We start from the raw sequence: 144,179 nt of genomic DNA, 5'->3' as shown, positions 1-144,179 counted from the left end.
TGATAACAAACACAGACAAACACACGACAGAAGCAGAAGAATAAGGAGAAGAAGAAGAAGCAAAAAACAGTCCAATATTGTTAATAAACATAGATAAAAAATTCCTTGACAGAAAATTGGGAAACTTAATTCCGCAGCATATTAAGAGGTTCATTCATCATGACTAAATGAAACTTATCCCTAGAATGAAGGATTGTTGAACATGCAAAAATCAACAAATGTCATACACATTAACAGAATGATGAATGAAGACCACACAAACATCTCAGCAGATGCAGATAGAGCACTTGACACAATTGAACAACGGTTTATGAATAAAAAAGAAAAGTCTCTCAACAAAATAGAAATAGAAGGAAATCACCTTAAAATAAGAAAGAACAGGCTGAGTGTGGTGGCTCACACCTGTAATCCCAGACCTTTAGGAGGCCTAGGCGAGTGGATCACCTCAGTTCAGGAGTTCAAGACTTGCCTCGCCAAGATGGTGAAACCCCGTCTCCACTAAAACACAAAAATTAGCCTGCATGGTGGCATGCACTTGTAATCCCAGCTATTCGGGAGGTTAGGGCAGGAGAATTGCTTGAACCTAGGAGGCAGAGATTACAGTGAGGCTACCTAGTTTGTGCCACCACTGCACACCAGCCTGGAAGACAGAACGAGACTCATCTCAAAAAAAAAAAAAAAAAAAAAAAAAAAAAAGACCATTTATGAAAAGTGCACATCTTATCATATTCAATGGTAAACAGCAACAACAAAAACAAACTGAAATGTTATTATCTAATACCAGGAAAATACAAGGACCCCACTCTTGCTACTTCTATTCCACATAGTACTGGAGTACCAACTGAAACCATTAGACAATAAAAATAAATAAAAGTCTATAACACAGAAAGGAAAATTACCTCTGTTTGAAGATAATATGATATTGTATGTGAAAAACCCTAAGTATTCCCCAAAATACTCTTAAAACTAATAATTCAGTAAATTTACAGAATACAAAATCAACATACAAACATCGGTTATCTTTCTGTATACTAACAAAAAACAATTAGAAAACGAAATTAAGAAAAAAAAACCCATAGAGAAACAAATACATAGAAATAAACATGTAGGTGAAAGTGTTATTATCAAAAACTACAAAACACTGATGAATGCAATTAAAGAACACACTATTTTGAAAAGATATGTTGACTGAAAAACAATATTGTTTAAACATTCATGCCACCTAAAGCAATTCATGGATTCAATATAATTCCAATTAAAAGACCCACTTTTCATAAAAGTAGACATTATTTTTAAATTCATAATGAGCCATGAATGCTCATTAAAGACTCATGAAGCAGCCAAAACAATGTTGAGGAGAAAGTCTATCAAAGCTGGAGGCATCACATTTTCTTATTTCAAAATATATTAAAAGCTACAATAATTAATATATCGGCTGTTCAAATTAAGACAGATATATAGACCTATGTCACAGAATAGAGAGCCCAAAAGTAAAGTCACAAATATACAGTCAACTGATCTTCAACAACAGTGCCAAGTACATTCAATGAAGAAAAGTCAGTCTCTTAAATAAATGGTACTATGAACACTGGATATACACAAACAGAAAAATAAAATTTTATCCTTACTATTCACTACACCAAAAAATCTCCTCAAAATGGATATCTTAAACATAGAACTTGAAACTATAGACTTCCCAGAAGCAAATATAAAGCAAAAGCTTCATAACATTGGTCTGCATTATTTTTTTTTTGAATATGAACTGAAAAGCGCAGACAACAAAGCAAATACAAACAGGTGGAATTGTATGAAACAAAAAAAAATATATATAATATAACAAAAAAGAAAACAATCAACAGTGTATAAAGGCAATCTATGAAACAAGAGACATACTGTCAAGATATGTATCTGATAAGGAGTTAAAAACCAAAATATTTATATAACTGCAACAACTTAATAATAAGAAGCAAAAAGAAGAAGAAAGAAAGAAGGAAGAAGGAGGAGGAGGAGGAGGAGGAGGAGGAGGAGGAGGAGGAGGAGGAGGAGGAAACCCTGATTAATACATGGAAAAATACTTGAAAAAAAAGCATTTCTCCAAAGAAGTTACACATATAGCCATCAACTGTATGATAAAATGCTCAATATAATTAATCATCAGAAAAATCAGAACCGAAATGATATATCAATTCACAACTCTTAGGATGTATTTATCATCACAGATGCACACAAGTAAAGACATACACAACAATTGTTGGCTTGGACATGGAGAAATTGAAACTCCTGTACACTGTAGGTGAGAATATAAAATATTGCAGACACTATGGAAACAATGTAGAGGTTCTTAAGAAATTAAAAAAGAACTTCTACATGGTGAACCCCATCTCTACTAAAAATACAAAAATTAGCCAGGCGGTAGTGGCATGTGCCTGTAATCCCAGCTACTTGGGAAGCTGAGGCAGGAGAACCGCTTCAGCCTGGGAGGCGGAGGTTGCGGTGAGCTGAGGTGCTGCCACTGCATGCCAGTCAGGGAAACACAGTGAGACCCTGTGTAAAAAAATAAAATAAAATAAAATGAAACTTCCGTATGATCTAACAATCCTGCCATATGTGACAACATAAAAAAACCTTCAGAAAATAGTATTAAGTGAAATAACACAGAGGCTAACACTGCATGCTTCCACTTCTGCAAGGCATCTAAAACAGGCAAACTCATAGAATCAGAGAGTAGCATGGTGGCTCCCAGTGACTAGGGAAAGAGAGAAATTGGGAGTTGCTGTTCAATAGGTATACAATTTTAATTAAATAAGATGCATAAGTTGTAGAGATCTGCTGCACAATGTTTTGACTATAGTTAACAGTATTGTATTTTACACTTAAAATATATGTTTTATTATTTTAACTTCGGGGTGCATGTACAGGTTGATATAGTTAAACTTATGTCATGGGGGTTTGCTGTGCAGAACATTTTATCACCCAGTTATTAAGGCTAGTGCCCTGTAGTTATTTTTTCTGATCATCTCCCTTGTCCTGCTCTTCAGCCTCAAATAGACCCTAGTGACTCTTGTGCCCCTCTATGTGTCCATGTGTTCTCATCATTTAGCTCCCACTTACAAATAAGGACCTGCAGTATTTGGTTTTCTGCCTCTGTGTTAGTGTTCTAAGAATAATGGCATCCAGCTCCATCCATGTCGCTGCAAAGGACATAATCTCTTTATTTTTTTCCTGGCTGATTGAATTCTGTAGTATATAGGTACCACATATTCTTTACCCAGTCTCTCACTGATAGGCATTTAGACTTACTCCCTGTCTTTGCTCTTGTGAACAGTGCTGCAATGAACATGTGCGTGCATGTTTCTTTGTAACAAAATTGTTTACATTTCTTTGACAATATACTTAGTAATGGGGTTGCTGGGTAAAATGGTATTTCTGTCTTTAGGCGTTTGAGGAATCGCCACGCTGTCTTCCGTGATGATTGAATTAATTTATACTCCCCAAAGTGTATAGGTGTTCCTTTTTCTTCCCAACTTTTCCAACATCTGCTTTTCTATTATGTTTTATTTTTTAATATTAGCTGTTCTAACTGATGTGAAATGGTATCTCATTATGATTTTCATTTGCATTTGTCAAATAATCAGTGATGCTCAGCTATTTTTTTTCAAATGATTGCTGGATGCATATCTATCTTCTTTTGAAAAGTGCCTGTTTATATCCTTTGCCCACGTTTTAATTTTTTTCTTGTAAATTTGTTTAAGTCTCTAATAGATGATGAATGTTAGACTTTAGACAGATGCATAGTTGCAAAAAAATTTTCTTCCACTCTGTAGGCCGTTGGTTTAATCTCTTGATATTTTGTTTTGCTGTGCAAAAGCTCTTTAGTTTAGTTAGATATCATTTGTCAATTTTTGCTTTTATTGTAATTGCTTTTGGCATTTCATCATGAAATATTTGTCCATGTCAATGTTCTGAATGCTACTATATAATTTGTCTTCCAGGGTGTTTATAGTTTTGGGTTTTGCATTTAAGTGTTTAATCCATCTTGAGTTGATTTTTCTATATGATGTGAGAACGAGGTCTAGTTCTAGTCTTCTGCATATGACTTTGTACAGTATGGCCTTCTTAACAATATTGGCTCTTCTTATTCATGAGCATGGAATGTTTTTCCATTTGTTTGTGTCATCTGTAATTTCTTTGGGCAGTAGTTTTTTTTGTTTTTTTTTTTTTTTCTTTTTCGTTTTTAAGGAGATTTTTCACCTATCTGTATTCCTTGGTATTTTATCCTTTTTGTGGCAACTGTGAATGACAGTTTGTTTCTGATTTGGTTCTTGGCTTGGCTCTTGCTGGTGTATAGAAATGACAGTGACTTCTGCACAATGAATTTTCATCCTGAGACTTCACTGAAATTATCACCTTAAGAATCTTTTGGCCCGAGATGATGGAGTTTTTTTTAGATATAGGATTATGTCATCTGCAAATAAAGATAATTTGATTTCCTCTCTTTCTATTTGAATACACTTTATTTATAATTTGATTTCCTCTCTTTCTAATTGAATACACTTTATTTCTTTCACCCACCTGATGGCCCTGACCAGAACTTCCAATACTATGTTGATTAGGAGTGGTGAGAAGGAATTCTTGTCTTGTGCAGGATTTCAAGGGAAATCTTTCCAGCTTTTGCCCATTCAGTATGATGTTGACTGTGGGTTTGACATAGATGTCTCTTATTATTTTGAGATATGTTCCTTTCAGTTCATTGAGAGTTTTTAACATAAATGAATGCTGAATTTTACTGAAGGCCTCTTCTGCATCTATTGAGATAATCATGTAGTTTTGTATTTAGTTCTGTTTATATGAAGAGTCACATTTATTTGTTTCCATAGGTTGAGCCAACCTTGCATTCTGGGGATAAAGCCTACTTGATCATGGTAGATCAACTTTTTGATGATAAGCTGAATTCAGTTTGCCAGTGTGTTGTTGAGGATATTTGCATTAAGGTTTACCAAGGATATTGGCTTGAAGTTTTCATTTTTTATTATGTCTCTACGAGGTTTTGGTGTTAGGATGATGCTTTCCTCATAAAATGACTTAGAGAGGAGTCCCTTTTCCACAATTCTTTGAAATAGGTTTGGTAGAAATAATACCAGGTCTTCTTTTTTTATGTCTGGTGCAATTTAGCTGTGTATCTATCTGGTCCTAGGCTTTGTTTGGGTGAAAGGCTAGTTTTTACCACCTCAATTTTAGAACTTGTTATAGGTCTGTTGTGCAATTCAATTTCTTCTGGGTTTAGTCTTGGAAGGGTGTATGATTCCAGGAACCATTTCTTCTACATTTTGTAGTTCTTGTGCATAGAGGTGTTCATAATATTCTCTGATGGTTGTTTTTATTTCTGTCAAGTCTGTGGTAATCTCCTTCTTGTCATTTCTGGTTGTGTTTATTTTAATCTTCTCTTTTTGTTCTTTATTATTTTAGTTAGAAGTCTATATATTTTATTATTTTTTTCAAAAAAAAACCAGATTCTTGATTCATTTTTCTTTTGAATGTTTTTATTGTGTCTGTACCTCTTTCAGCTCATCTCCGATTTTCATTATCTTTTGTCTTCTGCTAGCTTTGGCATTTTTTCTTTTTTTTCCTCTTGATTCTCTTATTCTTTTAGTTGTGATCTTCAGGTTGTTAACTTGAGATTTTTCTAGCTTTCCAGTGTGGGCATTTAGTCCTATATAATTTCCTCTTAACACTGCCTGGGATTATCCCAGAGATTTTGGTATGTTATATCTTTGTCCTCGTTAGTTTCAATGATCTTCTTGAGTTCTGTCTTAATTTCATTATTTGCCCAATAGTCATTCAAAGTAATTGTATGGTTTGGAGTAAATTTCTTAATCTTGATTTCTAAGTCGATTGGACTGTTGTCCAGGAGATTATTTGTTATGCTTTCAATTCTTTTGTGTTTGCTAAAGAGGGTTTCACGTCTGATTATGTAATCAATTAAAGAGAAAGTGTCCTGTGGTAATGAGAAAAATGTATATTATTCTGTTTTTGGTGGAGAGTTCTGTAGATATCTATCAGGTTTATTTGATGTAGTACTGAGACCATTTCCTAAATATTTGCTAATTTTCTGTCTTGATTATATGTTTAATATTACCAATGGGGTATTAAAGTGTCCCACTATTATTGTGTGGGAGTCTAAGTCCGTTTTCAGGTCTCTAAGAACTTGCCTTATGCATCTGGATGCACCCGTATTGGGTGCATTTATATTTAGGATAATTAGATCTCCTTGTTGAATTAAACTCTTTACCATTATGCAGCATTCTTTTCTGTCTTTTTCATTCTTTGTTTAAATTCTGCTTTGTCAGAAAGTTGGATTGAAACGTTTGTTTTTTTCTGTTTTCTATCTGCTGGGTAGATATTTCTCCATTCTTTATTTTGAGCCTACGTATGCCATTGCAGGTGAGATTGGTTTTTTAAATACAGCATAAAAATGGGTCTTAGTTCTTTAATTAGCTTACCCCTCTGTATTTTTTGATTAGGGCATTTAGCCCATATAAATTTCAGGTTAATACTGATATGTGTGGATTTGATCCTGCCACCATGATGTTAGCTGGTAATTTTGTAGACTTGTCTATGTGGTTGCTTTATACTGTCACTGGTATATGCACATATGTACTTCAGTGTACTTTTGTAATGGCTGGAATTGTTTCTTTCTTTTTTTTTTTTTTTTCTTCCATATTTAGTGCTTCCTTAAGAAGCGTTTGTAAGGTAGGTATAGTGGTAACAAATTCCCTCAGCCTTTGCTTGTCTAAAAGCTATCTTATTTTTCTTTTCCTTATAAAACTTAGTTTGGCCAGATGTTGAATATTGGCCCCCAATCTCTTCTGGCTTGTTTCAGCTGAGCGGTACACTGTTATTTTTATGGCTTCCCTTTGTAGATGACCTGGTCTTTCTCACTATCTTTCTGTAACATTTGTTTTTTTGTTTTTTGTTTTTTTTTGTTTTTTCATTTCTACCAAGAAGAATCTGATAATTATGTGTCTTGATGATAATCTTCTCATGGAGTATCTTACTGGGATTCTCTGCATTTTCTGAATTTGAATGTTGGCCTCTCTAGCTAGGTAGGTGAAGTTCTTATGGATGATACCTGAAATATGGTTTCCAGGTTAATTCCATTGTCCCCATATCTTTCAGGTACTCCAGTTAGTTGTAGATGTAGTCTCTTTACAAAATCTTATATTTTTTGTAGATTTCATTCATTCCTTTTCATTCTTTCTTTTTCTATTTTTGTCTGCCTGTCTTAATTCAGACAGCCAGGCTTCAAATTTTGAGATTACTTTCTTTGCTTGGTCTATTCTGCTTTTAATACTTGTGATTTCATTATGAAATTCATGTGGTATAATTTCCAGCTCTATTAGGTTGGTTACTTTCCTCGTTATACTGGTTACTATGTAAAGTAGAGTTCTTTATACTATATTTTACTCCTATCATAATTTATTATCATTTTTAGCTTTCTTGCTTTTGGGATACAATGTACTTGTTTAGCTTAGTGAACTTCATTTCTATCCGTATTCTGAATTTTACTTCTGTCATGTCAGCCATCTTAGCCTCAGCCTGGTTCTGAACCCTTGCTGGAGAGGTGATGTAGTCATTTGGATGAGAGAAGGCACTGTGACTCTTTGAGTTTTCAGCATTCTTACAATAATTTTTTACCTTTGTGGGCCTGTCTTCAGTTTTTGAGGCTGCTGACTTTTGCTTGTTTTTTCTTTATGTTATTTAATTACCTTGAGGGTTCATTGTGATATAAGGTGAATTCAGCCAACTGGCTTTGTTTCTGGAAGATTTTGGGGGGCCAATGTTCTGCTCCCAAGTCCTGTACCACGTGCTTTAACTCCAGTGGACTTCTTTTGGGTCCCAGCATTGTTCTCCGGCTCCTCAAAGTTTTGAGTCTTCTGAGCGGGGGTGGCCCAGGTGCAGCAGCTCATCACGAAGGCTGAAGCAAGGCAACTGGAGGGGGAGTGGAAGGCCCCTGCTGGAGACTGTGTGCTGTTACAATGGAAGTGGTGTTGGATTAGGGTGAGTTGCTGGGTAGCATAGTTCTGGGTCTCTTCTCTGTGTCTGACAATCAAGAGTGATCACTCAGGGTATGGGAGGATTTCCTGTTCTGTGTGCAGCTTTAGCACAAGGGTGGGTGACTGGCAGGGGCAGGGCTTTCTGGTTCTGTGCCTGCCAAGGCTATGTCTGTAAAGGCTGTCGGCAGGGGGGAGGGGTGCGGTCGGAGGGTGCGGTACTGCCCTCCTGTGTGTTGCTGGGGCAAGCAAAGCAAAACCCACTCATGCAGACTTGCACCGGCACAGTGGCGTGGGGAGCTTCTGTGGGCTAAGAGGAAACTGCAGTATTGAGAGAGAACATGTAGACTGGTGCATGGCTTTAGGGGCTCCACAGTCAGGCACAGTCCTCTGTTGCAGAAGCTATGGTGTGTGCCCCCAGGGCACCGAAGGCTACCCTGTAAGCAGTCATGGCCAGGTTGGCACCCTGGAAGAAGGCAGAAGTCCAAGAAGTGCTCCAGTCAGACCAGCCTCGTCTGATGTGCAGAATTGCCCTGAAAAGACCAGGTCCGACAATTCCCCTAGGGCTAAAGTCTATTTAAGCCTAGAGAGATGGCCACTGATGGCCATACTTTGCTACAGATGCTCCCACACCAACCCCTCTTTGCTCCACATGAGCTGGCTTACTGTTCCACCACTTTGCTTGTCTCCTGGAGTATCCATACCAGAGAGATGCTGGTTATAATCAGTCAATGCAATCATCCCGGGATGGAGAGGCTGTTCTGGGGTCCTAAGCCAGGGGTTCCCTGTTTGGTGACTAGCAGTGTGATGCGTGGAATCCATGGAGGTATACTGGCCTCCTTTTCTTGAATCAACTGGAGATTGTTGAAATTGTGGATATGGCATTTAGTGTCTTTGTTCCTTTGGTAGTCTGAGGGTAGCAAGGTAAGTTCGACTCCAGAGGCTGTGGCAGAGAGGTTTTCAGGTGCCCCTGGAGGCTCTGTCGAGGGAGTTTCCAAGTTTCTACTAGCTCAATAGTTCTGGCACGGGGTGGCTAGAGGCCCAGACTTGAGAGATCTGTCTGGTGTGGAGATAAGGGAAGAGGCACCCATATTACAGTCTGGCCATTTTTCTGTAGGGCTGCTGCAGTATTCTGGGGACCCACTCCAGTCTCTAGTTGCCTCAGATTTTCTTTTTTTTTTTTTTTTTTTTGAGACGGAGTCTCGCTCTGTCGCCCAGGCTGGAGTGCAGTGGCGCGATCTCGGCTCACTGCAAGCTCCGCCTCCCGGGTTCACACCATTCTCCTGCCTCAGCCTCCCGAGTAGCTGGGACTACAGGCGCCCACAACCGTGCCCGGCTAATTTTTTGTATTTTTAGTAGAGACGGGGTTTCACCGTGGTCTCGATCTCCTGACCTTGTGATCCGCCCGCCTCGGCCTCCCAAAGTGCTGGGATTACAGGCGTGAGCCACCGCGCCCGGCCTGCCTCAGATTTTCAAGTACCTGAAAGTATCACCAGTGTAGTCTGAGAAACAGCAAACATGGCAGCCTGCTCTTTTTTCCAATAGCTCTGTACTAGGGAGGTACAGACCTGTTGCTGGCCCAAGCACACCTCTAAGAGGTGTCTGGAGACCCCAGTTGGTAGTTCTAACACAGTCAGAAGGAACAGGATCAGAATCCTGCTTCAAAAAGTGATCTGCCCACATTTTCAAAAAGCAGATGTACTGTGCTGCGGGTACACATCCAGCCCTGGTCACCTTGGAACCTCCAAAGCTCAAAGGCAGGAATGGTTAGGTTGCCCAAACAGCAAAGATGGCAGCCTGCCCCTTCCCCTGGAAGCTCTGTACTAGGGAGACCTGAAAACTCTGTCAGCTGAGGAACACCAGTGGCAGTACCCAAAAATCCCAGTTGGGAGACTCCTCCCAGTGTTGAAGAACAGGATCAGGGACCCACTTTAAAAAGCAGTCTGGTCACATATTTTTGTAGGACTGCTTTGCTGTGCTGGGCCATCACTTTCACCTCAATCATCTTGGACTCTTCAAAGCCTCCAAGCTGGAACTGCTAAGTCGCCCAAACAGCAAAGATGGCAGCCCACAACTCCTGAAGGCTCTCTCCCAGGGTGTTTTCAAATTTCTATTGGTGGGAGACCACTGGGTAAGGTGGCTAGAAGCCCCTGTTTGGAGGTCCCGCCCAGTGGGGAGGAAGAGGATCTGGGACCTGCTTAAAGAAGTAGTCTGGCCAAGTTTAGGAAGAACAGATTTGCAACAGCTGAGGGATTACCTACACCATGCCCAAGTCCATTTGGACTCTCCAAAGCTCAAGAGGCAGAACAGCTAAATTGCCTAAACAGCAAAATTGGGAGGCCACCTTGCTCACTTCCCCTCTGCACCCAACCCCCAGCTTCATCCCTGGTATGCACAACACTGCTACTATGGCTGTCTGGAATTCCAGGCCAGTGGGTCTTATCCTGTGATGTGCTGTGAAGGTGGTACCTGCAGACTATCACTGCTCAGCCTCCTGAAATCAGACTGTTTGCTAGGAGTACATATTCATTCCTAATCTCCCACTTTGCAGTAGCTACAGCTACTTTTGCCAAAAAGCCCACAAAGCTGGGGTATCTAAGACTCTCAGGTCTCTACACATGCCTGAGCTGCTGCTCTGCCTAGACTCCATGTAGCTCTGTGTGTCACACTTAAGGCCCTGGTGGAGTGCGTTCATGAGGTGATTTCCTGACCCCAGGGTTGCAGAGATCTGTGGGAGAAGCATGTTACCTGGGGTTGCACATTCACTCATCACTTCCCTGGGTCAGGGAGGCTCACTTGGCTCTGCATTGCTCCTGGGTGGGCCGTCATCCTGACTTGTCTTTTCTTTCCTTCCTTTCCTTCCTTTTTCATTCCTTTCCTTCCTTTCCTTCCTTCTCTTCCCTTCCTTCCTTCCTTCCCTCCTTCCTTCCTTCCTTCCTTCCTTCCTTCCTTCCTTCCTTCCTTCCTTCTTTCCTTCCTTTCTTCTTTCCTCCCTCCCTTCCTTCCTTTCTTCTTTCCTTCCTTCCTTCCTTCCTTCCTTCCTTCCTTCCTTCCTTCCTTCCTTCCTTCCTTCCTTCCTTCCTTTCTTTCTTTCTTTCTTTTTCTTTCTTTCTTTCTTTCTTTCTTTCTTTCTTTCTTTCTTTCTTTCTTTCTTTCTTTCTTTCTCTCTTTCTCTTTCTTTCTCTCTCTCTCTTTCTTTCTTTCTTCGTTCAGATATCATTATTAAGAATTTATTTTTGTTGTTGTTCATTGTATTTGTTTTATTTTAAGTTCCAGGATACATGTCCAAGATGTACAGTTTTGTTACATAGGTAAATATGTGCCATGGTGGTTTGCTGGAGGTATCAACCCATCACCGAAGTATTAAGCCCAGAATGCATTAGCTATTTTTCCTGTTGCCCTCCCTTCCCTACCCCAACAGGCCCCACTGTGTGTTGTTCACCTCCATGTGTCCATGTATTCTCATTGTTCAGTTCTTACTTATAAGTGAAAACATGTGGTATTTGGTTTTCTGTTTCTGAGTTACTTTGCTGAGGGTAATGGTTTCTAGCTGCATCCATGTCCCTGCAAAGGGCATGATCTCATTCCTGTTTATGTCATCATAGTATTCCACAGTGTATATGTACCACATTTCCTTTATCCAGTCTATCCCTGGTGGGCTTTTGGGTTGATTCTATGTCTTTGCTATTGTGAATAGTGCAGCAACGAACATATGTGTGCATGTATCTTTAAAATACAATAATTTATATTCTTGGGTATATACTCAATAATGGGATTATAACAATATTAACCTTAAGTGTAAATGGGCTAAATGCCACAATTTAAAAATATAGAATGGCAAGCTGGATAAAGAGTCAGGACCCATCAGCACGCTGTATGCAAGAGACCCATCTCATGTGCAAAGACACACATAGGCTCAAAATAAATGGATGGAGGAAAATTTACGAAGCAAAAAGAAAGCAGAAGAAAGTGTGTCTTAATATCCTAGTTTCTGACAAAACAGACTTTAAAAGAAAAACATCAAGAAAGATAAAGAAGGCCATTACATAATGATACAGCGTTCAATTCAACAAGAAGAGCTAACTGTCCTAAATATATATGCACCAAATACAGAAGCACTCAGACTCATGGAACAAGTTCTTAGAGACCTACATGGAGACCTAAGACCCACACAATAATATTGGGAGATTTTTACACCCCACTGTCAATATTAGATCATCGAAGTAGAAAATTAACCACAATGTTCAGGACTTGAATTCAGATCTCGATCAAGTAGATTTGACAGATATCTGCATAATTCCCCACCCAGAAACAATGGAATATACATTATTCTGGGCACCACATGGCATTTACTCTAAAATCAATCACAGAAGTCGAAGTAAAACACTCCTTAGAAAATGCAAAAGAACAGAAATTATAATAAGCAGTGTCTGAGATGACAGCACAATCAAATCAGAACACAAGATTAAGAATCTCACTTAAAACCCCACAACTACAGGGAAATCGAACAACTTGCTCTTGAATAACTCCTGGGTATGTAATGAAATTAAGGTGGAAATCAAGAAGTTCTTTCAAACCAATGAGAACAAAAAGACAAGGTAGCAGAATCTCTGGGATGCAGGTAAAGCATTGCCAAGAGGGAAATTTAAAGGACTAAATCCTCACATCATAGACCCTGAAAATCCTCAATTTGATACAAACATCACAACGAAAAGATCTGGAGAACCAAGTGCAAACAAACTCCAAAGCTAGAAGAATACAAGAAATAACCAAGATCAGAGTGGTGCTGAAGGAGATAGAGACATGAAAAATTATTCAAAAAAACAATAAATTCAGGAGCTTTTTCTTGAAAAAATAAAATAAAATAGATAGCTGTCTAGACTAACAAAGAGGAAAAGAGTGAAAAATCAAATAGACACAATAAAAAACGATAAAGGAGATACCACCACTGACTCCATAGAAATACAAACCACCATCAGAGAATACTATAAACAGTGCTATGCAAATAAATTAGAAAATCTAGAAGAAGGGGATAAATTCCTTTACACATACACCCTCCCAAGGATGAACTGAGAATAAGATGAGACCAATAACAATTCTGAAATTGAGTCAGTAATAAATACCATACCAACCAACCAAAAAAAAAAAAAAAAAGGCCAGGATTAGATGGATTCACAACTGCCTTGTTTTTCTCCATTCTCTGTTGATCAGTTGCTTGCTTCCTTGATTAGTGCCAGTGCAAGTACTTGGATATTTCAGCTGAAGATGCTGTATTTACTCGCTCCATCTGTTTCTCTAGAAGAAATGCGTATTAGCTGCTTCTAGTTGGCCATCTTGGCCACTCCCCCAATTATAATAATTTTCAAGAGTATATCTCATATTAGGTGATTTTGCTAATACAAGAAATACTTTTGAAATGTTGCAGATTTGGTTCCAGACTACTACAATAAAGCAAAACATGCAATAAAGTTAGTTGCACTGTTTGCTTTGGTTTCTCTGGCACAGAAAAGTTATGTTTACACAATGCTGCAGTCCACTAATTCTGCAGTAGTATTAAATCCAAAAAAAGTACATGCCTTAATTAAAAATACTTCATTGCTAAAAACTGGTAACACTCATCTGAGCCTTCAATGAGTTGTAAATTTGTTGCTGGTGGAGAGTCTTTCTTGCATCAATGTTGATGGCTGCTAACTTATCAGAGTAGTGTCTGCGAGTAGTTGGCATGGCTGTGGCACTTTCTTAAAAGTAAGAAAACAACAGCAGGTGCCACATCCACTAACCCTTCTTTTTTACAAAATATTTCTGTTTAACATGCATTGTTGTTTGATAGCAATTTTCCCATAGTGGTTCTTCTTTCAAATTTGGAATCAAACATCTGAAAGTGTTATGCTGCTTTATTAACTAAGTTTAAGTCATATTCTAAATTCATTGTTATCATTTCAACAATGTTTACATGTTCTTCACCAGGAGTAGATTCCATCTCAAGAAACAACTTTCTTTGCTCTTCCATAAGAAGCAACCGCTCATATATTTGTTTTATCACGAGATTGCAGCAATGTAGTTACATCTTCAAGTTTCACTTCTCATTTGATAGCGAAGACTGGAAATGAGCACACGCGTAGCCCACATTTAAAGGTTAGTAAAATTATTTCCAGATGTGGTGGAATTATTTTCCAAGCTGTAAACAAAACAAAACCATTCTAATGTTGATCCATTAAACACACTAGTCAACTTTTTAAAATTTCTGCTTGAAATGTTAACTTCATAAAATACAGTAAATGGTCATATATCACTGTTCCTGTTATCTTTACTGAGGGCTGGAAAAAATGGGAAGAACTCAGCCTCCAGACTTTTCTTGGATGCCTCATTGTCAAATGTTAATAAAATGTTAATAAAAAGCACAGTGGCCTTTATGTTTTCTATTTTTGATGGTTCCCAAATGGTCTATACTTTCAGGTGTATTGCACATTTATATTCTCAATAAAGTATATTAGTGATAAAAGACTTGTAACATGGAAAACAGTCGACATATTCAATAAAACTAAATTCTAGAGAAAGATTTTCTATTTAATAAATGGTATTGGGAAAACTGGCTAACCATGTGCGGAAAACTGAAACTGGAGTGTTGAGAAAACTGTGTTTCACCTGTGTTAGCCAGGATGGTCTCGATCTCCTGACCTCGTGATCCACCTTCCTCAGTCTCCCAAAGTGCTGGGATTACAGGCGTGAGCCACCGCACTTGGCCACTTTTCTACTATTTTTTAGTTTAGTTTCTGTTTTTCATTTTTCTTGAGGTGATGTAGGTTGCTTATTTAAGATATTTCTGCATTTTTAATGAAGACATTTATTTGTATATATTTATTGTTTTAGAACTTATTTTTTCTGTATCTTTCAGGTTTTGTTATATTGTTTTTCTATTTTTATTTTTCTCATATATTTTAAAATAATTTCTCTGTAGATTCAGTGGTTGTTTATGAACACATTTAATTTTCATAGAGTCGTACATGTTCCCATATTCTTTCTTTTATTTATTTCTAGTTTTATTCCATTGTGGAAAAAATTGAGAAAATTTTGATTAAAAAAAAATTAAGACCTATTTTGACCTAAAAATATGGTTTGAATATGCTGCTTAAAAACAGGGATATACAAGCACCATAGAAGTTGAACACGAAAATAAAATAATTGTAAACTTAATCTTGGAGATAACATATGAACATGCATCTATTTATGTCAAGGACAAATGGTTTGTGTCGGAATTTTCTGAATTAATTTCTAAGCAGAATGCAATATTTCTTAAAAGATTAAACAAATGTGCTATTAGAAGTTTTCTCCTTACATTCTTTAAGTATATTCTTCAGTATTCTTAAGTATTTTCTTTTACATACATATTCTTAAACTCCAACATTAATGATAAACATTACTGAATAACTAAAGAGTGGATCCTTGGAAGGGATGTACCTTCCTGAATCAAGCACCTCAATATCATTCTGGTGTCCTCTGTTGATGAAGCTTAACATTCAACTAGCTGACAAAGGAGGAATGCTTACAGGATCCTGGTTCAGTATCATAAAGCTATATTTGGAACCAAGGGACAATAAATTGAAAACTGGTGAGGATAAAATTTCAAATATCTAATTTGTTATTTTTCTAAAAGTTGTACCCTTGGGCACTGAACCTTCGTAAAGTTAGGATGAGTAGGAGGCATGACTTTCTTTTGAAAGTAACATTTTTGAAAGTGGGGAATATAGAGGTTCTGACAAAGGTGAGCTTAGAGTTGGCCCACTGATTTCACAGTTCCACTGGTGGTCACTTGGTAATGTCCAAATGTATAATAAGAATTGTGATACTAGGCCAGGTGTGGTGGCTCACGCCTGTAATCCCAGCACTTTGAGAGGCTGAGGCAGGCAGATCACAAGGTCAGGAAATCCAGACCATCCTGCTAGCACAGTGAAACCCTGTCTCTACAAAAAATACAAAAAATTAGCCGGGCGTGGTGGCGGGCGCCTGTAGCCCCAGCTACTTGGGAGGCTGAGGCAGGAGATGGCGTAAACCCGGGAGGCGGAGCTTGCAGTGAGCCGAGATCACGCCACTGCACTCCAGCCTGGGCGAGGAGCGAGACTCCGTCTCAAAACAACAAAAAAAAAATTGCGATACTAGCAGGTTGGATTTTTGATTTTAGTAGTTGATAACTTGGACATAGTTAGAGGGAGGCTTGTAGTGCTGGTCCATGTGTGCCCTTCACCTATCACCAATCTATTCATACTCCCAACAAACCCGCACTGGAGTTGCCAGTTATGTGGTGCTTTACCTATGGTGGATATTAATTTTTACCAATTCAAAGTATATGAAGATGTATCACTGATTTCATTGTTAGTCTCTAATTATTAAACTGACTAATCACTTTTTGGGTTTATGATCCAGTCAGACCTTTGTTCATGAACTGCTCTCATTTTTCCAAGTGATATTTTTCATTAGATTCTTCTTTAGTATAGAGACTTTATTAAGGATAAATTTGTTACTTATCAGAGATCCAGAATCCTAAGTCATCATGACCATGATTCAGAGTGACTAACAAAGAAACAAAATTAATAAAGGTCAGATAAACAAGTAAAAATTAATGAATAATCCTTAGTCAGATAAGGTGAACTTTGCAGTTGGATTGATCGATAATAATGAGGACATGCAGGTTGCAAGGGGTAGGACAGAATGAAATAAAAAATTAGACAATCACATTCAATCAGGGCATAAATAACAAAGCATATAATGAGTAGTTAAGAACAAGAAAACAACTAGAAGCAAGAGAGCTTTCGAAGAAAAACGAATCAGGAAAGCTTTAATGGAAGGTGTTAACAAGCAACACTTTTAGATTTTAATCAGTTTTCTAGAGCATTAAGTGATTCTTCTTGGGGGCTGTATCAGTCAACCATTCATTTCCACTTTATTTTATGTAGTCAACCAACATTTCATATAATGAGGGAGCACATTTCTGATTTCAAAAATATCTTATTACTTTTTATTCAACCTTCTTACCTCATCCTATTTTTCTTTTATGTTAGTGACTCTTTCAATTCTGAATATTTGAATCACGTTTATTTAAAAATCTCACTTTGTAAAGCGATAATGGTTCACATCTGTAATCTCAACACTTTGGGATGCTGAAATGAGAGGACTGTTTGAGCCCAGAAGTTTGAAATCAGCATGGACAACACAATGAGAGCTCATCACTACAAAAAATTAAAAAAAAAATTAGTTGGGTGTGGTAACATGCACCTGTGGTCCCAACTACTCCGGGGGCTGAGGTGAGAGAACCTCTTGAGCTTAGTAGGTTGAGGCTGAAGTGAGCCATGATCACACACTGCACTCCAACCTGGACGACTGAGCAATGCCTTAGAAAATAAATATAAAAATCGAAAATCAAAATTTCATTCTGATTGTCCCCTCTATCTAGAATCCTTGAGTACAGATCTTCCAATTGTGTATGACTGCTTAGTTCCTCATGTCGTTTTCTTGAGGAAATATTCAACAGGTGTTGCTTTCTGCAACATCTCTCATGTTCTGTGTTGTAAGAGCATCCATTCACAATTTTTTCAATTATCTCTTCTGCAGTCCGGAGAGACCTCTAGTTCCATACATTTTCTCCTTATTTAGTTTTTAACAGGACATCACTGCACCCTGTAGGGTAAATTTTGTTCCCTACTTCTAGAGACTACGTCTCCTTAACTTTCCTCCCAAAAGTCACTTTGTCACAGGTCGTACAAGCATCTATTCATAGATTTCCCTCTGATTTTAATAATTGGTAAACATCCTTCCTTCATTTTTGCTTTTTTTTTTTTTTTTTTTTTTTTAACTTGAACGTCCAATCTGGAGTGCATGGGCACAATCTCGTCTCACTGCAACCTCTGCCTTCGCAGTTCAAGCAATTCTCATGCCTCAGCCTCCCAACTAGCTGGTAGCAGGCACCTATGATTATAGGTACCTGCCACCACATCTGGCTAATTTTTGTATTTTTAGTAGAGACTGAGTTTCACCATGTTGGCCAGGCTGGTCTCGAACTTCTGACCTCAGGAGATCTGCCAACCATGGCCTCCCGAAGTGCTGAGATTACAGGTGTGAGACACCATGCCTGGGTTTTCCATCATTTTATACAAGGCTATATATGTTGTTCTATGTCATTTTTTTCTTGTAGATGTGTATGTGTCTGCAGTAGAATAAATGGGAAAGAATTGAGCCACTTACGATCACCTCAGTATTCTATGCCATATGATTAATTTGAGGCCTGTTCCTAGGAAACCTATTTTATATTTAAATTATCTATGAATAAATATTTTATAGTGCATAATAAAGGTTTCAGTAGTTGTAAAAATTTAAATTCACACATTTGTATGATTTTACTCTGTTTCTATTGTCAATATATAATGAATTTGCTAGTTGCACAGTGATTTCTGTTGACTGACTCAACAGCTTATATTTTGGTGATTTTGAGACATGACTGCAAATACCAAAACTCAATATTTGCTCTTATGTTGTTTTCCAGTCTTGGGAGACTTATTGTGAGCCTCTGAACTTAAATGCTGCACTGGAACTTAAACCCAGACTTGCAGTGATTTCTAGGTCTGGGAGAGATTTAAATAATCATTAGAACTTAATTTCAAACCTTATGCTTGTTTCCCGATCATGGAAAATCTCCACATGATGACCTGGGAATTGTGAAAAATCTTGTCAAAGATTCAGACCTTCCTTTAGATCTTGCCCCCTGCAGTGCTATGGTTCTGGTCAGACTCCTCTGTGTGGCATCCCTGTAGGTAGGAATACAAAGCAGATGCTAAGATCTGTTTGCCAATCACTGTGATTACTACTGTCACTCTTGTCTCCAATTTATCGCAGGTGGTGCAGCCCTCTGAACACTCTTTTTTATGTTTGTTTGTTTGTTTGTTTGAGATGGAGTCTCGCTCTGTCGCCCAGGCTGGAGTGCAGTGGCTGGATCTCAGCTCACTGCAAGCTCCGCCTCCCGGGTTCACGCCATTCTCCTGCCTCAACCTCCCGAGTAGCTGGGACTACAGGCGCCCACCACCTCGCCTAGCTAGTTTTTTGTATTTTTTAGTAGAGATGAGGTGTCACCGTGTTAGCCGGGATAGTCTCGATCTCCTGACCTCGTGATCCGCCCGTCTCGGCCTCCCAAAGTGCTGGGATTACAGGCTTGAGCCACCGCGCCCGGCCTGAACATTCTTAATACCTCCTGTGGTGTGGGACAAATGTGGAAGAAACTGAATGTCCACTTGAAATTCCCTCCTCCCATTTTGATAACTGCAGGTAAAACGAAGTTCTCTCACAGTGGTGTCATTTTGGTGTGTGGAAGGGGGTTGGTACAGTCCAAAAAATTTTTATCTTTCCAATCATAAATTTTCTCACATCTGTGAATCTTGGGGTTTTCTCCTTCTCTATTGAGATCTGGTGAATTCAGAGTGGCATTTTTGTATTTGGATAGCTACTAGTTTTGCTTTTGTGGGGGAATTTATGTTGGTTTTTTAAAATTTTATCATTTTGTTGACATCACAAAATGTCAACAAATTGACACTTGATATTGTTGAAATAGTTTTATGAGTGTGCAAAACATTATGTTTTTAGAATTTGATGTCTACTAAATATTAAATGAGCTGGACATTTCTCACTTAGATGTTCTGTATAATTATCCGGTTGTGTGCTTTTTCTAGCAAATAATTATTATGTACTGAAACCATATGTTTTGAACACAAACTTTCTCATTTCAATTCTAAAATGCACCAGAATATAAGGACAATATAACTATGTATATGACAACTTCAAAATTTTATTTTAGAAGTATACATAAACTATATTACTCTATGTGGTATTGCCTCTTTATAATGATGACAATTTCTTCTCTGTAGGAAATGGAATAATTTGTCTGGAGCTTTGATTAAGTTAGTGTTGTTGTGTTTTCTCTGGAGTCAGTTGTGCAAAACCAACTACATTAGCCACCAATACTCAGCTCTATGTTTAGATACTGCAGAATGATCTTCATGGTAAGGTTATTACAAAGTAAAAATAAAGAATTTCATGAGGTAAACACTGAATAACAGTTTAACACCTAATAAATTTAACAAAACTTTAAAATGTATAGTTTGTTACTTTACCTTTAATTTTAAAGAATATATAATTAATTCATAGGTCATTAATTTTTTTTGATTCTTACTTTCTATTTTTAAAGTGAGTTTCAAGCAATATAGAAATAAATTAATGCCTCTTTTCTTTAACGTAGAAAATGTATTATGTAATAATGCCCTTTTTGTTCACTTTTGTAGAAAAATTCTGCCCTCTTCAGTGAGACACTTCATTGATTTTTTTCCCTACATATCTCTGAAATTCCTTTAAGATATGATAATAAAAACCTTACTTCTCACTCTGTTCCCAAACTAGATCATCCCCAAACTAAAACTTTTATCACTCTTGGTGTTATAAATTGGATCTATGAAGTTATTTACCGTGGAGTCCCTATGATGGGAGCTCCCATGTTTGGTGATCAGCCTGATAACACCTCTCACATGAAAGTCAAAGGAACAGCTGTGGAGGTGAACATGAATACAGTTACAAGGGCAGATTTGCTTAGGTCTTTGAGAACGGTTATTATGATCCTTTGTAAGAATTACTGCTTTAAAAGGCTTATCTACCATTGATTATGTTATACATCATATTAGAAAATGAAGGACCAGAGTGCCTGGACTTGAGAAGTGTCCTAGATCTTGGACCAGTGCCTGACCAAACAGATGAGGGCTATCCTAAACCCTTGAGGCAAGGCTATCCAAGTATATTGGGATGTGTGGTCTGTGGGATCCTCAAAGGCAAAGAGAAACTGGGAGTCAAAGTGCAGGGGAATACAGAAGAAGGCATCCTTGAGGTCCAGAACAGTGAACCATTTTGCTTCCTCTGGTATTTGAGAGAGCAGGGTACAGGAGTTGAGTACAATTGGATATAGAGGAATTACTACCTCATTGATGAATCCAAGATCTTGTACTAGTCTCCTCTTACCATACGGTTTTTGTACTCCTAAAATTGGGGTGTTACAGGGACGGCTGCATTTCCTTACTAAGCCTTGTGCTTTTAAGTTTTTAACAATATCCTGTAATCCTTTATGAGCTTCAGGTCTTAAGGGATGTTGCCTTTAATAAGGAAAAGTGGTTGGATCTTTTAGCTTAATTTACACTGTGTGGGCATTTTCTTCCCTTCCAAATTGTCCTTTCAATGCCTAGACTTCAGGGTTGATTCCCTCCTCAAGTAGGGGACAACAAATCGGTAATTTATTCCCCATATTCATGTAGATAATAGCTCCAGCTTTGGCTAATATATCCCTACCTAATAAGGGTGTGGGACTTTCAAGCATAACAAGAAAGGCATGTGAAAAGAGCAAAGTCTCACAATTGCAACTGAGGACGTAGGAGAAATACCTGGTTACAGGCTGTCCCAGGATTCCTCGGATGGTAATGGACCTTGAGGACAGTCATCCAGGACAGGAGATTAACACTGAGAAGACAGCGCCAGTGTCCAGGAGGAAATCAATTTCCTGACCCTCAATGGTTAGACATACCCGGGGCTCAGTGGGGGTGATGACACAAGCTGGCACTTGCCCCAGGCACCCTCAGTTCTGTTACTGGATCATCTGGTTGGGGGCTTCTGTCCCAGAGAACCATTGCACTCTGGGACAGTGCACCTTCCAGTGATTGCCTCGGCATAGCAGACATGGACGAGGGGGCAGCTTGTTTCTCATTGGACAATAGTTTTTTAAAGTGTCCTTGTAAAGCACACTGATAACAAGTCCTACCAGGTTGCTGACCTGCTACATTTTCTGTCCTCTCTGAACTACCAAGATTTGTTTGTTTGAGGGCCATGACTAAGGCTGTGGCCTTTCTTTGATCTTGCTTTTCCTTTTGGGCCTGTTACTCTTGATCCCTATTATAGAACACCGAGGTTGCCAGGTTTAATAATGCCTTCAGATTTTGTTCAGGGCCCAGGCCTTGCTTTTGGAGCTTTCTCCTGATAACTGCGGGTGATTGGGTAATAAACTTATCTTTTAGAATCAATTGACCCTCTAGTGAGTCGAGTGACAGGGGAATATATTTTCTTAAGGCCTCCCATAGCTTCTCAAGGAAGGCAAAAAGATTTTCTTTCTTTCCCTCAGTTGCAGTAGACGTCATTGAGTAATTCATGGCCTTTTTCCTAATTCTCCTTAGTCCTTCCAGAACACAGGTCAACAGATGTTTGTGACTCCAGTCCCCTTTATCTGAGTCAAGGTACCAGTGGGGATCCATACTGGTGATGACTTGTTGACTGGTAGCGAATTTGCCCCTTTCCTCAACTGTCATTCTATCATTTACTTGACTAAGATACCAGCTATCTCCAAACTCTCAGGCTGCAGCTAAAGCTGCATTCTTTTCATTAAAGGCCAGGGTTTGATCTAATAACACCATGACATCCCTCTAAGTGAGAAAAGGTTTGCCCTAGACCCTGTAGGACATCTATGTACCTATCAGGATCATCTGAAAACTTCTCCAGCTCTGCCCGGATCTGCTTCAAATCAGAGAGGGAGAAAGGGACATGTACCTGGGTTGGGCCAAATTCCCCTCCCCCTACAGCTTGAAGGGGACACAACTGATAGCTTGCGGGTTTTTGTGATCCTTTGGAGATTTGTTTGCTTATTTCCTTCTGGGTGGGGGAGATTAGAGGAGGCTTATCATTAACAGGAAGGGGAGCCATAGGGAGGCTACGATATGGGGGTAAACTGAGAGGTCCTCTTGAGGGATGTAAATTGCAAGCTGTGCATAGTTGTAGATTATCCTTCAATGAAAAGAAAGCTTGGACACCAGGTATTTCATTCCATTTGCCATCCATCTTACAGAAAAGGTCAAGCTTCAGGATAGTATTGTAATTTATACTTCCCTCAGGTGGCCATTTTTTCCCATCAGAGAGAGAATATTGGGGCCAGGCTGTAGTGCAGAAAAAAATGAGCTGCCTCTTTTTCAGGGTTTGTGGGTCAAATTGGTCCCAATGGCTTAGGATACATTTCAAGGGTGAGCCTGTTGGTGCTTAAGTGTTTCCCATCTGAAAGACAAAACCACCTGTGGTTTTGGTTTGTTTGTTTCTCCCCCTGCCCAAGCACCCGCAACAGTCCCTGGACCCTGCTGATCAGAATAGTTGTGCTCACCAACACAGCAGCAGCTCACCAACACAGCAGCAGAGACACTAGTTTTTCTCCTAGACAACAAGGAGGACCAAGGAAGGTCGGATTTTCTGTCCCTTGCTGATGCATTCTCAAAAGTCTATTAGAGTCCTAAGCATTCTCCTGTTAGTCTTGGGACTTTACCTGTGTCCTATAAGGATGTTGTGCCCCAAAAGTGAAGTGGAGGACCATACCCTGAGGGAGGGAAGAGATCTCCAGTGTTAGAAGAGTGATGCCTTTTGTCCTCACTTATATGAATAGGAAGGATACAATTTCTGCGTTTCCCCATATCCTAGCTTCTGGAATAGCTTTTGTTAGGTCTGCTTGTCTGAGGAGGGATGCTAAAATTCCAGATAGTTCCCCCTATGATGGAGCTTTGGGCAAAAATTATGTCTGTCTGATTGGTGAGCCCTGGTGCCTAAAGAAGGTAATAGAGTCCTGGAATTTATACTAGAAGTCATTCTTATAAGAGAAACTAGAAAAACACCAGAGACAGGGAGTGATTTTTAGTTCCATCAGAGGAGTTTGAAGTTAGAAAGGGCTTCAAAGATCCCCTGATGGTACCTTAGCTTCAAGTTCAGGCAACGTTTTGGGGGTCCTGAGTTTTCTCTGAGTTCCCACATGCTCAAGTGTCAAATTATTGTGAAGAAATGAGTCAAACTCTGTAAAATATTCAAAGAGATTTATTATGACCCAAATATGAGTGACTGATGGCCCATGACACACCTTTCAGATTTTTAGAACATGTGCCCAATGTTCTGAGGCTACAACTTGGTTTTATACAACTTAGAGAGACATCAGACATCAATCAATACATATAAATGGTACATTGGTTTGGTCTGAAAAGGTGGGGCAACTGCAAGTGGAAGTCTGAATGTCATAGTTAGATTCAAAGATTTTCTGATTGGCAATTGTTAAAAGAATTATCTTGTCTAAAGCATTAGAATCAATTAAAAAACAAATTCTGCGTTAAGATGAAGGGCTGTGGGTAGCAAGGTTTTATCACGCAGATGAAGCCTCCAGGTAACAGGCTTCAGAGACAATAGATTATTAATGTTTTTTATCAAACTTAAAGGTGTGTTCTATCAGTCTTTTGTTCTGTGGTGATGTAGTCCTGTCAGCTTTTCCTGAATTACAAAATGGAGGAGTCTGTAATGGAGTATGCCCCATTTCCCCCATTTCCATCATGCTTGGACTAGTTTTCCAGGTAAACTTTGGAATGCTCTTCATGAGAGGAAGGGTTCATCATGTTATTACATTTGTTAGCATAGACATTTTTAGATGTGGGAAAGAATGGCATCTTATAAATAACAGTGCTGTTGAAAAAAATTCTAAAATGTAATGATGCTAAATTTTATTCAAAGACTGTTAAATCTTTGATGACACACTCCAAAGCATTGACAGCAGTGTTTAATATGGTTGTCTATAGCTAAGCCATTTGGTACATGCATACTACCATAATGAGGTATTAATTTTGGAATTACCAGGCAATCTTCATAAACTAGTGCATAATTTACAAGTTTTTAAAATGTATTTTATAAGTGAGTGTTAAAAGTAACTTCAGGTTTGCAGCCAAAAAAAATTATAGGTAATTACAAAAAGCTACATAGAATACAAAAATAAAGAGTATTTCATAAGTATTCAAAGATCATAGTTGTGTTTACATATTAGAAAGTTAGTTATTACTACATTTTAGGGGTTGGGACATGTGAACTTCTCTCCTTGCTTGATATTTCATCTCCTTCTTCTTCCTTTTTTTTTTTTTTTTTTTTAATTTGAAACAGTCTCACTCTGCCTTTCAGGCTGGAGTGCAGAAGTCTGTTCATAGCTCACTGCAACCTTAAACTCCTGGGCTCCATCAGCCCTCCTGCCTCAGCCTTGAGAATAGCTAAGACTACAGGCATGCACCTCTGCAAATTTCTATCTATTATTATTATTATTACTTCTTTTTGTACAGACAGGAGCTCTGTATGTTGCCCAAGCTGGTCTCAAACTCCTGGGCTCAAGGAATGCCCCGACTTCAGCTTCTCAAGTCTTGGGATTACAGGCATGAGCCAGCACACCTGGCCTTAACTCTTTCTTATATCCTCTTTTTCTTCAAGTCGGTGATAGTGTAAATACATGGGTTGGAAGTGGAGTCTTTTGGGGGAACATTTTATACTGGACATGGTCCACCTTAAGGGCAGGATTCAATCCCCTTCCTTTGTGTAACACCTTCCTTTCAGACATTGGCAAGATCTAGTCTATCAAGCCAGGTTAGTTTTTCTATTTCTCTAAATCTACCTGGCTGAGTGTGTACATAGACTCAAGGTGGATGAGCCTCAGGCTTTCTTTCTCTGAATAGTCCACTGAACAACATACTGAATAGGCCTATTTCAAAATTAAGGAAAGTAAAGAGGCTCAGATTACTTGGGAAGTCTAAACTCCATAAGACATTTCAGATTTTTTTTCAATACCTACTTATTGTTATTGTGCTAGTGTAGTTACCCATCAATATATAACACCTTTCTGATAACATTTGTAGTGTGTAGAGTACCCTCAGGAATCCTGTAAACAAAGGGATCAAATGACAGGGCAGAATCTGTTGATGTCTGTTACCTGCCTCAAATACCATAATAATACCAAAATGCCACACTGCACTTCTTCATTATATGTCCTTTCTGATCATAATGGTCATGCCAAACTATTGTTAATTAAAAACACTCTTTTTACCATTTTATCATCTATCATATACATTGTTTTTAAATTGACATCTGAGGTGAATTAAAGTTATCCTAAAAACTAATTTTTCAGGCAGGACATTTTCATCCTTTAACCCTTTGCATAGTTTAAGACTCTTTTCAGTAGTTTTCCATCACTACAGAAATTTATCTAAACTTTGGTGAGAAGTGCACAAGGGCTGTTGCAATCACATTGACCCTTTCTTCTGTAATGTTATTGACCATTGACACCAGAGACAAAACTGCAATGCTATTTTCTCCAGGTCTCTGGGAAAGTTTTCATTTCATATGAAGAAATAATTTGCTCTATCACAAAAGAGCAATAACACAGCAAATATTATTGAAAGAATTGCTGCAAGAAACTAAGGAGAAAAAATCAAGTATCAGCCAGAATTGTTAGCGGAGTGGCTATGGTAAAACACACATGAAATTTATCATCACAACCATTTCTAAGTACACAGAGAATGCTAGATATATTCACAATGTTATGCAATCAACTTTCAGAACTTTTTTTCTTCTAAAACGAAAACTCTATACCCAATATACAACAACTTTCCATTTTATGCTCTCCTTTTCACCTGGTAGTCACTTTCTTTTCCTATGAATTTGGCAGCTTAAATACCATATATGAGGGGATTACATTGCTTGTCTTTTTGATTTATTCACTTAGTCTAATGACATCAAGTTTCATCTACATTGCAGTATGTATCACAATTCCTTTTTTTAAGGCTGAATACAATTTTATTTCATGTATATACCACATAGTTGTTATATGTTCATTCCTCGATAGACACTGGGGATGTTTCCAGCTCTTAGCTTTTGTAATAGTGCTGTTATGGACATAGATGTGCAAATATCTCTTTGAGATCCTGATTTTCATTCTTATTAATACAATTCAGAAATGGAATTGCTGTATCACATATTAATTATACAGTTAATATTTTTTGAGAAACCTCCATACTGTTTTGTAGTGGTGTCAGTTTCTTAATGACAACATCACTCAGTTCCTTTGGAAAGAGCTATGTTATACACCATCAATTTTCTCTATTATTAATCTATAGTTATGTAAGTTTGTGCATGTACGTGTGTGTGTGTGTATTTAAGTATATTATATAGTAAGAAATAAATTGGTATCTTTAAACAATAGTGCAGGAAAGATACTGTTAAAAATGGGAGCCATGTTCTTAATTTATAATAATGTAATCACTAATATAGAATCTTAGGAAGACTACCACTGTTTACTAATCTTTAATTTTATATTGTTATTGTTCTCTTAAATGACTTGTGTTTATTTCATGGAAGTTTTCTAAATCATTACTTTAGTGTAGTCATTATAATTTTATTTCCCTGACTATGCCACTGAGGAAAAGTTACTTATGATTGGGAAGACATTATATATTTCTCTCAACTGTATAATTATTTATAACCTGTCTTAAAATTTCTCAGAATTTCCCAAACCATCCTTCTAAATCACTCCTTCATCACATAAGGTAAGAATTACTGACATCCTGAAGTCTGGTGCATGGTTTAGAATTTCTGTGAAATTGTCCTCAAAATCCTGTTGATAATCCAGAAGTAAACCTGTATAGTTGCATATTTCTGCATTTGTTTATGGGTGACACCTGTTACTCTGATATCTTACTGCAAAATTGACATCCTTATGGAATGTGTTATGTGCAACTGGTTTCAAGAGACTCTCATCATCACCTCGCTATGTTCTATGGGGAGGATACACACTTCAGTGGGAGAGGTCCACCAGGCTTTTCTCCGGAAAAGATCTAGTTACTCTCTTGAGCAGCTCACTTTACACTTCAGAAAACTCCTCCTAAAGACTAATTTTCCTGGATTTGTTTGAGAATCTTACTTGTGATCCCTGCTACATACCAGTTTTGAAGTTCAATTTCTTTCTGTAAAAGAGTAATTCCCATGTTACTTGATGTACTTTCCCTCCAAAAAAGAAATATGGAGGAGTCAAAGTTTCCTTGTCAAAATTGTATGCTTATTTTTTGTTATTTCTTGTGTTTTACATTCATCATTTGATCTTTTCTTTCTGTAAAATAGTGATCAAACCCTTTGAAAATAAAAAAGTGTACTCTCTGATATAAATCATGGATGTAAATAAAGCTTACTTTAAAAACAATTTTTCACAGAAAAAAGATAAAAGGAACAATGATTCAACCTTTCACTGTGCCAACTATGTATTGTCCAGAGCATTCTTCAGAAGTGTGATTTTAACCTTATGACATTGGTTTCAAAATGAAGGTCACTATGCTAATTATATCACCCACATAAAACATCCAATTATTCTGTATGATTCCAGTTACTTGTGGCAATATTTAAAGTAACTTGTGCTCAACGTTTCATCTCAATGGTTTCCTGCCTAAAATATTTTAGGGGTGGATCTTATAGTGTTGCAGTATGTGATCTCTGTTTATAGGTTAATAACTAACATGGACAGTTCATTCTCTTTCTGTGATATCCTTATGAGCATTATACAAGAACTTCGTAAGAAAATTGAAAAATAATGAAAAAAGGAGTAAAGTCACTCCATACACAGATATCCTGTTTAATACTTTATGCTTTTATTCTAGTCTTTATTCCTATAACTAAATGTATATTATTTTATATATATTTGGAAAATTGTAAATCCACCATATATTTATTGTATTATTCTATAAGAACAAGGTGATATTATATTTATTTTCTTTGCTACTATGTTTCCAATTAAACATCTATAATAGCTGTTTTAGTGTTATCAAAGATTCTTTGATAAAACAATTGTAATATTGTGATATGTATATGTTATTTATTGTTTCTTAATATTGGGCATTTAGGATACTTCAATGTTTACTTCTGCAAATAACTGCTCTGTTAATTTTGCTTCTCTCTCATTTTTCTCTGTATAGTTTTATATGGTATCTTATATATCCAAAAGGTATAAGGATTTTTACACTCTTGATGCAATTTGCCAAATGACATTTCTTTGATTAAAAAAATATTTTATATTAATTTTTAATTATAATGTAATAATATCAGCACATCTTTGAACTTTGGTTTTCTAAGGGAATGAAATGTTTCTGAGAGAATGTCTGAATATCTGGTACCTTGGAAAACCAAGATTCAAAGATGTGTTTGCTAAATAGTAGAAACATAGACTGAGTACTCCTGGGAAAGCTGTTTCCTGATGTTAAGATTACTTGATTCTAGAGCTAATATAATTGTTTACATTTACACCTGTTATTTTTGCAATGGATTTGTTAGGACTTAATAAAAAATGTGTAACTATTACAAACCTCAAATTGTACTATTATTATTAGAGGTTTTTGAGTATCCGAAAGAGACAATGTACTATTTACCAGTATACTATTTACCAGTGAACGAATCCATTAACGAATATGAAATATATATTTTCATTTTCAATAAAGAGACTGAGGTACACAAGGTAAAACAATTTCCTCAGTGCTACATAGATGGAAGTGCTACAAATATACGTGTCTCTCATGAATTTATAACTTTATCAAAAAATTAGGAAGATGTCTGCTGAATTTTTATAATATGAAAATAAATGTATAGTGAAGTGTATATGTAATTGCTCACAGACATCCCTGTTGCTTCAATTCATAGTTGTATAACTTTCTAGAGTGTCCTGTGTGAGTGATGGCCACAGGATTCTAACAGACCCTATAACATCAGCCTTCCCATAATGTCTGTAAAATAATCATTTTGTCTTTTTATTTCATCATTTCACCTACAAAACACAATTTTCTGATTTTATATTTATATAAACTTATCTTCAAAGGCATAGGGAAAGTTAGGACTTTATACTATCAAGTAAGAACATACATAGTTCTTCATTATAAATTGATCCCACTTCTTCTCATTAAATGTTTGAAACCAAAAGTCAAAATAAATTACATATATATTTTGAGTTCTCCGTATATGTCACATTTGGTTACCTAATTCTGACAGAAGAACAGGTATGTGAAAAGGAGGGAATTGCAGTCCTCAACTATACTTCTCCAGTATGTAACCAGGAAAGAAACAGAAACTGTAAACAAAGGATGATTTAAGTAGCTTAGCTAGCACCTCACCACAGGGACCAATGGCATGTGCAAGAAGTATATAGAACAATGACTTTTATAGTTTTTTCATAAGTTTCTTGTTCAAAACCAAAACCAATTTTTTACAAAGATTTTCATAACAATCAGCATGCTAAACGAACTACATATGGTCTGAGGACTTTGTACTTTTACATTTGAGTGCTTTGGGATGAATTGCCACCTATCTTAATAGGTAGACAAAACTGAAAACCTAACTTAGGAGTATGTGCCTGTAAAGATAACTGAGTCTTGGCCAATCTCAGTGGCCATACTTCAATGATTCATACACTGTTGAGTGTTCAAATAAGGCAAATGCCAACCTGTAATCAATCCAGTTGTTGCACACATAACTTCCTATTTCTGTACATCATTTTCCTTTTTTGTCTATAAATCTTCTTCCACCACGTGGCTGTGCTGAAGTCTGCGTGAATCTGCTGTGTTTCTAGGGGCTGCCAAATTTGTGAATCATTCATTGCTCAGTTAAACTTCTTTAAATGTAATTTGGCTGAAGTTTTTAGTTTATCAGATGATGTCACAAGCAGGATCCGAAATGGAGCTTCTAGTGACCCCCAGGAGCTCTTAGTGAACAAGCAAAGTACTTGCAGGACCCGCTTGTGTCCATTGATCTCCAGAGTGGCTGGGGATTGTGTTTAAACTCTCTAGGATTTCAGAAATCCACAGTTTTGGGTTTTGTTCTCTCCAAGTTTCATTGAGCAAATTTCTGCTCCAAACTGGGTTTGGAAGTTGTGACAGAAACTGGGCTGGGTTCAGAAATGGATTTGATCTGGGAATTAACTGGCTTAGATACAATTAGAGGCCTCTTATATCTGACTGGGGCAGAAAGCAACTAGTTAAGCATTTATATGGCAGGGATTACAAAATTTGGCTTTGTAAAATTTACACAGATTTTTGTGTTCCACCCTTTGTTTTATTTTTCTTGCATGTTTAGGTAGGAAAAAAATCACTGCTTAAGTTAATCAAGAGAATTTGAGAGTAAAGCCAACATTTTAGGTAAAAATGGGACCTTTAAGTTCCTTCCTTCTTGTGCCTGAGGACTGGGAGGCAGTAAAGTCTTCCAGAAATGACAAAATCTTACTAAAGGTAACTGACAGTGGAACGTTCTGAATGAACAAAAATGCCTTGAACTACATTTAAAAATGAGGGCTCTGAATAAAGTCCCTTTTGGCTAAGAACTGGTTTGACACTATGCGAAGTTAACTTCTATTTTCTTTGGGTTAATCTGTCTTACACTTATTGCTGACTGCTGTGGGTGACAGGATTAGGCATGTAGAAGACCATGGGACATGGGGAGCTTTTTCCTCCCCAAAAGGGGAAACTTGATAGCTGATGGAACTGGGTCCAGAATTGGTTCCTTCCAGTGGGTTCTTGGTCGTGCTGACTTCAAGAGTGAAGCCACAGACCCTCACGGTGAGTGTTACAGTTCTTAAAGATGGTATGTCTGGAGTTTGTTCCTTCAGATGTTCAGATGTGTCCAGAGTTTCTTCCTTCTGGTGGGTCCATGGTCTCACCTGACTTAGGAGTGAAGCCGCAGACCTTTGCAGTGAGTGTTACAGTTCATAAAGGTAGTGTGGGCCCAAACAGTGAGCAGCAGCAAGATTTATTGTGAAGAGCAGAAGAACGAAGCTTCCACAGCATGGAAGCGGACAAGACCACATTGTTCCTGCTGGCACAAGTGGCCAGCTTTTCTTCCCTTATTTGGCTCCACCCACGTCCTGCTGATTGGTCCATTTTACAGAGTGCTGATTGGTCTGTTTTTACAGAGTTTGATTGTGCATTACAAACCTTTAGCTAGACACAGAGTACTCACTGGCGCATTTTTACAGAGCGCTGATTGGTGCATTTACAAAGCTTTAGCTAGACACAGAGCACTGATTGGTGCATTTACAAACCTTTAGCTAGACGCAGAGTGCTGATTGCTGTGTTTGTGATCCTTTAGCTAGACAGAATTAAGTTCTTGGAGTCCCCACTCATCCCAGGAAGTCCAGTTGGCTTCACCTCTCAGAACCACTGGAAAAAATCCCCTCATGACAAAAGAGCAGCTGCCTAAACTTTTGATTCAGTGTCAGCTGCAATGGGTGGGTCTAGCTGTGGCTTCTTTGAACTCTTTACCTTCCCACCCTGCTACCAGCAATACTTTTCCTTTCCTATATTTTTCTATTACTTAGGGCAACCTTCTTGCCAAGAGACTACTTGTTGAAACTCCTAGTCAGAGGTTGGATTAAATATAAAAGGGCTCATCTGGGGGCAAATTTAAGTCTTGACAGTTTGATATTGGGTGATAAGCAGAGTGGCTAATGTCTATGTTTTATCACATATATTTTGCTTTGACCAGAATGAAAAAAGGTAATTTTCCTTTATGATGCAGCTTGGCCCCCAGGGTGATGGTGTGGCAAGTTGGGTCACTAGGGCCACTCAGGGAAAGAAAATCTAGAAGTCTGGTATACTGGTGACACAGCTTTGATGACTGGAGAACCACCAGGATCCTTGGTATTGTGCTAGTTTAGGTAAAAACACAAGGACAAATGTGGAGTGGTTTTAAGGAGTGAAAAATTTAATAGGTAAGAAAAAAAGGAGGAAGAGGAAATAGCTCCCCTGTTCAGAGACAGAGGGAGGGGCAATTTGAACAAAGAGAAAATCTCGTGTGCGGCAGAAATGTGGCTACTTATATTGGGATGCTGGAGAGGCGGTGTCTGTTTTCCATACTGCCCGGGGGATTGGTTTGACCACGTATTCATTTATGTAGCCTGTGAAAAACCTGGTCCTACCACCTTAGGACTTTAATATGCAAATGCAGTTCGCCATGATGTTTGAAAAACACGGTGCTATCTGGAGGTGGCCATGACACTTGTTACACCTGGTGACAAGAAAAAGACTGTGAAAATCACCATGTTGAGTGAATCCATTTTCTAATGGTTGGCATTTGTATATCAAAGCTTGCAGGCCCAGCCCTTGAAGACACCTTTTCTGTTAGAAAAGAGATGGTTTGGTCTAATGAGGTGGCTCATGCCTGTAATCCCAGCACTTTGGGAGGCTGAGGATGACAGATCACAAGGTCAGGAGTTTGAGACCAACCTGGCCAAGATAATGAAACATTGTCTATACTAAATATAAAAAAATTAGGCAGGCGTGGCAGCAGGCACTTGTAGTCCCAGCTACTCAGGTGGCTAAGACAGGAGAATCGCTTGAACCGAGCGGTGGAGATAGTGCTACTGCACTCCATCCTGGGTGACAGAGTGAGATGCTATGTCAAAAAAAACAAAAAAACAAAAAAACAAAACAAAACAAAAAAGGAAAAGAAGAAAAGAGATAGTTTGGGAGTTGTTTCTAGTTTTTTTCTTTTTTTTTTCCGCTCTGTCTCCCAAGGTGGACTAGTGCAGTGGCCTGATCTCGGCTCATTGCAACTTCTGCCTCCTAGGTTCGAGAGATTCTCCTGCCTCAGCTTTTATAGTAACTGGGACTATAGGCACCCACCACCATGCTACTAATTTTTGTATTTTTGGTAGAGACAGGGTTTCACAATATTGGCCAGGTTGGTCTCGAAACCGTGACCTTGTGATCCACCCGCCTAGGGCTTCCAAAGTGCTGGTATTACAGGCGTGAGCCACCATGCCTTGCCTGGGAGTTGTTTCTTATTAAAGGAAAGTTTTCACTGAGAATCTTTACCCTGACTATCTGCCTGACAATTATTTCTTAATAACTCCTGTATCACTGCCAAAAGGGTAATATTAATTTATTACCAGTCAGATTTCTGGCTTGTCTCCCTCTTTTTTGCTGTGCAAACTGGTTAAATGAATGGTAAACATCACTGTTTATCTCCTCTGTGATGTTTTAATTAATACAAAAAAAAATTTGAGATTGATCTTAAGCTGTAGTGAATCTGGTGTGCTTTTTGTGTCTTTGTGTATTGTTCTATCATAAAGAGGGGTACCTTAGGAAAAGGTCTGCCTTTTCCTAATGTGTGCCTAAAACCTTATAAGCCTGCTGTGCAAGATGGCCCAGCACACTTGTCAGTTACGTCCTTGGGAGCTTGACCTTGTAACCACATGGCCATGCTTTCTCTATTCACAATGGCAGCCTAGGTTCAGGGTTTAATCCCTAGCTTAGGGGGTGAGCCTTTCTGATTGATATTTGGATGACCTTTGCCACTTTTAATTTTCTTTTCTTCCACAAATCATCTTATTCTTTTCTTTTTCAGAGAACCTGTAAGGTTACTTTAGGTAAAGTTTAAAAGCAGGAAATATTGGAAGTTTAGTCTGGTATCTCTTCAACTGGAATGACAAGAGCCAAAGAAATGTGCAACCATGAGGATATCGTACCTTTTGAATATCGTACTGAGACCAGAAACCCAAAATGATGGTACAAAGTGTGCTAAGGCCTGTTTTGGTCACACTCTCAACTAAGAGACAACCCGAACAAAAAGGGGGAATTTTTTTTAACAAAATTATAGGAGGCCATTATTTTTAATGAAGCTCTTGTCCTAGGCCCCAACAGACCAAACCAAACTGAAATGGAGAGTCACCTGTGCTAACTGTGATATAATCAAACTAAGACTTTTAAGGAAACACAGATCCTAGAACAGACCAGGTTTTCTTTTTCTCCTTTAAGCAGGATGTTCCAGAATAAAAATGTACCCTCTACTCATTCCTTTTTCCTAACTTTGAGTAACTTACTGTTCTACTCTTTCCCAGTGAGTTTCAAGACCAAATAAGTACATTTACAATGGTGAAAGTGACATCAATAACTAAAGTTTTGGTCAATATCTCACAATTGGGAAAATGACCAAAAAGGGGAAATATTAAAGTGAACTAAATATGGACTGAGAAGGACTCCATGCTTTTATATTTGAGTCCTTGTGAACAAACTGCAACCTAGCTTAACATGTAGACAAGATCAAAAACCTAACTAAGGAATATGTACCTATAAAAATAGCTGAGTCTTGTCAATCCCAGAGGCCATGCTTCAATCATTCATATACTGCTGAGTGTTCAACCTTTAACCAGTCCAGCTCTTCTGTACCTGACTTCCAATTTCTGTACGTAATTTCCTTTTTTAATCTATAAATATTTTTTCCATGACATGGCTGTTCTGGAGTCTCTGTGAATCTGCTGTGAATCTGGGGGCTGCCTGAATCATGAATCATTTATTGTTCAACTAAACTCCTTTACATTTAATTCAACTGAGGTTTTTTTTTTTTTTTTTGGCTATATGTGTTGGATTTTTTCCATTGTTTTGTTTTGTTTGTTTTTAATCAAGCATATGCCCATAAGTTTTTCCTCAATAGTGGAAAATACGTTCAAATGTATCTTTGGGCACATCTTTTATCTGTGCATTGATTGATCCTTTAAAAACATTCTACAATTTAACTTTAGTAGTGCAGTATGCAGGAAAGAAGTCAAAATTTAATACTATGTGGTTTTTTGAGATCAAGGAAAATGAAAGATAAAGCTCTAGAACAGTCAATTCATGACCTTTCTGGACAAATTCCTCCAGTGCTTACTTCACATTGACCAATGTTTGTGTTTCACCAGCATCTTTCCACAACTCCACTAGCTAAAGTAACAACTCAACTGTAGGGGGAGCAAAACCAAAGTCCATTTCATAGACACTCTGGTTAAATGCAATGTATCTTTTTGAATTACTCTTCTCTGTGCCATTGCTGTTGTTTATATCTAAGGAGAAATCATCAAGAATTTAAAATAAAACTTTTTCACATCTGTATTCAACAGTTTTTCTGTTTATAACAAGATACTTGAGTCTGGATAATTTACAAAGAACAGAAATTGATCTCTCACATTTCTAGACGCAGAGAAAAGCAAGATCAAGGTACTGGCATCTACAGAGGGCCTTCTTGCTGCACCCAAACATGGTGGAAAGTGGAAGGGCAAAAGTAACCAACACTTCAGCCTCACATGATGGAAAAGCAGAATAGCAAGTCCACTCAATGTTGCATGAAGACTTTTGTGTGTGTGTATGTGTGTGTGTGTGTGATGTAGTTTTGCTTTTCTTGTCCAGTTTGGAGTGCAATGGTGTGATCTTGGTTCACTGCAAACTCCACCTCCAAGGTTCAAGTGATTCTCCTGCCTTGGTCTTCTGAGTAGCTGGGATTACAGACAACCACCACCATGCCCAGCAACGTTTTTATTTTTAGTAGAGACCAGGTTTCACCATGTTGGCCATACTGATCTTAAACTCTTGACCTCAGGTGATCAACTCACCCCCAAAATGCTGGGATTACAGATGTGAGCCACCACGCCCTGCCATGAAGCCTCTTTTATAAGGACTGTCATTAACATTTACAAAGAACGCAATATCACTTCTCTGAGGCCCCTAGTCTTAATCTGTCACATTGGCAACACCTGAACTTTGGAAAGACTATATTCAAACCATAGCAATGTCAAAGTAAATACATTATGTGAACAATCACAGTTTTTGGGTGGCAAGTGGATAAAGAAAAGGTAGATGGCCTCATGCTTACAAAAGCATGTTAATGTCTCTTAAATTATTAAAAGTGGTTTACCCCCCAGTAGAAGTTAAATTTGCATATGCTAGAAACCTAAGTCATGTAAGAGGATTTTAAGTGGCAAGCCCAGTGGCAAGTGTGCGACTTCCTTGCCTGCAGTCCTCTTTACACGGAACTGGAAATAAAGTAATTATACAGCTGAATCAACATTTATTAGATATCATGGTTTGATTCATTTTGTGTGTAAAAAAAATTGTACACATACAATTTACATATTATGTATGTATTATTATACATATATAATTACAATTTACATACTGAAAGTGACAATTCAATGGAGGGGCATGCTGGTTCATGCCCATAGTCTCAGTACTTTGGGAAGCTAAGGCAGGCAGATTACTTGACCCCAAAGGTTCAAAAGCAGCCTGGGAAACATAGTGTAATCCTGTTTCTTCAGGAAAAAAAAAAAAAAAAAAAATTAGCCATGTGTGGTGGTGAGCGGCTGTAGTCCCAGCTACTTGGGAAGCTGAGGATTCCTTGATCCCAGGAGGGCTAGTCTGCAATAAGCAGAGATTGTGCCACTGCGCTTTAGCCTGTGTGACAGAGCAAGGCCCTGTCTCAAAAAAAAAAAAAAAAACCTCTACAATTAAATGGTTCGTCATATATTTAGAGAATTGTGGAACGACCAGAACAATAAGATTTAGAGCATGTTCTCAACCATAAAAGAAATACTATCCCATCAGGTACGGTGGCTCACATCTGTAATCCCAGCACTTTGAGAGGCCGAGGTGGGCAGATCATGAGGTCACGAGTTAGAGACCAGCCTGGCCAACATGGTGAAACCCCGTCTCTACTAAAGATACAAAAAATTAGCCAGGCATGGCGGCACTCACCTGTAATCCCAGCTACTTGGGAGGTGGAAGCAGGAGAATTGCTTGAACCTGGGAGGTGGAGGTTGCAATGAGCCAAGATCACGCTATTGCACTCCAGTCTGGGTGACAGGGTGACTCCATCTCCAAAAAAAAAAAAAAAAGAAAGAAAGAAAAAGAGAAAAACAAAAAAGAAACAGTTTCCTTAGCTATTTCTTGTACTCTAATCTAGGAAACTGCTAACCTACTTTCTGTCTTCTGTCTCTATACATTGGCCTATTTTGGGATTTTCATATTAAGGCAATTATACAATATGTGATCTTTTGTTTTTGGCATCTATAATTAGCATAGTGTTTTAGAAAGAGTCATCCATGGCATAGCATGTGTCAAGACTGTATTATTTTTATGGCCCAATAATGTTCTGCAATATGGATATATCACATTTGCTTTACGCATTCATCAGTGATAAACTCTAGTTTTTCATCCAATTTTGGCTACAATGAATATATTGTTTCTTAACACTCATGTATTAATTTTGTGTGGACATGTTTTCATTTCTCTTGCATGTATTACTAGAGGTGGAATTCCTGAGTCCGATGGTAACTCTGTGTTTAACCTTTGATAAACTGGCAAGTTGCATCAAAGAGCTTGAAATATTTTCCACTCATGTGAACAGTGTGTGAGGACTCCAATTACTTCACATCTTTGCCAACATTTTCAATTATTTGTCCTTTTGATAATAGTCATGCTAGTGAGGGGGAAGTGACATCTCATTTTAGTTTTGATTTACATTTTTCTATAATAATATTGAGCATAATGATGTTGAACATTTTTTATGTTCTTATTGTACATTTACATATACCTCAGCAAAATTTCTGTTTAGGTATTTTGCACATTTTTGATTAGGTTATTTGTCTCTTTATAATTGACTTGTAAGATTTCTTTACAGATGTTTCATAAAAATCACCTATAAGATATGTAACTTGCAAATATATTCTCAAATCTCCAGTTTCTCTCTTGACTGTATTGATAGTGTTATTTGATGTGTAAAAGTTTGATTTTGATGTAGTCCAATTTATCAATTTTGATTTTATTTCTTCTGTTTTTGGTGTCATATCTAAAAACCTTGACACATTCGAGATTACAAAGTTATACTTGTATTCTTTCTGCTAAAATGTTTATAGTTATAGTTTTTATGTTTAGGTTTTGATATAGTTTGAGTTCATTTTTGTATATGGTTTGAGGGAAAAAGTTCAATTTCATTCTGTTGCATATAAACAATCAGTTTGCTCATTGGCATTTGTTAAAGAGGTTATACTTTCATCATTGTCTATACAATGACATTCTTGTCAAAAACCAGTTGACCCTATGTGTGGCTGTATTTTTGGATTCCGAAGTCTATTCAAATGGTGCATATGTCTCACTGTATACCTGTACCATACCATCTTGATTAATGTAGATTTGTTATATGTTTTCTAGTTTTGTTCCTTTTTTCCAAGATTACATTCATTAGATTTAGATTTCTTATATTTCTATATGAATTTTAGAATCAGCTTGTCAGTGTATGCTGAGAAACCAACTGAAGTCTTGATAGGGCCTTGATAGGGTCTCGATAGGTTCAATCTATGTATCAAGTTGGCAAATAAAGGCAATGCTACTATAATGTTTTTCAAATGAGGAATCTGAGATGTGTTTTCATTCATTTAGATAATTAATTTCTTTCCACAAATTTTAGTAATTTTCAAAATTTACATTTTGTATTTCTTTTGTTAAACTTATCCGAAGTATTTTATTCTTTCTGATGGTATTGTATGTAAAATTGTATTCTTAATATCATATAGAATAGTTTATTGCATTATTGCAATTATGTGGAAATACAAATAATTCTTATATATTGATCTTATGTCTTAAAATTTTTGTTTTTTTGAGCAAATATTTTTATAGTGGATTCATTAAGATGTTCTCTATATAAGATCATGCCATATACCAATAAAGACAGTTTTATTGTTTTCCTTTCCAATATGGATTTGATTTATTTCATGTTTTTGACATAGTGTTGCCAAAAAGCTCCAAATCAATTTTGAATAAAAGTGAAGAGTTGACTTCTTTCTCCTGTTCTTTACCTTAGAAAAAAAAATATCACTTAGGCTTTCTCTGTTAAGTGTGCCATTAGCTTTTTTTTTTCTTTCTATAGATACTCTTTGTATTACCCTGTTTTCACACTGCTTTAAAGAACTACTTGAGACTGTATAACTTATGAAGGAAGAAGGTTTAATTGACTCACAGTAGTGCAAGCTTAACAGGAAGCATGACTGGGAGGCCGCAGGAAACTTACAATCATGACGGAAGGCAAAGGAGAAACTAGAACCATCTTCTCATGGTGTCAGGAGAGTGGGAGTGAAAGAGTAAGAGCCACACAGTTTTAAACTGTTATATCTCATGAGAACTTATTCACTATCATGGGATCAGCAAGGGAGAAATCATCTCCCATGATCCAATCACCTCCCACCAGGCCCCTCCTTCAATTCGACATGCATTTTGGGTGGGAACAAAAATCCAAACCGTAATAGTCTGCCCCGTCTCCTCCCAAATCTCGTGTTCCCTTCCCAAATCTCATGTTCTTCTCATATTACAAAATACCATCATGCCTTCTAAACAACCCCCAGTCTTAACTCATTTCAGCATTAACTCAAAAGTCAACAGTCCAAAGTCTCATCTGAGACAAAATAAGGCACTTCCACTTATAAGCATGTAAAATTAAAAACAAGTTAGTTAATTTCAAGATGTCATTAGAGTACTCCCATTGCATAAATGCTCCTGTTCCAAAAGGGAGAAAATTGCCAAAACAAAGAAACTACAGGCCCCATGCAGGTGTGAAACCCTGCAGGGCAGTCATTAAATTTTAAACCTCCAAAATAATCTCCTTTAACTCCATGTCTCACTTCCAGGCCACATTAATACAGGAGGTGGGATTTCTTTTTGGTTTATATCCATTGCTGGTGAGCTAGTGTGATTTTGGGGGGTGGTAAAGAACCTTGTTTTGTCATATTACCAGAATTGTTTTTCTGGTTTCTTCTCTTTTGGGTAGGCTACGTCAGATGGAAGATCTGGGGCTCAAGGCTGCTATTCAGATTATTTTGACCCATAGGTTGTTCCTTTGATGTAGCAACTGCTGTGGGGGATGGGGGTGTGGTTCCCAGGTCAATAGAGTTGTAATCCCAGAAGGATTATGGCTGCCTCTGCTGTGTCATGCAAGTTGTCAGGAAAGTGGAAGAAAGCTGACAGTTACAGGCCTCACCCCGTGCCCATGCAACCCAAAAGGCCAGTCTCACTATCACCATGCTCTTCCCAACAGCACCAAGTTTATTTCCAGTCAATGAGTGAGCAGGGCTGAGAACTTGATCCAGGCTACCAGCCTCCCAGCTGAGAAAGCAAGCAGGGCTTTCACACCTCCCCACCTGTTGAATCTACACACCAATTCACACACTCTCTGGAGTTCTGACCAGGAGACTTTGCATTCTGTTGGAATTGTTGCAAAGTTCAACTGCACATTTCCTTCTCCCTGTGGTCTTTTCCCAGTTCCTCTGCCAGCCCTCCCCAAGGACCCCAGTGAGACAAGACAGAAATGGCTTCCCCAGAAACCCAGAGATTCCACAAAGACAGAAATGGTTTCCCTGAAAACCCAGAGAATCCACAGGGCTTTTCTCACTGCTACTGTACCCCTGTATTTCACTCAGCTCTCCAATTTACTCAGCTTCAGATCAGGTCAATTCCTGTGGTCTGAAACTTTATGTTTCCCAGTAAGGGTGTGTGTTCCAAGGCAGATGATCTCCCTTTCCCATTTTCACAGTTGGAGCACTCACTGTATTTGGGCTGTCTCCTGGGTTCTGCCAGATTAATCCCTTTTCTAGCTTCTTGTCATACATTTGTTGAATATAGTCACTGCCTCAGCATCCATTTTTAGGCTAAACTTGAGTTGTTTAAGAGCTAGTCATAGCCTGTCACTTTTGGCTTTGTGAAAACTTGTCTTCCTTGTGTAGTTGTTTGTGACAGAGTCCGCTTGTTTCTCATCCCACCGACCCAGAAATGCAACATACCACAGAGCTGATTACCATGAGATAACCTAATGATCAATACCAACATCAAATAATAACTTGCCCCTTCATGTGTGTTTTCTTAAGAGAGCCATGCCAAAACTCCTGCAGACAAGGCTAGGAAATAATGCCCATAGACCTTAAGAAAAGCACCCCCACAGCCTCCTGCACAGGGATTCTCTCTACCACTTCCAGGCGGCTGGTTGAGCTCTCTGCCACTTCTGAACTTTCTGTCAGTTTTCTGTCATTATCCTTAACATCTCTAAGAACTGTCAGTAATACATTTCTTCTATTTTATGCATTTTGGTTTTGGTTTCTCATTTCATTGTGTTTTACCTAACACACACATCTGAATCTCACTTCCTCACCTCCATCAGAGCTTTCCAGGGTCTTGGTTTACTGCAATTCTCATAAGACAGACTTCAATACAAAATTCGACAGAAATCATAACAATATAAATCACAACACTGCTGAATATATTTAATAACAGAGCAATTAAGAAATTAAAACTTATTATAATACATCACAGAATTTTCATTTATGAACAAATAAGAGATGTAAAAATAATGTAAAATAAAACACTTTTGTTGAAGTTGTGTACCTATTTGCCTTTAAAAAAAATATTATCTACTTGGCTATAGAATGATGCCAACAGATAATGCCAGGTTGCAGGAGATGGAGGATGGGAGAATGCGAGATGACTGTCTAATGGGTACAAAGCTTCCTTTTGAAGTGAAAAAATACTTTGAATCTAGATAGTGGTGGTAGTGGCAAAATATTGCAAATGTATTAAATGCCAATGGATAGTACACATTAAATGATTAAAATGTTTAATTTTTGGCATAAAAAATTTTAATCAATTGTTTAAAAAAAAAAAAAAAAAAACACAAGTGGATGGCCAGATTTGACTAAAAGACCAAAGTTTATTAGCCCTTGCTTTATGCTATAAATTTAATTCCCACATGTTTGAAATAGAAAATAGTAAATTGTCATTTTTATAATTTACATTACAAACACATGTTTTTGAACTATACTATGCTTTTTTTTTGAGACGGAGTCTCACTCTGTCAGCAGGCTGGAGTGCAGTGACCTCAGTTCACTGCAACCTCTGCCTCCTGGGGTTCAAGCGATTCTGTTACCTCAGCCTCCCAAGTACCTGGGACTACAGGCACACTCCACTATGCCCAGCTAGTTTTTATATTTTTAGTACAGACAGGGTTTCACTATGTTGGCTAGGATGGTCTCGATCTCTTGAGCTCATGATCCATCCACCTTGGCCTCCCAAAGGGCTGGGATTACAAATATGAGCCACCACGCCTGGCATGTGCTATGCAATATTATCAACAGTAAAGTTGTTGTGGAAATTTTTTGACTTGTTTAATTATGAGTGCAAATTTTATTTTGATGTATACAAAACTGTTTCTAGTGCTTTGCAATATTAGTGAATTCCTTCTTTCAGTAACCCTATGAGGTAGATAATACTGTGACCACCAGTGCCATTTCATTGATGAGAAAGCTGAGGGAAATAAGGTTTAAATACCTTGTCCAACACACATCATTACGTAGTGGTTTCTCAGAGATTTGAATCAACGTGACCTGAATTCAAACTGCCAGCTTTTAACAACCATGTTATGCTGACTCTTCTATTTGGGAATTTTATAGCAAAATTTATTGGCATTATTTCTATTTATTGGAGCATCAGTAACTTTATCATCTTTTATATGTTATTTGCCATTTTTACTTTGAATTATCTATTCATACTTTCATCAACTTTTATATTAGATCGTTTGTCTTTTTTGGTTGTTGTTTTGTAGTTGCCACTAAACAATGAATACCAATCTATTGTTACATGTGTTGTAGGATAGGTTTAATGTAAATAAACACAGGTTTATAAGCATGATAAAACAACATTATTAACCTTTGGCACTGTATTAGTTCTGTGTTTCTTTGTATATGTATCAGTTCCTGGATGATTTGTATGAAATATTCTGTTACAAACTCTTCCTATAATTTCTCTAGTATCAATGTTATACTGTGTGTGTGTGTGTGTGTATAGTCATGATTTATATAAACATATATAAAATATATACATATGTAGTGATATATATATATATATGTGTGTGTGTGTGTGTGTGTGTGTGTGTATATATATATATTTAAATCATTCCCTAGGCTGGAGAACACTTGTGTGATAATCAGTAAATAGTAATGATTCTTACCAACAAAGACAACTAGGTTTCTGTCCATCTGAACCACATTTATCATAAAGTGCTTCCCTGATGTGTACATTAAAGAAGGTTTATGGCTTGATTTAGCTATTTTGCACAACATTTATAAAGTCATTGTATACTTTGCACACTTTTTGTCATTCTAAAGGATTTCATGTTTCTATTTTATATTTGGAGAGGAAATGGATCTAAAGACCCTTGGAAAAAGAGAAAAATTAGACATGATTATTTGAAGTATAGTATGTGGAACAATAATGATTATTTCAAACTGTCATCAATAAACATATTGAATTTCACCACATATCTATTAGGTAACTAAGTGATTTAGTGTCTCATTTTAAAATAAATAGACATGTATATGTACATGTAAGTTTAGCAAGATTAACAATACACTTAATCCCTTTGTAATGAAATTTTTATATTATAACAACCAAAAAGTAAGAACTTACATTTGTCATTAAAGGTCAAAAATGAGAATAAAACCCATATAAAATTTAGAATTTTTTTTTTTTTTTTTTTTTTTTTTTTTTTAGTTCTGTGAATAATGATGATGGTATTTTAGTGGAAAATGCAATGAATTTATAGATTGCATTTGGCAGTACAGTCATATTCACAGTGTTTATTCAGGCCATCAATGAACACGGAATGTGTTTCCATTTGTTTGCAATATCTATGATTTATTTCAGAAGAGTTTTGTGGTCTTCTTTGTGGAGAACTTTCACCTTCTTGGTTAGGTATATTTCTAGGTATTTTATTTTATTTTATTTTATTTTATTTTATTTTATTTTATTATTGCAGATGTTGTAATAGGGGTGGAGGTTTTGATTTGATTCTCAACTTTGATGCCCTCATAGCCAAAGCAAGACTAAGAAAAAAAAATCTGGAGGTGTCACATTACCCTACTTCAAACTACAATACAAGCCTATAGTTAACAAAACAGCATGGTACTGGTATAAAAACAGGCATGTAGACCAATTAAACAGAAGAGAGAATTCAGAAATAAAACTAAATACTTATAGCCAACTAGTCTTTGACAAAGCAAACAAAAACATAAGGTGCGGAAAGAACACCCTATTCAACAAATGATGCTGGGATAATTCGCAAGCCACATGTAGAAGAATGAAATTGGATACTCATATCTCACCTTGTATGAAGATCAACTCAAGATGAATCAAATAATTAAGTCTAAGACCTGGAAGTGTAAAAATTGTAGACAATAAAATTGGAAAAACTATTCTAGACATTGGCTTAGGCAAAGACTTCATGACCAGGAACCCAAAAGCAAAGACAACAAAAGCAAAAATAAATAGATGGAACTTAATTACACTAAAAAGCTTCTGAACAGCAAAAGAAATAATCAGCAAAGCAAACAGACAACTCACAGAGTTAGAGAAAATCCTCACAAACTGCACATCCCACAAAAGACTAATATCCACAGTCTACCAAGTACTTAAGCAAATCAGCAAGAGAAAAACTAGTAATACCTCAAAAAGTGGCCTAAGAACATGAATAGACAATTTTCAAAAGATATACAAATGGCGAATGTCTATAATTTAAAAATCCAAAAAAATAGATGTTGGCATGGTGCTAATAAGGGAACACATTTAGAGTGCTGGTGGGAATACAAACTAGTAAAACCACTATGACAAACAATATGGATATCCCTTAAATAACTAAAAGTAGAACTGCCATTTGATCCAGCAATTCCACTGCTGGACATCCATCCAGAGGAAAGTAAGTCATTATATGAAAAAACCCATATACACACATGTTTATAGCAGCACAATTCACAATTGCAAAACTGTGGAACCAGCCTAGGTTCCCATCAACCAATGGGTGGATAAAGAAAATGTTATATATATATACACACACGCACACAAATACGTGTGTGTTTGTATACACATACATATTTATACTATGTATATATTGTGTGTATATATATGAGTGAGTGTGTGTGTGTGTGTGTGTGTATATATATATCTCACATTTACTTTATCCACCCATTGGGGGATGAATAAATATATATATACTATTCAGCCATCAAAAGAGACAAAATAAACCTGGATGCAGTTGGAGACCATTATTCTAAGAGAAGTAATTCAGGAATACAAAATTAAACAATTCAGGCTCTCACTTATAAGTGGTACCAAAGCTATCAGGACACAAAGGCATACGAATGATATAATGGACTCTTGGAACTCAGAAGGAAGGGTAGGAGGGGGGTGAGGGATAAAACACTACACATTGGGTACAGTGTATATTGCTTGAGTAATGGGTGCACCAAAATCTGAAAAATCACCACTAAAGAGCTTATCCATGTAACGAAAAACCAACTGTCACCCAAAAACTATTGAAATAATTTTAAAAAATGATTAAAAAACAGATGAATGTTTTTAAATGACCAGAAAAATAGAATTGGCTCAAAAAACCAAACGCATTGTAAAATTAGTTTATTTTGTAGTAGAAACCAGGTATGAGTTGCTGTATTTCTAATTTCACATACTTTCCACTGGGAAATGACCGAAACTCTAAAATGGTAAGCATTTTTATCATACCTTTTAGGAAGAAAAGTGATGCTGAAGCTGGATGCACAATGAAAGCCAAGCAGCACCACTCATCTCAAAATATCAAGAGGAAGAGAGAGACTATTTATACAATCTAATTATTTAATAGTTTCCTCAGAGACAGTTAAAACAAAACAATCCTGCATGAAATTAATCCAAAATATGCTGAGTATGTGCAAAACAGTATTGATACTGTCAGTGCACTTCTTAATGCTCTTGTTTCCATGTACAGTGTGTGATATGTAATTAAATTTAGTATATTTTTTTCATAGAAACTGTGAAGTAAAACAATAAATTTCAATATAAACTCAATAAATTACAGTATAAGTTTATATGGCTTTATATCATTTTTACTTTCTCTAATGTTTTCCTCCTTGAAGTGAAATATGTCTAATGGTTAATCAGGTACTAAATCTCCAAAAAAAGAAATTTAGACTTGAAAAGGTAAGTTTTGAAAGATGCTTTGTGACAAGAAGAAAGGAATCTTGTATCACGACCTCTTCTTGTTGTAATAAACTGAAGGAGTCTCATTTATCGGATTTTGCAGCTTCCAGCCTCAGATGTAATTAATCTCTTTTTCCCTTCTTTCCTGTTCTAACAAACTTCAAGACACAAAACAGACATTTTGTGATGATGAAAATCACAGTTGCCACACAGGCCAACAGGAACCCAATCACATCCAAAGAGTGGTACTGGAACCAGGTGAGGTCGTAGGCAGCAACCCGAAGGTGTTTGGCTCCTTTATGGCGCATGACAAATTCAATCCAGAAGACTGCTCGATCCAGGGGCTTCACTGGTTGATCATGATGAATGCTTGATAATTTCATAGCATTCTCTTTATATCTAAATGATAAGCATAAAGGTATCAACATTGACATGTACCCTAGAACTTAAAGTATAATAATAATAATAAATTTAAAAAATAATAAAAAAAGAAAGTAAGTTAATTAGGCCAGGCATGATGGCTCACACCTGTATCCCAGTAATTTGGGAGGCCGAGGAAGGTGGATCACAAGGTCAGGAGATCAAGACCACCCTGGCTAACCTGGTGTAACCCTGTGTCTAGTTTAAAAAAAAAAAAATTACCCAGGCATGGTGGCACACACCTGTAGTCCCAGCTACTTGGGAGGCTGAGACAGGAGGATCACTTGAACCCAAGATGGGAGGTTGCAGTGAGCCAAGATCACACCACTGCACTCCACTCCAGCCTGGTGACAGAGTGAGACCCCCTCTCAAAAAAAAAAAAAAAAAAAAAAAGTAACTTAATTTGCCTGAGCATATCGTCAATGAAAGGTTTTTCAAGTATCATATGATTCAAAGTAAATGTAATAGAATTGACATAGAATTTGTGTATTTTAACTTGAGTCATCATAGAAAGTTTAGATTTTAAATTGGATTTCATAATTGACAAATATTTTTAAAGTAAAAATGGAAGTTCAGGTGAGAGAGTTAATTATTGAGGTAGAGAACATATGAGCATTTTATTTCTTTTAATTTTTAGTTTTTTTGAGTACATAGTAGGTGTATATATTTATGAGGTACATGAGATGTTTTGATGCAGGCTGTTATGTGAAATAATCACATCATGAAGAAAAGGGTACCCATCGCTTAGGCATTTATCCTTTGTCTTATGAAATATACAATTACACTACTCTAGGTCTCAAACAGGCATTCAAAATCACGCTCAGCATCATGAGCCATTTTAAGTGGAGAAAGATATATAGTTAAAATACAATTTGAGAATTATCATCCTTAAGTTTCTAAAGATGTATTGTGTTATATGGGTGAAATGCCTCATAGCCATGAGCTCTGCTTCTATTCTAATATTTTGTGTCCTACTGTTTCTCACCCAGTAGCCAGAATGATTTTTTTTTTTGAAATAAAAGTCAGATTATGATACTGCCTTGATTAAGACTTTTGCCTGAACTTTCATCATATCAAGAATAAAATCCAAAAAATTATTTGGTCCTCAGGATCCTCCAATATCAGACACTAGTAAGCTCTCCTTCAGAAACTTTCCCATGCACACTAGGTCTTCTAGGGATGTTGGCCTTATATTTTTCTTTAAGCTCCCATCTTAGCACCTTACACATTGTGTCCCCTCTACCCACAGTTGGAGTATTCTTTCTTGCAACAACCCAAGGCATGCTTCTATCTCTTTTTGAGGCAACCCTCTAAATGTTACTGATAAGAGAGGCTTTTCCTGGCCACACTATGATAGAATACCTAGGATTTCCTCTATTTTTTGTGTTTATTTTTAAATTATTTGAGGCCTAGAATCTTAAAATACATTATATGGCTTCTAAAATACACATTTAAGTATAAAACACATAAAATAAATGTACACACACTACGTGAGACAGCTCAAAAAGGTAAGATCATCTTAAACATTATTGTGAAATGAAAACACCAATTTATCTATCTCTCAGATCATGATAGAGACAAATAAAATGTGGCATACCCATATTATAAAATATGTTGCTGTAAAAAGAAATGAAATGTTAATACACGCAACATAAATAAAGTCAAAAACCATAAAAACAACAAAAATTGTAATTGGTGAAAGAAACATCATAAGTTGTATGATTCAATTTGTATGAAATATGTAGATAGAATAATCGACAGAGAAGGAAAGCAAATTGGTGTTAGCCTAGGGCTAAGGGGTCATGGGAAGTGACTTCTATACCATTATGATTTCTTTTATGTTGATCAAAATGTTCTAAAATTGTATAACAGTGATGGCTTCATGACTGTAAGCATACTAAATACATTAGGATTTTATACTTTAAGTAGGTGGGTTTTATGCTATGGAAGTTAAATTATCAAAACTGTTACAATAATGATAGTAAAAATAAATTTTTCAGTGAGAAAAAAGATATACTTTGGGGCATTTTAGATATTGAGTTAAAATATTTTATTCTATGATTTCAAGTTTATCCTTCCTTTCTATTGTGGATTGATTATGTCAAATTTATTTTAAAATATCTTATTATGTATATTACTTTAAATTTTTTTGTGTAGAAAATTATTTCAATAATTGGTTATTCATTAAATGTATGTGGTTCAAATAAAATTTTTGAATAACAACTCAAAAATAAAAGCAGATTTCAGATTGTTTAAATCATTTAAATTCTTTCAAAATCAGTCTCTTATAAAAAGGATAAGAGCCATACTCACTATTGACAAGAGAACCTATCTATAAATACCACCAAGTAAAGAAAAAGTGATACTCACAAAGGGTCATTAATTACTGTTTTCAGTGCATGGAGTAAGTCTGTACTCGACATTGTGTTGAAGTCCAGACTAACAGCTGCGCCCTTGGCCTTCATGTGTGCAATGTTATCAAGCTGATCTGCAAACAATGGAACGCCCACCATGGGAATTCCATGGTAGATCGCCTCGTAGATGCCATTGGCTCCACCATGAGTTATAAAAGCTCTGGTTTTTGGATGACCTAGGATTGGATGAATTTTAGCAAAATTATTCGTAGGAATAAAATGAGAAATGCACGATAGAAGAATATGAATGTGGCAGTGTTTCCTAGATAACACACTGAACTGAAATAAAATTGTTTTCAGACTTCAGAGGAAGGAGCACCTACTTCTGCTGGAGATGTAAGTGAAGGCTATGTAGTGTGTTCAACTTCAGACCAAAAAAATAATACAAGATTACCAGTTGGACTAACAAAAAAGTGCAATTTAGATAAGGAAACACAATGTGCAAAAAGGAAAAAGCACAGAAAAGGGATGGGCATGTAAGAATGTGTTCTTGTTTTTTGTTTTGTTTTGTTTTAATGGAGATAGAATCTCCCTCTGTTGCCAGGGTGCAGTGCAGTGGTGCAATCTTGGCTCACTGCAACCTCCACCTCCTGCGTTCAGGCAATTCTCCTACTCAGCCTTCTGAGTAGCTGGGACTACAGGGGCAAACTGCCATGCCCGGTTAATTTTTGGTATTTTAATGGAGACTCAGTTTCACCATGTTGCCTAGGATGGTCTTGAACTCCTGAGCTCAGTCAATCCGCCCATGTCAGCCTCCCAAAGTGCTAGGATTACAGGTGTGAGCCACCTTGTTTGGTCGGAATGTGTTCTCTTAAGTACAGTCATGGAGTGTGATATGTGGGGTGTGCAAGGCAGCAGGCAGTGAGGTGGTGGTGGTGCTAGAATTGAGGAAGGACAGGTCACACTTCATTATGAAATGTGTCAACACTTTTTGATTAAGATTAGGGATTTAATCTTACACAAAATGCAGTGTCCATGGTGGTAGCAGAAGAGCTGTTATTTTTAGTGACATTTGAAATAACCCTACAGAAGAGTAAAGTAAAGTTGTAGAAATATGAGAAAGGAAGACAACCCAGGAAGTGCCAGAAAAATTTTGTGAGAGGAAATAACACCTGAAATAAAGATACTCTGATCATAAAGAATGTGGGTGCCTATCATAAAATGCCAACAATTATTGTTTATTCTTTTCACCCTAGGACTGGAAAATAAATATACAGAAGTTTCATTTTATTTTTAAGTTTTTCCATAACAAATGTTCAATAGGCTTGTTTCATGATGACTATTAACACTCTAATAATCTGTTACTAATATATTCAATATTTGCTCTCCAAAGACTTACCAAGAAGATCATTCTGGGGTAGCCACTTGTACAGCTGAGTATTGAGTCCTAAGGTATCTGGTTTATTCCCATCAAATCTCCACAAAACCTGTTACAGAGAAGAAAATATCTTATTCCATGAGAGGAGCTCAAAAGTTATAGAATGTTAGAACTCTAAAGAGATTAACAATGAGAACAAGGGATGTTAAGTAACAAGAACTACTCAGACTGATGTAAATAGAATACTCACATTTCATTTCCTTAATTTTATAATTAGTTAGGTATATAAGGAAATCATGATTTTTCAAAATAGTAGCTTAGACAAATAAGATTACCAATGAAAAGTTCAAGTATTCAAAAAAGTTGTTACACTTTTCAAAAGAAAACCTATATGGGGCCAACCTCTATATGAAAAAAAGCTTAACATCACTGATCAAAACCACAAAGAGATACCATCTCACATCAGTCAGAATGGCCATTATTAAAAACTCAAAAAATAACAGATGCTAGTGATGTTGTATAGAAAAAGAAATGCTTGTACTCTGTAGGAGGGAGTGTAAGTTCAACCACTGTGGAAGACAGGGTGGTGATTCCTCAAAATCCTAGAGGCAGAAATACTATTCAACCCAGCAATCCAATTACTGGGTATGTATCCAAAGGACTATAAATTAGAACATGCCCACATATGTTCATTACAGCACTATTCATCTTCACAAAGACATTAAATCAATCTAAATGCCCTTCAACGATGGATTGGATAAAGAAAATGTGGTATATGTACACAGTGAAATATTATGTAGCCAAAAACAGAACAAGTTCATATCTTTTGCAGGAACATGCAACTGTAGACCATTATCCTTCACAAACAAACACAGGAACAGAAATCCAAATACTGCATGCCCTCACTTACAAGTGGAAGCTAAAAGATGAGAATACATGAACATATAGAGAGGAACAACATACTCTGCGACTTATTGTAGGGTGGAGGTTGGGAGGAGAGAAAGGATCAGGAAAAATAACTAAAAGGTACTAGCTTACTACTTTCATGACGAAACAGTCTGTACAACAAATCCCCAAGGCATAAATTTACCTATGTAACAAACATCCCCATTTACAATGAAATTAAAAGTTAACAAATGGAATTTAATTTTAAAAAGATAAACAATTTTAATAATTATATGCATTGAAAATTTTAGGTAGTCATCATTCTAGTGTGGAAAATCTGTAACAACTTACTAATGACCTATATGCTTATTCTGTGTTATGTATTTTATGAGTTTTCATCTACCAAATTTAATATTAATTTATTCATTTTTTGAGTAATATGGGAAGTAGTTCACTTATATCTACTTGTCTGTAAGTTATTTTAATAGGGTTTGATGTCTTTGATAAAAATGCAAGTCTATAAAATAAGCCACCTGGAAGAAGTCAATTAATACCTCAAAGGTAGCATATATAACTTCTTTGAAATTACAAATTATCAAGCACTACTTCCAAGAAAAATTTCAAGTGATAGCTTTTGACACAAATTCAGAGTATTCTCAGTATTGCTAATTTTGGATATTTTTTCAACATAGAAATGAGGAACCTATAGGTACTACAATTAAAAATACAACTCTAGAATAAATTTAAAATTGTATTTTGCTGAATTTTGGTCAACTGATTGCTAACACTTAGACAATGTGCTACAAAATTTTGACAACAGAGATTCATATGTTCTGCTGTAGCTAAGACATTTTTATGTTTACGTTACTAATTTTGGAACTCCCAAGGAATCCTTATAAATTAAAAAAAAAAATTTACAGTGTTTAAGTTCTATTTGTTACATCCATGTTAAAATAACTTTGAGATTTTGGCAAAATATTAGCATAGGCCATTACAAGAAGGCTATAGCAGACAGGGAACTAAAAAGTGATCGACACATTTTATTCTATATCAAAGAAAATATGTTCCTACTATGTTCTATGGAGGCAGCATCTGAACCTGTTCCCCTGCCTGGCTTCCTTCTGCTTGAGTCCTTCCTGTATTTCCTTCTGCTGCCTCCACTGGGAGGAGTTGTTAATCTCACAGTGCAGCATCCTTGTGGGGCTACGTATTATACTACACAAGGTCCACCCTCAGAGCAGGATCCATCTCCATCCTTTTTCTTTCATCTTCCTACTTCAGACATTGGCTGGGTCTGGTCCAGCAAGGCAGGCTGCTTTTTCTCTTTCTCCAAACTTGCCTGGCCATGTAGGTCTTTATATTAGTTGTCTGACTAATCCTGTCCTTTCTCTGAATAGTACCCTGAATATCACTCAAATAGGCCTACACCAAATTGTACCGGAAGTACACGAGACTGGGTAACATGGCAACACTAAACTGCATGATGCATGTCAGACTTTTTAAATACCTGCTATTGTTATTGTTCTAGTGAAGTTACTAAAATGTAATGTTTTCTAACATCTGTAGGGTGTACACTGCCCTCAGGAAATCTTAAACAGAAGGATTAAATCACAGGGGCAGAATTTGGTGATAGCTCTTACCTGACCCCAATGTCATGATAATACCAAAACTTTACCTGCAACTCTTAATTATATTGATTCCTGATCACAATATTAATGCCAAATTAATTACCAATGAAAAACACCCTCTGTATTATTTTAGTATCTTCCATATATATTTTTGATTTTGAGTTAATATCTGAGATAATTAGTGCTTTCTCAACAGCTGAATTTATAGGCAGGAAGTTTCTACAGTTGGATTCTTTACAAACTTTAACAACCTCTTTCAGTAGTTTTTCACAATATTAAGACATTTTATCTAACCTTTTGTGGGATCTTGGCGAGTGCTGATGCAATTACGTTGGCCCTTTCTTCTGACATGTTACTGATCATCGACCCCAGAGAAAACACCACAACACCATTGTCTCCAGAGCTCTGGACAAACTCTTCCATTTCCTGTGAAAAAAAGAACGTGTTCCATCATAATAGATTATCAGCACAGCAAGCACTGTGAAACAATTGGTATACAAACTAAAAAGAGAAAATCAACTACTATCAGGAATAATTGTAATAAAGGATGTTTTTTCACTGACTCAATTATTCAGGTTTTTTTGCAAGATGTATACTATGAGATTGGTTGCCTCTGTTAAGAGTATTTGTGTAAATATGTGTATATATGTGCGTGTGTGTGTGTGTGAAAGAGAGAAATGAAATAGAGCTATTACATTGTATATGGGGAGATACCTGAACTCTTCATTTATAATATTTTAAGTACTAATGTAGGCTCCTTAAAGTGGCACCATTTGGCTTTAATGCTATATTGTTGTTCTGCTAAATCACATATGTTTATTTTACACAGGTTTTCTGCAGAATTATTTTAGTTGGAAGTCATTAGTGGTTGACTTCCCTGACTCTGAGCACTGAGGAAAAGTTACTCACAGCTGGGATTATGTAAATCTACATTTATCTTACTATAATCCTTTACATGTCACTTAAAGTTTGTCAGAGTTTTCCAGTCTTTTTTCAAAAAAGAAAAAAAAAGTAACTGCAAAAAGTGGTGGTTAAGAATCACTGACATTCTGGAGTCTGCTATTGTGGTTTGGAATTTCTATGAATTAATTCTAAGAGTCTCATTTATAATACAGAATTGTACAGTATATAGTTAGACAGTTGAATTATCATATTTTTCAGCTGATTGTTTAGGTGGAACACCTATTGCCCTGAAATCACACTGTTAAATTGATGTCCTATCTTTAACTGCATGTGAGGAACTCTCATCATCTCTTTGCTGTGTCTCAGAGGCAGCAGCACTTGCACCAGAATGGAAGAGACTGCCAGGCCTTTCTGCAGAGGAGATTTGGTCACCTTCTTGAGTAGCTCACTCACACCACATACAAATCTTGGTGAAAACGTACTTGGCTGGAATTTATTGAGAATCATTCTGACTTGTGTTCCCAATCTATGCCAGTTTTTAAAGTTAAATAATTTCAGATGTAATCATTGGGATAAAACTTTCTCTTAAGTGTTCTTTACAAAACAAAGAGCAAAAATCCAAATGCTTATTTGCAGACCACATATGGGTGAGTATTTTTTAAAATATGACTTCTAATCTTAAGAAATTAGTGTTAATGATATCAGAGTTATTGTAGTACTGTTCCAGATAATACATGGGATACCCAGGTATTGTGTGTGATTGCAGTGACCTATAGCCACATTTGATGTAACTTATGTTCAGTGTTTTGTCTCAGTGGCTTGATGCTCAGAGCTTTCTTCATCCACCGAGTGTTAAAAAAATATAACCACGGTTTAAAGATTAATTATTGATGTGGACTAATTGTTTCCCATTCTGTGACAACTTAAAAAAACAACAACACTATTTATGTAAGGAATTTTATAAAAGTATTAAAAGTTCTAAAAAGAAAATAAATTTTTAAATAAAATTTCTGTCTAGAGATGTTATCATGGTAAACTATGTTTTCAACATGGCTTTTGTTCTATTTTTATAGCTCAATGTACACTTGTGACATTTACTTAGACAATTTTGTTCTTATTGTATGTGCTTTTCCTCCTACAAAAAACGTGTAATCTTGTAATATTTATTATTTTCTACTTCGCTTTACTTTTATTATAGCTGACTGTAATTGAATATTGTATTGATAAAATTATTATAATGTTACAGTATGCATCTAATATAAGGTTTTAATTATTCCTTCATTTAAGATGTTTGATTACTTCCAGTGTATATTTTATGAATATTTTCCATAAATATTAAATATGTATATCTTGATTTTTTTTCTCTGTATGAATTCATGTAAATTTCTTATAAAACCAATGGCTATATGCATTTTTAACACTTGATACATTTGCCAAGTGTCCTTTTCTATTAAAATATACGTAAATTATCTGAGAATCTAATATTTAATTGAATAGAAAGCAACTTGGGTTTACAATTATTTTGCATAATAAACAATTAGAAAATGGGTTTCACAACCATTGACTTGCATTCAAAGCTTTCTTCAAGTTAATAACAACAGGTAGTATAAGTAATTAACGACAGCTAGTATTAGTAACTATCACTGTTATACTACTAGTCATCCTTTTTCTTACCCTTCTACACCTCCTACTTTCTTGCTCCTCCTACTGGCACTATCGGTTTCCTGTAATGTGAGTGGGGAAATCTTTCAAGAGTAGGATAGGGTGGCACAGAATTTCCAATAGTCTCACTTCAGCTTTTGTCTCTTTAGAAAGTTACCAATATAAAGCCCATACAATTTGAATTCAACATAGATATTAAATTTTAACTATGGAATAAAATATCAGCACCATGTTGCTGCTAATAAGGAGGTAGAAAAAAATGATCTCTTAAGAGATTACATAATAATGTGATAAACAATGCTTACTTTCTACCTACTTCTTAGAACTGTGATATCAATTTAAAGTATATGAGGTTCTTATGTTTCTTCATAAAGATTATAACGTTACATGATGACAGAATTCTTTTGTTATTGTAAACTAAGGGCACTATTCAGATACAAGTGGTAGAAATTATTGGGTATTTATTATACATGCATTGTTCATTTTTTCTGTGCTTCTCTATCAGGCAGCTATGATGTTGAGACACGAGTTACCCCAGGAAGCTTTACTGAGTTGCTTGTTTTAAGGCAGAAAACACCTGCTCTAATAGGGTATGTTTATGCTAAGAGGTAAACCTCTGGAATCTCAATGCAGAATGATTTAAATATTTGAAGAAAATCAAGTAAACACTGGGTCTTGCTTCAAATATTATTAGAATAACACATTTATATTCTTAAGGAATTATTTTCTTATAAGTTAGAATACTGGTGAAGATCCTTATCATTTATGGTAGAATTTTACAATTTCAGCTCGTTCATCTTACTGTCGGAACTGACATGTCTTCTTTGAATCAAGTCCACAAGGTAACTGTCATATAGAAGACAGGCAGGACTTTGTTAGAGAATGCAATCTTGAAGCACTGAATAATTAGTTTCTATTACATGTGAAATGATATCTCAAGTGACTTACACATGTTAAGTAATTAGTAGTATTCGTAATAACAACAACAGCCATAATTGCAAAATTAATAACTTTTCTGAATCACTAACTATATGCCAGAGACATTTTAAGTGGTTTATTTGTATAACTTTTTTCCACACAACACAATATGAGGTTAGCACTATTACTGCAAAAGTAGGCATAATTAATTCTATCCACTCTCTAGTTCACTTTTCCATCATCTGCTACCTGAATTCATACAAAATTTTCTGAATGATCAGATCTTCCCAGTCTGGCCTTTCTGCGATTTAATTCATTGAACATCTTGGAATATTTTTTAAAATATAATCTTATCACATATTTTCTTTTCTTAACTCTTTTTAGTAGTTCCTGAATGTACTTAATACATATTTCAGTTCCTAAGGAGTATCTGGCTCTGTCAGCGTCATCTGATTCTTACTCAGTATCTCCCTTGCAAACTAAACTTTGAGTCTTGAGAACTGCCCTGAACATTTTGCCTGCTTTTCTTTTTGTGCTTTTTTCTCTCTTTGTTTCATCTATTCCCGCATATTGTTCGGCTCTCATCTAAATTATTAATATCAGTGACTCCAGGATACTCTATTGTCTACACTGAATGCTTCCTTAGCATTGGTTTTTCCCTGGAGATAAGAGTTTTTGCACAGTTTCTATTACTTGCAAATATTGTATCTTTCAAAGTAAATATAAGGTGTGTTGGGACAGAAACTGTGTCCAACACACTTACCTGTGGTGTGTGCTAATCTCTTTTATAAATATTCTTTTAATGAACATCCAGTACCTTCTTATGTGTTGCATAATCAAAGCTTTAATTTACCCACCCTAATGTCAAAGTCTCCTTAGTATCCCTCTTTATCTGTAATAATGATGAAATTCACAAACTTGTGATGGTATCAACATGTATGTGAGTTTTTAATTGGTATGTGCTTTACTTTCCCACTACCCATGTTTCTTCCAGTCTAAGTCAAACACTCTGAATGAATGTAGAACCATTTGCACTGAAAATTCAAAGCAGACAAACAAACAGTAATAGTTTACCTTAGGTAGGGGTTTGGCAGGTTTGCAGTGGAGTCCTCCAACTAACTCAACATGTGGTAAGAGTGGGTGAGGAAATTGAAAATCCCAGTAGTTTCGAATCAGCCATATTTCAGCTTTTGCCATTGTCTCGAATAATGTAGTAGGTCTTCCTGAAGGGAAAATAAAACAAGAAAAGGTAGATGACACAGGTCATTTGGTAATTTCCTGAAAGAAGTTAGAATAATGTAGGCAAAAATGCAAGTGAAGTGTTTGTGCTTTGAAATATATATACATATATTCATATATAGGCATAATTTAATTTTTATGTATTATATATTTGGCCCCTGTGTATTTACAAGAAAGACAAAGTGGTGAGAGGATCATGAGGGAAAACTACATCCCTTATGTCACATCAGTATATTCACAACCATAAACAAGCCATGGAGTATTAATCACCATTTCTTTATTTTTTAAACCTTCATAGTAACAAATATACATAAAAGTCACTCTTGGAGCTCCATTATCAATGAATTCTACTGTACCCATGAAAATAATTTTCTAAGAAATACTCTCATTTCCATAATTCATTAATCTAGTCCTTTTATCTTTGGATCTTTAAGTGAACCGTTGATTATTTTGAAATTATGGCTGAAATCCTTGTACCTGCAATTGATTTGATTCATGCTAAGATCTTAACAATATTAGTTTGTAAGTAAATATATTTGCAAATTACAGCTAGAAAGCTTTGAGAAATTATTAAAATAGAAATGTGTGTTCAATATTAATTTGGCTCATATTTTAAATAAAGATGCATAGTTTCAAAAAACTATACAGTTATAACTTTTCAAAAATTATTACTATACTTTAAGTTCTAGGATCCATGTGCACAACATGCAGGTTTGTTACATATGTATACTTGTGCCATATTGGTGTGTTGCACCCATCAACTCATCAGCACCCATGACGTCATTTACATCAGGTATAACTCCCAGTGCAATCCCTCCCCGCTCCCCCTCCCCATAATAGGCCCCAGTGTCTGATGTTCCCCTTCCCGAGTCCAAGTGATCTCATTGTTCAGTTCCCACCTATGAATGAGAACATGCGGTGTTTGGTTTTCTGTTCTTGAGATAGTTTGCTGAGAATGATCGTTTCCAGCTGCATCCATGTCCCTACAAAGGACACAAACTCATCCTTTTACATGGCTGCATAGTATTCCATGGTGTGTATGTGCCACATTTTCTTAATCCAGTCTGTCACTGATGGAAATTTGGGTTGATTCCAAGTCTTTGCTATTGTGAACCATGCCACAATGAACATACATGTGCATGTGCCTTTATAGCAGCATGATTTATAATCCTTTGGATATATACCCAGTAATGGGATGGCTGGGTCATATGGTACTTCTAGTTCTAGATCTTTGAGGAATCGCCATACTGTTTTCCATAATGGTTGATCTAGTTTACAATCCCACCAACAGTGTAAAAGTGTTCCTATTTCTCCACATCCTCTCCAGCACCTGTTGTTTCCTGACTTTTTAATGATCGCCATTCTAACCGGTGTGAGATGGTATCTCATTGTGGTTTTGATTTGCATATCTCTGATGGCCAGTGATGACGAGCATTTTTTCATGTGTCTGTTGGCTGTATGCATGTCTTCTTTTGAGAAATGTCTGTTCATATCCTTTGCCCACTTTTTGATGGGGTTGTTTGTTTTTTTCTTGTAAATTTGTTTGAGTTCTTTGCAGGTTCTGGATATTAGCAGTTGTCAGATGAGTAGATTGCAAAAATTTTCTCCCATTCTGTAGGTTGCCTGTTCACTCTGATGGTAGTTTCTTTTGCTGTGCAGAAGCTCTTTAGTTTAATTAGATCCCATTTGTCAATTTTGACTTTTTTTTTTTTTTTTAACAGGAAATGGGGAAAGCATTCCCTATTTAAAAAATGGTGCTGGGAAAATTGACTAGCCATAAGTAGAAAGCTGAAACTGGATCTTTTCCTTACTCCTTATACGAAAATTAATTCAAGATGAATTAGAGACTTAAATGTTAGACCTAATTACATAAAAACCTTAGAAGAAAACCTAGGTAATACCATTCAGGACATAGGCATGGGCAAGGACTTCATGTCTAAAACACCAAAAGCAACGGCAACAAAAGCCAAAATGGACAAATGGGATCTAATTAAACTAAAGAGCTTCTGCACCGCAAAAGAAACTACCATCAGAGTGAACAGGCAACCTACAGAATGGGAGAAAATTTTTGCAATCTACTCATCTGACAAAGGGCTAATATTCAGAACCTACAAAGAACTCAAACAAATTTACAAGAAACACACAAACAGCCCCATCAAAAAGTGGGCAAAGGATATGTACAGTTACAACTTAATGTTCACACTTTGACAAGATGACTGGCCTTAAAATGAATAGTTTCCAATCCTTAAGTGAAGCAGAATAGAAGCATTGGAAACTTCAAATTATATGCATTGGTTTCTGTTTCTGAAATGGAGACATTATTTCTCTCAACTGTGGAGGAAACCTCCTGGTAACATGGGTACATATTGCAATTACTAAATAAGGAGACAGGTATACAAGATAAAAACAATTTCTGCAATGTTAAACAGATAGTTCTAGAAAAATGTGTAACTACTCAGTCTACCAGTATACAACCCCCAAGATGTTTCTTGATGAGTCTGACTTTTTTTAAGACAAAAAATTATAATACAACAGATGTGTGATTGCTTAAAGAAATCTAAGGTGCACTAATATACAGGTTTATGACTTCTTGGAGTATTCTGTATGGTTATGGCCACAGTGTTTTAACAGATTCTATGATTTACCTTTTCTATAGTGTTTGTGAGTTTGATAATCTTTTTCTTTCATTTGATAAATTCACTTGCAAAAAGCTCCCACTACCCTGACTTTATGGCTTTATACAAGCTCAGCTTCAAAGGTACAAGAAAGTTAGATCTCCATGCTACCAAATGAAAAAATTACTTACCTAGAACTTCACTGTAAAACTGATCCCACTTCTTCGTATCCCATGCTTGAAACCAAAAGTCAAAATATACCATATAGATCATATTTTTTACTCTCTCCATGAAAGTCATTTGATCACTGAATTCTGACATAACAACAGGTACATAGGAAGGAGGGAACAGAAATCCTCCACCATGCTTTTCAATCGCGTAGCCAGGAGAGAAGCGGAGGCTGTACACAAAGGGTATTTTAAGTAGCTCAGCCAGCAGCTCACCACAGGGGGAAATAGCATCTGCAAGAACAACATCAAATCTTGACTCCTGTAGTTTCTTCATAAGTTTCTTATTAGAAACCACATCTTTACAGAACTTTCTAATCATGTCACCATATGTCCACATCATTTCTTGTACTTGTAAAAAATGTGGCCAAAATGTGTCTTTTGGAATGTCTGACCATCTCTTAACCAGTTGTGTGACGCTATCCTCAAACTCAGTTTCAGTTAAAGATGTCGGACAAATTTCAAATTTAAGAGCAGATGGGTTGTTGGGACCAGGAAGAATGGAAGGTGAATATGCCAATACAGTCACCTCATGACCTCTCTGGACAAGCTCATCCAGGATTGTCTTTATATTCATCCAATGGCTGAATTCTGTGGGCCACACCAGGACCTTTCCACAATTCCCAGAGCTCAAGTAACAGCTCAGCTGTATCAGCAGAAGAGCTGAAGTCCATTTCATAGACATCCTGATGCAATGCAATGCTTGTTTTCCAGTTGCCGCTCTTTTCTGTCATTTCTCATGGTGACATCCAAGTATAAATCAGTCAAGAAGTTAAAATGTAACTTTTACACTTCAAAGTAAACACATTATATTAGCAGTCTGAGCACGTGGATAACAAGGAGACAAATAAACGGTAGAAGACCTGTTTATACAAGTGGGTTTATTTTCCTTTTCATATTTTTAAGTGCTATAATTCAGCTAATATCAGTGATCTTGGGTGGACACATCACCTGACTCATGTAATATATTTTAGAATAGTGTCCATAAGAGTAGCTGTGAAAGGTTCATGTTCCTGCAGTGTCTTTGACACAGAACTAAAGATAAAATAGCTAAACATGGTTCAAAAACTTCTGTAAATTTGTTGAAATATAATTCAGATACCATACAAATTATCACTTATTGCATAAAATTTAATGTGTCATAGTATATTCACAGAATTGTGCATCTACCATAACAGTCAGTTTTAGAAAACTCTTATCTCCTAAAACTAAAACCTATACTCTTTATCCTTTTACTCCCTACCCCTAATTTTTGCATTTGTCCTATCTTGGACAAATGCTAATTGAATTTCTATCTCTATAGATTTGCCTGTTCTGGACATTTTTTAATACATGGAATCATACAATATGTGATCCTTTATGACTGGCCTATTTTACTTAGTATATTTTAAAGGTTCATTTATGATAGAACATTTATATGTTGATTCTTACTACCATCAGGAATGATTTAGAGAGTTTCAAGATGACACTATTCCTGTAGACTTTGTTGAATTTATCAAGGATAAAGGGAGGGGAAGATATAAAAGTAAACCAGGCCTGCAGTACATTCAGCAGACAGCTTTCGGTTAGTTTGCTCTCTGACTCACTTCTTCATAGTTTTTTGGTTATTATTATATAATTATGCAGACACTGTTACAAGATTATAGTTCATCTTAACTGTTCTATAGATAATAACTTAAACATTTTGAAATGTTGTTTTCTCACCTTCAGTTCCTACATACTGATGAAACCACTGACTCAGCTGGTCTAAAGGACTTCACTGATGCCAGCTGTTCTCAAGGACACCACAAGGAGCTGACTCACCAAAGACTGCAGTTTCCAACTACTGATGATTTTAAGGTATTTCTATGGAGTCAGTGGTGATATCTCCTTTATCATTTTTATTGTGTCTATTTGATTCTTCTCTCTTTTCCTTTTTTTATTAGTCTAGACAGCTGTCTATTTTATTTCACTTTTTCAAGAAACAGCTCCTGGATTTGTTGATTTTTGAGTAATTTTTCGAGTAATTTTTCATGTCTCTATCTCCTTCAGCACCACTCTGATCTTGGTTATTTCTTGTCTTCTGCTAGCTTTGGAGTTTGTTTGTACTTGGTTCTCCAGATATTTTAGTTGTGATGCTTGCATCAATTTGAGGACTTTCGAGCTCTTTGATGTGGGGATTTAGTCCTTTAAATTTCCCTCTTAACGATATTTTAGCTGCATCCCAGAGATTCTGCTACATTGTCTATTTGTTCTCATTGGTTTGAAACAACTTCTTGATTTCTGCCTTAATTTCATTACTTACCCAAGAATCATTCAAGAGCAGGTTGTTCAATTTCCCTGTAGTTGTGGGGTTTTAAGTGAGATTCTTAATCTTGAGTTCTGATTTGATTGTGCTGTGGTCTGAGACACTGCTTAGCATAATTTCAGTTCTTTTGTATTTTCTCAGGAGTGTTTTACTTCCAATTCTGTGATTGATTTTAGAGCAACTGCCATGTTGTGCCGAGAATAATGTATATTCCTTGGTTTTCTGGGTGGAGAATTATGTAGATATCTGTCAAGTCCACTTAATCCAGAGCTGAGTTCAAGTCCTGAACATTGTTGTTAATTTTCTGAATTTTCTGCTTCAATGATCTGTCTAATATTGACAGTGGGGTGTTAAAATACCCCACTATTATTGCGTGGGAGTCTAACTCTCTTTGTAAGTCTTTAAGAACTTGCTTTTATAAGTCTGGGTGTTTTCTGTATTGGGTGCATATATATTTAGGATAGTTAGCTCTTCTTGTTTAATTGAACCCTTTATGCTTATGTAATGGCCTTCTATATCTTTCCTGATCTTTTGGTTTAAAGTCTGTTTTGTCAGAAACTAGGATAGCAAGACATGCTTTTTTCTGATTTCTGTTTGCTTGATAAATTTTCCTCCATCCATTTATTTTGAGCCTATGTGTGTCTTTGCACATGAGATGGGTCTCTTGCATACAGCGTGTTGATGGGTCCTGACTCTTCATTCAGCTTGCCATTCTATATTTTTTAATTGTGGCATTTAGCCCATTTACACTTAAGGTTAATATTGTTATAATCCCATTACTGAGTATATACCCAAAGAATATAAATTATTATATTTTAAAGATACATGCACACATATGTTCATTGCTGCACTATTCACAATAGCAAAGAGATAGAATCAACCCAAAAGCCCATCAATGATAGACTGGATAAGGAAAATGTGGTACATATACACTGTGGAATACTATGAAGACATAAACAGGAATAAGATCATGCTGTTTGCAGGGACATGGATGCAGCTAGAAGCCATTACCTCAGCAAACTAATGCAGAAACAGAAAACCAAACACCACATGTTTTCACTTATAAGTGGGAACCGAACAATGAGAACACATGGACACATGGAGGGGAAGAAAACACAATGGGGCCTGTTGGGCTAGGGAAGGGAGGGCATCAGGATAAACAGCTCATGCATTCTGGGCTTAATATCTCAGTGACAACTTGATAGCTGCAGCAAACCACCATGACAAATATTTACCTATGTAACAAATCTGCACATCCTGGACATGTATCCTGGAACTTAAAGTAAAATAAATACAATGAAGAGCAACAAAAATAAATTATGAATAAATGACATCTGAACTAAGAAAGAAGAAAGAAAGAAAAGAAAGAAAGAAAGAAAAGAAGGAAAAATGAAAGAAAGAAAGAAAGAAAGAAAGAAAGAAAGAAAGAAAGAAAGAAAGAAAGAAAGAAAGAAAGAAAGAGAGAGAGAAAGAAAGAAAGAAAAAAGAAAGAAAGAAAGAAAGAAAGAAAGAAAGAAGGAAGAAAGAAAGAAGAAAGAAAGGAGGGAGGGAGGGAGGGAGGGAGGGAGGCAGGCAGGCAGGCAGGAAGGAAGGAAGGAAGGAAGGAAGGAAGGAAGGAAGGAAGGAAGGAAGGAATCAGGATGATGGCCCACCCAGGAGCAATGCAGAGACAAGTGAGCCTCCCTGACCCAGGGAAGTGAAGAGTGAATGTGCAACCCCAGGTAACATTCTTCTCCCACAGATCTCTGCAACCCTCGGATCAGGAAATCCCCTCATGAAACCACTCCACCAGAGCCTTAAATGTGACGCACATAGCTACATGGAGTCTAGGCAGAGCAGCAGCTCAGCCATGTGTAGAGATCTGGGAGTTTTAGATACCCCAGCTTTCTGGGCTTCCTGGCAAAACTAGCTGTAGCTCTGGCAAAGTGGGAGGTTAGGAATGAATATATACTCCTAGCAAAGAGGCTTAATTCGGGAGGCCAAGCGGTGACAGTCTGCAGGCACCACCTTCACAGCACATCACAGGATAAGATCCACTGACTTGGAATTCCAGACAAGCATGGTAGCAGTGTTGTGCCTACCCGAGATGAAGCTGGAGTTGGGTGAGGAGGGGAAGTGAGCAAGGCGGGTTGCCAATTTTGCTATTTGGGCAACTTAGCTGTACTGCATTTTTAGCTTTCGAGAGTCCAAATGGACTAGAGGGATGGAAGGAAACCCTCAGCTGTTGCAAATCTGTTCTACCTAAACTTGGCCAGACTGCTCTTTAAGCAGGTCCCAGATCCTGTTCCTCCCCATTGGGTGGGACCTCCAAACAGGGGCTTCTAGCCACCCTACCCAGTGCTCTCCCACCAATAGAGATTTGAAAACACCCTGGGAGAGAGCACCCAGGAGTTGTGGGCTGCCTTCTTTGCTGTTTGGGAGACTTAACAATTCCAGCTTGGAGGTTTTGAAGAATCCAAGATAACTAGGGTGAAAGTGATGGCCCAGCACAGCAAAGCAGTCCTACAAAAATATGTGACCAGACTGCTTTTTAAAGTGGGTCCCTGATCCTGTTCTTCAACACTGGGCGGAGTCTCCCAACTGGGATTTTTGGGTACTGCCACTGGTGTTCCTCAGCTGACAGAGTTTTCAGGTCTCCCTAGTACAGAGCTTCCAGGGGAAGGGGCAGGCTACCATATTTGCTGTTTGGACAACCTAACCATTCCTGCCTTTGAGCTTTGGAGGTTCCAAGGTGACCAGAGGCTGGATGTGTACCCGCAGCACAGTACATCTGCTCTATGAAAATGTGGTCATATCACTTTTTGAAGCAGGACTCTGATCCCGTTCCTTCTGACTGTGTTAGAACTCCCAACTGAGGTCTCCAGACACCTTCTAGAGATGTGTTTGGGCCAGCAGCAGGTCTGTACCTCACTGGTACAGAGCTATTAGAAAAAAGAGCAGGCTGCCATGTTTGTTGTTTCTCAGACTTAACTGGTGATACCTTCAGTTACTGGAAAATCTGAGGTAACTAGAGACTGGAGTGGGCCCCCAGCATACTGCAGCAGCCCTACAGAAAAGTGGCCAGATTGTCATGTGGGTACCTGTTCCCATATCTTCTCACCAGGCAGATCTCCCAAACCTGGCCCTCTAGCCACCCCCTGCCAGAACTATTGATCTAGTAACAACTTGGAAACTCCCTGGATAGAGCCTCCAGGGGCACATGAAAACCTCTCTGCCGCAGCCTCTGCAGTCGAACTTAGCTTGCTACCCTCAGACTACCACAGGAGCAAAGACCGTAAATGCCATATCCACAACTCCAACAATCTCCAGTTGATTCAAGAAGAGGAGGCCAGTTTATCTCCCATGGATTCTACACATCACACTGCTAGTCACCAAATGGGGAGCCCCTGGCTTAGACCCCCTGAACAGCCTCTCCATCCTGGGATTATTGCAATGAGTGATTGCTAACCAGCATCTCTCTGGTATGGCTCCTTCAGGAGACAAGCAAAGTGGTGGAGCAGTAAGTCAGCTGATGTGAAGCCCGGAGGGGTTGGTGTGGAGCCCAGAGCGGTTGGTGTAGAAGCATCTGTAGGAAAGCCATCAACGGCAATCTCTCTAGGCTCAATTTGCTCACATTAGCCCTAGGGGAATTGTTGGACCTGGTCTTTGCAGGGCAATTCTGCACATCAGATGAGGCTGGTCTGACTGGAGTACTCCTTGGACTTCCGCCCTCTTCCAGGGCCCCAGCCTGGCCATGACTACTTACACGGTAGTCCTTGGTGCCCTAGGATCACACATCATAGCTTCTGCAACAGAGGACTGTGCCTGACTGGGGAGCTCCAGTGAGATGGCCCCCATAGCCATGCACCAGTCTACATGTTCTCTCTCAATACTGCAGTTTCCTCTTAGCCCACAGTAACTCCCCACACCGCTGTTCTGGTGCAAGTCTGCATGAGTGGGTTTTGCTTTGCTTGCCCCAGCAGCACACAGGAGTGCAGTACAATCTCCCACTGCACCGCTCCTCCCTGCCGACAGCCTTTGCAGACATAGCCTTGGTGGGCACAGAATCAGAAAGCCCTGCCCCTGCCAGTCCCCTAACCTTGTGCTAAAGCTGCACAGAGAACAGGAAATCCTCCCACACCCTGAGTGATCACTTTTGCTGGTGGGGCACAGAGAAGAGACCCAGAACTATGCTGCCCAGCAACCCACCCTACTCCAACACCATCTCCATGGTAACAGCACACAGTCTCCAGCAGGGGCTTTCCACTCCCCCTCCAGTTGCCTCGCTTCAGCCTTCGTGATGAGTAACCATAGTGAGGCAGACACCTCTGCATTCACTAGCACTCTGCTGCAGCTGCTGCACCTCAGTCACCTCAGCTCAGAAGACTCAAAACCTTGAGGAGCCAGAGAACAAAGTTGGGACCCAATAGAAGTCCACTGGAGTTAAAGCACGTGGTACAGGACTTGGGAACAGTAAGTTGGCCCCCCAAACTCTTCCAGAAACAAAGTCAGTTGGCTGAATTCACCTTATATCACCATGAACCCTCAAGGTAATTAAATAAGATAAAGAAAAACACAAGCAAAGGTCAACAACCTCAAAAATTTAAGATACATAGGCCCAAAAAGATAAAAAAAGTATTGTAAGAATACTGAAAACTCAAAAAGTCACAGTGCCTTCTCTCATCCAAATGACCACTTCACCTCTCCAGCAAGGGTTCAGAACCAGGCTGAGGCTAAGATGTCTGACATGACAGAAGTAAAATTCAGAATGTGGACAGAAATGAAGTTCACTAAGCTAAACAAGTACATTATAACCCAAAAGCAAGAAAGCTAAAAATGATAATAAATTATGATAGGAGCAAAATATAGTATAAAGAACTCACTTTACATAGTAACCAGTATAAAGAGGAAAGCAAACAATCTAATAGAGCTGGAAATTATACCACATGAATTTCATAATGAAATCACAAGTATTAATAGCAGAATAGATCAAGGAAAGAAAAGAATCTCAGAGTTTGAAGAATGCCTGTCTGAATTAAGACAGGCCGACAAAAATAGAAAAAGAAAGAATGAAAATGAAGGAACGAAACCTCCAAAAAATACGAGATTTTGTAAAGAGACTGCATCTACAACTAACGGGAGTACCTGAAAGATATGGGGACAATGGAATCAACTTGGAAACCATATTTCAGGTATCAACTCTGAGAACTTCCCCTACCTAGCTAGAGAGGCCAACATTCAAATTTGGATAATACAGAGAACCCCAGGAAGGTACTCCATGAGAAGATTATCATCAAGACACATGATTATCAGGTTCTTCTTGGTAGAAACGAAAAAAATAAATAAATAAACAAACGTTACAGAAAGATAGTGAGAAAGACCAGGTCACCTACAAAGGGAAGCCATAAAAATAACAGTGTACCTCTCCGCTGAAACCCTACAAACCAGAAGAGATTGGGGGCCAATATTTAACATATGGCCAAACTGAGCTTTATACAAAAAGGAAAAATAAGAGATTTTTTAGACAAGCAAAGGCTGAGGAAATTTGTTACCACCACACTTGCCTTACAAAAACTTCTTAAGGAAACACTAAATATGTAAGGAAAAGAAAAAAATTCCAGCCATTACAAAAGCACACTGAAGTATACATACCAATGACACTATAAATCAACCACATAGACAAGTCTGCAAAATAACCAGCCAACATCATGATGGCAGGATCAAATCCACACATATCAATATTAACCTTAAATGCATATGGGCTAAATGCCATAGTCAAAAAATACAGAGGCATAAGCTGGTTAAAGAACCGAGACCCATTGGTATGTTGTATTTATAGTAAAGACTTGGAATCAACCCAAATGTCCATCAGTGACAGATTGGATTAAGAAAATGTGGCACATATACACCATGGAATACTATGCAGCCATAAAAAAGGATGAGTTTGTGTCCTTTCTAGGGACATGGATGCAGCTGGAAACCATCATTCTTAGCAAACTATCACAAGAACAGAAAACCAAACACCGCATGTTCTCACTCATAGGTGGGAACTGAACAATGAGATCACTTGGACTCGGGAAGGGGAACATCATACACTGGGGCCTATCATGGGGAGGGGGGAGGGAGAGGGATTGCATTGGGAGTTATACCTGATGTAAATGACGAGTTGATGGGTGCTGACGAGTTGATGGGTGCAGCACAGCAACATGGCACAAGTATACATATGTAACAAACCTGCACGTTGTGCACATGTACCCTAGAACTTAAAGTATAATAATAATAAAAAAAAAAAAAGAAAAAGAAAAAAAGAAACCAATCTCACCTGCAACGGCATACATAGGCCCAAAATAAATGAATGGAGAAAAATCTACCGAACAGATAGAAAACAGAAAAAAACATGTTTCAATCTTACTTTCTGACAAAACAGAATTTAAACAAAAAATAAAAAAGACAGAGAAGAACACTGCATAATGGTGAAGAGTTTAATTCAACAAGAAGATCTAATTATCCTAAATATAAATGCACCCAACACAGGAGCATCCAGATTCATAAAGCAAGTTCTTAGAGACCTGCAAAGATACTTAGACTCCCACACAATAATAGTGGGACACTTTAATACCCCAGTGATAATATTAAACCTATCATCAAGACAGAAAATTAGCAATTATTTAGGAAATGGACTCAGCACTACATCAAATAAACCTGATAGCTATCTACAGAACTCTCCACCACAAACAGAATAATATACATTTTTCTCACTGCCACAGGACACTTTCTCTTTAATTGATTACATAATCAGAAGTGAAACCCTCTTTAGCAAACACAAAAGAATTGAAAGTGTAACAAATAATCTCTTGGACTACAGTCCAATCAAATTAGAAATCAAGACTAAGAAATTTACTCAAAACCATACAATTACATTGAATGACTTTTGGGCAAATAATGACTGCTCCTGAATGACTTTTGGGCAAATAATGAAATTAAGACAGAACTCAAGAAGATCCTTCAGACTAATGAGAAAAGATACAACATACCAAAATCTCTGGGATAAATTCAGGTAGTGTTAAGAGGAAAATGTATAGGACTAAATGCCCACTTCAGAAAGCTAGAACAATCTCAAGTTAGCAACCTGAAAATCATAACTAAAAAACAAGAGGGCTGGGCGCGGTGGTTAACGCCTGTAATCCCAGCACTTTGTGAGGCCAAGGCGGGCAGATCATGAGGTCCAGAGATCCAGAACAGCCTGGCTAACGTGGATAAACCCTGTCCCTACTAAAAATACAACAAATTAGCTGGGCGTGGTGTCTGGTGCCTATAGTCCCAGCTACTCGGGAGGCTGAGGCAGGAGAATGCCATGAGCCCGGGGAGGCAGAGCTTGCAGTGAGCCAAGATCATGCCACTGCACTGCAGCCTGGCAACAGAGCGAGATTCTGACTCAAAATAATATTTATTTTATTTAATAATAATAATTATATAATAATTAATAATAATTATTATTATAACAACAATAGAACAAGAGAACCAAGAGCAAAAACAATTCCAAAGCTAGCAGAAGACAAGAAATAATGAAAATCAGAGGTGAACTGAAAGAGATACAGACACAATAAAAACATTCAAAAGAACAATGAATCAAGAATCTGAGTTTGTTTTTTTTTTTTGAAAAAAATAAAATAGACTCCTAGCTGGAATAATAAATAAAAAAGAGAGAGAAGATTCAAATAAACACAATCAGAAATGACAAGGAGGAGATTACCACAGACTTGACATAAATAAAAACAACCATCAGAGAATATTATGAACACCTCTATGCACAAGAACTACAAACTGTAGAAGAAATGATTCTTGGAATTTTACACCCTCCCAAGACTAAACCCAGAAGAAATTGAATTGCTGAACAGACCCATAACAAGTTCTAAAATGGAGGCGGTAATAAATAGCCTACTACCCAAACAAATCCTGGGACCAGATAGATTCACAGCTAAATTGTGCCTGACATAAAAAAGAAGACCTGGTATTATTTCTACTGAACCTATTTCAAAGAATTGTGGAAAAGGGACTCCTCCCCAAGTCATTTTATGAGGCCGGCATCATCCTAACACCAAAACCTGTCAGAGATATAACAAAAAATGAAAACTTTAAGCCAATGTCCTCGGTAAACCTCAAAGCAAATGTCCTCAACAACACACTGACAAACTGAATGCAGCAGCATATCAAAAAGCTTATCCACCTTGATCAAGTAGGCATTATCCCCAGGATGCAAGGTTGGCTCAGCCTATGGAAATAAATAAATGTGACTCTTCATATAAACAGAACTAAATACAAAAACTACATGATTATCTCAATAGATGCAGAAGAGGCCTTCATAAAATTCAGCATTAATTTTTGTTAAAAACTCTCAATGAACTAGGTATTGAAGGAACACACTTCAAAATAAGAGACATCTATGACAAATCCACAGTCAACATCTTACTGAATGGGCAAAAGCTGGAAAGATTTCCCTTGAAAACCTACACAAGACAAGGATGCCCTCTTATCACTCCTAGTCAACATAGTATTGGAAGTTCTGGTCAGGGCTATCAGGCAGGAGAAAGAAATAAAGTGCATTCAAATGGGAAGAGAGGAAATAAAATTATCTTTATTTGCAGATGACATAATCCTATATCTAGAAAACTCCAGCGTCTCGGGACAAAAGCTTCTTAAGGTGACAATTTGAGCAAAGTCTCAGGATGAAAATTCAATGGGCAGAAATCAGTCGCGTTTCTATACACCAGCAAGAGCCAAGCCAAGATCCAAATCAGAAACAAACTCTTATTCACAATTGCCATAAAAAGAATGAAATACAAAGGAATACAAATAGGTGAAAGATCTCCAAAAGCAAAAAAACAAACAAACAAAAAACAACTACTGCCCAAAGAAATTAGAGATGACACAAACAAATGGAAAAACATTCCATGCTTATGAATAGGAAGTCAATCTTTTTAAGATGGCCATACTGTACAAAGCCATATGCAGAAGACTAGAACTGGATCCCGTCCTTACACCATATACAAAAATCAAGATGCATTAAAGACTTAAATGCAAAACCCAAAACTATCAAAACCCTGGAAGACAGACTCTGCAACAGCATTCAGAACATAGACATGGGCAAATATTTCACGATGAAACGCCAAATGTAATTACAATGAAAGCAAAAATTGACAGATGACATCTAACTAAACTAAAGAACCTGTGCACAGCAAAAGAAAATATCAACAGATTAAACAACCTACAGAGTGGAAGAAAATTTTTTTGCAAGCTATGCATCTGGCTAAAGTCTAACATTCATCACCTATAAGATACTTAAACAAATTTACAAGGAAAAAAATGAAAAAGTGGTCAAAGGATATAAACAGGCACTTTTCAAAAGAAGAGATACATGCATCCATCAGTCATTTGAAAAAATAGCTGAGCATCACTGATTATTAGACAAATGCAAATTTATACCACAATGAGATACCGTCTCACACCAGTTAGAATGACTATTATTAAAAAATCAAAAATAAATGAAAAAAACAGATGTTAGAGAGGTTGGGGAGAAAAAGGAACACTTATATCCTTTGGGGAGTATAAATTAATTCAGTCATCATGGAAGACAGTGTGGTGATTCCTCAAAGGCCTAAATACAGAAATACCATTTGACCCAGCAATCTCATTACTAAGTATATAGCCAAAGAAATGTAAGCAATTCTTTTACAAAGAAACATGCATACATATGTTCATTGCGGCACTGTTCACAATAGCAAAGACATGGAATCAATCTAAATGCCCATCAGTGATAGATTGGGTAAAGAATATGTAGTACCTATACACTATAGAATTCAATGCAGCCAGAAAAAAAAAGAATGAGATTATGTCCTTTGCAGGGACATGGATGGAGCTGGATGTCATTATTCTTAGCAAACTAACACAGGAACAGACAACTAAATACTGCAGGTCCTTATTTGTAAGTAGGAGCTAAATGATGAGAACACATGGACACATAGAGGGGAACAAAAGACACTGGGGTCTATTTTAAGCGGAATAGTGGGAGGAAGGAGAGGATCAGAAGAAATAACTACAGAGCACTAGGCTTAACACCTGGGTGATAAAATATTCTGCACAGCAAAACCCCCATGACATAAGTTTACCTATATAAACTTGTACATGCACCCCTGAACTTAAAATAAAAAACACATTTTTAAGTGTAAAATACAATACTGTTAACTAGAGCCACAACACTCTGCAGCAGATCTCTAGAACTTATACATCTTGTTTCATTAAAACTTTATACCCATTGAACAGCACCTCCCAATTTCTCTCTTTCCCTAGTCTCTAGGAGCCACCATGCTACTCTCTGATTCTATGAATCTGACTGTTTTAGATGCCTTACAGAAGTGGAAGTGTGAAGTGTTTGCTTCTGTGTTATTTCACTTCATATTATTTTCTAAAGGTTTTACTATGTTGTCACATATGCCAGGATTGTTAGGTCATACAGAAGATGTATGTGTGTGTGTGTGTGTGTGTGTATAAATTAATTATTATTATTATTTTTTGAGACAGAGTCTCACTCTGTTTCCTAGACTGCCATGCAGTGCCAGGATCTCGGCTCACCGCAACCTCCGTCTCCCAGGCTGAAGCGATTCTCCTGCCTCAGCCGCCCGAGTAGCTGGGATTACAGGCTCATGCCACTACTGCCTGGCTAATTTGTATATTTTTAGTAGAGGCGGGGTTCACCATGTGGAAGTTCTGTTTTTAATTTATTAAGAACCTCTACATTGTTTCCATAGTGTCTGCAATATTTTGTATTCTCACCTACAGTGTACGAGAGTTTCAATTTCTCCATATCCAAGCCAACAATTGTTGTGTGTGTGTTTGCTTGTGTGCATCTGTGCTAATAAATACATCCTAAGAGTTGTGAATTGACATATCATTATGGTTCTGATTTTTCTGATGATTAATTATATTGAGCATTTCATTATACAGCTGATGGCCATGTGTATAACTTCTTTGGAGAAATGTTTTTTTTCAAGTATTTTTCCATTTATTTTTTCATTTAGTAATCAGAGTTTCTTTATCTTATTTTATTTTATATTTTTGCTTCTTGTTATTAAGTTTTCACGGTTACATAAATATTCTAGTTTTTAACCCCTTATCAGATACATATCTTGAGAGTATGTCTCCTGTTTCATATAATTACCTTTATACACTATTATTTTCTTTGCTGTGTAGAATATTTTTGTTTGTTTGTTTCATACAATTCCAACTCCTTGTATTTTCTTTCTTGTCTGTGCTTTTCAGGTCATATTCAAAAATATTGTCCAGACCAATGTTATGAAGCTTTTGCTTTATATTTTCTTCTGGGAATTCTATAGTTTCAAGTCCTATGATTAAGACTTGTACCCATTTTGAGTAGATTTTTTGTGTAGTAAATAGTAAGGATAAAATTTTAATTTTCTGTTTATGGATATCCAGTGTTCATAGTACCATTTATTTAAGAGGCTGACTTTTCTTCATTGAATGTACTTGGCACCCTTGTTGAAGATCAGTTGATTATATATTTGTGGCTTTATTTTTGGGCTCTAAAAACAGACTATTTTAATTACTGTAGCGTTTAATATATTTTGAAATAAGAAAATGTGATGCCTCCAGCTTTGTTAGACTTTCTCCTCAACATTGTTTTGGCTCCTTCATGAGTCTTTAATGAGCATTCATGGCTCATTATGAATTTAAAAATAATGTCTACTTTTATAAAAAAATGTCATGAGTCTTTAATAGGAATTATATTAAATCCATGAATTGCTTTAGATGGCACGAATGTTTAAACAGTATTGTTTTTCAGTCAACATATCTTTCCAAAATAATGTATTCTTTAATTGCATTCATCAATGTTTTGTAGTTTTTGATACACAACACTTTCACCTACTTGTTTTTTTCCATGTATTGTTTCTCTATAGGATATTTTTTCTTAATTTCTTTTTCTAATTGTTTTTTGTTAGTATACAGAAAGATAACTGAATTTTGTATGTTGATTTCATATTCTGCAAATTTACCGAATTATTAGTTTTAAGAGTATTTTGGGGAGTATTTAGGGTTTTTCACATACAGTATCATGTTATCTTCAAACAGAGGTGATTTTCCTTTCTGTGTTATGGACTTTTATTTATTTTTATTGTCTAATGGTTTCAGTTGGTTCTCCAGTACTATGTGGAATAGAAGTAGCAAGAGTGGGGTCCTTGCCTTGTCCTGATAAGAACATTTCAGTTTGTTTTTGTTGTTATTGTTTACCATTGAATATGATAAGCTGTGGGCTTTTCATAAGTGTTCTTTCGTTTTCTTTTATTTTTTTTGAAACGAGTCTTGCTCTGTCTTCCAGGCTGGCGTGCAGTGGCATGGACTAGGTTGGCTCACTGCAACCTCTGCCTCCCAGGTTCAAGCAATTCTCCTCCTTTACCCTCCCGAGTAGCTGGTATTACAAGTGCATGCCACCACGCCAGCTAATTTTTGTGTTTTAGTAGAGATGGGGGTTTCACCATCTTGGCCAGGCTGGTCTTGAACTCCTGAACTGAGGTGATCCACCCGCCTAGGCTTCCTAAAGGGCTGGGATTACAGGTGTGAGCCACCACGCTCAGCCTGTTATTTCTTATTTTAAGGTAATTTACTTCTATTTCTATTTCGTTGAGACTTTTTTCTCTTTTATTCATAAACAATTTTTCAACTGTGTCAAATGCTCTATCTGCATCTACTGAGATGTTGGTGTGGTCTTCATTCATCATTCTGTCACTGTGTATCACATTTGTTGATTTTTGTAATTTCAACAATCCATCATTCTAGGGATAAATTTCGTTTAGTCATGACGAATGAACCTCTTAATATGCTGCGGAATTAAGCTTCCCAATTTTCTATTGAGGAATTTTTCATCTATGTTTATTAACAATATTGGACTTTTTTTTTTCTTCTTCTTCTTCTCCTTATTCTTCTATTTCTGTCATATGTTTGTCTGGGTTTGTTATCAGTAAAATGCTGTCCTCATAAAATGAGTTTGAAAGTGTCTTTTCCTTTTCAGATTTTTGGAAAGGATTGTAAAGAAAAGGCATTAATTATTTTTCAAGTGTTTGGTAGTGAAGCCATCTGGTGCTGGCTTTTCTTTATTGGGAAGTTTGATTACTAATTCGATCTCCTTATTCATTATTGTTAGGTTCTAAAAATATATTAGTAGGTTTTATGATCTTATGAATTTATAAATTTCTTCTAAGTTGTCCAATTTGTTGGTTAATAATTGTTCATAGTAGGCTCTTACAATCTTTTCTATTCTGAGGCATTACTTGCAATGCCACTTTCATTTCTTTATTTTATTTGATTATTCTATTTTTAGTTTTAGTCTAGCTATTTGACAATTTATCTTTTCAAAAAAACTCATATCTTAGATTTGCTGATTTATTTTCCATTTTTCCATTCTTAATTACATGTATTTCAGCTCAAATATATTTTGTTTCTTTTTTTCTGTGAACGTTGGGTTTAGTTTGTTCCTTCTTAGCTCTTTTATGTGTAATGTTAGCCTGGTAATTTGGACGTTCTTTTTTAATATAGTCGTGATTACTATAAACTTCCCTCTTAGGGGTGCTTTTGCTGCATCCCGTACATTTTGGTAGGTTGTATTTTTATTTTCACTTGTCTCAAATTTTTTATCTAATTTTCTTTTTCACTTGCTCTTTTATGTATTGCTTATTCCACAGTGTGTTGTTAATTTTTTAAATAAGTTTGACTATTCTATTTTTGTTTCCACTATTGACTTTGAGTTTTATTCCAGATGTCTAGAAAACATAGTTGATATGATTTCAATCTTAAATTCATTAACATTTGTTTTATTACTTAACATGTATATACCCAGTAAGGAAATTGCTGGCTCAACAGTGTAAAACCATTTCTTTATCTCTGCAGCTTCACCAGCATCTGTTTTTGTTTATTTGTTGGTTTGTTTTTTGTTTTGTTTTGAATTTCGAATAGTAACCATTTGGACTGGTATGAAATGATGTCTCATTGTGGTTTTAATTTGTATTTCTTTAATGATTACCGAAGTTGATCTTTTTTCATGTTTGTTGGCCCTATATATATCTTCTTTTGAAAGTGTCTGTTCATGTTCTTTGCCCACTTCTTACTGGGGTTGTTTGATTTTTTCTTGTAAATTTATTTAAGTTCCTTGTAGAATCTGTATATTAGACCTTTGTCAGGGGGATAGGTTGCAAAAAATTTCTCCCATTCTGTAGGTTGTGTGTTCACTCTGATGGTAGTTTCTTTTGCTATGCAAAAGATATTTAGTTTAATTAGATTCCATTTGCCAGTTTTTGCTTTTGTTGCAATTGCTTTGGGTGTTTTGGCCATAAAATCTTTGCATGTGCCTGTTTCTTGAGTGGTATTCCCTAGATTTTCTTCTAGGGATTTTGCAATTTGGGGTTTTATATTTAAATCTTTAATTCATCTTCAGTTGATTTTTGTAAATGATGTAAAGAAGGTGTCCAGTCTGAATTTTCCACTTATGGCTAGCCAGGACTCCCCACACCATTTATTAAATAGGGAGTCCCTTCTTTGTTATTTTATTTTATCAAGTTTGTTGAAGATCAGTTGGTTGTAGGTGTGTAGTCTTATTTCTGACTTCTCTATTCTGTTCTATTGGTCTATGTGTCTGTTCTTGTACCAGTACAATGCTGTGTTGGTTACTGTAGCATTGTAGTATAGTTTGAAGTCAGGTAGTGTGATGCCTCCAGCTTTGCTCTTTGGGCTTAAGATTGCTTTGGTCTCTTTTTCCTTTTCATATAAATTTCAAAATAGGTTTTTTTCTAGTTCTGTGTACAGTACAAATGACAGTTTAATGCAAATAGCATTGAATCTCTAAATTACTTTGGGCAATATGGCCTTTTCCAAAATACTGATTCTTCCTATCCATGAGCATGGAATGTTTTTCTATTTGTTTGTTTCCTCTCTGATTTATTTGAAGCAGTGGTTTGTAGTTCTCCTTGAAGAGTTCCTTTGCTCTCCTAGTTAACTATATTGCTAGGTATTTTATTCTTTTTTGTGGCAATTGTGAATGGGAGTTCATTAATAATGTGACTCTCTGCTTCCCTGATGTTGATGTATAAGAATGCCAGCGATTTTTGCACATTGATTTCATATCCTGAGACTGCTGAATTTACTCATCAGCTTAAGAAGTTTTGGGGCTGCGATGATGGGGTTTTATAGATATAGAATTATGTCATGTGTAAACATATGACTTCCCCTCTTCCTATTGGAATACCTTTTATTTCTTTCTATCCTCTGATTGCCGTGGCCAGAACTGCCAACACTGTGTTGTATAGGAATGGTGAGAGAGGGCATCCTTGTCTTGTGCTGGTTTTCAATGGAAAGACTTCCAGTTTTCACCCATTCAGTATGATGTTGGCTGTGGGTTTGTCATATATGTCTCTTCTTATTTTGAGAAAGGTTCCCTCAATACTTGTTTTATTGAAAGTTTTTAACATGAATAAGTGTTGAAATTTAGTGAAGGTCTTTTCTGGATTTATTCAGTTAAACATGTGGTTTTGTCTTAATTTCTGTTTATGTGATGAATCACATTTATTGATTTGCATATGTTGAACCAAACCCACAGACACATCTCACATGCAAAGACACATATAAGCTTAAAGCAAAGGGATGGAAGAAAATCTAGAAACAAACGAAAAACAGAAAAAAAGCAAGGGTTACAATTCTAGTTTACATCAACAAAGATCGTTAAGGAAAAAGAAAGGCATTACTTAATGGGGAAGGGTTCAATTCAACAAGAAAATCTATCTATCCTAAATACATATTCATCCAACACAGGAGCACGCGGATTAATAACGCAAGTGTTTAGAGACCTACAGAGAGTCTCAGATTCCCACACGATAATAGTAGGACACTTTAACACCCTACTGACAGTATTAGAAGATCATTGGGACAGAAAATTAACAAATGTATTAAGGACCTTAACTTAGCTTTGGATCAAGTGAACCTGATAGATATCCGCAGAACTCTTTACCAAATTTAACAGAATATACATTCTTATCACCGCATGGCACTTTCTCTAAAATTGATCCATAATCAGAAGTAAAACAATCCTCAGCAAACACAAAAACTGAATTCATGACAAACAGTCTCTTAGATCGCAGCACACACAAATTAAAACTAAATATTAGGAAATTCACTAAAAGCCACATCAACATATGGAAACTGAAGAACCTGCTCCTGAATGACTTTTTGGTAAACAATAAAATTAAGGCAGAAATTAGTAAGTTCTTTAATGAGAACAAAGGGGTAATGCACCGGAATCTGGGACACAGCTAAAACAGTGTGAAGAGGGAAATTTATAGCACTAAATGCCCACACCAGAAAGCTAGAAAAATCTCAAGTTCATAATCTAACATCTCAACTAAAAGAACTGGAGAACCAAAAGCAAACAAACCCCAAAGCTCACAAAAAACAATAAATAACTAAGATTAGAACTGAACTGAAGGAGATACAGATATCAAAACACACGTCAAACTTCAGTGAATTCAGGAGCTCATTTTTTGAAAAACCTAATGAAATAGATACACCACTAGCTAGACTAATAAAGAAGAAAATAGAAAGAATTTAAAAAATTAAAAACAAAAGAACCAAACAAATAAACCACTATTATTACTGGAGATAATTTAAAACATGGGGTACAAGTGCATTATGTGCAGGTTTGTTACATAGGTAAACATGTGCCATGATGATTTGCTGCACAGATCAACCTATCACCTAGGTATTGAGCCCAGAATTCATTAGCTATTTTTTTTCTGATGCTCTCCCTCCCCCTGCTTCTCCTTCAGGTCCCAGTGTGTGTTGTTCCTCGCCATAGGTATATGTCTTCTCATCGTTCAACTCCCATTCATAAGCGAGAACATGTGGTGTTTGGTTTTCTGTTCCAACATTAGTTTGCTGAGGGTAAGGGCTTCCAGCTGCATCCATATCCCTGAAAATGACATGATCTTGTTCCTGTTTATGGCTTCACAGTATTCCATGGTGTGTATGTACTACATTTTCTTTATGCAGTCTACCATTGATGAACATCCATGTTTCGCCATTATGAATAGTACTGCAGTGAACATACATGGGCATGTATCTTTGTAATAAAATCATATGCATCCCTTTGGGTATATACCCAGTAATGGAAATGCTGAGTCAAGTGGTATTTCTGGTTTCATGTCTTTGAGGAATTGCCTTACTGTCTTCCACAAGAGTTGAACTAATTTACATTCCCACCAGCAGTGTAGAAGTGTTCCTTTTTCTCTGCACCCTTGCCAGCAACTCCTGTTTTTTTGACTTTTTAATAATTGCCATTCTGACTGGTGTGAGATGGTGTCTCATTGTAGTTTTGATTTGCATTTCCCTAATGGTCAATGATGTGGGCAGTTCATATTTACTTATTTATTTATGTATTTATTTAAGATTGGGTCTTGTTCTGTCACCGAGGCTGGAGTGCAGTGGGGTGATCTCGGCTCACTGCAACCCCCACATCTTAGGTTCAGGGGATTCTCGTGTCTCAGCCTCCCTGAGTAGCTGGGAGTACAGGTACCCACCACCATGCCTGGCAATTTTTTGTATTTTTGGTAGAGATGGGGTTTCACCATGTTGGCCAGGCTGGTTTCGAACTCCTGACCTCAGGTTAGGAGCAGGAGCAGTGGTGCCTTGGGCTCCCAAAGGCTTTCTTTTTAACGTATTTTTGTTAGCTGTATGTCTTCATTACAGAAATATCTGTTCATGTCCTTTGCCCAATTTCTAATGGAGTTGTTTGTTTTTTCTTCATAATTGCTTTAAATTCCTTATAGATTGTGACTATTAGACCTTTGTCAGATGGATAGATTTCAAAAATTTTCTCCCGTTATGTATGTGTTCTGTGGGGAAAACCAAAATCATTTTCACCTGAAATGGAAAATAATTATAAAGAAGAAAAATGTGTACATCAGTGAAGTAAATATTCTACTATATTTTGCTCCTGTAGAACCAAAGTCTTTTAGAGTTTTCTAATATTTTCTAAAGTTTTTGTTTAGCAGTCCCCCAAGAAGTATAAAGCATCCTGGGAAATATTTCAATATAGCCAGCAATAATAAAAGTATCAAGAAAGGATTATCTGAAAATTCTTCCAAAATTTATGACAGATATAAGAATGGTGACCATCTTATTTTAATAGAAATGGAGTAAAATTGAGAGTAACAATCAGTAATTCTCAATGCTCTGTGGTGTACTCAGTAGACTAATTAAAGAAACAACCAAGTTAAATCTCTGTATTAATGCTGAATATTTCAGTTTATTATTGGTATCAGAAAAGTTGGCTGTTCAACTCTTAAAACAAACATTATACTCACCTTAGCAAGAAGAGCTACAACATGTTCTAAAATAAAACCTTACTATACTAAACGTATATGTGATATGCTAAATATGACATTTTTTATTCTATTTTGTGATGCTTAAGCTAAAAATAAAGAGTTTCTTACTTAATTATTTCTTGTAAAACTGTTCTAAAATCTGAAAGTAATAATCTTGGAGCCACAAGTTAAAGAAGATGGACAGCACTGTATTTTTTGCTCTTTCCAGAAAGGTCTTTATGTCTGTTTGTCCTGTCATAGGCACAGATACAAAGGAAGGTGGAGGTGGAAGTTTCCCAGAGCTTCACTCAAGATTGCCACCTATAGAGATACCATCTCACACCAGTTAGAATGGCGATCATTAAAAAGTCAGGAAACAACAGGTGCTGGAGAGGATGTGGAGAAATAGGAACACTTTTACACTGTTGGTGGGATTGTAAACTAGTTCAACCATTATGGAAAACAGTATGGCGATTCCTCAAGGATCTAGAACTAGATGTACCATATGACCCAGCCATCCCATTACTGGGTATATACCCAAAGGATTATAAATTATGCTGCTATAAAGACACATGCACTCGTATGTTTATTGCAGCACTATTCACAATAGCAAAGACTTGGAATCAACCCAAATGTCCATCAGTGACAGATTGGATTAAGAAAATGTGGCACATATAAACAATGGAATACTATGCAGCCATCAAAAAGGATGAGTTTGTGTCCTTTGTAGGGACATGGATGCAGCTGGAAACCATCATTCTTAGCAATCTATCACAAGAACAGAAAACCAAACACTGCATGTTCTCACTCATAGGTGGGAACTGAACAATGAGATCACTTGGACTCAGGAAGGGGAACATCACACACAGGGGCCTGTCATGGGGAGGGGGGAGGGGGGAGGGATTGCATTGGGAGTTATACCTTATGTAAATGACAAGTTGATGGGTGCAGCACAGCAACATGGCACAAGTATACATATATAACAAACCTGCACGTTATGCACATGTACCCTACAACTTAAAGTATAATAATAATAAATAAATTTAAAAAAAAAAAAGAAGCTCTAAATTTGAGCACAAAAGGAACTGCAAGAAACTCAGCAATCAGCTCCCCACAGGGAATGGCAGAGTCTATAAGCATTACAATTTAGTTGGGTTCCTGTCGTGTCTTCATGAGTGTCTGATTGTAGAAAAAACTCTCACACAGACTTTTACAAATTTCTCTAGATTCAAAAAAATTATTCAGTTCTTTTGCTGACTGCCAGGAGGTCAAGCTTGACAAGACATTCAAGACTAGGTCCAGAAATTCATTATGTACATTCTCAAAATTCACTTTGTCATGTGGCGCTTGGACCACCTCGAAGTTCAATGCAGAAGGCTTCCTGTAGACAACAAAAAAGCCTGTATGTGTGAGTCAACAGTCACCTGGCAGCCCCTCTCTGTGAGTTCCTCCAAAATATTCTTGATATTAAGCCTATGGCTCATGTTACAGTGCTGCCCCAGTACCTGCTCACAGAATCCACAGCCAGCACAGCAGAGCTGAGGTAGCAAAATTGTGAAAACCCACTTCTCAGACACCATGATGGCAGCTCCCGCACACACTGCTCTAGAGGGTTTGAGTGTTTACGGAGCAGTTAAAATGACAATTTAAACACACAAGTTAAAAGTTAATTTTTAAGTATTAAAGATTATTAGCTTTTTGTGAGTTGAATATTTGTGGAGGAAATCAAACAGAAATACAATATGTCAATGAAAAATTTTAGGAACTGTCTAGAACTTGGAATTAAAATACATAAAATAGAGATAATTTTGTTACCTAGATTGGTGTCAAGAAAAATTAAATAATAACTTTTAGAGTTAATGTTTTACATACTGAAACATGCACACATAAACAAATTTACATCCAGTACATAAGAAGCTCAAGGTTACAGATGGTTTAGGGGAATACCGTTTCACATTAGTTGCTCACATTGACTAGCCAAAGATTTAATAATAAAAATACATTTCAAGACCCATAAGAACCATTTTGATGAATTATATATATTTAGTACAGGGTGTTTAGAATTCCAGAGAAAAAACACAGTAAGTTTCCTATGGAACAACTAATAAAAGCTTTAGCAATGCTGTTGACTTATGATGTGAGATGAAATGTTTGGTAGGATTTATACAATGTTTCCCAAAAAAAAGGATTTCATAACAATTAGAAGAAATATAAAAGAACTAGACAAGATATTTGGAAATCTTTCCAATGGGTATGGACCACAGAGAAAGTTGAGAGCAGAAAGCTACAGAAGAAAGCTAACTTGAAACAGGAGAATGTAGTCTGAGATGACAAATTGTGGATTTGAATTCCAGTTTATAGGTACAAAAAAATTACTCAAATTTTAAAGGACGGTCATAAGCTCAAGCTTTTAGCAAGCAATTCTAATAGGTAAACATGAATTGACATATAAAGGCAAAATTTTTAGAATGACAAAAAGATTAAAAATGTACCTTAGTAACCTAAGTATGCCATCCAAATGACCTTATCAAACATGAATTGATTGTACTAAATGGAGAAATTGATTGGATTTGTGATTTTTATTATACCTGAGATCAGGAAAAAATAAGAAAAAACACACATGTTGATTTGTGTGAATAAGCAAAAGTTTAATAATGTCATTTGGAAAAATATTATGTCCACAATTAGCAGGAAGTTTTAGAATAAATATAATCTTTCTGGCATTTTTTTTTTTTTCTGCACTGATTGACTTAGTGATTAAAACCAACTCTATATAAATGTTTTTATGGAATATGGATATGCAGATTTAGGTACATAAATAATGTTTATGGACCTTCAATATTCAGGGTTAGGCAAACAGGCAGTGTTTTAAGATAGGGAATGAGTAGCATTCCTCTGTCTACTCAGATAGCTATCTTTCTGTGAAAGGAAAATAAATCTCAGAGCCCCAAAATCACTACCATGGAGCTACCCATGGGTCTTCTCAAATGTTGGGCACTCAGTGGGATGACCTACCTGTGGAAAAGTGCTGCCCACTTAGGGTCTCCTGAGAGCTATTATGTCACTCACTGAAGCTCTTCTCTGCTTTGCTCACCCACCATTTGACTGTGGACCTAATTCTTCCTGGACATGGGACAAGAACTCAGGAACCAGTTAATAGTGGGACTGAAACATCTGCAACACAAGCACACATGCTTGGGACTAAGTCAGAGTGAACAGCCAAGCTGGGAGCTGTGTCATGCAAACCTGCCTCCCATTTTATTCCTAAATAAGACAACTATGAAAATAAAATATCTAAATACCTCCCTCATAATTTTCTCACTAGGGTCTTCTTTGTGTGCAACAAGATCTTTACCCTAAAACAGTTCTGTTGAATTTCACCCCAGCAATGTAAATGAAGAGTTAATCTTCACAGGTATGGGACAAAGGACAGAACTCAAAGTAATTCCTCCACTCACCTGAGACAAATGTGTACCTTACTGCTTCCTCTGCCCTTTCAATATTATCATATGTAAAATTGCAGATTCACTGAGCTAGGCGAATGCATAAATGAATATTGCTCTGCCCCATTCTCACAAAAGAAAGATGAGGAAATATAATCAGAAAAGAGTAAAGTCTTTTAAAAGATATTAAAAATGAAATATAGCATCTCACAAATAAACACAAGTAGCCATACATTTTATGTTTAGAAACTACACATAAAACAGTAGATTTTTTAAAAAGTCTACTTATATCCTATCAAAACCACTATGTAAAACATTAAATTATAAAAACATTTGAAGTAAATTTAAGAAAAATATAACACATATATTTTCACACATATATCACAATATATCACATATACTTGAGAAAATTATGGACATTAGAAAATGACTGATTTTATTTCAAAAACATTACCAAAAATAAAAAAATTAATGAAAATATTTAATTCACTAGTGATGACAACAGCAGCCCATAGAAAGCAGCAACTGCAAAGATGCCAGCTCGAGTTGGGAAGCGCTGCTGAGGTTACCTGTTCCACAGACTCAATAGGAGACAAGAACAGGCAGGAGCCCCATCCTTTTTTGAGTTAGCAGCGTGGTAGCACTGTGCTCCCAGATGCTGCTGCAGCTGCCCAGCCATAGCTGTGGACTTGGGCATCCCTGTATTTATGGGGGCTCAGGAAGGCCCCCTGCCCCTGAAAGCTCAGAAGTGCCAGCTCCTGCTTCTCCCTATTCCCGGAAACTGCTCTGGCATGGAGCAAAGTTGTGTCCAAGCCTGGGCACTATCACGATGTGGCTGGGCATGTACATGCTTGGGGCAAGGCTGACACAACAGCCCCATGCCACATCAGCCCCCTCCAGACTTTGAGCACAGATGAACATAGGAAGGCAGCCAAGTGGGGACTGAGGGTGGCTCAGCACCATCCTGCAGGTGCCCCTCAGCATTAACAGCCTGAGTGCCAGGTATGACTTGTTCATGGCACATGAGACAGACAGGTTCCTGGGCAGTAAGAAGCAGATCCCTGATGAAGTCCCACCTTCGAGCTAGGGGCACCCTAAGGCCTAGGGGTTGATATGTCAGTTCAGGATGAAGGCTGTTGCTGGGAGAAACAACTTATGGTGCCCTTTCCATGCTCACCATGTCAGCCTATGGACCAATCAGCAAGCAGTTCCTCTCTTCTAAGCCCACAAAAACCTCCAGACACAGTCAGACTCTAACAGACATTAGGATGACCTGCCTGTGCAAAGGAGCTAACCATAGGTCTCCTCGAGTGTTGGGCACTCATTGGGATGACCTGACTGTGGAAAGGAGCTACTCACTTAGGGTCTCTTGAGAGTTATTATGTCACTCAAAGAAGCTCTTCTCTGCTTTGCTCACCCACCATTTGACTGTGTACCTCATTCTTCCTGGACATGGGACAAGAACTCAGGAACTACCTAATGGTGGGACTGAAACATCTGTAACATAAACAGGCCTGAAACATGCTCCCCTACTTGCCATATTGCAGGTGGCAAGACAGAGAGAAGAGCTGTAGCCCTCTGGGGAGCCCAGACCTAAGGTCTCCCAAGCCAGGGACGTGACACCCTCTTTGGGGCTCTGCAGTTCCTGACGTCTTCAAGCTTCTGGGTGCCACCACATTCCACTCATCCAGATGTGGATGACTGCAGCAGAAGCTGTGTGCACTATGTCGCATCCAGCTGCAGCCTCACACAGAACTGATACCTGTGCTGGTGCCTGGAGCTGCCCACCTCTCTGTAGCAGTCAGCATGCCTGGCTATGCACAGTGGCTGGACCTTGCACTCACTCTTCCACACTTCTCACCACTTCATGACTAGCTTGATGATGGCAGGTGTGGGATCCAGGCTAGTAGCAAGAGCCAAGCGCAGCCTGCCGGGCCAAGTGGGTGGAATATACCCAGCTGGTACAAGCAATAGTTAGGCAGAAAGTGCCACCAGACCCAGAGGGTTCTGGCTGGTAAGTGACATCCCTAGAATCCCACGACACTAGGAAACTATAATAATTTGTTATATGAAGGTAGCCAAAATGATCACCTTAAATTCTATAAAGCAAGAATTTTCTCAATTATAAGCAGAATATAAAAATTAGCCATCATCACAGAAATTTTGTCACTGTTCTTTCAGGAACTGATACATCAAACGATGCAACAAGTGTAGTATATTAATTATTTGAGCAAGAAGACTCTAACACTCATGATTTAATGTGCATATATAGCCTTTTTTATCCAAGATTTGGAGACTATGTGTTCCTGAGGAAAAGATTATTGGTTGGTGAATAATTAGCTGATATTTATTGAGACATGCAAAAGATGCAAATATATCTGTTAAAAATGTTTCAGCCTTGTAGAATATGAAAATTAAAATAAATAATATAGGTTTACATTTAATATTTAGGTTATTAGTGAGAAAAAATAAGAAATTAGAAATCATCATGTTTACTTCACACACATACACACAATCCACACAATCAAAAATACATTATACACAACCTAAGTTTGAATGTTTCTGATCATTAAGAATAATACAAATTATCAATCATTTTTTCTCATATAGACTATCTGCTTGGCAGGAGATGACAAACATGAAAAATCTACAGGTAAACTTCAGAGATATTAGGGGCTTGGTTCCAGACAATTACAATACACTGAACATCGCAAAAAACTCAATCACACAAATGTGGTGGTACATATAAAAGTTATGTTTACAGTATTAGTAAGTCTATTAAGTGTGCAAATAACGTGATATCTAAAAAATAATGTACACACCTCAATAGAAAATATTTATTGCATAAAATGCTAACTATCATCCGATCTTTAAGCCACATGGTAATATTTTTATTACTGAAGAGTTTTTGCCTCCATATTGATGGCTGCTAACTAATCAGAATAGTGGTTTCTAAAGATTGAGATGGCTGTGGCATTTTCTTAAACTAATGCAATAACATTTGTCACACTGATTGACTCTTCCTTTTATGAAAGAGTTCTATTTAGCATGCAATGGTGTCTGATGGCATTTTATCCATTGTAGAACTTCTTTAAATTTGAAGTTAATTCTTTCAAACTCTGCTGCTGATTGATCAAGCATGTTTATGTAATATTCCAAATCCTTTGTTGTCATCTCAACAATGTTCAGAGCATTTTCACCATGAGCAAATTTCATCTCAAGAAACCATTTTCTTGTCCAGTGCAGAAGAAGCAAATTCTCATCTATTCGAGTTTCATTATAAGGTTACAACAATTCAGTTACATCTTCAGGCTCCATTTCCAGTTCTAGTTCTTCTATTTTCACCACACCTGCAGTTGTTTCTTTAACTGAAGTTTTGAACTCTTCGAAGTCATTCATAGGAATTTTAATAAATAAATTAACTTATTCAAAACTCCTTTTAATGTTGTTATTTTAACCTGCTCTCATAAGTCATGAATGCTTCAAATATCTTCTGAAATGGTAAATACTTTACAGAAGATTTTCAGTGTACTCACTCCATATCAATCACTAGTCACTGGAATTATAGTTTAAGATAGCAATATCCTTAAAATTGTATTTCTTAAATGATAAAACTTCAAAGTCAAAATTATACCTTAATCCATGTGCTGCACAATGGATGTAATGTTATCAGGAATGAAAACAACTTTAACCTTGTACATTTTGATCAGAGCTCTTGCATTAGCACGTGCCTTGTCATTGAGCAGTAATATTTTGAAAGGAGCCTTTATTTTCTGAGCAATAGATCTCCATAGTGGGATGAAAACATTCAGTATATCACACTATAAACAGATGTGCTGTCATCTAGGCTTTGTTTTTCTATTTATACAGTAGAGGCAAAACTGTTTCAGCATAATTCTCAAGGACTGTTAGACTTCTTGATAAATAAACACTGTCTTCAACTTAAAGTCATCAGCTGAATTACACACTAACAAAAGAGTCAGCCTGTGCTTTAGAGCTTTAAAGCCAGGCATTGACTTCTCATCTTTTGCTATTAAAGACTGAGGTGAAATATTTTTTTCAATAAAGGCAATTTTGTCTACATTGAAAATCTGTTGTTTAGCGTGTTAATCTTCACCAATCATCTTGGCTAGATTGTTTGGATAATTTTCTGCAATTTCTATAACAACATCTGGTACTTTACTTTGCACTATTTTGTTATGGGGATATCTTCTTTTAGTAAATTTCATAAGCCAATGTCTGCCAGCTTCCAACCTTTTTTCTGCAGCTTCCTCAACATAGTTCAGCCTTCACATATTAAAAAGAGCTAGAGTCTTTCTCTGGATTGGGCTTTGGCTTAAGGAATGTTTGTGTTGTGGCTGGTTTGATCTATCCAGATTAAATTAAAGTTAAGATTATGATATAATATGATACAGTATTATGTAAGTAACAATGTAATAAAAATATATGAATAAAAAGCAAACCAGGAAGTTGCAGGACAGAAAGGTAGACAAAAAATAATATTTGACTCTCTAGTGAATGAATGTGCAAAGACTATAGAATATAATTACTGATTCCAAAGTATTGGTGACTTTCAACAATTAAGAATGAAAGTAAAGGTGATGAAAGTTTTAAGGGAAGTAAAACTTAGGTAAGGGAACATACCTCAATAAATAATGAATAAACTTAAAAAATCAAGAAAGACCTGTCACAATACACTATGTTATAGAAAATGGATATACTATATTTTTATAGTCTGAGAGATTTAACAGTGTTTGTCTTTTTGGATCACCCCTTCAATATGCTTTAATTAATTAAAAATCAACTTGGATTCTCATAACAAAACATTAAGAATAAATGTGAAAATATTAAATTTTTAAACGAAAAATTCTATTGTCAGTGACATATTCTAAGATTTAGTTACAATATGTACACCAAGAATATTCACTGAACCATTCTGATGGCTAATTTTCGGTGTCAACCTGATTGGATTGAAAAGTGCCTAGATATCTGGTAAAGTAGTCTTTCTGGGTGTGTCTGTGATGGCATCAACAGAGGAGATTGACATTTGAGTCATTGGATTTGAGGAGAAAACCTACCATCAATGTGGGTGGGCATGATCAAATCAGCTGCCAGCATAGCTAGAACAAAGTAAGCAGAAAGCAATAAAAGCTGAAATGCTGAGACTTCTGGCTTTCACCTTTCCCTCATGCTAGAGTCTTCCTTCTATTCCTCTTGCCCTTGGATATGAGACTTCAGGTTTTATGGATTTTGATCTCTTGGACAGATCACAAACCAGTGGTTTGCCAGGAGCGCTCAATCCTTCAGCCACAGACTGAAGGTTGCACTGTCAGCTTTCCTGTCTTTAGTCTTTTAGTCTCAGACTGAGCCATTACTGCCTTCTTTCTTCCCCAACTCACAGATGGCCTGTTGTGAAACTTCACCTTGTGATTGTGTATATACATGTATCCTATTACTTCTTTCTCTCAGGAGAACCCTGAGTAATACAAATATTGGTGCCAGGAGTGTTTCTAGAGGAACAGAATTTTAAAGATGGATTTTTAGGGTTGGTTTCGAGGTTTCTGGAGTTGGCTGTTACATTTGATTAGACTCCAAAATGCTAAGAACTCTACTTCAAATAATATGTAGAACCCTGATAACAAAAACTGTTCAGAGAGTTATGCAAAATAAGTGCATTTGATACTCCTGATTCACCACTCTTGAGAGGCAAAGAGTTTAGTTACCCTATTCAAGATGCCTTTGACCATTTGTGGAGAATCAAGGAACATAATCAAATTAGTTGATTGCTCCTGTGTTCACTGGAGAAACTAATAAAAGGAAGGGACGAGCTCAGTGATTCCACCTTCTGGCTCCAAAAGTGCATGCTTAGCCGCAAATCCCATAAGATGTCCTTGGTGAGAGTCTTATCTTCTGTAGGCAAAGGGTTGAAATTGTGGAAAATCAGATCACAACCACTCGTCATGAGATTGACTGACCTACAAGGAGAGGTGCATGGTCAGCCTCTCCTGGTGTCAACTGTTAAAGTGAGGGCATCGATTGGGAAAGAATGGAACCCTGTAACTTGGGATGGGGATGTTTGAGAGGGTCCTGATGAAGCTGAGGACACTGAGCTCCTAAATTCTGATAAGCCATTTTTGCTAAAGAAATGGACTTCCCCACCATCAGTAGTGGCAACATTTCTTCCCCAACCTAGGATTCATTCAGCCTTTCCAACTTTGTCTGAGGATATTAAATTTACACTTGCTGAGGCAATAATTATGGCCTCCCCCAAGGGAGTTGTCAGGCAAGACAATGCTGATTCTACTCAAAACTCATACCCACCTCTCCTCTTTACTTCTAGATCTGTAACTATACTCAAGTCCCGGCAGACCCCTAGAGGTGAATTTCAGAGTGTGACCCATGAGGAGGTGTACTACATTCCAAAAGAACTACTTGAGTTTTATATGTTATGTAAGCAGAAACATGGAAAAGAGGCATGGAAATGGATCTTAAGGATGTGGGATAATAGTAGAATAAACATAAAGTTGGATCAGGATAAATTTATTGATACGGATCCACTAAACAAGATTATATATTTAATGTTGCAGCTCAAGGAGTTAAAAACTTTCTAATAGTTTACTTTCTTGGTTAGTTGAAACATGGCTCAAAAAATCACCCACTGTGAGCAAGCTGGAAATGTCTCATCTCCCCTGGTTTAATGTAGAGGAAGGGATCCACAGGCTTAGGGAGACTGAAGTGCTAGTGTGGGTTTGTCACTTTAGACCTACTGATCCCAACTGAGAGGGCCCAGAAGACATATGCTTCATCAACACCTTGCAAAACAGATTCATGAGGGGAGGACCCTCACCGTTGAAGAGCTCTGTAATTGCTCTTCTCTGTATGCCAGATCTTACAGTGGGAACCACAGTCACTCAACTGAAAAACTTAAATGCAATGGGAATAATTGGTCCCAAGGTGGCAGGGACCAAGTGATAGCACTCAATTGTCAAAAGCGAGGTGGGCATAGTTACTATACTAGACAGCAGAGGTAAAGCAGCAATCAGAATAGTCTGATTCATGTAGACCTCTGGCCCTGGCAAATTATTTTTAGTGCTTTTAGAAGTGAAATAAATAGGAAGCCTAGCACATTCTTACTTAACTTCTAGATGCAGCAAATTTCCAGGTTAACTGTACAAAATATTAATTTGAATTACAAAAGTAGAGAGTCATGGCTATTCAATCAATTTCCAGATTTGAGGCAGTTTATAGACCCAGAACCACTTGAATAATGTGAGGGCCAGATTTCCTTGAGAAAGGACCCTACTACACTATCAAAAACGTGTACTGTTAATTTTTCTCCCATCCTTCTTTAAGGGGACTTCTAGTCTTTCATCAGACTAACTGCATTGGGGAACAGAGACTGATCAGAATTTTCAGGCCCTACTGGACATTGGCTCTGAGCTGACATTGGTTCTAGGGAACACAAAATGTCACTGTGGCTCTCCAGTTAGATTAGGGGTTTATGAAGGTCATGTAATTAATGGAGTTTTAGCTCAGGTCCAAATTATGGGGGCTCTAATAAGACCCTAGACTCATCCAATGGTCATTTCCCTAGTGTCAGAATGCATAATTGGAATGGAAATACTTAGCAGCTGGTAGAATACTCACATTGGCTCCTTGATCAATAGGGTCAGGGCTCTTATGGTGGGAAAGACCAAATGGAAGCTGTCAGAACTGCCTTTGCCTAGAAAAAGAGTAAATGTAAAACAATATTGCATTCCTGGTGGGATTGCAAAGATTAATGCCACCGTCAAGGATTTGCAAGATGCAGGGGTAGTGATTCCCACCACAACCCACTTCAACTCTCCTACTTGGCCTGTGCAGAAAACAGATGGATCTTGAAGAATTACAGTAAATTATTGTAAACTTCACCAAGTGGTGGCTCCAACTGCAGCTGCTGTACCAAATGTGGCTTCATTGCTTGAGCAAACTAACACATCTCCTGGTACCTGGTATTCATCCATTTATTTGGCCAATGCCTTTTTCTTCATTCCTGTGCATAGGGCCCACCAGAAGCAATTTGCCTTCAGCTGGCAAGGCTATCAATATGCCTTCACTGTCCTGCCTCATGGGTATATCATCTCTGGCTTTGTGTCATAATCTTGTTCCCACGGATCTTGATTCCTTTTCTCTTTCACAAGGTATCACACTCGTCCATTACATTGATGGCATTATGCTGATTAGACTGATCCAGTGAGTGAGAAGTAGCAGCCACACTGGACTTGTTGGTGAGACATTTTCATGCCAGGTTATAGGAAATAAATCTGACTAAAAGTCAGGAAGCTTCTACTTCAGCGAGATTTCTTAGGGTCTAGTTACATGAGGCCTGTCAAGATATTTTTTTCTGAGGTTACAAGAAGCTGTTACATTTGGCCCCTCCTTCAACGAAGAAAGAGACACAACACCTAGTGAGACGATTTGGATTTTGGAAGAAACACATTCCTCATTTGGGTGTGTTACTTCAACCTGTTTATTGTGTGACGTGAAAGGCTGTCAGTTTTGAGTGGTGTCAAGAACAGGCAAGGGCTCTGTTACAGGTCCAGGATGCTGTACAAGCTGATATGCCACTTAGGCCATATAATCCAGCAGATCCAATCATGACTGGTGTGTCAGTGGCAGATAGTGATGTTGTTTGGAGCCTCTGGCAGGCCCCCATAAGGGAATCACATGGAGGCTTCTAGGATTTTGGAGTAAAGTCCTGCCATCTTCTGCAGATAACTACTCTCATTTTGAGAGAAAACCCATGGCCTGTTACTAGGTCTTGTTAGAAACTGAATGTTTGAATATGAGTCACCAAGTTACCATGCCATCTGAACTACCTATTATGATCTAAGTGCTTTCTCACCTATCTAGCCATAAAGATGGACATGCACAGCAGTGCTCTATCATCAAGTGGAAGTGGTATATATGTGACTGGGCTCAAGCTGCTTCTGATGGCACAAGTAAGTTACATAAGAACGTAGCTCAAGTTCCCATAACTGCCCCCCCCATCACCCTACTTTCTCTCTCCCAGTCTGCACCCATGGCCTCATGGGGAGTTCCCTATGAGCAGTTGACAGAGGAAGAGAAGACAATGACCTGGTTTACAGATGGTTCTGCATAGTATGTAGGTGTGATGATTAATACTGAGTGTCAACTTGATTGGATTGAAGGGTGCAAACTATTGTTCCCAGGTGTGTCTGTGAGAGTATTGTCAAAGGAGATTAACATTTGAGTGAGTGGATTGGCAGAGACAGACCCACCCTCAATCTGGACCCACCATCTAATCAGCTGCTAGCACAGCTAGGAAAAAAGCAGGCAGAGGAATATGGAAAGACTAGACTGGCCTGAGTCTTCTGACCTCCATCTTTCTCCTGTGCTGGGTGCTTCCTGACCATAAACATAGGACTCCAAGTTGTTCAGCTTTTGGACTCTTGAACCTACACTAGTGGTTTGTCAGGTGCTCTTGGGCCTTTGGCCACAGACTGAAAGCTGCACTGTTGGCTTCCCCACTTTTGAGGTTTGGTTACGCAGACTGGCTTCCTTGCTCCTCAGCTCACAGATAGCCTGTTGTGGCACTTCACCTTGTGATTATGTGAGTCAATACTCCTTAATAAACTCTTTTTCATATATGCATATATCCTGTTAGTCCTGTTCTTCTAGGGAATCCTGATTAATACAGCAGACACCGAAAGTGGATAGCTACACCACTACAGCCGCTTTCTGGGACATCCATAAATAACAGTGAGCAATGCACCTGGTTGTGCACTTCGCTTGGAAGGAGAAATGGTCAGATGTGTGATTATATACTGATTCATGGGCTATAGCCAATGATTTGGCTGCATGGTCAGAGAACTTATAAGAAGCATGATTGAAAAATTTTTGACAATTAAGTCTGGAAAAGAACTATGTAGATTGACCTCTATGTGTGGTCAAACACTGCGACTGTATTTGTGTTTCATGTGAATACTGAAGAAAAGGTGACCTCAGTAGAATTTTAATAATCAAGTGGTTAGGATGACCTATTCTGTGAACACCACTCAGTCCCCTTCTCCATCCACTCCTGTCATTGCCCAATGAGCTCATGATCACAGTAACTATTGTGGCAGGAATAGAGGTTATGCATTCAGCAACAAGGACTTCCACTCACCAAGGCTGACTTTGCTACAGCTACAGCTGAATGTCCAAGCTGCCAACAGCAGAGAAAAACACTGAGCCCTTGATATGGCACCATTACTCAGGATAATCAGCCAGCTACTTGCTGACATGTTGATTCCGTTGGACTTTTTTTTTTCTCTCAAGGAAAGGGCAGTTATTTGTCCTCACTAAAATAGACACTGCAGATATGAATTTGCCAACCCTGCACTCAACGCTTTTGCCAAGACTGTCATTTGTGGACTCGCAGAATACCTTGTCCACTGTCATTTTATTCCACGGAGCATTGCCTCTGACCAAGGCACTCACTTCACGATAAAGAAGTGCAGCAGTGGGCTCGTGCTCATAGAATTCACTGGTCTTGCAATGTTCTCTGAGGTATTGCATCAGCCTGAGGCAGCTGTCTTCTTGAATGGTGGAATGACCTTTTGGAGTCACAATTACATCACCAGCAAGGTGACAATACTTTACAGGACTGGAGCAAAATTTTCCAGAAGCCTCTGTATACTCTGAATCACTGTCCAATATATTCTACAGTTTCTCCCATAGCCAAGGTTCATGGGTCCAGGAATCAAGCAGTGGAAGTGGAAGTAGCACCACTCACCATTACCTCTCAGATAAATTTTCCTTCCTGTTCTCACAACGTTATGTTCTACTGGCCTAGAAGCCTTTAATAATCAAGTGGTTAGGATGACCTATTCTGTAGACACCACTCAGCCCCCTTCTCCATCCACTCCTGTCACTCCTGTCAGGGAGGGAGCAATGCTGACCCAAGTAGGCACAACAATGACTTTATTAAACTGGAAGTTAAGATTGCTACCTGGCTACTTTGGGCTTCTCCTTTCTTTCATCCAACAGACTAAGAAGGGAGTTATCTTGTTGACTGGAGTGGTTGATCAGGATTATTAAAATGAAGTTAGACTACACCTCCATAATAGATGTAAGGAAGAGTATTTCTGGAATACAGGAGATTCCTTAGGGCATCTCTTAGAATTACCATGCCCTGTGATTAAGATCAATGGGAAATTACAACAACTAAATCCAGGCAGGACGACAAATGGCTCAGACCCTTCAAAAATAAAGGTTTAGGTTAGTCCAGCAACTAAATATGACCACCAGCTGAGGAGCTTGCTGAAGACAAAGGGAATACAGAATGGGTAGTAGAAGGTGGTTATGAACACAAACTACGACTGCATAAACAGTTGTAGAAACAACAACTGTAATTGTCATGAGTATTTTCTCCTTATTTGATTAAGAATATGTTTGTGCATGTATACACTTGTACGAAGAACATATCTTCATTTTATTTCCTTTCTTTTTTCTTTATCATGTAACATTATTGATTTACTTCATATTAACATTTAAGTGTTTTTAACTTTATGTGATAGCATTTAGGTTAAGGATTAATGTACTTCCAATTGTAGAAAGAATAGTTGTATTATGTTAGATGTAAACATAATCTTACTATTTTCTGTATTTGATGATTTATATGATTTCAGGAGATGTGTATTGGTGCCATGTTGACAAGGGATGCACTTGTGATAGTAAATATTAGGTGTTAATTTGATTAGATCGAAGCATGCATAGGTAGCTGATAAAGTACTGTTTCTGGGTGTGTCTGTGAGGGAATTGGCAGAAGAGATTGAAATTTGAGTCAGCAGACTAGGAGAGGAAGACTCACCCTCAGTGTGGGTGAGCACCATCAAATCAGCTCCCAGGATGGCTAGACCATAGCAGAAGGAAGAAAGTGGAATATGTTGGCTTGTTGTGTCTTCTGGCTGTTATCTTTCTCTCATGCTAGAGGCTTCACCTGTTCCTCCTGCCCTTAGACATGAGACTTCAGGGTTTTTGGCCTTTGGACTCTTGAACTTAACACTAGTTGTTTGCCAGGTTATCTTGGATTTTCAGGCACAGGCTGAAAGCTGCATTGTCAGACTTCCCTGTGTTTAAGGCTTTTGGTCTCAGCCTGAGCCACTACTAGCTTCTCTCTTCCCGAGCTTGCAGATGCCCTATCATGGGACTTCACCTTGTGATTGCATGAGCCAATTGTTTTTAATAAACACCCTTATATATACATATATCCTATTAGTTCTGTCCTTCTAGAGAACCCTGACTAATACCACCATTATCATGGATAGTACCAAAATAACTCATATGTCTATAAGTTGTTCCTGATACATTTGTATAGTAAAGCCTTCTCATTGATTCAATAATAATGAGGGAGTTTTTCTTACGCTCATATGGGAGAGGAGTCCGTATAGAGTACAAAGTAAAAAATTAGCTGGGTCTTTTTATTATCTCTACTTGGTTGTAGTAAAACAACTGTGATATTGGAATCTTTTTTGGATTTTTTTCTATGTAGTATATACAAAATTTGGTTTAATTAATTGTAATATATTTATGTAATGGAATATTATAGTATAAAAATGAACAAACTACAGTGATATGCAAAAATGTAAATAAAATAGAAATCATTGAAGAAGTTAGACATAGGATATTTTTCAATTACTTTATTGTCTTATTTACACAGATGCAAAGACATACAGATTTCACTCATTAGCCAGAGATGGGAGAATCAGGAGTCACATCTCCGCCATTTGAGTAACATGTTGACATTTATCAGCCAAATGCATGCCTCCAGTGTAAGATATAAAGACTTCCACTTTCTAGTTTCTGTTGTAGTGGTATTTGTCATTCCACGGTCTGTGTAAATATTTCATTTACTTTTCCAACAACTAACTGGTAGGAACAACAGTTATAACCAGAAAAACACATAGAAGATAATGTAATTAGAAAGATAAAAAGTTAAAGTACTAGAGTTTTAAAACTTAGTGTTAATTTTTAGCAAGAAACCTCAAGATTTTCACTGAAGGGGATATGATATTACATTCATATTTTGAAGATAAGATGAGAGACAACATCATGTGAAAAGTTTTTCTTTACTTTCATGAATATTTGGTTCTTATATCTGGAGCTGGAAATCTAAAATAATGCTACTGTTTGTAGAGCCCCTACACATTTACTATTTCCCACCACCATGTGAGAATACCTGTATATGGAAAAAGAGGAGTACAGTGCTTTTTGGAGAAGGTGAAATATGGAGTGATTTACAAAACTTTGACATACTCAGTAAAACAAGAGAGGAGGTGACTGCAGGGCAAAGAAGAGAAGCAGAGTACACAAGAAGGCTGTGAATTTTTTAGTAGTGCTTTCAGGCGGAATGTAATGACAGATAAGATGAATAATACATTTCTTAATACAAGTAAGAGCATAGGTAGCACATAGCTTGAGTTTAAAACACTAACACCTGCATAGAACTTGAAGAAAACATGAAACACCTAAGAATCTTCCTTATCTTTATAAGGAATCAAACTGCTTACTTCTAACCTAACTGCAATCTTACCTACAAGTATAATCATCCTTTTCTACTCCTCCCCTTCCATTAAATGAATTTCTGTGCCGAGTTTCACTTCTATTAAGGCCAGTCTTTTGGAGATATTCACCTTACCTCGTAACCCTCCTGTCTTTTTTCTGTATCCATAACTTCCCTTCCATAATAATTCTTTCACATTTAAAATCAGAAGTAGATAATTTATTTTCAATTGTACTGACTCTGGGCTCCATCAGTTTAAGGTAAATTGTTTCCCAATCACTACCAACAAACATAGCTCCATCAGTTTAAGGTAAATTGTTCCCCAATCACTACCAACAAACATAGCTCCATCAGTTTAAGGTAAATTGTTCCCCAATCACTACCAACAAACATAGAAAAATTATACGATCTACTTGTTTCCGCTCTCTTATTGGTAAAATTTGTCTAAAACTAATATGATTTTTAATGATGTTTAAGAATGTATTGAGTTAATACATTGCACTTAGAATAACATCAAGCATTTAACATAAAACAATACTACAACATACTGGGTCCTGATCTTGATGCCACATCTTGATGCTATGTCTTCAGGTTGGTATTGATTTTGATGGCTTATCTTTAAGTTTCGTGGATCTTAGAACCATTCAAGTTTCATGTTATTTCGTTTTATTTTCCATTCACAACTTACTTTTATGGGAGGTGTCTATGCATTTCATCATCTTTCCTTACTTTCAATTGTGTAATTCATTTTGTGTTGCTGCCATTTCATTCAAACTGCAAACATGCCAGAATAAGTAAAAAAGTCTTCAAGTCAGATTTCAAAAAACTTTTCAGTCATTTTATTGACACAATCTAGAATTCAATACTATTTTACTCTATCTACTAAAATTCTTATTTTGATTTATGGCTCACCATAGCCTCACCATTTTCTCATGTTTTTTACTTGTTCTCTCCTCTTTAGCAGATATGACAGTCTATTTCTATCTAGTAAATGTAAATGTGTTTATTTATTCATTCGTTCAGTCAACATGTATCAAATTTGTTCTTTGTGCCCAGATGATCACTAGGTACAAAGAATGTGGAGACAAATGAGATCAGTCCCTACCTTCTCTGTCTTTATTTTGTTGATTGATGTATACCTAAATAAAAAAGTGACAAGATGAACAGAGTAGTTAAATTTGGGAAGAAAATTATGGGAATTATACAAACAAATTTTGAATGCTTATGTTCAACGGCTTTAAAAGAAGTTGTTGCAAAAATTAGTTTACTTCAGTATTTTCAAGTTGTAGCCCATAATTTAAAGTTCAACTCAGATGCCTCTCAGGTATAACCAGTGTATGGAATTTTTTTTCTTGATTCTTTTCATGCTCAGGATCACATCAATGAATGCAAAAAATCTATAAATTTGGTGAGTATAGGTTATTTGCCCAGCTGTGTCATCTAATAGAGCATATTATGAAGATATTGCAAAATGACATATAGAGATTGATAGAAAATATTTTTTATCATGTGAATACTGGGACTTCTCATGTTTGAGACTGATTTTATTTAGGCTACCTAGACTCTAGAAGACTTAAAGATCAACATTTAATTATTGGCTGGTTATCAGAGACTGGGAAAGCTCACAAGGTTTCAAATGGCTCAAATCTTGTCTGACTCTGAGGTTGTTCTCATCCTTAATTGATACATAGATGTTTTTTATGAAAAATTAGAACACTGGTTATGTGTCTTATGCAACAGTATTCATGACTCTTCAAATTAACACTGTTTGCAATATGTTCTAACATGTTTATTGTGGGCAAATTTTGTGAGATAAAATTTGAAACTTGCTTGTTATAATGCTGATCAAAGATCCACACAGAATGAGTGTTTCTAAGTTGGAAAATACATAGATAGAAAAGGAAAGATTAGTTCAGGGCTTTGAATTTATAACTCCTGAAAGAAGAGAAAACAACCTCTATGGAAGGAAGTTGTAAATAATATCCAATATCTTGTAGCCAAATTGAAATCATGACTATCAGGCCCCAAATCTAATTGCAGTGGTGAATTGAAATGACTTTTCAACGTACAAGCTCATAGATGTCTCTAATTTTCCTCATGTTATATCAGAAAACTGAGTAGAAATGAGGGGGACCCTGAGATTTAGAGAGGGATATTTCAGCAGACACAGACAACTTAGAAACTTATACTCCTAAAACTCCTTGAACTTCTTTTATGGGCTCAATGATACCCTCCTTGTCTATCTGAAAACACTAATTTTGTGTTGTGTAAGACTTTGTAAGAACTTAGCATGGAATAATGTTCTAGCAAGGGAATCTACAGTTTCCATAAGATCCATCTCTACCACTTCTCAATGCTTCATTTCAAGAAGAGAATTGCAAAGTCCACTCACATATACAGCAACACGAGGCACAATTTTATCACTTTGATGGACTGAACAAGAGGCTCATTTTTCATCTTAAATAAAAACTATTAAAATAATATTTTATCAGGCCAACTTTTTACAAAGATGCATGTATCCACTACTTTGAGGTTAATGTGTTGGTCCAAATAGTTAATTATGTCATTATCAGGCATTTGGCTGAATAATTAAGGCCTGGATTTAACATGACTTATAGTAAATAAAGTTCAAATTTGATAACATTATTGATATTCTATATGAAAATCACCTATAGGCTGAGGGAAATGGGAATGTTAGAGGAGATATATTATGTGCAACATGTTCAGAATCCATTTCACCATCTCAGTGACATTAAAAAATATATTTGTGCTAAACCTATCAATAGCCTTGAAAATCTACATTGTGTTTTTCTTCTGTAGGGTAGAGATGAAAGTGAAAGATGCCGCAATAAAATTGGGATCTACAATTTCAGTGGAAATAATAGACAACAATGATGGTAGAGGCTGGTTGGGTTATATTAACTACAAAATACTTGATTTGGAAAAGTACCAAATCCAGCTACAGGACCAAAATTGTAGAATGTTTCAACTTACAGGTAACTGTGGCATTGCCTAATTGCTCACATTACTTTTCAGAATAAAATGTATGAACATCCTATGATGATACTGCTTCATCTTTTTTGAATATATAAAGTAGATATCCTATGTGTACACACCTATATATCCTATATATCTTATACATGCATTGAACGTGTGTGTGTGAGATTAGATAGATATATAGACAGACAGATAGATAGATAGATGATAGATGGATAGAGAAATAGAGAGATAGACTAGATATTAGATAGGTAGATAGACAGACAGATAGATGATAGATAAATGGATAGATAGATAGATAGATAGCTACATGAATACACATATACATAGATAGATGATTATGTTGCCTATAGACACCTTGTGACATTCATCTTATAACTCAGGAATTTCACGTTTTCTTCCTTTGTCTGTCGTAGATGCCAAAGTTAAATAAACCTTTAACAAAATATAGTAAGAGAATCTCAGCATTTTGGAGCAAAACTCTCACCCATTTTCCTGAAATATCTTCTCCATTAGAAAAACAGTCTCTGATTTACTCTTGAGTTCTGGTGGATATTTACTATTAATATTTGTCCGTGGGCACCAAGAACCTATCCTACCTGAGATGGCTGTTCTGTTGTGAGAACAACAAAAATATAACTGAACATTAACAGCAATATTCTACTCTTAATGGACATACAAATATAAGAAAAGGACTGAGAAAATTTCAGAAAAACAATTAAATCACTTTAGCAAATGGATAAGGCTCTCATGGAACTGAACAATGTTTTTAAACCAATATCAATAAGCCTGCCTAGAGATTTATGGGGTAATTTCTAATTTAATAGAACAAAATACAGGGTTACAGTCCCACTCAGGAGTGTCTCTTAAAAAATCTTTAAGCAAAATCCTTCTAATGGGCAGAATATCAAGCAGGACATCTAAATAACTGTACTTTTTGGGAGGGGGAGGAGCAGAGAATGGCCTGTGTTACAGCTCTACAGAATCACAGGTAGTACCTAATGAACTGACTAGTTTTTAAGGATATGGAAATAATCTCAGTGAAAAGTTAATGGAAAGAATATTTGAGGTAGACCTATGTGGGTTTACCTTTGTAATTGGCAGAAATCACTTAGAAGGCATGCACTCTAGGAACTGCCTCAGCAATAAAGTGGATTGAATAAGTAGTCCTATGGAACTCAGTCTTTTCCTTCAGACCTCCAGAACTTGATCGTAAAGTTTATTTTTAAAAAGGAGCAATGCTGTCTGAGACAGAGACTATATATAAGTTTATGACTTGGACTTTATCCCACCAAGGCTGATCTGGCTACTACAGCTGCTACACGCTCAAAATGTTAATAGCAGATGTCAACCTGAACCCTCCTCAGCATGGCATCATTCCCTAAGATTCTAGCCAGACACAGGTACATCACGTACATCACCTTTCATCATACAGCATGCATTCTTTATTTCATAGTACATATGCTTTAAAAAAACACACAGAATTTTCCACATCTTCTCTTTGTTATTTCTGGTGGCATCAAAACCTGTGAACATGAAGGACCCATAATCAAATTATGATATTAATCTCAACATTAAGTATGAATAGGAAATATATTCACAGCGAAGGAAATGCAACAAGTTCTAATGTCTGTGAAATGTGCTGATTTTATAAAATTCCCCATTATCTAATGAAGATCCTGAAGTTTTTACCTATGAGAAAAAATTGATTTTGTGGTCTTAAAAATGCAGTATGTGTTTTAAATTAGAATCTGATAGCTGACATTTTCCATATTTTAGTTTAAGTACATGGGTGTAGAATTCAAGAAATTTAAAAAGGGAATGGATTCTCTCAAAAGTATGCACTAATATTTTTGAAAGACTACTTTTTTTTTATTATTGTAACCTAGAGGCAATTTGAAGGTTGTCAATCACAACAGAGGAATATGGGATCCAAATATGGGAATATAGAATTCGTATTACCTAGGGATTTGGCCACAGTTTACTTAGATTGGAAGCTGAGAGCGCTGCTTGATTATTCTGAACTACTGTGTTTTGGATTTTGGCCAGAGAAAGTATTACTCTCCTGGCTGTGGTTATTGATCCAAAATACCAAAGATAAACTAGGATGCTAAAATATGTTGAGTATAGTCTAAATTATATCTAATATCTGCATTTTACAATAACATATCTTAATACCTTGGTATTCAGTAATAAAAATCAGTGAAAAGTAATGGCAAATCATTAAGACAAAACATATTATTACATTGATTTGAAAATGATGAAATTCGGGATAATTCTACCAGCTAAAGAACTTTGACCAGAGGAAGTGCTGCCAGAGAATAAGGGACACATGCAATATTTACAAACAAAATAAGTTAAACAACCAACTTCAGTCTCCTGGTTAACTCTAAGGGATGATCTTATAAGAGCTGTGCAAAAGCACTCTCGCTGATGTGACCTGGTGTCTGCTTTGTGAGGGATGAGATTTTCCACATTTGACTCATCTGAATAGTTTTGTTAACAGCTGTCAGGGAAAGTTGATTCTCTCTCTCTCTCTCTCTCTCTCTCTCTCTCTCTCTCTCTCTCTCTGTGTGTGTGTGTGTGTGTGTGTGTGTGTGTGTATCCACGTATATCCTGCAGTTACACTGACTAATACAGTTTGCATTGCCCAGAAACTTTTGCCAGCTGGTCTTCTAATGATATTCAGATAAGGAGAGATAACTGCAGAACATCAAAGAGAAGGAGGAGAGAAAGCAGCTCCTATCTTACCTGATCTTTCTCTACCTTGGCCTCACCTTGTTTTCAGTGGCTGTGTCTCTCTGCAACCCCATCTCTTACCATGCTATCTTGTTTGCACAGTTCCATTTCTTAAGGAACTCTAAAATGTCACTTCTTTTACTTTTCCTTTCCAACCTAGGGTTAATGGAGAGTTTCTTCTCTTGATAAGTCATAGTTCCTAGTTTATTTTCTTAGCTCTGTCAACATTACTGGGAATAGTAACACCCTAAAGCTGAATTATTATGGGGATACACCTGTGAATAAAATAAAACTCCTAAGCTTTCAAGCAAAACAAAACAAACTCACCAGAAAGGAGACCCCAGGCAGATTCAGTGGTTTTGGCAAGGCAGGAAATTAGTCACACCTCATTGCTCCCCTTCCCTATAACTGTCACAGGACTTTATGTTCTAATAATTCAACAGACACCAGTTCCTGAAAAAAAAAAAATGATTGAAAGATTTTTCCACCAATGCGGACAGACTGTCTAACGTCATGACTAGACCTTCCCTTACTGTGGCTTCTCTAGGACAGCTGACTGGACTTACAAAACATTCTTTCCTAAGCAATAAAGACTGACCACAGACTGGTTCTGACCAGCCCACGATGACTGTGCACAAGGTGCTTTTATGCCCTCTGATTGACTTTTTGATGTAAAGACACAAGTTTCAGTTCATGTTAATGTTAAGTTCCCGTGCCAAAGTAGGCATGGGATGAACATACATATTTGTTTGCCATGCATGTGTTTGGTCTTCTTCATTAATATTCCTAGGATTATCATATATCCTACTGAATATGTATGCATAACTGGTTGGGTCCTCTTAGGCATAAAGCCCAGCCTCTATTTTTTATCTCTGAATCATATGCTTTTGGTATTACCTGGAGACTCTGTTTCCTAACCTGCAGATTGTAACCCTTTGTAACAAATAATTCTCTCCTTTTTCTTCTTCCACGTATCTCATGGTGTTTGGTTAACACACTTCCCTGAAGTTCCTAAGCACCTATCTAGCTCCTAAGCTGACAATTTCAATACAATCCAGTAAACTGTTATTATCCCTGCATATATTTTAAAAAGTCAATTGACCGGAATAATTGAGAGGGGAAAAGAGACAACCAAGTCTGACTCTTTAGGATTGAATTTAAAAGCCAAGTGTTGAGAGTATTACTATTTGGAAATGAACATATTATTCCCTTTGTCCAAAAATCATGGTACAAGGGCTTTGAAAAGATAGTTTTATGTAGACTATTTCCACTAAAAATACATGCTGCACAGAATTCCATTTGAGTTTGCCTTCTCCCCTTCTTCTCAAATGCCAGGCTTCAAAAATAAATGCAGTATTATACCTATCTTTCAAGTTTGGACACTAAATAAAATAATTGTCTCAGATAGCCCAGAAACAAGCTTAAGGCACTTATTCAAATTCAGAGCAAATACTGAGAAAACATGAAAAAAAAATCACGAGCTGATAACCATTTACACAATATTAAATTTTTTTCTAAATGACAGATGAAGACAATCAAGCATAACATAGGCTATGGTCTGAATGTGCCCTCCAAAATTCATATATTGAAACTTAATTGCAATGTCTTACTATTAAGAGATGGGCCTTTAAGAGGTGATGAGGTCATGAGGGCAGAACCTTCATGAATGAAATTAGGAGCCTTATAAAAGGGCTTGGAAGAAGGGGCCTCTTCTCTTCCACTCTTTGCCATGTAAGAAAACAACATTGGCCCACTATTTATCTTCCATCTTTTCTGCCCTGTGAGAACACCAAGAAGGCACCCTCTATGGCGTTCAGCCAATGCCGAAACTCCTGGTGTCTTGATCTAGGACTTTTCAGCTTCCAGAAATGTGTGAAAATAAATTTCGCTTCTCTATAGATTGATGAATCTTTGTCATTTTTTTTTTATAGCAGCAGAAACAGGGTGAGATAATATGTGAATCCCCAAAAGAGAATATTTGAAATAAAATAAGAATATGTGGGTAATAAATACTAGATCAAAAATCCAATTATGAAACAAAATGATAAAAGAGATAGGTGAGATGTTAAATTAATTTTTGGGAAATAACACCTGAAAGAATGGATAAATAAATTAGAAACAGAAAGCAATGCTTATGACATTAAAATGAATTTACTAATTAAAATTATTTAAGGCAGTCTCGAGCTGAGAATAGTAAAAATTAATTAAAACAATTAGAAAATAATCAGAATGAGGATGATCAAAATATTTTAAAGTAGTGACAACTGAAATCTGATGTCCCAAAAGTAGAGAAAAAATGGAACTGAAAGTTATCCTAATAATCAAACAAAAATTAATTTCTAAAATAAAAAATGAATACTTTAAATCTTGAAATAGCTGTGTTATAAAGACACACTATTAGCTGGGAAAATGTATACAATTTATAAAAATATATTAAAATTAAGCTTCTGAGTTTAAAATATAATGATTTTTTTCTAGTCAAAATGGAAACTTTTCAAAAAAGGAAATAATTTGATAGACCTCAAAAGTTATTTAGTAACATTTAAAGCTAGAAGACTGAAAATTATTTACACAGTTCTGAAGGGAAGAAAGTGAGAGATAAGTACATGATACTAAGATTTAGATTTTGTTCATTCTCACATAAAGGTGATGAGTAAATATTACCAAACTTGATCTCAGAGAATTAATATCCATTAGTCTTTATTGAAAGCAAATTCTGTATGACATATTCAAACCAGAAAAATTAAAAACATTCTGGAATAATCTCTGATTCAATGGTGTACATTGAATTCCTTCAAATATAGCAAAAGACCAAAGAAATGTGAATCAAATAAATGTCAGAACTATTGACAAGTTATAATTATGATGTAAATCATATAAATTGGGGATGAAATTACTTCCATAGCAAAAGTTTAGCTAATAGCTAAAACTAAAATGCATGGTTAAAAATAATGACTAAAACTATGCATACATATATCATACTATTTCTTAATCTTAGAGACATCTATCAGAGAAAAAAACAATATATAAAGATATATATCTAAAATTCAGTAGAGATTAGAGTTCCATTTCAATATCTTTCAGCTAAATTAAATAAAATTATGTTTAAAATTTTATTTAAAAATCCATAGATAGTACTAATCCATTAATGTGGATAAGCCCCCCAAAAAGGTTGTCACACTGGCCCTTTGCTCTTGCTGGTGGAGGGCAGCCGCCCCACACGATGAGGCAAAGGACTCACTTAGCTGTTAACACCTAAGCCGTCCACAGATGGCTGAGCTGAAAGAGCACTGTAACACACCTTCTGGAGCTTCAGGGAGTCGCAGGCATCTCTACCTGGACGATGCCATGGGGCCCGCACAGAGTTTGCTCATGCTACTGCCCAAAAGCAGCTGGCCAGACCCCATACTCGCTTGTCTAGGTGCTCCTTCCCACAATGGATTGAGCCAGGCAAGCTGAGTAAATGGAGTTTGTTCCGGTCAGTGTCCGAAGGTGGTTGTCCAGTTCCTGCACTTGCTCACTCCTGGTTCCTGGACTTGTTTGCTTGCACACTCCCTCCTGCAAGGGGTACAAGGACAGGATAAGTAAATGAGACACCCCTGTCATGAGTCCCACAAAGGGGTCAAGAAAATATCCTGTATTATAGGTTAGACTTTATAAACAGTGGTACTTATCTGGAGGTTTATTAGTGACTGCTTTTAAGATATTTAAAAAATTCACTCTTGTCATTGTGTTTACATTCATCTCCACAGATGCGCCTTTGACCTTTATGTGAATGATGCCATTACTCTGATGAGCAAATATGGGAACTCACACCATACAGACCTATGATAAATAGCTTTATAGATCCCATTAATTACACCATAAGTGACACATGCTTTCTTTTAGAGATGACTTAATTTGTGGAATAGATGAGAATGAGATAAGGATTTCATTCAAGGGCAGGGTCAAGATGATGAACTACAAGCAGCTCATGTGTGTTGCCCTCAGGAATGGGAAACAAAAGGGTTAGTGAACCCTGACCTTGCAAGTGAATCATTTGAGAAACCATGTCAGGATCCATCAAAGCAGCAGGGGAACACAGAGAGCAGAGAGGAGCCAAGCTGGGCACTGACCTGTCTAGGCTTAGAGCAGAGCAAGGAAAACCTCTGCAACATGAGAAAGGAAGAGTGACAGCTCCGAGGGGGATTCATGCTCTGCATAGGGACCTTTACAAAAATAGGAATGTGGAAATCTCCCTTTCCCCCTCCCCAGCAGTCCTGCAGTGTGCTTCTTGTTTGAGGCAGAGAGCCACCCAAACATTTTTCCAGGTGAACTTACAAGGAGATCTTATAAGCTTTGAGCCCAAGAGAAGACCAGCAATGATGTCACAGGTAAAATAGAAGACACAGTTGTGGTGCCTGGGAGCAGTAAGATGAGTCCCTTTGCTAGAAGGGGCTTAGCACCATTTTCCAGCCCAGCTATCGTGCTTTGGCCCAAACTTGGCTGGCTACTCCACCGACCCAACTACTAGTAACCAAGTGAGCAACGCTTACTCAAGATTCCAACCCACTGGTCACAATTTAGTGTAAACTGAGCTGGAGTGCATAGTCTCCTCATGTCCCAGGAAACACCCAGATGACAGGGCATGTTACCTCACTAAACCACATCAATTATAGCCAGGTGAGCAATGCCTCTAGAACTTCTGACCCAGTATCCCTGTATCTGTGTGTACTCAGAGCGTGCAGCATTCCATTGGTCCAGGAAACACCTAGGTGAAAGAGTATATGAGGATGCTCACCTTCATCACTAGTAGGCAGGTGGGCAATACCTGTTAGAGACTCTGACCCACCGGTTCTGCTTCGGTGGGAATTCAGGCAGTAGGTACAGCCTCTTGTTGTCCCAGGAAGCACCCATACAGGAGGGCAGGTGTCCCCCAGAATTGCTGCTGCTGATAGCCCGGTAAGCCAAACCTGCTAGAGCTTTCTGCCCAGCAGTTCTACTGCTGTCTGAATTGGCTGGGCAGCACACTCTGCTATTGCCTTGGAAACACCCAGACTATAGGGCAGACAATTACACTGACCCCTACCTCCAACAGTCAGATGGGCCATAACTGTTTAGAGCTTCCAATCAGTATCCCCCTTTCCATCTGAATTCTACTGACAGGTGTAACCCTGGGCTGCCCCAGAAAGCATAAAGACAACACTCTAGGGCTGGCCTGCCAAGGATATGTCTTGTCTGCCAACAGTGGCCCCTGCCTGAGAAAGCCCCATGGACTGGAACAATCAACAATAGAAACAAGGATATGGAGATTGTAATTGGAGACAAAACAAAAACTGTTCACTATTCCAAACCCAGGAGTGGACTAGAATTGAGCCAGTCAACTAAACCCATGTAATATCATAATCACTCACAGAAGAAAAAAGCAAAATATTCGATAGAAAGGATAGCAACTTGAAATAATAAAGGAATATCAGTTCACACAAATGAGAAAGAATGAGTGCAACAAATCTGACAACTCACAAAGTGAGAGTGCCTTCTTCTTTCCAAATGACTGCACTAGTTCTCCAGCAAAGTTTATTGACCAGGCTGAAATGGCTAAAATGACAGAAATAGAATTTAAGATATGGATAGATATAAAGATCATTGAGATTCAGGAGAATGTAAAACCCAATTCAACAAAGCTAAGAATCACAATAAAACAACACAGGAGCTGAAAGATGAAATAGTCATTATAGAAAAGAACCAAACTGATCTGTTAGAGCTGAAAAACACACTATAACAATTGCATAATGCAATCACAAATACTAAGGACAGAATAGGCTACACTGAGGAAAGGATCTTAGAACTTAATGATAGGCTTTCGAAATAACACAGTTGGGCAAAAATAAATAAAAATAAACAATATCTGAGAAATACAGAATGATGTAAAGAGACAAAATATGTGACTCGTTGGCATCACTGATAGAGACAGGGAGAAAGCAAGCAACTTCGAAACTATATTTTAGGATATCGTCCATAAAACTTTCCCAAACTAACTAGACAGGCTAACATTCAAATTCAAGAAATGCAGAGAACACCTGCAAGTATGCAAAAAGACCCCTATCCCAAAGACACATAATCATCAGATTCTCCAAGGTTGAAATGAAATTTAAAAAATATGAAAGGTGGCTAGAGAGAAGAGACTGTTCACATACAAAGGGAACCTCTTCAGGCTAACAGCAGACTTTTAAACAGAAAATCTACAAGCCAAAAGAGATTGGGGACGTATACTCAGCATTCTTCAAGAAAGAAATTTCCAAGCAAGATTTCATATCCAGCCATATTGATGCATAACGAAGGAGAAATAAGAATCTTTTCAGATAAGTAAATTCTGAGAGAATTTACCACGAAACCTGACTTTAAAACGATCCAGAAAGAAGTGATGAATATGGAAAGGAAAGATGGTTACCAAACACTACAAAAGCGTATTTAAGTACTGAGATTACTGACACTATAAAGTAACCACACAAACTAGTCTGCATTATAATGAGCTAACAATACAATAACAGGATCGAATCTGCACCTATCAATACTAACCTTCAATATAAATAGGCTAAGAGTCCCTCAAAAGGCACAGAGTAACTAGCTGGATAAAGAAGCAAGACCCAGTATCATGCTGTCTTCAAGAGATGCATCTCTCATGCTATGACATCCATAGGCTCAAAATAAAGGGATGGAGGAAAAGCTACCAAAAGAATGCAAGACAGAAAAAAGCAGGGCTTGTAATCCTAATTACAGATCAAATGGATTTTAAGAAAGATAAAGAAGAACATTATATAATGGTAAAGATTCAACTCAGCAAGAGAACATATCTTAAATATGTATGTGCCCAACAATAGAGCACCCAGATTTATAAAGCAAGTTATTTTAAATCTATAAAGAGACTGAGATTCCTACACAATAATAGGAGGAGACCTCAATACCCCACTGACAGTATTAGACAGATCATCAAGGCAGAAAATTGACTAAGATATTCATGACTAGAACTCAAAACTTGACCAAATGGACCTAATAGACATCTACAGAAGTCTTCACCCAAACCAACAGAATACACATTCTTCTCATAGCCATGTAGTTCATACTTCAAAATTAACCACATAATCAGACAAAATACAATAATCAGCAAATTCAAACAAAAAAACAAAATCATATCAACCACTGTCAAAGACCAAGCACAATAGTAATAGAAATTAATAGTAAGAAAGTCACTCAAAACCATACAATTACATGTAAAATAAAATAAAATAAATTACTACTGAATGACTTTGGCAGAAATAAAGAAATTCTTTGAAACTAAGGAGAACAAAGATATAAAATACCAGATTCTCCAGAACACAGTTAAACAGTTTTAGAGGGAAGTTGATAGCATTGAATGCTCACATGAAACATTTTAAAGTATTTCAAATTAACAAACTAGCATCGCAACTAGAAGAACTAGGGAAGCAAGAGCAAATCAACCCCAAAGATATCAAAAGAAAAAAAAAAATCAGTCATAGCTGAACTGAAGAAAATTGAGATACAAAAAAACAAACAAAAAAATCAGTGAATCCAGAAGTTAGTTCTTTGTAAGAATTAAAAGAAAAATACACTACTAGCTAGAGTAAAAAGAAATGAAAAAAGATAGAATATCCAAATAATCATACTTGCAAATGACAAAGGGGATTTTTCCACCAACTACATAGAAAAGCAAAACAAAGCAAAAATCAGTCTAAAATGAAAACAATACTCCAAGCACACAAATTACAAAATCCAGAGGAAATAGATAAATTTATAGACACATTCAGCCTACCAAGACTGAATGTGGAAGAAATGAAATCCTAAACAGACTAACAACAAGTTTTGAAATTGAATAAGTAATAAAAAGTCTGCTGACCAAAAATAGCCCAGGACTAGGTAGAGTCACAGCCAAATTCTACCAGATGTATAGAGAAAAGATGATTGCACAATTTCTCTAAACTGTTCCTAAAAAACGAGAAAGAGGTATTGCTTCCCAACTCATTATATGAAGACAGCATCATCCTGATACCAAAACCTGGCAGAGACACAACAAAACTGAAAACCTCATCCCAATATGCTTGATGAACATAAATGAAAAAAATACTTAATAAAATACCAGCAAACTAAATGCAGAAGCACATCAAAAAGCTAATCCACCATAATCAAGTAAGCTTTATTCATGTGGTACAAGGTTGATTCAACTTATGGAAATCAATAAATATGGTTCCTCTCCTAAACAGAACTAAACACAAAAAAACATGATTATTTCAATAGATGCAGAAAAGACTTTCAATAAAATTCAACATCTCATGATGTTAAAAGCCCTTAATAAAAATAAGCATTGAAGGAACGTACATCAAAATAATAAAAGCCATCTATGACAAAACGACTGCGACCATAATATGGAATTGGCAAAGGTTAGAAGCATTCCATTTGAAAACTGGCATAAGACAAGGATGCCCTCTCTCACCCCTCTCATTTAACATGGTACTGGAAGTCCCGGCTAGAGATATCAGGCAAAGGAAATAAATATAGGGCATCCAAATAGAAAGAGGAAAGTCAAACACTCCATGTTTGCAGATGACATGATTCTATATCTAGAAAACCACCGTCTTTGTCCAAAAGTTTCTTGTTCCGAGAAACAACTTCAGCAAAGTCTCAGGATACAAAACCCAAGTTCAAAACCAGTATAATTTCTATATGCCAACATCCTTCAGGTTTAGAGCCAAATCAGGTACATAATTCCATTCAAAATTGACACAAAAAGAATGAAATACTTAAGAATACAGCTAACCAGGTAGGTGGAAGATCTTTACAATGAGAACCACAAAACACTCCACAAGGAAATCAGAGAAGACAGAAACAAGTGGAAAAACATCTCGTGCTTATGGATAAAAAGAATCAGTATCATTAAAATGGCCATACTACTCAAAGCAGTTTACTAGATTAAATATTATTTCTGTCAAACTACCAATGGCATTCTTCCCAGAATTAGAAAAAGAAAAACTGTTTTCAAATTCATATGGAACCAAAAAGAGCCCAAATAGCCAAGACAATTCCAAGTAAAAAGAACAAAGCTGGAGGCATCACATTGTCTTAGTTCCAACTATACTACTGGACTATAGTAACCAAAACAGCATGCTACTAGTACTAAAACAGGCACATAAACCAGTGGATCAGAATAAGGAGTCCAGAAGTAATGTTTCAAACCTACAACCATCTGATCTTTAACAAAACTGACAAAAACAAGCAATTGGGAAAATATTGTCTATTAAATAATTGATGCTGGGATAATTGGTTAGCTATATGCAGAAGAATGAAATGGGGACACTTCCTTTCACTATATACAAACATCAACTCAAGGTGGAAGAAAGACAAATGTAAAACATAAAATTATAAATAGGCTGGAAGATAACCTAGGCAACACCATTCTGGATATAGGAATTGGCCAAGATTTTATGGCAAAAGTCCAGCTTAAATTTTCACTTTAAGCTGGTCCCAGCTATGTTCTGTGTACAATGTTTTAACTTACATCTGAAAAGGTCACTGCTAGTCAATCTACCTTTCCAATTAGTAGAGTGGCCACAAGGATTAAAGTACTGATTTCTGTGAATCTGAGTAGGGGCTTAGAAAATGTATTAGTCTGTTTTCATGCTATTAATAAAGACATACCTGAGACTAGGTAATTTATAAAGGAAAGAGGTATAATTGACTCACAGTTTCACTTGGCTAGGGAGGCCTCACAGTCATGCCTGAAGGCAAGGGAGGAGCAAATGCATGTCTTACCTGGCAGCAGGCAATATAAGGTGTGCAAGGGAACTCCCACTTATAAAACCATCAGATTTCATGAGACTTATTAACTGTCATGAGAACAGCAGGAGAAGATCCACTCCCATGATCCAATTACCTCCCACCAGGTTTATTCCATGGCATGAGGGAATTATGGAAGCTACAATTTAAGATGAGATTTGGGTGGTGACACAGCCAAACTACATCAGGCAGTAAGATCGATGTTTCTTCTGTGAGATTTTTGACTATTGATCTTAGAGAAAATAAAAACCCCATCTCCACCTAAATTTTGTGCAAAATCTTATCTTTCTTGTGAAGGTAAAATTATCTCTATTACCAAGGTGCAGCATCATACAGGAAAAGAAAATGTTCACATATACTTCTAACTGGAAACAGTAAAGAAGTTTCAGAGACATCATGATACTGATTCTTCCTACCCATGAACATAGAATGTTTTTCCATTTGTTTGTGTCCTCTCTCATTTTCTTGAGCAGTGATTTGTAGTTCTTCTTGAAGAGGTCCTTCACATCCCTTCCAGGGTATTTTATTCTCTTTGTAACTACTGTGAATGGGAGTTCACTCACGAGTTGGCTCTTTGTTTGTCTGTTATTAGTGTATAGGAATACTTGTAATTTTTGCACATTTATTTTGTATGCTGAGATATTGCCGAAGTTGCTTATCAGCTAAGGAGATTTTGGGGTGAGATGGTGGTGTTTTCTAAAAATACAATCATGTCTTCTGAAAACAGATATAATTTGACTTTTTTGCCTATTTAAATACCTCTTATTTCTTTCTCTTGCCTGATTGCTCTGGTCAGAAAAATAGCAAATAACAAAATCAAAGCCATATCCTAGGAAAGAAAATCCCAGGACCCAATCACTTTAATGTTGAATACTTCCAAACATTAAAAAGTTTGTTTTTTAAAAAAACAAAACTAATATCAATATCTTTCAAGCTCTGTCAAAACAGAATAAGAGGAACACTTCCAAACTCATTCTCTGGGGCTAATAGAAAACTAGAAGAAGACACATTAAAAAAAAAAAGAGAGAGAGAGAGAGAGAGAGAACTACAGACTAATATCACTGATAAATATTGGGGTAAAAATCCTGAACAAAATACTAATAAATCCAATTCAACAGCACATTAAATAAAAATCATTCATTATGACCAATTGAGATTTATCTCAGTGATGCTAGGAAAATTAAGTATATGCAAATCAATTGATGCAATATATCTTATCAAATGAAGGTCAAAATCCATACGAACATTTCAATGTATGCTGAAAATGCATTTGATAATGCTTAACATATCTTCCTGATGAAAGCTTCAACAAAATGAATGTACAAGAAATATACCTCAAAGTAGTAGAATCCATCTATGACAGACCCACAGTTAGTATCATACTGAACAGGAAAAAACTAAGTCTTTCTTCTTAAATCTGGAACACAATAAGGATTTCCACTGTCACCACTGTCATTCAGCATAGTCCTGGAAGTCTTAGGTAGAGCAACAAGACAAGTGAAAAAAATAAAGGACATTAAAATTTGAGAGGAAGAAGTAAAATTATCCTTGTTTGCAGATGGTATGTCTTATATTTCAAAAAACCTGAAGGCTTCACCAAAAAAAAAAAAATTAAAACTGATAAATAAATTCCATTAAGTTGCAGATACAAAATGGACACATATAAATGAGTAGCGTTTCTATATGCCAACAGTAAGCAATCTAGAAAAGAAGTAAAACTATAATCCCATTTACAAGAGCAACAAATTAAATTAAATACCTAAAATTTATCTTAACCAATAAATTGAAAGATATCTACAATAAAAACCACAAAGCATTGGTGCAAGAAATGGAAGAGGACACAAAATATAAAAAGATATTTCATTTTCATGAATTAGAAGAAGCAATTTTATTAAAATGCTCATATTTCCTATTCATTCTACAGATTTGACACAATGCCTATCAGAATACCAATTACATTCTTCACAGATATAGAAAAAAAAAATCCCTAAAATGTATGCGAAGTCACAAAAGACCCAGAATAATCAAAGATATTTTGAGCAAAAAGAACAAAACTGGAAGAATCACATTATCTGACTTCAAATTATACTACAGCATTATTATATTATACAGCATGGTAATGACATCAAAAGACAAACATAGGTCAATGGAACATTATTGAGAACCCAGAAACAAATTCCCACACGTAAACTCATTTTTAAGAAAGTTTCCAAGAACATACATTACAAAAAAGACAGTCTCTTTAATAAATGGTCTGGGAAAACCAGATATTTATCTACAGAATAATGATATAATACCTACTTCTTACCTTACACAAAAATCAAATCAAAATGGATTAAAGACTTAAATATAAGACCTCAATCTATAAAACTAATACAGGGACACATTGGGAAAACTCCCCAGGACATTGGTCTGGGCAAAAAATTTCTTGAGAAATACCCTAGAAGTAGAGGCAACCAAAGCAAAAATGGAAAAATGGGATCAAAAGTAGAATTATGGAGCCAAACAGTATCTTCACATTTAATGTGAAAAGGTTATTCCAAGTTACACTTAATCAAAAAAAAAAATTCTTAGATTCATTTAAGTTGTAAATCTTCTCTGGAAAAAGAACTCGCTGACTTAAAGTTTATTTCTCTAAGTATCAGTGACTTTTGCTGTCTTACATGTGAAATGCCTGTTCATTTATGACCTATATTCATATTGGTCTGTTTGTCATTTTGGTTGTTAATTTTTACTAGTTTCACTGTACAATGAACCAATCTTTTGTTACTTGTTTTGTAGGATAGATTCGGAAAAAAATAATTCTGGCTTAAGTGAAAAATGTTAAAGTATCTACCATGGTAGTATATTAGTTCTATTTTTCTTTAAAAATATGTCAATTATCTACATGAGTTAAAAATTATGTTGTAAACTCTTTCTATAATTCCCTTAGTGTCAAAGTTTTAATATGTTTTTAAGTGAAGTTTATACCTCAGCCTGGAGAACGTTTCTTGTGCAATTTGAATGACAGTCTTCTTACTAATCAAGGCAACTGTTGTTGTTTAACTCAAAAGTTTTGATCATAAAGTGCTTTGCTGATTTGTAGCTTTCAGAAGGGTCTGGAATATCCCTGTGACTTTCCCATAAGATTGTTGTGATTTTTGTACTTTTTGCATTATTACTGATTATGGTTAACCACAGTTTGCATAGATTTTAAAAAATTGTTATTATCCTATTTTTAATCATGCCAAATTATGTAGTGTTTTCATATTATGGTTATGAGAAGAGTGTAGCAACAGTCTTCCGAGGAAAGAGAGAAGGAACAAGACATGCTTATCTAAATTATGGCTACATAAAAATGATAATTATTAGTGTAAACTATCTTTTACAAACACATGTTGAATGTCACAACATATCTGAAAAGTAGTTACTGAAAGCAAAATCTTCTCAAAATGGCTCAATTTTATAGCAAGAAGCAGATTGACCTTGCTATTTTTTCTCATTCCACATAAATTCTACTGGAAAATGCTTTAATGTATGTTTTAGGGGAGAAAAAGTTATCCTGACTCTGGATGCACATTAAAGTTAAGTAGCACTATTTGTCTCCCAAACCCTGAAGGAGTATATGAGAGTATTAATATGGTTTGGCTCTGTGTCCCCATGCAAATCTCATTGAATTGTAATAATCCCCATGTGTTATGGGAGGGACCTGGCGGGAGATAATTGAATCACGGGGCCAATTTTCCCCATATTGTTCCTGTGATAGTGAGTGAGTTCCATGAGATCTGATGGTTTCATAAGCGTCTAGCATTTCCCCTGCTGGCATTCATTTCTCTCTTGCCTGTCGCCATGTACGATGCCATGTACAACATGTCTTTTGCCTTCCTCCATGATTGTGAAGCCTCCCCAGACATGTGGAACCTCTTCCATTAAACCTCTTTTTCTTTATAAATTACCCAGTCTGGGGTATGTTTTTATCAGCAGATTAAAAACTGACTAACACAATTTTATAAATTTCTTTGACCTTGGCTTCAGGCAAGGTCACAGATGAGATCTCAACAAATTCTGAAGTATTTATTTTAGACATATCTGACTACAGTGCAATAAATTTTTAAAAAAATAATAATTGATTAAAAAAGAATGCACCACTATTCAAATTACATGTACAAAAATACATACATTTCAGTGTTTCATATAGTGTAGTATACTGAAATGATTATAAGTGTCTCAATTTTTTCCCACTTCTTCTACTCCAGAAATATATACTTCCAGAAGAAAAAATGACATTGATCAACATACATAGACTAGCATAAAATGAAGACATTATGTCCACCAAGTGTTAACACTAGAAGTAATTCTATGATTAGATCCTTGTAAAAGCTATGAAAAAAAGTGACTTTTGGGAGGAAACCAAATGAGACATAGTCCCTGGAAGTATAGAGTACAATTTAGAATGCAGTGAATTCCTGCTTAAATAAATAAATAAATAAATAAATAAATAAATAAAACAAATGTAATGGAACTAGAGATCTTCCTAGACTAAAGCAGAGTCAATTAAAAAAATTGTGAAGACATACTCTTACATGCAGAGTGTTCATAAATCAATACCTGTTGAAAATTTCCTAAAGAAAACCATATAAGAAAATAACCATATACAATAGAAAGATTTGCATCCAAGATTTGTAGATAGAGAAAAATGTCAGAATGAGATGTTTATGTTTTATTTTTATTTTTTGAGATAGGATGTTGCTGTATTGCCCAGAGTGGTATGTTTTCAGTGATATGATTATGACTCATTGCAGCTTCAACCTTCCCAGCTCAAGCAATTGTCTCACCTCAGCCCCCTGAACAGATCACAGATTCATGCTACCACATCCAGGTAATGTTTTTAATTTTTTGTAGAGGCAAGCTCTCGCTATGTTGCTCCTGGGCTCAAGGAATCCTTCCACCTTGGCCTCTCAAAGTGTTGGAATTATAAGTGTGTAGCACTGAAACTGGACAGAATAAAAATTGTAAATAAGCATGATTCGAATATTCAGAGCAAAAAGAGTCACTAACATAAGACAAAGATGGAATGGTAAAAGAAGCATGAATTCTAAAAACCAAACAAGCATAATGTGATACTACCTTACTCCTGCAAGAATGGCCATAATCAAAAAAAACCAAAACAGTAGATGTTGGCATGGATGTGGTGATCAGGGAACACTTCTACACTGCTAGTCGGGTTGCAAACTAGTATAAACACTATGGAAAACAGTGTGGAGGTTCCCTAGAGAACTAAAAGTAGAACTACCATTTGATCCAGCAATCCCACTACTGAGTATCTATCCAGAGGAAAAGAAGTCATTATATACAAAAGTTACTTGCACATGCATGTTTATAGCAGCATAATTCACAATTGCGAAATCGTGGACCAATGCAAATATATATGATGGGATAATACTCAGCCATGATAAGGAATGAGTTAACAGCATTCACAGCAACCTGGATGAGATTGAAAACTATGATTCTCAGTGAAGTAATTCAGGAATGGAAAATCACACATCATATATTCTCACTGATATGTGGGAATTAAGCTATCAGGACGCAAACGCATAAGAATGATACAATGGACTTTGGGGACTTGTGGGTAAGGATGGAAGGGGGTGAAGGGTAAGGAATAAAAGACTACAAATAGGGTGCAGTGTCTACTGCTCAGGTTATGGGTGCACCAAAATCTCACAGATCACCACTAGAGAACTTATTCATGTAACCAAACACCACCTCTACCCCGATAACCTATGGAAAAATAAAAAAATAAAATAAAATAGATATTTTTATTTTTGAAATTAGAAATTGGTTCCCTAAGTATATGAAATATTGCCCCCGAGAGAAATCACATAGTGCTCTAGACACTGCCAATAAACTGATGAAAACATATACATTTTTTTTTGTTAACAACTTGCATTACAGCTGTCCTCATCACCTGCTTTTCTTCTAAAGCTCTCATGTTTCCAGTTGTTTGCTTGATCTTAACCACCCATCCCACGCTTTGTTGAAATGTTTGTGATCTAATTCAATGTGTTTGTTTCCATTTTTGTTTCATGCTATCCCAACTCTTGCAACTTGCATGTCCTCATTATGATTATCAATTCAACTACAAAGATCACCTTATCTGACCAAGGACTATTCATTAATTTTTACTAGTTTGTCTGACCTTGGCTAACCTTATATCCTTTGCCAGTCACTCTGAACCACAATCATGATGACTCAGGATTGTAGATCTCTTTCAATTAACAAATTTATATTTTGTAAAATATCTATACCAGAGAAGAATCTATAGAAAAGAACACAACATGAAAAATTGAGGACAGAATATGAACAAAATTCTGACTGGATTATAAACCAAGAAAGTGATTAATCAGATTAATAATTAGGGATTTACAGTAAAATCACTGATACATTTTTATATTTTGCACTGATAAAATTAATATTTATTTACAGGCCAAGCACCAAATAACTGGCGACTCCAGGGCTGGTTTGTTTGGCATATGACTGGTGATAGGTGAATGGTACACAGGGGCCCAGAAGAGCAGATTGCAACCTACTAGTATCTCAATTCTCATTATACTTTTGGACATTAGGAAACAGACTACCAGTGGGACTGAAAATTCTGTGTGCCAACTCTAAGCTCATCTTTGTCGGAAACTCTATATGCCACAACTTACAAAAACATTATTTTCGAAAGAAAGCCATGCCTCTTACTTATCTGAATCTAAGATTCAATGGCCAATGGTACAAGAACTTTGGGGATGCTAGCAAATGAGAAATTTGAAATTTGTTTACCAGTTTTCAATTGATTGTTCACCAGGTGCAAATAAAGTTTTGTGATGTTGAATCAGGACCCTGTAAACATTCCTCATTTGCCAGCTGTCTGAGTGGTAAGTTTCATCAATAGAGGACACTGGAGTGACTGAGAGGGAGTGTAGGCAGGAAGACACATCCCTCCCAAGGTCCTACTCTTCACTGTCATTCAGTAATTTTTGTGAAGATTATTGGGTTTTAATAATATGTATTTTAAAGAATGTATGTAAAAATATACTTAAAGAATATAAGAAGGACATTTCAATTAGCATATTTGTTTTATCTTTTAAGAAACGTAGCATTCTGCTCAGGAATCAATATAGAAAACTCCTACATATACTATTTGTCCTTGACGTAGATAGACTCAGCTTTATATGTTATTTTCAAGACTAACTTCACAATTATTTGATTTTTGCTTTCAACCTCTGTGGTGCTTGCATATTCCTATCTTTAAGTATCATATTCAAAATAAAAATAAAAGAGATTATCACAGAGATGAAGAATGTTACATAAATACAGTCATTCTATGTGATTACTTAAAGTTTATGTGTTTACATATTGCTAATGGCTGAGACATTTAAAAGTTTGCTGAATCAATATCAAAGAGACAGATGCACAATATTATAACTTTTTGAATTTAATATACTTTGGGATTCTGATGACTCTCTATCAAGTACACCTTTATATGAACATATTTTCCTAACTATACATGTATATATCACTTTACATAAAAAGACTTTTCAAAATTAAACAAATCAAAGTGAAAGTATTCTTTGATCTCCTATGGATAGATATTAATTTATGTATCTAGCTATGTGGTCTAAGAATTGCAAAGAAGATCTACTTTGACAAAGTCATTAATACATTTCCAAATGATATTTTGTTAAGAAAATATAAATAAACTAGCTTCCATAGTACATGTTAAGCTTCATTACTGACTTAGGCTAGTATTTATATGTAAGGTTTACCCCTTTTAAAAAAAAAACACATTAAAATAATTAAAGAGCATTAATGCATTACTTTTTTCCTTCCTTGTATTTCACTATTATTTCTTTTTAATGGAATGACTATATGTTCAGTTTAATAAAATATTCAGCATATATTTATTTTCTAGATGTTATCATACTTAGTTTCATTACCAATTATTGTTAAAAGTATTATTTATAGATGAGCACTGTAAAATTATTTCCCATGCATCATAAATTATTATTATCCTTTTTTTCATTCAGCTGTTCAGATATATCTCATCAGACAAAAGAACTGCTCTTAAGTTCATTTCTTTCTTCTCTGTGACTTGCTTTTCAATTCTTGTTCTGAATCTAAAGGCTATAATGACCAAAATTTAAAGGCAAGATTTAGAGAGCTTTTGTCATTTATCATGCTTTCTCCAGCATAGACTTTAAAAATTATTGTACAGAATATTTGGTTCTTTATTCAATCTACAATTTATTTTTCTCTGTGTTATGAGAGGATAGTAAGCAAAATGACTATATACATTTCTGGTTTGTATATCCTCAGTATGCCAGGTATTAAAGTAATTGGAAGTATCTGACTTGACAAGGTAAGACTAAGAAGTGTGACATCTTAGTTCAGAAGAGAAATCTTGTAACCTTATAATCTAGAGGGACTGGACTAAACTTTCTGGGCTCCATCTATCATTCCTAACTAAAAGGAACTAGCTTCTCCTTTTGTTTTGTGTATTACTATCCAATTACAAAGGGTCACCACTAAAGCAAAAATGGCAACTCAAGCACGTTTAAGGCCATATGAGGAAAACATCTTTAGAGTTTCTAAACAAATAGTTTACCAGGTTGCATAGTTTTAGACAGGAAGCCAATTATGACCATCTAGTATTTTTGAAACAAAGAATATTTTCATGAGGAAATATTGTGTATTTCATATAGAATGTGAATTTAAACTTCTATGTAACACAGAAGACTTGCCTAAACACCACGCTAAGAGACTTGGCCAAGTTTAGTTCAGCTTATGTGTGCACTAGGTGACGGATTTGTCCCAAAAAGTGACCCCAGCCTCCATGTTGAGACTTTGCTGAAAATAGCATGAACCTGCCAGACTGCAAAACATATACTGTTTAGCTGATGTTCCTGAACAATTAGCAATTATTTTCCACTTCCTTTTTATGTAATATTCTGTTTTCATATAGTCCTACTAGTCCCTTGTTTTCCTCATTTTTGTTTCCTCATATTTCCTTTTTATTCATATCTGTTTTCTCTTTATAAACCTCAGTACCTTTGTTTCAGTTGGAGTTGAGCTCAGTTTATACAGTAGTCTCTATCCCCTACTTCAGTAGTCAAAATAACATCTGCTTTGCAATCTTTAACAAGGACCTTGCTTTGATTTTCTTTGACAGAAACACATATATTCTGTTTGATTGTATTTTGTTTATACAGAAGATGTTGTTAAAATGCACAATTAAAATGCCTAGTCTTTCTGATTTCAAATCAACAGATTAAAATTCCAGTGAATCTTGTGTTTTTTTTTTACTTTAAAAATATACACTTGTAAGCATAAAAATTCAATTATCTGAGGTTTTCTAAAATTATAATTACACATTACTTAATGTTTAGCCAAGAGTAAAATATTTAAATAAATCAGGAATTACAGGTTTTATGAAATGTAGAGGAGAATCTTGCCACAACTTAATGCATAGAAATGGAATTAAATGGAATGATCTCTGGTGTCATGCCTACCAGCCTTAGTTCTCAAAGAGTGCTAATATCTCTTTTCCTTCTTTATGGACTTAACAAACTTTTGATAACCGAAAAAGCAATATTTTATGACAAATAGAGTAAGAATTTCCATGCAGGCCAGCACATGCAGAGAGTAGTACTGGAACCAGGTGAGGTTGTGGGCAGTTGGCACAGGTACTTGGTTGCTTTTTGGTGTGTGACAAACTCAATCCAGAAGACTTCTTAGGACTTCATAGGCTGAACATAATGAATGATCCATAATCATGTAACATTCTCTCTACAGATAAAATAAAATCAAATAGTCAACAACTTATAGAATAAACTAGAAAAGATAAATATGTGAAATTTTTTTTGCAGAAGTTTAAAATGAGTGCCACATAACATGGATGAAAACTAAAATATTTTATTTCAAAGTGATTATAGAGATTTTGGTTTATGGACTAGAATTTGTTGGATGCATAAGTTTTCAAGATGTAAAGAGAGAACTTAAGAGAGAATAAGTATTTCTAGCCTAGAGAGTGGAAGAAGTTAAAGCCAAAATTAAATGTACATATATATATACCCACACACATATATATATACACACATATATATACATATATACATATATATACATGTATGTATAATTTGAGAATACAAAGTTTAATTATCTGCTATAACAATTATTAATGGATGTTGTATACAGGGTTCAAAATAGTAATGGATGTGGTATACAAGGTTCAAAATAGTATCAAAGCCTAGAGATAGGAAACAAATCTATGACAAGATTCAGGTCTACTTCCAGGCAAAGCTGATAAGAAGTTAGTATTGATCAGGAGTTAGTATTGGCATTATATCAGTGGATTAATGTTTAAAAGCATGAAGCTGGTTATATTTAGTTTGAATCTTAGAATACCTGGTGGAATTATTCTCATGATAAAGAGGTTCTCAGTAAACATTTGCAATTATTACTCTCTTTTTTGTATTGTGGTTTTTAGAATCTAAGTGGTGCTCAATATTTTAATTTAAGGCTTTGTACTTCCATTTGTTTTTGCTGTTGAAATAATTATAGACTAATAGACAAAGAATAAGAATGCATGTCAGTATTTGGCTTACCATGTCGAAACCAAAAACTGCTATATAGAAGCCTCATATTTCTGGTTGGAGACATTTTGGCAACTTATTTCTTTCAAGTCAATTATTTTTTTATTTTATTTTTTTTTTCAAAAAAAGCAACCACAGCTATAAAACAAAGAATATAGCTACATGTATACTAGTATCTTCTTTTTATAATAATTTTTAAAAGTCAAATTTGAAAGCTCTGGTAGTTTAAAATTTATCAATGATAGGAACAAAATCTTAGCATGAAAAATTTGGAAGGCATTAAATATAATGGCAATTAGAGTTTCATTATGTCATTCTGATTTAATGAAAATGAATTATTTTTTTCCATCATCAATATTTATTGAGCATTTACAGTGTACTAGGCACAATAGAACATACAGAAAACATTGTCCCTGCTCTTGAGGAGTTTACATTCTAAAAGAAAAAATACACTTCTTTTAAAATGGCATTTTTGTTTGGTGTTTTCTGCAAAGTACTGAGAAAATGTTTTGTTACAGTGAGCTTTGGGTATAACTTAGCCCCTTCATTATTTAGAGAAGAGAGGAAGAAGAAAGAGGAAGGATTTTAAAGGCAGACAATGACAGACCATTCAGGATAGGTAGGGTTTTAAAGGGAGATAAACACAATCTCATCAACTAAGGACAGATTTGCTACGGTAAATAGGATGGGGAAATAGTCTGTGGGGTGCAAGCAAAGAAAGCAGGGTGCCTTAGACATTGAGTGGAGCCAGAAATATCATGCGGCCTTTTCCCAAGTACATGGCCCCCAAGTAGGAATGGTTGGTGACAAGACAGAAGGCTAAAAAAGGAAGGTAATCTTGTGCACCTGACAAATAGAATAAAGGATCAAAATTGAAGGCAGTCTGTAAGAGTATCAAGAAATTCTTAAAAACCAAAAAGTGATTTGGAAGCACAAAACTTACAGTTAATGCTACCCAGTGTGATGATGGGCCAAGAACATTGTACCTTCCTAAGTTAGAAAATGCCATATACCAAAATTTTAAATGGAACATATTATATTGTTTTGCAATCAATCTCCCCCACTCCCAGAAAAAATAGGAACTCATTTTTTTTCAGGGTGGAGAGGAAGAGAGGGGATCATGGGACATGGAAACAGTAGTTATATTAGTAGTTTTGTTGTTATGATAAATTTTGTGTTTAAACTTGGTAAAAGCCCATTAGCTGCCAAGAGGGAATAAGGAATAAATTTCAAAAAAATGTACAATTTCCTTTAGAGAAGTTTCAGAACCAAAAGACTAATTTACATGAAAAGCTGTAGAGAAAGTAGTTGAAAAGTCCATTCATAAAACTTTTATTCCACTTACATGAATTTAATACACGTGTTCTTAACAATTATGCTTGGATTGTTCATGAAAATTTCATAAGATATTAAACAAAGCTAGCCATCATCTCAAGTTATTTCCCTGTTAACTATTTTTACAGCACATGCATGTTAGGCAAGTATCAAAAAAAAAAAAAATCACAAAAGCAAAAAACCTTAAAAAAAAGTTAAATACGTGGGTTTTTTGTTTTAGTGCTGTGCTTAATATACATGAAGTAATCAATACCAAGCAATTCATTTTTACTGCATCTTTACTTTTACATTTGTTCTTAGGTTGCCTAAAACATTTAAATACAAATAAAATGAGTGTAGCAAAAATAATGAAAGCTAACAGCAGGTAACTTTACAAATAATGGAATGTGAACCATTTCTGACCTTATCCAGAGTAAAATGGGTCACAACTTTGTCTAAAGGAACATTTCTGCAGCTGTAGTCAAAGATGTGCATATTGAGATTGAGTGTTCCACAGATACACATGGTTTAACCTATGGTGTCCATGGGGTATGTCTCTACCACAGCCTTCTAAGCGCTCCAGACCTTAAAGTACCCACAATTACTACACCTGTGACTGGAACTAATGATCCCTTTTATTCCCCACCAGGACAAACCAATATATAGGCAGTTTTCTTTGCTTAGACACGGAAGCAGTTTTACACTGGCCCTTGTGAAGCCACAATGTACCAAAAGTAGTATGCCAAACATTTAGAGCTTGTATAAAAATTCCACAGCCCCATATTGGCCACCTCAAGATGAAAACAGATAACTCCCTAAATGTTAACTGGCTCTACTCCCCTAATATTAAACATAAAAACTACATGAGAAATACAGAAATTCAAATAGAAGTAACATAAACCTGTCATAAATCGTAAACAAAAAACTATTTGTGGGACAGCATGGATGACAAATGGTCTACGGTGTAAATTTTAGAATGAGGCAGACAAAAGTTGGAAGTCTAGTTAATTTTCCCCTCCTTCTCCTGCTTCAGCTTCGCCTCCTTGGGTATCCGATGTCCACAATGTCAAGTTGTCTCTCAGTAATTGCATTATTACTGTGCTGTCTTTGTATGACCCTTCACTTAATGTATCAAGTTCAGCAATGGCTTCATCAAAAGCTGACTTTGTAAGAGAGCAGGCTTTCTCTGGGGAGTTCAGAATCTCATAATAGAACACAGAGAAGTTAAGGGCCAGACCCAGTCTGATAGGATGTGTTGGTTCCATTTCCTTTTTGCTGATTTCAAAAGCTTCTTGGTATGCTTGTTGTGACTGATCCACAGTCCCTTTCTTGTCATCACCAGTGGCAACCTCAGCCAAGTAATGATAGTAATCGCCTTTCATTTTCAAATAGAAGACTTTGCTCTCTGCTTATGAAGCATTGGGAATCAAGAATTTTTCCAAAAGAGACAGTACATCATTGCAGATATCTCTTAGCTCCGTCTCAATTTTCTCTCTGTATTCTCGAGCCATCTACTGTTTTTTCTCAGCACCTTCCGTAAGTTCAATACTTGAGACGACCCTCCAAGATGACCTACGGGATCCTATAACATTTTTATAAGCAACTGAGAGAAGATTCCTCTCCTCATTGGATAATTCAGCTCCTTGCTCAGTTACAGACTTCATGCAGGCTGCCATGTCATCATATCATTCAGCCTGCTCGGCCAGTTTGGCCTTCTGAACCAGCTCATTTTTATCCATGACTGGATGTTCTTTTTGTCTTGTAGAAGCAAGGTTTGAGGTACGTCGTAGTCCCCAGGGTTCCAGCTGGTGGTGGGAGTGGACCACAGGCTGGGTGATGAATGGGGACAGTAGCCAAAAATGAATTATTTTTAAAGAGTTTTAAAAATAAGGGAAAATGTGCAACTAATGTGAGATGCTAGACATGTTTATTTGCTTCACTGTGGCAAAATTTTTACTCTGTATTTATATCCCATAACATCACTTTGTATACCTTCAATATACAAAATAAAATTTATTTAAAATATAACATTTGATGAGCTGTCTTACTGAAAGACCCGCATAAATTAGTCAGTACTATCATGAAATTCATGGTTCCCTGCTTCAGGTTTGTTCTCAATCTTCCTCATAATCCTTCTATTACCATCATCAGCAATTTCTCTTATTTCACTTTTCAACTATTTCAAAACATAGGCATTATCCTAAAACCTCTGTCAAATATTTCCATTAAAACCACACACATACACACAAAAAAACCAGATTGTGATACTCACAATGGTTTGTTAACGATTGTCTTCAAGCATTAAAAAATACATATATGTACTCAGCATTGTGTTCATGTTCAGAGTCACTGCTGCTCCTTTGGTCTTCATGTAAGAACTCATCAATACATGCTATGTAGTTAAAAAAAAAAAAAAAACCTGTACATTCACAAACGATCATTAATGAGTGCTTTTAATGCATTGAGCAAATCTGTAGTTGACATAATTTTTGTGTCCAGTTTAACAGCTTCTCCCCTAGCCTTCATGTGAACAATGTTATCAGATTGATCTGCAAACAAAGGAAGCCCCCTCCACATAGGGATCCCATGGCAGATCCTCTTACAGGTGCCGTTGGCTCCACCATGAGTTATGAAAGCTTTGGTTTTTGGATGACCTAAGATTCAATTAATTTTTGAATAATTATTTTTTATAAGTCTTAGAAATGAAATGAGCAATGCACAATATGAGGCAATGAGACGGGCAGTGTTCTCTAGATAACAAATTACCATTGCAGAAAAACTGCATTAAAATAGCTTCAATCTCAGAGGAAGAAACACCTCTGAGGCGATAAGTGAAGGCTCCACAAGTGGTATGTGACTTGAGACTTGAAGAATGAATACAAGATTGTCAAGTGGACAAATAGAGCACACCATGAATAAAGAAAACTACAAACCCCTGCTCCAGACCTCAAAACCAGGATGCAAGGTAGGACATGTTCTTTTAGAGAAATAGCGGAGTCACTGAGTGTGATAGGGTGTGGTGTCCAGGGCAGCAGGGAGTGGGGTGGTGGTGGTGCTCGAATAGAGGAAGGACAGGCCACACTTCATCACAAAATGCATTACCACTTCGTAATAAAGACTAGGGATTTATTCCCATAGAATATACAGTCACTGATAATAAAAGAAGAGCTGTTATTTTTTAGTTGTATTTGAAATATCTATATATTAGGAGAAAGTGTAGGTGTAACATTCAAATTAAGAGACAGACAAACCAGAAAATTATTGGAAAGCTATCTGTGCAATGTAACTACACTAGAAACAAAGGTAGCTAGTTTCTGGCCATAAATGATATGACTGTGTATAATAAAATGCAAACTGTTGTAGTTTATTGTATTTTCCCCCAGAACTGGGATAGTAATGTAATGAAGTTAGATTTTGAGTTTTTAAATAATAAATGGTGAAAGAGTTAGTTTTCTGTTGGATCATTTTCAACCTGTTTGGCTGATACTCACTTATACAGCTGAGTATTGGTACTAATGTATCTGATTTCCTGTCACCAAATTTCCATAGAACTATACAGATAAGGGACTGTAACAATGATAATACGTGGACATATAGAGGGCCACAACACACACTGGGGTTTTTCAGAGGGTAGAAGTTATGAGGAGGGAGAGGATCAGGAAAAATAACTAGTGGGTACTAGGCTTAATATCTGGGTGATGAAATAATCTGTACAACAAACCCCTATGACACAGGTTTACCTATGGAACAAACTGTTCCTTGTACCCCTGAACTTAAAGTGAAAGTTAAAAAAAAAAGTACTTTGTCATATGAGTCAAATTCAAATTATGGCATATTTGTAAGAATTCTAAAATGACAGAGAGATCACCTAGTTAAATGCCTTCCATAAAGCTAGTAAGGATATGAGGACAGGACAGGTTAAGTAACCGAACTATGGAAACCTGAAGTGAAAATAAATAAATAAATAAATAAATAAATAAATAAATAAATAAATATTTAGTTGGTGTAAAAGTAATTGCAGTTTTTAAAAAAGTAATGTCAAAAACCTCAATTACATTTGCACCAACTTATTTTTTATTTATTTTTACATTAAATTAGATTAAACACAATCATGATGTTTCATACATAGTGACTTAGACAAATAAGATAATAAGTGATAAATTCAAACATTTAAGTAATTGTTAAGCAGTCACAATCCTAATGTAAATAATAGCAATAAATTATTAATCATCTATACCTTTTTTATTAATGTATTTACCGTACTCACTTTCATCTGCAGAATTTAGTATTAAGCTTTTTATTTTTAAATCAATTAAATTGGAGAGAATTTACTTTTATTCACTTGTGCCATAAGTCAAGTCTGACAGCTGATGGTTTACAAAAAATCAAATATATGCAATCATTTATGTATGAGAACTAAGTTAGTTCTGTTTAGAAATTACATATAACTTGTTTCTAATTACAAATTACTAAGCATTTCTTCCATAAAAAAAATAAAGTGACAGCCGGGCACGGTGGCTCACTCCTGTAATCCCAGCACTTTGGGAGGCCGAGGCGGGTGGATCACAAGGTCAGCAGATAGAGACCATCCTGACTAACATGGTGAAACCCCGTCTCTACTAAAAATACAAAAAATTAGCCGGGCGGGGTGGCGGACACCTGTAGTCCCAGCTACTCGGGAGAACCCGGGAAGCAGAGTTTGCAGAGAGCCAAGATCGCGCCACTGTACTCCAGCCTGGGCGACAGAGCGAGACTCCATATCAAAAAAAAAATAAAAAAATAAAAATAAAAAAATAAAATAAAATTCCAGTGACATTTTCACATATATTCAGAATATTATCATATTTGCTAGCATTGTAAATTCTTTAACTATTGGACTGACTGATAGTCCATAAATAATAAGGCATTTGAAATTTTTCTAAAATTGTGATGATGCTAAATTTTGTTCAACTTACTGTTAACTTTTCCGTGACAAACTACAAACTGTAGACAGCAGTGATCATTATGGTCATCTATAGCTAAGCCATTTGGTATATGCCTAATACCAAAATGAAGTACTGATTTTGGAGTTACCAAACAATCTTCATAAACTAGAGTATAATGAACACATTTTTAACATTTATTTGCTATATAAGCAATAAATGTAACTTCAGGTTTGCAGCAAAAAAAATTAGTAAAGGTGATTACAGGAAAGCTATATAGGATATAAAACTAAAGAATATCTCATAAATATTTAATACAATATTTAGATCAAAGTTGTACATATTCGAAAGTTAGTTATTACTGTATTTTATGGGGTATCTGAACCTCTCTCCATACCTGGCTTCCTTCTGCTTGACCCTGATCTGAAGTGTCTGGCACATATTAGGAAATTAATAGTGTTAGTAACAACAAGAAATAGCAATAATGTTACTAGTCAACATTAATTTGAATCACTGACTAGGTATCAAATATATTTTAACAGTTTTGTCTTTATTAACTGCTTTTCCCACACAATGCAATATAAGATTTGTACTACTATTATTAGAGTAGTCATAGTCATCTCGGATAAGAATATTCTTGAATAATTTTATCAACTGTTGCCTGAACTCTTACATCCATCTCCTAAATGCTACTTCGCATAGTCTTAGCCCTCTGCAGTCAAAATCAGGCACTGTATCTTAAGGCTTTTTTTAAGTGAAGTCTGATCATATCTTTCCCCAGCTCAATTTTCTTTTTTTTTTTTTTCCTCTGGCTCCCCAATGCCTTCATTACATGTTTCAAATGTATTTCTGTTATCTGATTCCAAACTATCTCTCTAAGGAAATCTGCCTCTTTATTCAACCTCTTCCTGCTGAACTAAACTTGGAGTCTTCAGAACTGAACTATCATTACTATTCTACCTGCTTTCATTTTGTGTCTTCCTCTCACTTGACCTGTTTCTGCAAATCATTCAGGTCTCACTTTTATGATCAGTGTTGCTGGTGTACTTACTATTCCTACTGAATGTCCTGTAAGCATTGTGGTCCTTCCTTTCTAAAACATTTTATACACATTTTATGACATGCTTTTCATTCTACAATTCCAAATAGAATTTAAAGTCTATGGGAGTAGAAAATGTGCCTAAATTTGTTTCTCTGCAAATCCAGCACTTACCTCTGGTGTATTTTAATAATCACTTTATAAATAGTTTTTGAGGAAATGATGTATACTGTCTTATGTGTTGAGTAATGAATTCCTTAGTTTCAGTGACCCTATTATTAATGTCTCACAGGCATCTCACTTTATTCTATAATGATAATGATAGTTATTTTAGACAAGAGGTTAGCAGGTTTTCACTGGGATCCTTTAACAAAATCAAACCTTGGTGAGTTTGAGAGAGAAAACACTAAATACTATTCAGTTCTAATTAGCCATATTTCTGTTTCCCCATTGTCTTAGACAATGCAGTGGGTCTCCCTGAATGAGTAAAATAACAGACAGCATAATGAGACTATTGTCATGTGGATAGACTGTGTAATTTTCCAAAATACGTTGGAATAATACAGCCAATGCTTTAGAAAGTATCTGTGCATTACTGAAATAATTACACTAACGTGTACATAACATAATTTGTATCAATAATTTGTGTTATATAGTATATATATACACACATACATACACATATATATGAAAGGCAAAATGAGAGAAGACTGTCTCTAACATCATCTAGCCATTAAAATAATGCACTATAAAATTGAATATGCATTTATTTTCTCTCTAAAGACATACATGTAAACAACTATTTTAACCCCAGAATCAAGTAATCTTAACATATCCATGGAAACAGGTTTCCCAGGAGCATGCATTTTAGTTTCTACTATTTAGCAAACTGGTTCCTGAACCTTGGCTTTCCAAGTGAATGTGATGCTTTTGAGAGAATGTCTGAATTTCTGGTACCCACTACTGCTTTTGGTTATGTTAAGAACTGAAGAACATTGTTTATAGAAATATTTGCTAATAGCAGCTAGAATGTTTTCAGAAATTGTGGAAATTAAGGTTTGTGCTCACCCTTAGTTTTGGCTGAGTTTTTAAATGGAGGAAAATAAATTTTAGAGAGTGAAGACTAATTACATGTATCTCCAAACATTAATCGGGTTTTATGCATTTAAAACGGACTTGTGAGGACTTAATAAAGAAATGTATAATTATTAAAAACCTCCAAGTACAGGGTGTTTTTTTTTTTGCATCTGGAGATAAAGATAATGTATTTCTCACCTGTGAAGAGTCCTTTAAGTAATACAAAATAAATATTTTCTTTTTAAATAAGGAAACTGATCTGTACAAGGACATGCAATTTCCTCAGTGCTACACAACTGTGTTAGAAATATATGTGTGCCTCATCGATCTATATCTTTGTTTATCAAGATACTAGGAAGGCATCTGCTGAGTTTTTATAGGATAAAAATGGATATATGGAAAATGTATATCTTATTGCTTAAATAAATCTGAAATTCATTAATTCATGGTCGTATGACTTCCTACAGTGTCCTGTATGAGTGATGGTCACAGGCTTCTGTCTGATCTGGTAACAGCAGACTTTCCCCCATATTTGTAAGATTATTGATCATTTTATCTTTGCATTTTATCATTTCACCTATAAAACACACAGTTTTTTTGATTTTATATTTATATAAACTTACCTTAAAAGGCACAAGGAAATGTAGGGCTTCATACTACCAATTAAAAACTTACATAGTTCTTCATTGTAAAACTAATCCCATTTCCTTTACAAAAAAAAGTATAATTTTATTCTCTCTGTCAAGCTCACACTTTTGGGTTTTTGTTTGTTTGTTTGTTTGTTTGTTTTTAAATAGTGACAATCCATAGATACAGACATTCCTAAAAGAAATAAAAGTAATTCAGTAGACATGTCACTGTTACAGAACCTGAATATGGAATGCAGTCGATGTTTTTGTTTCATTTTGTTGAGACATGGTCTCGCTCTGTCTCCCAGACTGGAGTGCAGTGGCATGACCGCACCTCACTGCAGCCTTGGCCTCTTGGGCTCAAGCGATCCTCCTGCCTCTACCTCCCAAGTAGTTGGGAATACAGGCGTGTGCCTCTCGTCCTGGCTAATTTTCTGTGGATATGGGTTCCCAATATATTGATCAGGCTGAATCTGATGTTATTTCAGGTTGATTTTTGTGCATTTGGGAGCTTGTCTTTTTCCTCAACTACTATGCAGGTAGATAGTAATCCCCCAGAGACCCACTAGATTACAATATAGAGGCACTTTCTCATTTCCCTATTGTTCCTAATACAGAATTGTAGAGCTGGAGAGTACCTTCAGTTTTGTAAATCTATTCTCAAACAGTATATCACTAACCTCTTTAGAATCATTCTTCAGAAAATACATCAATTTATTGAGAACTGGCTAATACTCAAAGAAATGAAATCTTGAGTTCAGTAAGCTGTGTTCCAAGCAGGAATTATTTTCACTTACCAAAATATCTTCTATTACCTCAAGGTATCCTTGTTGAGAAATGATGAAAACTAAATTTTAAGTATCAAGTCTAGACCATTGAGTGCTTTGGTGGGAGTATTTTGATTATATACCTCCTACCCATCAGAAGCAGGCAACTAATATTGTGAACTGAGCATTTTTGTCAAAAGTCACAGAGAAAAGACTAGAGAAGAATGAGAAGGTCAAATGGACCTTCTGTGGCTGACTACATGGATCTTGTCTCTTGGAGGTCTGTCGTAGAAGAGAAAACACATAGAGGTGAAGAAACAGAACAGGCTCAGTCAGCATCCTTACCCAGAGATGGCAACATCCCTATTAAGACCAGTGCAATACCTTTTCATTTTCAACAAATGTTGTTTTGTCTGTTTTTGATCCTTGGCATTATCAAAAACTTAACTGCAGATCTAGTGTATATTTTTCCTTATTTTCCCTTTTAGCTATCTGAGAAAATGAGTAAATGTCACAACTGTACTTTTCCAAAGAAACAGAACTATTGACAACTTATAGCCTATCATGCAGCTGATGCTTCAAATTGAGGCTAAAATTTTCAACAACTGTGGGAAAAAAAAATGTAGAACACAGAAACATTGTACAATGTAAGCGTTTTTTGGTTTTTTGTTTTTTTAAAGAAAATGTTAGTGTATGGAGTGTACTAAATATCTGTGATACATTAAATATATTAGTTCTAATCTTACTTTTGATTTTGGGAGCCCAAAATAAAGGGAGTGTTGTTTTCATGGTTATGTCTTCTTTGTGGAGTCCAGTGTTGATATACTTGAGGCATGTTGTGCATTTTCTAATTAATATTTTTATCAACTTGAATTTGTGTCTCTTCCAAGCATTAAACTTTTACTACAGATCTTAAATTCCTTATTAAAAAATGAAAGTGTGAATACTTTCTTTAGCTTATGTTATTTATTGTGATTGACCACATTTTATGGCTCCTGAGTGCCTTCACAAGCTACACTTTCCCTTGTGTCTATAGAAGTGTAATTTAGAGTAAATACATTGTCTGTAAAGTCGAGATCAGGTGCTCTCCACCAAAAGCAAAACAAAACTGCTGAAATGTGGCAAGGTTTCTCAGTGTAAGCTTAAATATTTAAACTTTTTACCATTTGGAAAATACTGGACAAAGGGGAAGGACAAAACATCATTTGCAATAGTTAAAAGTTGTGCAAGGCAAGGTAACATTATACTTTTTGACTAAGTTATTCTAAAAAGTTAAACGCATTTCTTTTTGTGAAGTGTGGATTATAAAAGCCAACCAAAGACAAAACCAGTTTGAAAAATGTTTTGTATTCTACAATACCTTTTATGAGTAAAAGTAAAACATAAATTTTTTACTTGTGATTTTCTTTAGGGAGAAATACTCTTTCTCTTTGGTATGACAACAATATTATAAAGAGCAAGAATATAATATTATTTCTGCAATTTTAGTTTGCAGAAATTTACACAAATTTCAAATTTACAAAATTACAAATTTATAAAAATTGCACAAATTTTAGATTAATATGTTTTCTGCAATTTTAGAAAGTCATTCAAGCCTGTGTGGCAAAATGACGTAAGACTGTCTCTTTTTTGTTTTTTTGAATGTGGGAGGTGCTTTTTATTTATTTATTTATTTATTTATTTATTTATTTATTTTTATTATACTTTAAGCTCTAGGGTACATGTGCATAACGTGCAGGTTTGTTACAAATGTATACTTGTGTCATGTTGGTGTGCTGCACCCATCAACTCGTCATCACCCATCAACTCGTCATTTACATCAGGTATAACTCCCAATGCAATCCCTCCCCCTTCTCCCCTCCTCATGATAGGCCCCGGTGTGTGATGTTCCCCTTCCTGGGTCCAAGTGATCTCATTGTTCAGTTCCCACCTATGAGTGAGAACATGCGGTGTTTGGTTTTCTATTCTTGCGATACTTTGCTGAGAATGATGGTTTCCAGCTGCACCCATGTCCCTACAAAGGACACAAACTCATCCTTTTTTATGGCTGCATAGTATTCCATGGTGTATATGTGCCACATTTTCTTAATCCAGTCTGTCACTGATGGACATTTGGGTTGATTCCAAGTCTTTGCTATTGTGAATAGTCACAATAAACATACGTGTGCATGTGTCTTTATAGCAGCATGATTTATAATCCTTTGGGTATATAGCCAGTAATGGGATGGCTGGGTCATATGGTACTTCTAGTTCTAGATGCTTGAGGAATCGCCATACTATTTTCCATAATGGTTGAACTAGTTTACAATCCCACCAACAGTGTAAAAGTGTTCCTATTTCTCCACATCCTCTCCAGCACCTGCTGTTTCCTGACTTTTTAATGATTGCCATTCTAACAGGTGTGAGATGGTATCTCATTGTGGTTTTGATTTCATTTCTCTGATGGCCAGTGACGATGAGCATTTTTTCGTGTGTCTGTAGGCTATATGAATGTCTTCTTTTGAGAAATGTTTGTTCATATCCTATGCCCACATTTTGATGGGGTTGTTTGTTTTTTTCTTGTAAATTTGTTTGAGTTCTTTGTAGGTTCTGGATATTAGCCCTTTGTCAGATGAGTAGATTGCAAAAATTTTCTCCCATTCTGTAGGTTGCCTGTTCACTCTGATGGTAGTTTCCTTTGCTGTGCAGAAGCACTTTAGTTTAATTAAATCCCATTTGTCAGTATTGGCTTTTGTTGCCATTGCTTTTGGTGTTTTAGACATGAAGTCCTTGCCCATGCCTATGTCCTGAATGGTATTACCTAGTTTTTCTACTAGAGTTTTTATGGTATTAGGTCAAACATTTAAGTCTCTAATCCATCTAGAATTAATTTTCATATAAGGAGTAAGGAAAGGATCCACTTTCAGCTTTCTACTTATGGCTAGCCAATTTTCCCAGCACCATTTATTAAATAGGGAATCCTTTCCCCATTTCTTGTTTTTCTCAGGTTTGTCAAAGATCAGATGGCTGTAGATGTGTGGTATTATTTCTGAGGACTCTGTTCTGTTCCATTGGTCTATATCTCTGTTTTGGTACCAGTATCATGCTGTTTTGGTTACTGTAGCCTTGTAGTATAGTTTGAAGTCAGGTAGCGTGATGCCTCCAGCTTTGTTCTTTTGACTTAGGATTGTCTTGGAGATGCGGGCTCTTTTTTGGTTCCATATGAACTTTAAAGCAGTTTTTTCCAATTCTGTGAAGAAAGTCATTGGTAGCTTGATGGGGATGGCATTGAATCTATAAATAACCTTGGGCAGTATGGCCATTTTCACGATATTGATTCTTCCTATCCATGAGCATGTTATGTTCTTCCATTTGTTTGTGTCCTCCTTTATTTCACTGAGCAGTGGTTTGTAGTTCTCCTTGAAGAGGTCCTTTACATCCCTTGTAAGTTGGATTCCTAGGTATTTGATTCTCTTTGAAGCAATTGTGAATGGAAGTTCATTCATGATTTGGCTTTCTGTTTGTCTGTTACTGGTGTATAAGAATGCTTGTGATTTTTGCACATTAATTTTGTATCCCGAGACTTTGCTGAAGTTCCTTATCAGCTTAAGGAGATTTTGGGCTAAGACAATGGGGTTTTCTAAATATACAATCATGTCATCTGCAAACAGGGACAATTGGACTTCTTCTTTTCCTAACTGAATACCCTTGATTTCTTTCTCTTGCCTGATTGCCCTAGCCAGAACTTCCAACACTATGTTGAATAGGAGTGGTGAGAGAAGGCATCCCTGTCTTGTGCCAATTTTCAGAGGGAATTTTTCTAGTTTTTTCCCATTCAATATGATATTGGCTGTGGGTTTGTCATAAATAGCTCTTTTGATTTTGAGATACGTTCCATCAATACCAAATTTATTGAGCGTTTTTAGCATGAAGGGCTGTTGAATTTTGTCAAAGGCCTTTTCTGCATCTATTGAGATAATCATGTGGTTTTTGTCTTTGGTTCTGTTTATATGCTGGATTATGTTTATTGATTTGCGTATGTTGAACCAGCCTTGCATCCCAGGGATGAAGCCCACTTGATCATGGTGAATAAGCTTTTTGATGTGCTGCTGGATCCGGTTTGCCAGTATTTTACTGAGGATTTTTGCATCGATGTTCATCAGGGATATTGGTCTAAAATTCTCTTTTTTTGTTGTGTCTCTGCCAGGTTTTGGTATCAGAATGATGTTGGCCTCATAAAATGAGTTAGGGAGCACTCCCTCTTTTTCTATTGATTGGAAGAGTTTCAGAAGGAATGGTACCAGCTCCTCCTTGTACCTCTGGTAGAATTCAGCTGTGAATCCATCTGGTCCTGGACTTTTTTTGGTTGGTAGGCTATTAATTATTGCCTCAATTTCAGAGCCTGCTATTGGTCTATTCAGGGATTCAGCTTCTTCCTGGTTTAGTCTTAGAAGAGTGTAAGTGTCCAGGAAATTATCCATTTCTTCTAGATTTTCCAGTTTATTTGCATAGAGGTGTTTATAGTATTATCTGATGGTAGTTTGTATTTCTGTGGGGTCGGTAGTCATATCCCCTTTATCATTTTTTATTGCGTCTATTTGATTCTTCTCCCTTTTCTTCTTTATTAGTCTTGCTAGCGGCCTGTCAATTTTGTTGATCTTTTCAAAAAACCAACTCCTGGATTCATTGATTTTTTGGAGGGTTTTTTGTGTCTCTATCTCCTTCAGTTCTGCTCTGATCTTAGTTATTTCTTGCCTTCTGCTAGCTTTTGAATGTGTTTACTCTTGCTTCTCTAGTTCTTTTAATTGTGATGTTAGAGTGTCAATTCTAGATCTTTCCAGCTTTCTCTTGTGGGCATTTAGTGCTATAAATTTCCCTCTACACACTGCTTTAAATGTGTCCCAGAGATTCTGGTATGTTGTATCTTTGTTCTCATTGGTTTCAAAGAACTTCTTTATTTCTGCCTTCATTTCGTTGTGTACCCAGTAGTCATTCAGGAGCAGGTTATTTGGTTTCCATGTAGTTGAGTGGTTTTGATTGAGTTTCTTAGTCCTGAGTTCTAGTTTGATTGCACTGTGGTCTGAGAGACAGTTTGTTAAAATTTCTGTTCTTGTACATTTGCTGAGGAGTGCTTTACTTCCAAATATGTGGTCAATTTTGGAATAAGTGTGATGTGGTGCTGAGAAGAATGTATATTCTGTTGATTTGGGGTGGAGAGTTCTGTAGATGTTTATTAGGTCTGCTTGCTGCAGAGATGAGTTCAATTCCTGGATATCCTTGTTAACTTTCTGTCTCGTTGATCTATCTAATGTTGACAGTGGGGTGTTGAAGTCTCCCATTATTATTGTATGGGAGTCTAAGTCTCTTTGTAAGTCTCTAAGGACTTGCTTTATGAATCTGGGTGCTCTTGTATTGGTTGCATATATATTTAGGATAGTTAGCTCTTCCTGTTGAATTGATCCCTTTACCATTATGTAATGGCCTTCTTTGTCTCTTTTGATCTTTGATGGTTTAAAGTCTGTTTTATCAGAGACTAGGGTTGCAATCCCTGCTTTTTTTTGTTCTCCATTTGCTTGGTAGATCTTCCTCCATCCCTTTATTTTGAGCCTATATATGTCTCTGCATGTGAGATGGGTCTCCTGAATACAGCAGACTGATGGGTCTTGACTCTTTATCCAGTTTGCCAGTCTGTGTCTTTTAATTGGAACATTTAGTCCATTTACATTTAAGGTTAATATTGTGATGTGTGAACTTGATCCTGCAATTATGATATTAACTGGTTATTTTGCTCGTTAGTTGATGTAGTTTCTTCCTAGCCTCGATGGTCTTTACATTTTGGCATGTTTTTGCAATGGCTGGTACCGGTTGTTCCTTTCCATGTTTAGTGCTTCCTTCAGGGTCTCTTGTAAGGCAGGCCTGCTGGTGACAAAATCTCTAAGCATTTGCTTGTCTGTAAAGGATTTTATTTCTCCTTCACTTATGAACCTTAGTTTGGCTGGATATGAAATTCTGGGTTTAAAATTCTTTTCTTTAAGAATGTTGAATATTGGCCCCCACTCTCTTCTGGATTGTAGAGTTTCTGCCAAGAGGTCTGCTGTTAGTCTGATGGGCTTCCCTTTGTGGGTAACCCGACCTTTCTCTCTGGCTGCCCTTAAGATTTTTTCCTTCATTTCAACTTTGGTGAATCTGGCAATTATGTGTCTTGGAGTTGCTCTTCTCGAGGAGTATCTTTGTGGTATTCTCTGTATTTCCTGGATTTGAATATTGGCCTGCCCTACTAGGTTGGGGAAGTTCTCCTGGATGATATCTTGAAGATGTTTTCCAACTTGGTTCCATTTTCCTCCTCACTTTCAGGCACCCCAATCAGACGTAGATTTGGTCTTTTTACATAATCTTATACTTCTTGCAGGCTTTGTTCATTTTTTTTTTCTTCTTTTTTCTTTAGATTTCTCTTCTCGCTTCATTTCATTCATTTGATCCTCAATCGCTGATACTCTTTCTTCCAGTTGATCGAGTTGGTTACTGAAGCTTGTGCATTTGTCACTTATTTCTCTTGTCATGGTTTTCATCTCTGTCCGTTCGTTTATGGCCTTCTCTGCATTAATTATTCTAGTTATCAATTCTTCCACTCTTTTTTCAAGCTTTCTAATTTCTTTGCACTGGGTACATAATTCCTCCTTTAGCTCTGAGAAGTTTGATGGACTGAAGCTTTCTCTCATCTCGTCAAAGTCATTCTCCATCCAGCTTTGATCCATTGCTGGCGATGAGCTGCGTTCCTTTGGAGGGGGAGATGTGCTCTTATTTTTTGAATTTCCAGCTTTTCTGCCCTGCTTTTTCCCCATCTTTGTGGTTTTATCTGCCTCTGGTCTTTGATGATGGTGACGTACTGATGGGGTTTTGGTGTGGGTGTCCTTCCTGTTTGTTAGTTTTCCTTTTAACAGTCAGGACCTTCAGCTGTAGGTCTGTTGGTGATTGCTTGAGGTCCACTCCAGACCCTGTTTGCCTTGGTGTCAGCAGCAGAGGCTGCAGAAGATAGAATACTGCTGAACAGCAAGTGTACCTGTCTGATTCTTGCTTTGGAAGCTTCCTCTCAGTGGTGTACTCCACCGTGTGAGGTGTGGGCTGTCGGTCTGCCCCTAGTGGAGGATGTCTCCCAGTTAGGTTACTCAGGGGTCAGGGACCCACTTGAGCAGACAGTCTGTCTGTTCTCAGATCCACCTCCGTGTTGGGAGATCCACCGCTCTCTTCAAAGCTGTCAGAGTCACTTGCATCTGCAGAGGTTTCTGCTGCTTTTTGTTGTTGTTGTTTAGCTGTGCCCTGTCCCCAGAGGTGGAGTCTACAGAGACTGGCAGGTCTCCTTCAACTGCTGTAAGCTCCACCCAGTTCGATCTTCCCAGGGCTTTGTTTACCTACTTAAGCCTCAGCAATGGTGGGCGCCCCTCCCCCAGCCTGGCTGCTGCCTTGCCTTTAGATCGCAGACTGCTGTGCTAGCAATGAGGAAGCCTCCGTGGGTGTGGGACCCTCCCAGCCAGGTGTGGGATATAATCTCCTGGTGTGCCCGTTTGCTTAGATCACAGTGTTGGGGTGGGAGTTACCCGATTTTCCAGGTGTTGTGTGTCTCAGTTCCCCTGACTAGGAAAAGGGATTCCTTTCCCCCTTGCACTTCCCAGGTGAGGCAATGCCTCGCCCTGCTTCAGCTCTCGCTGGTCGGGCTGCAACAACTGACCAGCATCCATTATCCAGCACTCCCCAGTGAGATGAACCCAGTACCTCAGTTGATAATGCAGAAATCACTTGTCTTCTATGTCGCTCGCGCTGGGAGCTGGAGACTGGAGCTATTCCTATTTGGCCATCTTGCTCTGCCCCCAAGACTGTCTCTTAAAAAAAAAAAAAAAAAAAAAGAAAGAAAGAAACTCACCTGTAATCCCAGCACTTTGGGCACCAAGGTGAGCAGATCGCTTGAGCCCAGGAGTTCGAGATCAATCTGGCAACAATGTTAAATTCCCCCTCCTTTCTACAAAAAGTGAAACTATCAGCTGTTCATGGTGGCACACGCCTGTAGTCCCAGTTACATGAAAGTCTGAAGCAGGTGGATCTCTTGAGCCTGGGAGGTTGAGGTTGCAGTGAGCCATGCTCCTGCCACCATACTCCAGCCTGTGCAACACAGACCTTGTCTCAGAAAAAGGTCATCTGTGTGTTTCTTTCAGGCACATCTATGGCAATTCTTGTACCACGAATTTAGAACTTCTAACTTGATGGCACATTTTTACCGTATTTTTTGAGACGGAGTCTCACTCCGTCACCCACGCTGAAGTACAGTGGCGCAATCCTGGCCTGCTGCAACCTCTGACCCCGAGTTCAAGATGAGGTAGCCTTCCCCAGTAGCTGGAAATACAGTCATGCGCTACCATGCCTAGCCAATTTTGCATTTTTAGGTGAGACAAGTTTCCACCATGCTGGCCAGGCTGGTCTCAAACTTCTGACCTGAAATGATCCACCCACCTCAGCCTCCCAAAGAACTGAGAACACAGGCATGAGCCACCACACCAGGCCCTGATGGCACACTTTAAAAGTGATCCCATTTCTTATTGAATGTTTGAAACCAAGAGTCAAAAGAAAACACACGCACATATATATGTTGTGTTCTCCATTTATGTTATTTGATTATAAAATTTTGACGGAACAACACGCATGTAGGAAAGAGGTAATTGAAGTCCTCCACTACATTTCTCCAGTATGTATCCAGGAAAGAAACAGAAACTGTACAAAAAGGATGCTTTAGTAGCTGAGTCAGCAGCTCACCACTGAGACCACTGGCAGGTGCAAGAATGACATAAAACCTCAAATTTTGTATTTTTTTTTAAAAGTTTCTTGTTCAAAACCAAATTTTTACAAAGATTTTCATGACATTCAGAATATCCCCATAATTGTTTCATAGTAGTGCCATATCTGTCCAAAATGTATCTTTGGGCACATCTTTTATGCATTGATCTATCCTGTCAAAAAATTCTATAGTCCATCTATAGTGCAACATGTATTAAAAAGTTCAAATTTAATACTAGATAGTCTATTGAGATCAAGGAAAATGGAAAATAAAGGTCTAGAACAGTCACTGCGTGACCTCTCTGTACAAGTTTATTCAATACTCACTTCATATGAGTTCTCAATTCACTTCATTACAGTTCTCAATTCACTTCGTATTGATCCAATGTCTATATTTTACCAGCACCTTTCCACAACTCTACCTAAAGTAACAACTCAACTGTAGGGGGAGCAAAACTGAAGTTCATTTCACAGGCATCCTAGTTAACTGCAATGCTTATTTCTCTATGCTATTGCTGTTGCTTCTAACTAAGGAGAAATCATCAAGAATTTAAAAGAAAACTCCAACGCATCTGGCTTACGCAGCTTTGCTGTTATAGCAAGATACATGAGACTGGATAATTTACCAAGAACAGAAATTGTTTTCTCACAGTTCTGGAGGCTGGCAAGTTAAAGAGCAAGATGCTGGTATCTAGGGAAAGCCTTCTTGCTGCATCCTCACATGATGGAAGTGGAATGGCAAAAGTGACCAATTCTGTATCTTCATGTG

General features: G+C 36.7%; 1 protein-coding gene and 1 pseudogene across 3 annotated transcripts; both read right to left on the bottom strand.

Moving 5' to 3' along the window:
• Nucleotides 1-46,207: 46,207 nt before the first annotated feature.
• On the bottom strand, nt 46,208-104,863 carry UGT2B4 (UDP glucuronosyltransferase family 2 member B4). Of its 3 annotated transcripts, none has more exons than XM_015138593.3 (6): nt 104,744-104,863; nt 58,003-58,151; nt 53,740-53,871; nt 50,954-51,041; nt 49,571-49,790; nt 46,208-47,179 (listed from the first exon to the last, which is right to left on the bottom strand). In XM_015138593.3, the coding sequence occupies exons 2-6, from the start codon at nt 58,123-58,125 to the stop codon at nt 46,903-46,905; spliced, it is 840 nt and encodes a 279-aa protein (XP_014994079.2). In that variant the 5' UTR covers nt 58,126-58,151; nt 104,744-104,863; the 3' UTR covers nt 46,208-46,902. The 3 variants fall into 3 exon arrangements, with proteins under 3 accessions (XP_014994079.2, XP_028704374.2, XP_028704375.2); XM_028848541.2 differs by lacking the exon at nt 104,744-104,863 and adding an exon at nt 60,974-61,793; XM_028848542.2 differs by lacking the exons at nt 49,571-49,790; nt 104,744-104,863 and adding an exon at nt 60,974-61,737.
• Nucleotides 104,864-126,405: 21,542 nt separating this feature from the next.
• LOC708945 (14-3-3 protein zeta/delta pseudogene) lies at nt 126,406-127,973 on the bottom strand (annotated as a pseudogene).
• Between the last annotated feature and the right edge of the window lie 16,206 nt (nt 127,974-144,179).

The sequence above is a fragment of the Macaca mulatta genome, chromosome 5 (genome assembly GCF_049350105.2).
Source record: "Macaca mulatta isolate MMU2019108-1 chromosome 5, T2T-MMU8v2.0, whole genome shotgun sequence".
Classification (NCBI taxonomy): Eukaryota; Metazoa; Chordata; class Mammalia; order Primates; family Cercopithecidae; genus Macaca; species Macaca mulatta.
The sequence above is the reverse complement of the archived record's forward strand: the minus strand, read 5'-3'. Positions and strand labels throughout refer to the sequence as shown.

Excerpts from the sequence above, each read along its gene's own strand:
- UGT2B4 (XM_028848541.2), bottom strand. The coding sequence starts at position 61,694 with ATGTCTATGAAATGGACTTCAGCTCTTCTGCTGATACAGCTGAGCTGT. Across the intron at positions 58,152-60,973 it reads GTTTTACAGTGAAGTTCTAG|GAAGACCTACTACATTATTC; the intron begins GTAAGTAATTTT and ends TTTTCCCTTCAG. Across the intron at positions 51,042-53,739 it reads TCGCCAAGATCCCACAAAAG|GTTTTGTGGAGATTTGATGG; the intron begins GTTAGATAAAAT and ends TCTCTGTAACAG.